Source organism: Carcharodon carcharias, chromosome 7 (assembly GCF_017639515.1).
Source record: "Carcharodon carcharias isolate sCarCar2 chromosome 7, sCarCar2.pri, whole genome shotgun sequence".
Lineage (NCBI taxonomy): Eukaryota > Metazoa > Chordata > Chondrichthyes > Lamniformes > Lamnidae > Carcharodon > Carcharodon carcharias.
Genome location: NC_054473.1, coordinates 189,913,806 through 190,057,309, shown reverse-complemented (window position 1 = coordinate 190,057,309; position 143,504 = coordinate 189,913,806). Strand labels below are relative to the sequence as shown.

General features: G+C 50.2%; 1 protein-coding gene across 3 annotated transcripts; it reads left to right on the top strand.

Moving 5' to 3' along the window:
- The first annotated feature begins 51,539 nt into the window (after positions 1 to 51,539).
- On the top strand, positions 51,540 to 107,844 carry gpatch1 (G patch domain containing 1). 3 transcript variants are annotated; one of them, XM_041192441.1, is made up of 20 exons: positions 51,540 to 51,625; positions 52,809 to 52,943; positions 54,058 to 54,143; positions 54,903 to 55,063; positions 60,294 to 60,391; positions 64,201 to 64,259; positions 65,250 to 65,495; positions 69,817 to 69,964; positions 70,067 to 70,146; positions 72,168 to 72,372; positions 74,214 to 74,489; positions 80,980 to 81,158; positions 83,701 to 83,828; positions 90,385 to 90,509; positions 91,339 to 91,523; positions 93,515 to 93,722; positions 95,654 to 95,755; positions 96,611 to 96,771; positions 99,114 to 99,283; positions 102,669 to 102,736. In XM_041192441.1, exons 1-20 carry the CDS (start codon positions 51,565 to 51,567, stop codon positions 102,700 to 102,702), a joined length of 2,847 nt encoding a protein of 948 aa, XP_041048375.1. In that variant the 5' UTR covers positions 51,540 to 51,564; the 3' UTR covers positions 102,703 to 102,736. The 3 variants fall into 3 exon arrangements, with proteins under 3 accessions (XP_041048375.1, XP_041048377.1, XP_041048376.1); XM_041192443.1 differs by lacking the exon at positions 102,669 to 102,736 and adding an exon at positions 106,466 to 107,844 and having other exon boundaries at positions 51,550 to 51,625; XM_041192442.1 differs by having other exon boundaries at positions 51,550 to 51,625; positions 74,217 to 74,489.
- The last annotated feature ends 35,660 nt before the right edge of the window (positions 107,845 to 143,504 follow it).

The window sequence follows — 143,504 nt, the reverse complement described above, 5'->3', positions numbered from 1 at the left end:
TTGTCCCCCAGTGAGTGTCAGCAATTTCAGGAACTGACCATCAGTGAGAGTCAGCACCTTCAGGAACTGTCCCCCAGTGAGAGCCAGAACCTTGAGGAACTGTCCCCCAGTGAGAGTCAGCACCTTCAGGAACTGTCCCCCAGTGAGAGTCAGCACCTTCAGAAACTGTCCCCCAGTGAGAGTCAGCACCTTAAGGAACTGTCCCCCAGTGAGAGTCAGCACCTTCAGGAACTGTCCCCCAGTGAGAGTCAGCACCTTCAGGAACTGCCCCCCAGTGAGAGTCAGCACCTTCAGGAACTGTCCCCCAGTGAGAGTCAGCACCTTCAGTATTGCCCCACAGTTTGAGTCAGCACCTTCAGGAACTGTCCCCCAGTGAGAGTCAGCACCTTCAGGAACTGTCCCCCAGTGAGAGTCAGCACCTTCAGGAACTGTCCCCCAGTTTGAGTCAGCACCTTCAGAAACTGTCCCCCAGTGAGAGTCAGCACCTTCAGGAACTGTCCCCCAGTGAGAGTCAGCACCTTCAGGAACTGTCCATCAGTGAGAGTCAGCACCTTCAGGAACTGTCCATCAGTGAGAGTCAGCAACTTCAGGAACTGTCCATCAGTGAGAGTCAGCAACTTCAGGAACTGTCCCCCAGTGAGTGTCAGCACCTTCAGGAACTGTCCCCCAGTGAGAGTCAGCACCTTCAGGAACTGCCCCCCAATGTGAGTCAGCACATTCAGGAACTGTCCCCCAGTGAGAGTCAGCAATTTCAGGAACTGACCATCAGTGAGAGTCAGCAACTTCAGGAACTGTCCCCCAGTGAGAGTCAGCACCTTCAGGAACTGTCCCCCAGTGAGAGTCTGCACCTTCAGGAACTGTCCACCAGTGAGAGTCAGCACCTCAGGAACTGTCCCCCAGTGAGAGTCAGCACCTTCAGGAACTGTCCCCCAGTGAGAGTCAGCACCTTCAGGAACTGTCCCCCAGTGAGAGTCAGCACCTTCAGGAACTGTCCCCCAGTGAGAGTCAGCACCTTCAGGAACTGTCCCCCAGTGAGAGTCAGCACCTTCAGGAACTGTCCCCCAGTGAGAGTCAGCACCTTCAGGAACTGTCCCCCAGTGAGAGTCAGCACCTTCAGGAACTGTCCCCCAGTGAGAGTCAGCACCTTCAGGAACTGTCGCCCAGTGAGAGTCAGCACCTTCAGGAACTGTAGCCCAGTGAGAGTCAGCATCTTCAGGAACTGTCCCCAGTGAGAGTCAGCACCTTCAGGAACTGTCCCCCAGTGAGAGTCAGCACCTTCAGGAACTGCCCCCCAATGTGAGTCAGCACATTCAGGAACTGTCCCCCAGTGAGAGTCAGCAATTTCAGGAACTGACCATCAGTGAGAGTCAGCAACTTCAGGAAATGTCTCCCAGTGAGAGTCAGCACCTTCAGAAACTGTCCCCCAGTGAGAATCAGCACCTTCAGGAACTGCCCCCCAGTGTGAGTCAGCACCTTCAGAATCTGTCCCCCAGTGAGAGTCAGCACCTGAAGGAACTGCCCCCCAGTGAGAGTCAGCACCTTCAGGAACTGTCCATCAGTGAGAGTCAGCACCTTGAGGAACTGACCCCCAGTGAGTGTCAGCACCTTCAGGAACTGTCCCCCAGTGAGAGTCAGCACCTTCAGGAACTGCACCCCAATGTGAGTCAGCACGTTCAGGAATTGTCCCCCAGTGAGTGTCAGCAATTTCAGGAACTGACCATCAGTGAGAGTCAGCACCTTCAGGAACTGTCCCCCAGTGAGAGCCAGAACCTTGAGGAACTGTCCCCCAGTGAGAGTCAGCACCTTCAGGAACTGTCCCCCAGTGAGAGTCAGCACCTTCAGGAACTGTCCCCCAGTGAGAGTCAGCACCTTCAGGAACTGTCCCCCAGTGAGAGTCAGCACCTTCAGGAACTGTCCATCAGTGAGAGTCAGCACCTTCAGGAACTGTCCATCAGTGAGAGTCAGCACCTTCAGGAACTGTCCATCAGTGAGAGTCAGCAACTTTAGGAACTGTCCCCCAGTGAGTGTCAGCACCTTCAGGAACTGTCCCCCAGTGAGAGTCAGCACCTTCAGGAACTGCCCCCCAATGTGAGTCAGCACATTCAGGAACTGTCCCCCAGTGAGAGTCAGCAATTTCAGGAACTGACCATCAGTGAGAGTCAGCAACTTCAGGAAATGTCTCCCAGTGAGAGTCAGCACCTTCAGAAACTGTCCCCCAGTGAGAGTCTGCACCTTCAGGAACTGTCCACCATGGAGAGTCAGCACCTCCAGGAACTGTCCCCCAGTGAGAGTCAGCACCTTGAGGAACTGTCACCCAGTGAGACTCAGCACCTTCAGGTATTGTTGCACACTGAGAGTCAGCACCTTCAGGAACTGTCCCCCAGTGAGAGTCAGCACCTTCAGGAACTGTCCCCCAGTGAGAGTCATCACCTTCAGGAACTGCCCCCAGTGAGAGTCAGCACCTTCAGCAACTGTCCCCCGTGAGAGTCAGCACCTTCAGGAACTGTCCCCCAGTGAGAGTCAGCACCTTCAGGAACTGTCCATCAGTGAGAGTCAGCACCACCAGGAACTGTCCCCCAGTGAGAGTCAACACTTTCAGGAACTGTCGCCCAGTGAGAGTCTGCACCTTCAGGAACTGTAGCCCAGTGAGAGTCAGCATCTTCAGTAACTGTCCCCAGTGAGAGTCAGCCCCTTCAGAATCTTTCCCCCAGTGAGAGTCAGCACCTTCAGGAACTGTACCCCAGTGAGAGTCAGCACCTTCAGGAACTGTCCCCCAGTGAGAGTCAGCACCTTCAGGAACTGTCCATCAGTGCGAGTCAGCACCACCAGGAACTGTCCCCCATTGAGAGTCAACACCTTCAGGAACTGTCGCCCAGTGAGAGTCAGCACCTTCAGGAACTGTCCATCACTGAGTGTCAGCACCTTCAGTAACTGCCTCCCAGTGAGAGTCTGCACCTTCAGGAACTGTAGCCCAGTGAGAGTCAGCATCTTCAGTAACTGTCCCCCAGTGAGAGTCATCAGTTTCAGGAACTGTTGCACATTGAGAGTCAACACCTTCAGGAACTGTCCCCCAGTGAGAGTCAGCACCGCCAGGAACTGTCCCCCATTGAGAGCCAGCAAGTTTATGAACTGTCCACCATTCAGAGTCAGCACCACCAGGAACTGTCCCCCAGTGAGAGTCAGCACCTTCAGGAACTGTGCCCCAGTGAGACTCAGCACCTTCAGGAATTGTCCACCATGGAGAGTCAGCACCTCCAGGAACTGTCCCCCAGAGAGAGTCAGCACCTTCAGGAACTGCCCCCCAGTGAGAGTCAGCACCTTCAGGAACTGTCCCCCAGTGAGAGTCAGCACCTTCAGGAACTGTCCCCCAGTGAGAGTCAGCACCTTCAGGATCTGTCCTCCAGTGAGAGTCAGCACCTTCAGGAACTGTCCCCCATTGAGAGTCAGCACCTTCAGGAACTGTCCCCCAGTGAGAGTCAGCACTTCAGGAACTGTCCCCCCAGTGAGAGTCAGCACCTTCAGGAACTGTCCCCCAGTGAGAGTCAGCACCTTCAGGAACTGTCCCCCATTGAGAGTCAGCCCCTTCAGGAACTGTCCCCCAGTGAGAGTCAGCACCTTCAGGAACTGTCCCCCAGTGAGAGTCAGCACCTTCAGGAACTGTCCCCCAGTGAGAGTCAGCAACTTCAGGAACTGTCCCCCAGTGAGAGTCAGCACCTTCAGGAACTGTCCCCCAGTGAGAGTCAGCACCTTCAGGAACTGTCCCCCAGTGAGAGTCAGCACCTTCAGGATCTGACCCCAGTGAGAGTCAGCACCTTCAGGAACTGTCCCCCAGTGAGAGTCAGCACCTTCAGGAACTGTCCCCAGTGAGAGTCAGCACCTTCAGGAACTGTCACCCAGTGAGAGTCAGCACCTTCAGGAACTGTCCCCCAGTGAGAGTCAGCACCTTCAGAAACTGTCCCCCAGTGAGAGTCAGCACCTTCAGGAACTGTCCCCCAGTGAGAGTCAGCACCTTCAGGAACTGTCCATCAGTGAGAGTCAGCACCTTCAGGAACTGTCCATCAGTGAGAGTCAGCACCTTCAGGAACTGTCCCCCAGTGAGTGTCAGCACCTTCAGGAACTGTCCCCCAGTGAGAGTCAGCACCTTCAGGAACTGCCCCCATTGAGAGTCAGCACCTTCAGGAACTGTCCCCCAGTGAGAGTCAGCACTTCAGGAACTGTCCACAGTGAGAGTCAGCACCTTCAGGAACTGTCCCCCAGTGAGAGTCAGCACCTTCAGGAACTGTCCCCCAGTGAGAGTCAGCACCTTCAGGAACTGTCCCCCAGTGAGAGTCAGCACCTTCAGGAACTGTCCCCCAGTGAGAGTCAGCACCTTCAGGAACTGTCCCCCAGTGAGAGTCAGCACCTTCAGGAACTGTCCCCCAGTGAGAGTCAGCACCTTCAGGAACTGTCCCCCAGTGAGAGTCAGCACCTTCAGGAACTGTCCGCCAGTGAGAGTCAGCACCTTCAGGAACTGTGCCCCCCAGAGAGTATCAGCACCTTCAAGAACTCTCCTCCAGTGAGAGTCAGCACCTTCAGGAACTGTCCCCCAGTGAGAGTCAGCACCTTCAGGAACTGTCCTCCACCAGTGAGAGTCAGCACCTTCAGGAACTGTCCATCAGTGAGAGTCAGCACCTTCAGGAACTGTCCCCCAGTGAGAGTCAGCACCTTCAGGAACTGACGCCCATTGAGAGTCAGCACCTTCAGGAACTGTCGCCCAGTGAGAGTCAGCACCTTCAGGAACTGTCCCCCAGTGAGAGTCAGCACCTTCAGGAACTGTCCCCCAGTGAGAGTCAGCACCTTCAGGAACTGTCCCCCAGTGAGAGTCAGCACCTTCAGGAACTGTCCCCCAGTGAGAGTCAGCACCTTCAGGGTCTGCCCCCCAGTGAGAGTCAGCACCTTCAGGAACTGTCCCCCAGTGAGAGTCAGCACCTTCAGGAACTGTCCCCCAGTGAGAGTCAGCATCTTCAGGAACTGTCCCCCAGTGAGAGTCAGCACCTTCAGGGTCTGCCCCCCAGTGATAGTCAGCACCTTCAGGGTCTGCCCCCCAGTGAGAGTCAGCACCTTCAGTAACTGTCCCCCAGTGAGAGTCAGCACCTTCAGGAATTGTTGCACCTCAGCAATGTGTAGGTTGGAGTAATATATGTTTGAGAAAAGTAATGAAAGTGCAGTGTTACAGTTTAAAAGGGACTGATAGATACGTTGCCTGTGCGAGTGTTCGACCACTTATCGATAATGACTGGCACCACCGTGTGGCAGAATAGAAGATGGAAAGATTGACCTTTTTTTTATTTGTGGTGTGTTGGCATCATGAACAGGTCAGGCATTCATTGCCCCTCTCTAGGTGCCTTAAGAAGGGCTTCGATACAATTGAGTGAATGTTACATACAGGCCCAGACTAGGTACGGACAGCAGGTTTCTTTCCTTAAGGACACTAGGAAACACATTTGTTTTTTTTGACAATGTAAACGCTTCATGGTCCCTTTTATTAACACTGGATTTTTATGTTTGGACTTTAGTAAAAATCAACGCAAAATTTATGAATTTCTATTTTGGTTTTTTAAGTCTTTTTTTTGGATTATTTGTCTAATAACATAACCCCTACACCACTTTGGGTGGAATTGTCCCAGATTTGCACGAAGTGCAGGCGTGGGCGGGAAATATGGAGTCCTACCCGCCAATGAAAATAGCAGGTTTTCACGCCACATTGTCCCGAGCCCACCTCATTATTTATTCACTCCCACGAAACACACGTTTCCAGGGTGGGTGGGCCCTCATTCGTCCGCCAGCCAACACCCCGCTGTTCCATCACACTGACCACCATCTTTAAAAGGCAGCTGCCAGCAAAGCCTCATCGCCACCAGCTCACCCCCGCTGTCTGGGAGACATGGCCAGCAAAGCCTCATTGCCACCAGCTCACCCCCGCTGTCCAGGAGACATGGCCAGCAAAGCCTCATCGCCACCAGCTCACCCCCGCAGTCTGGGAGACATGGCCAGCAAAGCCTCATCGCCACCAGCTCACCCCCGCTGTCTGGGAGACATGGCCAGCAAAGCCTCATCGCCACCAGCTCACCCCCGCTGTCTGGGAGACATGGCCAGCAAAGCCTCATCGCCACCAGCTCACCCCCGCTGTCTGGGAGACATGGCCAGCAAAGCCTCATCGCCACCAGCTCACCCCCGCTGTCTGGGAGACATGGCCAGCAAAGCCTCATCGCCACCAGCTCACCCCCGCAGTCTGGGAGACACGGCCAGCAAAGCCTCATCGCCACCAGCTCACCCCCGCTGTCCGGGAGACACGGCCAGCAAAGCCTCATCACCACCAGCTCACCCCCGCTGTCCAGGAGACATGGCCAGCAAAGCCTCATCGCCACCAGCTCACCCCCGCAGTCTGGGAGACACGGCCAGCAAAGCCTCATCGCCACCAGCTCACCCCCGCTGTCTGGGAGACACGGCCAGCAAAGCCTCATCGCCACCAGCTCACCCCCGCTGTCCGGGAGACACGGCCAGCAAAGCCTCATCACCACCAGCTCACCCCCGCAGTCTGGGAGACACGGCCAGCAAAGCCTCATCGCCACCAGCTCATCCCCGCTGTCCGGGAGACACGGCCAGCAAAGCCTCATCACCACCAGCTCACCCCCGCTGTCCAGGAGACATGGCCAGCAAAGCCTCATCGCCACCAGCTCACCCCCGCAGTCTGGGAGACACGGCCAGCAAAGCCTCATCGCCACCAGCTCACCCCCGCTGTCCGGGAGACACGGCCAGCAAAGCCTCATCGCCACCAGCTCACCCCCGCTGTCCAGGATACACGGCCAGCAAAGGAAAAAAGACTGCAGCTCCCCCCCTGCCCCCCACCCCCGCTTCAATGAAGGGTCCCTCAAGCGACTGCTCGATGCTGTGGGGGCCGCCGGGATGTGATGTACCCCCTGCTCTGGCCGCAGGATGGGCAGAAACGTGACCAGTCCGGCTTGGGAGATGGTGGCAGCGGTGGTCAGTGCAAACGCCCTGCAGAGGAGGACAGCCACCCAGGGCCCCAAAAGGATGAATGGTCTCCTCTGTTCCGCCAGGGTGAGTCACTCTTTTCATCACTCCCAACTCACAGACTCACAAACCCATCACACACCCACAGGGCCCTCACTCACTGCCAGTGTGAGGGACAGCACCATTCACCCTCTCACACTCCCCGTCATTGTCCTCATTCCATCGACAGGACCACTCACCACCCACACAGGACAGGCACACTTATCATCTGGCCCGGCAGGCGTCCTGATACCCTCTCCCCATCTCTATCCATGCAGGACAAACTGGCTCACAACAAGAGGGAAAGTCACGGACAGGTGGAGGGATGCCAGAGATCAAAGTTCTGACAGAATTCGAAAACAGAGCCATCCAGCTGGCCGGCGATGACCGGGACTGGTCCTGTGCTGACAGTGAGATCGATGCTGCTTTACCAAGTGAGGATCCAGCAGTGCAGCATCCATCAGACAGCCATGCTGTGAGTGATGTGTCCCTGTTTCACAGGCCACTGCCATGTGCTAATTATCTCCTCTTGCTTCCACAGGCACATCTGGCAAACAGCCGACAGATTCCATGACCCAGGCCTCCAATCAAGCCCCGAAGAAACCTCTGAAGAGGAATCTGGAGGCATCCTCCCTGAAGTCCTGTCACAGCGCCCACCCACACCCTCCACCAGCACAGAGACACACACCTCGGTGGGACCTGGCTTTAGAGTAGCCTCAAGATCACAATCTGGTGAGCACATCGCACTGTCTGATCCACAGCAGGTGGAGGCAGGGACTTCCCAGGTCCCCGGCACTCAGAGGACAGCTGGAGGCCAGAACGTTGCTGAGTCCGAATCAGATGAGGAGCCTGTGGACTCGGCCATGTCATAGATGCTGGAGCTGTAAAGGCAAGCTGGGGAACATCAGGAAGGGATGTCCACTGCACTCCTCAGATTGCAAGGCACGATGGAGGAGTCCCTCCACCTTCAGGCTGAGGTGATAGCACCCGCATTGCAACACACTGAGGTCAACACTGGCAGGATGGCGGCCACCATGGAGACCTTGGTCCAGGACTCCAGCATTTTGGCAGAAGTCACCGCAGCCACTGTGACTCAGGAGGGAATCGAGGAGAAGGACTCTTGCACTCAACAGGAGGAAGAGCATCCAACAGAGGGCGCTGGTGAGAAGTGACTGAAGCATTCTGGGAGAAGTCATTCCTCTATCACGGAGGTCTTAGACAACAGTACACGGGAGAGCCTGGACAAACCGCTAACTCCTGATGAACTGACTAAGGCCCTTGAGTCCTTCGAGAAGAGTAAAACTCCTGGAAGTGACGGCTTGCTGGCGGAATTGTATTCGGCTCTGTGGGACTGGATCAGCCCAGACCTGCTAGAAGTGTTTGAGAGTATGCTCCTGGCCAGCAGTATGTCAGAATCCATGAGGAAAGGCATCATCACCCTCATCTACAAGCAGAAGGGGGAAAGGGAGGAACTTAGAAATTGGTGACCCATGTTCACAGGGATACGATGTACAAGCCTCTAGATAAAGGGGGAAAAAACGTGCCCAACATCGCCCTCATACTGATGGCCAGCTTTGTGTGCGGCTGCATCAAGCGGTGCGTAGACCCTCGGTACACAAACACCAAGTGTCACTACGTGCTGAGGTTCTACCTGTCCCCGGTGTTGTGAAGGATGGGTCTGGCCACGCTGCAGTGGAACGCTCCAAGTAGTTGGACCGTGCCGTACCACCTGTCCCTCGTGGAAAAACTTATGCAGAGAAACACCTTTGAACACAAGTCTACCAGGCAGTGGTTGGCACATAATATCCTAGAGGCCCTGCGGGAAAAGGAGAGGGTGGATCCTGTTGGATGGTTCCCCGAGCAGACTGTCAAAGTCATTTGGCAGAATGCCTCATCGCCAGAACTTTCTAACAAGCACCAAGATGTAGCTTGGCTGGCAGTGAGAAAGACCCTCCCCGTCAGATGCTTCTTACACGCCAGGAGTCTCACCCCCTCCGCATGCTGCCCTCGAGGTGGCTGTGGTGGGGAAGAGACCGTTGTTCACCTCCTTGTGGATTGTGCCTTTGCAAAGAAGGTCTGGAGAGAGATGCAGTGGCTTTTGTCGAGGTTCATCCCGAGCAGTTCTGTGACACAGGACTCTGTGCTCTATGGGCTGTTCCCAGGGACATACAATGAGACAAACATCAGCTGCAGTTGGAGGATCATCAACTCGGTGAAAGACGCTTTTTGGTCTGCCCGAAACTTGTTGGTCTTCCAGTGGAAAGAGTTGTCCCCGACTAAGTGTTGCAGACTGGCACATTCCAAGGTGCAGGACTACATGCTGAGGGATGCACTAAAGCTTGGGGCAGCCACCACAAAGGCACATTAAGGAAAGGTCGCTGTCTAAGACCTTTCAGCCATAGTGCACCGAGGGACTGGGAACTGTTGAGAGCCCCTCGGGCTGTACAGCTCACAATGAATGTATGCAGTGAATACTAACTGTATTATAATTGTATTGAAGCACCTCAGAATGTAACATGATGTATGTTGATAACTCCAATATCATTGTCTGGTTGTCTGCATTGACCAGATTGAAATGATTGTAATATTCATTGATTGTATTGATGCACCTTGTGATCCATGTGTAAAAGTTAAATCTGATTGTACTTTTGTGAGGGTGATTTTGAAATGTTTTGGAATGTTCTTCCAGATATTTTATGAATAAAGTATATTTTTCAAAAAAAAATTCTGGGAGAAGTCATCGCAGCCACTGCAACTCAGGAGGGAATCGAGGAGAAGGACTCTTGCACTCAACACGAATTTGAGCATCCAACAGAGGGCGCTGGTGAGAAGTGACAAGCATTCTGGGAGAAGTCACCGCAGACACCGCAACTCAGGAGGGAATTGAGGAGGACCCACTGTCAAAGAACGGAATAGCCCCAAACATTACATTGCTGTAGTGTTTCCATCCCTCCCTCCTCCTCAAACATAAAAGAGAGAGTGCAAGAGGCAGTGCCTTCAGGAGTGCACCAGACCTGTGAGGGACACTCTTCTGAAAGTGGATTTTAAAGAAAAAGCAGCTGATTGGTAAGTAAATCCTGGGAGCAGACTCGGAGGGAGGAGCACCGGAGTATAAATCTAGCTTACCTCGGGGATTCGCGGCCTTGTCTCCAGGGAGCAGACTCAGAGGGAGGAGCACTGCAGCGGTGACCTCGGGGCACAGAGTAACTGAAGCCAAAACTGAAAAATTAACATCACAGGAAAGTTGTGACCTGATTGGTTGGTAGGAAATCTGCACCAAATTTGGATAAAAAAACACTGCAAAGCTAATTAATAAATTAATTATCTAAGTCGAGATGGCTGGGCAGGTGATGTGCTGTAGCTGTATGATGTGGGAGCTGGCAGATCCCATTGTGAGCCGCAGTGACCACATCTGCAGCAAGTGTTGGTTGCTGGAGGAACTCTGGCTCAGAATTGATGAGCTGAAGTCCGAGCTCTGGACGCTACAGCACATTTGGGAGGGGGAGAGTTACCTGGATGCTCTGTTTCAGAAGGTGGTCACACCCGGTAGATTAAGTACCTCAAGTTCGGTCAGTGGTCAGGGTCAGGAGGGAGTGACTGCAAGTGAGGCAGGTAGAGGGATCCTGTGTCCAGGAACAAAGGAGCCTCAGCTCTTGACCTTGTCCAACAGGTACAATGTACTTGCTCCCTGTGTGGATGAGGAACAGGGCTGTAGGGAGGATGAGCCAGCTGACCACAGCACCGTGGCACAGGAGGCCATTCAAGAGGGGGGAGCAAAAAGACAAGTGATAGTTGTAGGGGATTCTATAATTAGGGGAATTGATAGCTTCCTTTGTAAGCACGATTGAGAGTGCTGCATGGTATGTTGCCTGCCCGGTGCCAGGGTGAGGGACATCTCTGACCGGCTTGAAAGGATATTGGAGAGGGAGGGGGAGGATCCAGTTGTTGTGGTCCACGTTGGGACAAATAACATGGGTAAGACTAGGAAAGAGGACCTGTTTGGGGAATATCAGGATCAAGGACCTAAATTAAAGAACAGGTCCTCAAGGGTTATAATCTCTGGATTACTAACCGAGCCACGTGCAAATTGGCATAGGGACGCAAGAATAAGGGAAGTAAACACGTGGCTAAAGGAGTGGTGCGGAAAAGAGGGGTTCCATTTTGTGGGGCTCTGGCATCAGTATTGGAACAGGAGGGATCTGTACCGTTGGGACGGTCTCCACCTGAACCGATCTGGGACGAACGTTCTAGCGAAAAGGGTAAATAGGGTGGTCAACGGGACTTTAAACTAGAAAGTGGGGGGCAGGGAAGAGTAAAACTCCAAGAAGTATGACTAATGGGAAACAAAGCAGCAGGTTAGCATGTGGGGGGATGAATTCAACTTCATGGAAAATTACGACAAAACTGAAAAGAAAGGGGAGCCCAGAGAGGCTATTAAAGTCTCCAGAACACAAAATAGGACAGAGTGTTTGGAAAGGGCTAGGAATCTAACTTCAAGCACATCAGATAAAGGGATGACAATGAGAAAGGGGACTGAAAATACAGGACTGAAGGTGTTATATCTGAACGCACGCAGTATACGAAAGAAGGTAAATGAGCTTGTGGCACAGATTGAAATTGGCAGGTATGATGTGGTGGGCATCATGGAGACAAGGGGATCAGGACTGGGAGCTAAATATCCAAGGATATCCATCCTATTGAAAAGATAGGCAGGTTGGCAGAGGGGGTGGGGTTGCTTTGTTAGTAAGAAATGAAATTAAATCGATAGCAGGAAATGACATAGGGTCAGATGATGTAGAATCTGTGTGGATAGAGTTGAGGAATCGCAAAGGTAAAAAAGCTTTAATGGGAGTTATGTACAGGCCTCCGAACAGTAATCAGGATGTGGGGCACAAGATACATCAGGAGATAGAAAAGGCGTGTAAGAAAGGCAAGGTTACAGTGATCATGGGGGATTTCAATATGCAGGTAGACTGAGAAAATCAGGTTGGTAGTGGATCCCAAGAAAAGGAATTTGTGGAATGTCTACGAGATGGCTTTTTGGAGCAGCTTGTGGTGGAGCCCACTAGAGAACAGGCAATTCTAGATTTAGTGATGTGTAATGAGGCAGATTTGATAAGGGAGCTTAAGGTGAAGGAACCCTTAGGAGGAAGTGACCATAATATAATAGAATTTACCCTGCAATTTGAGAGGAAAAAGCTGGAATCAGATGTAACGGTATTACAGTTGAATAAAGGCAACTACAGAGGCATGAGGGAGGAGCTGGTCAGAATTGACTGGGAGATGAGCCTAGCAGGAAAGACAGTGGAACAGCAAAGGCAGGAGTTTCTGGGAGTAATTTGGGAGACACAGCAAAAATTCATCCCTAGGAAGAAGAAGCATACTAAAGGGAGGACGAGGCAACCATGGCTGACAAGGGAAGTCAGGGACAGCGTAAAAGCTAAAGAGAAAACATACAATGCGGCGAAGAGCAGTGGGAAACCAGCGGATTGGAAAGCCTACAAAGACCAACAGAGGACAACTAAAAAAGAAATAAGGAGGGAGAAGATTAAATAGCCAGTAATATAAAAGAAGATTGCAAGAGTTTTTTAGATATATAGAGGGTAAGATGGAGGCAAAAGTGGACATTGGGCTGCTGGAGAAGTAGTAGTGGGGAACAAAGAAATGGCGGAGGAACTGAATAGATACTTCGCGTCAGTCTTCACGGTGGAAGAAACGAGTAAGATCCCCAAAGTTCAAGAGAGTTGGGGGGTGCAGAGGTGAGTATGGTGGCCATTACCAAGGAGAAGGTGCTAGGAAAACTGAAAGGTCTGAAGGTGGATAAGTCACTTGGACCAGATTGATTACACCCCAGAGTTCTGAAGGCGATAGCTGAAGAGATAGTGGAGGCATTAGTGGTGATCTTTCAGGAATCACTGGAGTCAGGGAGGGTCCCAGAGGACTGGAAAATCGCTAATGTAACCCCCCTGTTTAAGAAGGGAGTGAGGCAAAAGACGAAATTATAGGCCGATTAGCCTCACCTCGGTCGTTGGTAAGATTTTAGAGTCCATTATTAAGGATGAGATTTCAGAATACTTGGAAGTGCATGGTAAAATCGGGCAAAGTCAGCATGGTTTCATCAAGGGGAGGTCATGCCTGACAAATCTGTTAGAATTCTTTGAGGAGGTAACGAATAGGTTAGACAAAGAAGCGCCAATGGATGTTATGTACTTGGACTTCCAGAAAGCCTTTGACAAGGTGCCGCACAGGAGGATGCTCAGTAAGATAAGAGCCCATGGTGTTGGAGGCAAGGTCCTAGCATGGATAGAAGATTGGCTGTCTGGCAGGAGGCACAGACTGGGGATAAGGGGGTCCTTCTCAGGATGGCGGCCGGTCACTAGTGGAGTTCCGCAGGGGTCCGTGTTGGGACAACTTTTCACTTTATCCATCAATGATCTAGATGAAGAAACTGAGGGCATTCTGGCTAAGTTTGCAGATGATACAAAGACAGGTGGAGGGACAGGTAGTATTGAGGAGGCGGGGAGGCTGCAGAAGGATTTGGACAGGTTAGGAGAATGGGCAAAGAAGTGGCAGATGGAATACTACGTGGGGAAATGTGAGGTCATACACTTTGGTAGGAAGAATAGAGGCATAGACTATTTTCTAAATGGGGAGAGAATTCAGAAATCTGGAGTGCAAAGGGACTTGGGAGTCCTAGTCCAGGATTCTCTTAAGGTTAACTTGCAGGTTAAGTCGGTAGTTAGGAAGGCAAGTGCAACGTTGGCATTTATTTCGAGAGGACTAGAATATAAAAGCAGGGATGTGCTGCTGAGGCTTTATAAGGCTCTGGTCAGACCACATTTAGAATATTGTGAGCAATTCCTGTCTCTCAGGAAGGATGTTCTGGCCCTGGAGAGGGTCCAGAGGAGGTTCATAAGAACAATCCCAGGAATGAAAGGCTTAACATATGAGGAACGTTTGAGGACTCTGGGTCTATACGCGATGGAGTTTAGAAGGATGAGGGGGGATCTGATTGAAACTTACAGAATACTGAAAGGCCTGGGTAGAGTGGACGTGGGGAAGATGTTTCCATTAGTAGGAGAGACTAGGACCCGAGGGCACAGCCTCAGAGTAAAGGGAAGATCTTTTAGAACAGAGATGAGGAGAAACTTCTTTAGCCAGAGAGTGGTGAATCCATGGAATTCGTTGCCACAGAAGGCTGTGGAGGCCAGGTCGTTGAGTGTATTTAAGACTGAGATGGATAGGTTCTTGATTGGTAAGGGGATCAAAGGTTACGGGGAGAAGGAGGGAGAATGGGGTTGAGAAATTATCAGCCATGATTGAATGGTGAGGCAGACTCAATGGGCTGAAGGGCCTCATTTCTGCTCCTATGTCTTATGGTCTTAGGACGTCACTCCTGCACTGCTGCACAGGCTGAAATCCATCGCTGGTGCCATAGTTGGCCTCCAACAGTGTGTACGCGAGAGGAATTCTGGGCAGCTGGATCTCACTCCAGCTTCCCCTTCCCCTCACTGAGTCAGCCAGGGGCCCTCAAATCTTGGTCCTCCAGAGGATACCCGCCAAAGTCATCACAGACACAGCGCCTCAGTCAGCAGGCTGCCTCCAGCTCCACTGTGGATGTCCGGGGAGCACCAAGACTTAGCAGCATGATTAGGAAAGTTAGGTAAAAGTAGTTGCACTGCCTGGGCACAGGTGTTGATCACTTGTACATACTGTTCACTATTGTCAATAAACTCCTAAGAATGTCTCCCTGCCTGTGGCTCCTTGTTCTGATGAGCAGTGTTCTTGTCACTCAGATGTGAAACCTTTCTGCACAAGATAAAGGCGGGTGTCTCAGTCCAGGGCCTCTTCCCTGTGTCTGTGCAGCTTTCAGACCACAGAGATGGTCCAGCCTCACATTCCCTGGAAACATTACTGATGCCTGCACCTTGGCAGTGCTGTTCATTGCTGCCAGAATGTAGTGGGCAGGTACCACAGAGTTCCATCATTCTCCCTGTGTGCTCTCAGCACCTTTAAGGTGGTGTTGGCCCCCATCACACCAGCATCTGTGACCAGTGTTGCTGTGCACCAGCCAGTGCGAGAGCCTCATGTCCGTCATCATCACCACCAAGGACCCCCTCATCGCCATCAGCATCCTCCTCATTGGAGGAGATCTCCAGCTCCTCACAGAATCACAGTGCAGAAGAGGCCCTTCGACCCATCGAGTCTACACCGACACCTGAGAAACACCTGGCATACCTACCTAACCCCATTTACCAGCATTTGGCCCATAGCCTTGAATATTATGATGTGCCAAATGCTCATCCGGGTACTTTTTAAACCCGCCTCCACCACCCTCCCAGGCAGCGCATTCCAGTCCACCACCACCTCCTGGGTAAAAAAGTTTTTCCTCACATCCCCCCTAAACCTCCTGCCCCTCACCTTGAACTTATGTCCCCTTGTGACTGACCCTTCAACTAAGGGGAACAGCTGCTCCCTATCCACCCTGTCCATGCCCCTCATAATCTTGTACACCTCAATCAGGTCACCCCTCAGTTTTCTCTGCTCCAACAAAAACAACCCAAGTCTATCCAACCTCTCTTCATAACTTAAATGTTTCATCCCAGGCAACATCCTGGTGAATCTCCTCTGCACCCCCTCCAGTGCAATCACATCCTTCCTATAATGTGGCGACCAGAACTGTACACAGTACTCCAGCTGTGGCTTCACCAAGGTTCCATACAACTCCAACATGACCTCCCTACTTTTGTAATCTATGCCTCGATTGATAAAGGCAAGTGTCCCATATGCCTTTTTCACCACCCCACTAACATGCCCCTCCGCCTTCAGAGATCTATGGACACACACTCCAAGGTCCCTTTGTTCCTCAGAACTTCCTAGTGCCATGCCATTCATTGAATACTTCCTTGTCAAATTACTCCTTCCAAAGTGTATCACCTCACACTTTCAGGGTTAAATTCCATCTGCCACTTATCTGCCCATTTGACCATCCCGTCTATATCTTCCTGTAGCCCAAGACACTCAACCTCACAGTTAACCACCTAGCCAATCTTTGTGTCATCTGCAAACTTACTAATCCTGCCCCCACATAGTCATCTATGTCGTTTATATAAATGACAAATAATAAGGGACCGAGCACAGATCCCTGTGGTATGCCACTGGACACTGACTTCCAGTCACTAAATCATCCTTCTGTCATCATCCTCTGTCTCCTACAACTAAGCCAATTTTGAATCCACCTTATCAAATTACCCTGTATCCCATGTGCATTTGCCTTCTTTATAAGTCTCCCATGTGGGACCTTGTTAAAGACTTTGCTGAAATCCATATAAACTACATCAACTGCGCTACCCTCATCTACACACCTGGTCACCCCCTCAAAACATTCAATCAAATTTGTTAGGCATGACCTCCCTCTGACAAAGCCATGCTGACTATCCCTGATCAAACCTTGCCTCTCCAAGTGGAGATAGATTTTCTCCTTCAGAATTTTCTCCAGTAGTTTCCCTACCACTGACGTGAGACTCACTGGCCTGTAGTTCCATGGCTTATCTCTAAAGTCCTTCTTAAATAGTGGAACCACATTAGCTGTTCTCCAGTCCTCTGGCACCTCCCCCATGGCCAGAGAGGAATTAAAAATTTGGGTCAGAGCCCCTGCAATCTCCTCCCTTGTCTCCCTCAGCAGTCTGGGACACAAATCATTCGGACCTGGAGATTTGTCCACTTTTAAGCCTGCCAACACCTCCAATACCTTGTCAGTCCCTATATCAATTTGCTTAAGAACCTCGCAGTCTCTCTCCCCGAGTTCAATACCTTCATCCTCATTCTCTTGGGTGAAGATGGATGTGAAGTATTCATTCAACACTCTAGCGATGTCCTCTGGCTCCACCCATAGATTACCCCCTTAGTCCCTAATGGGCCCTACTCTTTCCCTGGTTATCCTCTTCCCATTGATATACTTATAGAATACCTTGGGATTTTCCCTATTTCTAACAGCCAGAGCTTTCTCATATCCCCTCTTTGCTCTCCTAATTGCTTTCTTAAGCTCCACCCTGCACTTTCTGTACTCCACTAATGCCTCCACTGATTTGCTTCCCTTGTACCAGCTAAAATCCTCTCTTTTCCTTCTCATCATCACCTGAATATCTCTGGTCATCCATGGTTCTCTGGGCTTGTTACTTCTTCCTATCACCCTAAAGGGAACATGTTGAGCCTGTACCCTCCCCATTTCCTTTTTGAACACCCCCACTGTTCCTCTGTAGATTTCCCCACAAGTAGCTGTTCCCAGTCTACCTTGGCCAGATCCTGCCTTATTTTACTAAAATCCACTCTCCCCCAGTCCAAAACATTTTTTGCAACTTGTTGATTTCTTTGTCCATAACAAACTTCAACTGTACCACGTTGTGGTCGCTATCACTAAAATGCTCCCACACCACCACCTCCTCCATCTCCTCCTCAGCCAGCTCCTCACCCTGTTGCAGTGCCAGGTTGTAAAAGGCGCAGCAGACGGTGACGATGTGTGACACCCTCTGTGGACTGTATTGCAGGGCTCCACCAGACCGGTCCTGGCACTGGAACAGCATCTTCGGCATCCCGATGTTCTGCTCCACCAAGTTGTGAGCTGCTGCATGAGCCTCACTATTAGCTTCGCTCTGCTGCAGTCTGAGGCCACCACACGGGTGTCATCAGCAATGGCTCTGTGGGTAACCCTTGCACCCGAGGAGCCAACCCTGCAGCCTCTGGGGACCCTGGAAGACTCCAGGGATCTGCAAGTGACTCAGGATGTCGGCATCGTGCACAATCCCTGGAAACTGTGCGCCTTCCTGCAGGATGTGTTTCTGGTGGTCGCACACCAGCTACATAGATAAAAACAAAAAACTGCGAATGCTGGAAATCCAAAACAAAAACAGAATTACCTGGAAAAACTCAGCAGGTCTGGCAGCATCGGCGGAGAAGAAAAGAGTTGACGTTTCGAGTCCTCATGACCCTTCAACAGAACTGAGTGAATCTAAGGAGAGGGGTGAAATATAAGCTGGTTTAAGGTGGGGGTGGGGGGGGTGTGGTTGTAGGGACACACAAGCAGTGATAGGAGCAGATAATCAAAACATGTCACAGACAACAGAACAAAAGAACACAGAGGTGTTGAAGTTGGTGACATTATCTAAACGAATGTGCTAATTAAGGATGGATGGTAGGACACTCAAGGTACAGCTCTAGTGGGGGTGGGGTGAAAAGACTAGCAGGGCATACAAGATTTAAAAATAACGGAAATAGATGGGAAAAGAAAAATCTATATAAATTATTGGAAAAAACAAAATGAAGGGGGAAGAAACCGAAAGGGGGTGGGGATGGAGGAGGGAATTCAAGATCTAAAGTTGTTGAATTCAATATTCAGTCCGGAAGGCTGTAAAGTGCCTAGTTGGGAGATGAGAACACACCAGCTACATGTTTAATGAGTGGAAACCCTTGCAGTTGATGAAGTCCACTGAGTGTAGCGATGGACACCTGAGCATCACATGAGTGCAGTCGATCGCACCCTGCACCTGTGGGAATCCCGAGATCAGGGCGAATCCAATGGCTCTTGTATCCTGGCTGTCCCGGTCCCGAGCAAAATGCACAAAGTTGTTGCCATGGAGAAGATGCATCCGTGACCTCACGGATGCATTTGTGGGTGGCAGATTGTGAAATCCCACAGAGGTCGCCTGTGGAGCTCTGAAAGGAGCCACCGGTGTAGAAATTGATCACCGTGGTCACTTTCACAGTCACTGGCAGTGGATGCCTTCCATGTCCCCTTAGTGCCAAGTCCTGCAGTAAGTGGCAGATGTGATCCACCAGGTCCCTAGGCATGTGCAGTCATCGGTGGCACTGGTTCTCAGTCACCTGCAGGAATGGCAGGCGGCGTCTATAGACCCTGGGTGTCATTCGGTGCCAACCAGCCACGGCTCACTGTCACTTCTGGGCAGCATGTGTGGGAACCTCTCCTGCCCCTTCTTCATGAGGTTGCTGCTCCTGCCTTTGTGCACCAGGAGCCTCAGTCACTCTCTCCTCCGTCTTCTACGATCTCTGTGGGTCATCTGGCATACAGCTAGGTCACCAGGATTCATGATCCTGACGTGGTCCTCCTGCAGCATGAAAGAGAGAGAGATGTGGTTATCATGGCTGTATTTAGCACCTTTCCTGGCCCTGTGTGGCCAGCCCTTAACGCTTCCCAGAGAGCGCTGGTCACCCCTCGGATGGCCAGAGATGAGTGCGCTGCTTGGCTGCCCTGTCAACCTGCGACATGGGGGCCACTGGTCCAAACAGGGATGCTGAGATTGCAAGGGGCTGTGAGCACCTCCAGCAGTGACTGCTACATGGCCAGTGTGGGCGAGGAGATTGTACAACGTGTGCAGTCCAACTGCTCCACGGTCCAATAAAATGATGGCAGACCTGAAATCCTGTTTGAGATGGGGGGAGGGGGTAAGGTATGGAGCGTTTGGTGGCCCTTTGGTGCCTCTGCATTACTTGCATGGGCGGCCAGGCTAGGAGCCTGACCCCAGTCATATCCCTGTGGCTGCGCCTGATCTGTCTCAGTTGTAGAGGCCTGGTCAGTTTATACAGGTGTCCCTAAAGCGTGGCCACTTCCCTCACTTACCCAGCCCCCCTACCTCGAGTGTCTGTGCGCGGGATGCAGCGCCAGGGCAGCACTTGACCCCTACCCCCCAGCACTGGCAACAGTCGCCTCCGAGGCTGGCCGGCACTTGCCCCCGGGTCACCCCCAACCCCCCCCGCCAGCAGTCACCTCCGGGGCCAGGCATCAGCTTTCCGGTGCCCCTGAGGCCGAGCTGTGGTGAACGCTGCTGCTCACTCACCTCAGCTGCCCCAAAGTGAAGGCCGCCAAGTACACGTTGCCCGTGTGAAACATGTCGGTGTGCTTTCCTGCCGATGTGGACGCAAGTTCCAAGATCCTGGTGGGATGGCTTTTTAATTACATGCTGATGTATTACAGTTAGCTCCCCGCCAACCGATAGTGGGAAACAGGGCCCGCCGTTGGTGGGCTGAGCGGACGATCATGACCTCCCTTCACTCCGCCATGAAGCAGGTCACGCCATGTTTTCCACACACGTTACCTATCACACCCACCACCAGCGGGCTCGGAAAATTCTCCCCTTTATCTTCAGTATTAGATTTAACATAGCTCAATATAATTTATGGAACAGATTCCTTTTGTGATTTTATACTGTAGAAATAAACTAACTTCAGAAAAAAAGGGGACGTTACCTTGCTTGAATAAGTCAGCAAGAACAGCATCTTTAAGAATCTGAAGAGCAATGACTGGGATCCCACTTGCTGAGCAGATTTAACTGAGAGATTTGACAGAGGTGTTTGAAATCATGAGGGGTCTGGACAGAGTAGGTTGATAGAAACTGTTCCGACTGGTGGAAGGATTGAGAATGAGAGGGCGCAGATTTAAAGTAATTGGCAAAAGAAGCAATAGTGATATGAGGAAAAACTTTTTGACACAGCAAGTGGTTAAGGTCTGGAATGCACAGGCTGACTGTGTGGTGGAGGCAGGGTCAACTGAAGCATTAAAAAGGGAATGAGACTGTTACCCGAAAAGAAAGAATGTGCAGAGTTATGGAGAGAAGGCAGGAGAATGGCACGAGGTGAGATGCTCATTTGGAGAGTGGGTGCAGACATGATGGGCTGAATGGCCTCCTTTGGCATCGTAAGACCTCTGTGATTCTGTGATTTAAATTAGTGGCCGTGACTGCTCCAGATCAATGGTGGGATCTGACTCTGTCGAAAAGGCAGAGGTGGGTGTAATGGGGTAGATGTTGAAGGAGGAATTGAAGTGTTGATGACATAGTATTTCAAAATCAGATGTTAAACTGAAATTCCTGCACTAAGTTTACTTTCATTACCCATGCCCACCACTATCAGAATGGAAAACTGGTGTGATTTTAATTATAGATTCCATTCTGGTGGATGATGAGAGTTATAGAGGTGTTATTGGAAGGGCCAGTCATAGGCAGAAATACTCACAAAAATATCTACAAGAAAGCAAGACTTTACATTTGTATAGTGCCCTTCTCAACCTCAGGATATCCCAAAGCCAATGAATACTTTCTGAAGTGCCGTCACTGCCGTAATGTCAGAAACACAACAGCCAATTTGTGCACAGCAAGATCCCACAAAGAGAACATCCGAATTAGGAGCAGGAGTAGGCCGCTCGGCCCCTCGAGCCTGCTCCACCATTCAATAAGATCATGGCTGATCTGATAGTAACCTCAACCCCACATTCCTGCCTACCCCCGATAACCTTTCACCCCCTTGCTTATAAAGAATCTGGGCCAGCATTTATTGCCCTTCCCTAATTGCCCTTGTTCAGAGGGCACTTGAGAGTCAACCACATTGCTGTGGGTCTGGAGTCACATGTAGGCCAGACCAGGTAAGGACAGCAGATTTCCTTCCCTAAAGGGCATTAGAGAACTAGATGTGTTTTTACAACAATCAACAATGGTTTCATGGTCATTATTAGACTTTTAATTCCAGATTTTTATTATCGAATTCAAATTTCACCATCTGTCGTGGAGGGATTCAAACCCAGGTCCCCAGAGCATTACCCTGGGTCTCTGAATTACCAGTCCACGATACCACAATGCCACTGCTCTGGCCACCTGACCAGTCCATTGATATCCTCCTGCAGTTTACGGCTATCCTCCTCACTATTTACCACCCTACCAATTTTCGTGTCATCCGCAAACTTCTTGATCATACCCCCTACATTTAAGTCCAAATCATTTATGTACACCACAAACAGCAAGGGCCTCAGCACCGAGCCCTGCGGAACCCCACAGGAATCAGACTTCCAGACACAGAAACATCCCTCTACCATCACCCTCTGCTTCCTGCCTCTCAGCCAATTTTGGATCCAATGTGCCACTTTGCCTTGGATCCCATGGGCTCTTACTTTCTTGACCAGTCTGCCATGAGGGATCTTATCAAAAGCCTTGTTAAAGTCCATGTAGACCATATCAAATGCATTACCCTCATCAACACTCCTGGTTACCTCCTCAAAAAATTCAACCAAATTTGTCAAACACGACCTTCCCTTAACAAAGCCATGCTGACTATTCCTGATTAATCCATGTCTCTCCAAGTGCAGATATATTCTGTCCCTCAGAATTCTTTCCAGTAACTTCTCCACCACCAAGGTTAGACTGACTGGCCTGTTATTTCCTGGTCTATCCCTTCCTCCCTTTTTTAATAATGGGACAACGTTAGCAGTCCTCCAGTCCTCTGACACCTCACCTGTGGCCAGAGAGGATTGAAGATTACTGCCAGGGCCTCTGATATCTCTTCCCTTGCCTCTCTCAACAGCCTGGGATAAATCTCATCCAGGCCTGAGGATTTATCCACTTTTAAGGCCCCTAAACCCACTAGTACCTCCTCTCTCTATGTTAATTTCCTCTAATATTTCACAGTCCTTGACCCTCATGTCTATACCTGCGTTGTCCTTTTCCATTGTGAAAACCGACACAAAGCCTTCATTGAGGACTGTACCCACATCTTCCGGGTCCACACACACATTACCTCTATGGTCCCTAATTGGCACTACTCTTTCCCTAGTTATTCTCTTGCTCTGTATATATTTTAAAAAACCCTTTGTGTTTTCCTTTATTCTACCCACCAAATGCTTTCTCATGCACTCTCTTAGCTTTCCTAATTTCCTTTTTAAGTCCCTCCATACTTTTTATACTCCTCCAGGGACTCTGTCTTATTGAGACCTCGGCATCTGCCATAAGCTTCTCTTTTATTTTCTTAATCCTAAACTTTATGTCCCTTGACATCCAGAATTCTCCAGATTTGGTCCCCCCCGGTATCTTTATGGGAACATATCTGCCCTGTACTCTCATTAATTCCTCCTTGAATGCCTCCCACTGTTCTGACAATTTTATCTGCAAGTAGCTGCTCCCAGTCCACCTTGGCCAAATTGTATCTCAGCTTAGTAAAATTAGCCTTTCCCCAGTTTAGAACTTTTATTACTGGCCCAACCTTATCCTTTTCCATAACTAAGCTCAAATCTAACTGAGTTATGGTCACTATCTCCAAAATGCTCCCCTACTGATACGCCTTCCACCTGCCCTGGCTCATTTCCAAAAATCAGGTCCAGAACTGCCCCCTCCCTTGTTGGGCTTTCTACATACTGGCTAAAAAAGTTCTCCCGGATGCAACTTATGAATTTTGCCCCCTCCCTACCTTGCACACTAAAACTATCCCAGTTAACATTTGGGTAGTTAAAATCCTCTGCTATTACTGCCATATCATTCTTACACTTCTCTGAAATTTGATTACATATTTGATCCCCTATCTCTCCCTGACTGTTTGGGGGCCTATTGTACACACCCGACAGCGTGTTTGCCCCTTTTGTGTTTTTTTACTTCTACCCATTTGGCCTCATTTGATGATCCTTCCAAGATATCATCCATCCTCACTGCTATAATTGATTCCCTGATCAATATTGTGACACCCCCTCCTCTTCTATCCCCCTCTCTATCTTGTCTGAATGCCCTATAACCAGGAATGTTGAGCTGCCAATCCTGCCCTTCTTTTAGCCAAGTCTCGGTTATAGCTATGATCTCATACCCCCACGTGTCTGTCTGTGTCCTCAGCTCGTCTGTCTTATTCTTCAGGCTCCTTGCATTAAACTCACTTCTTTCTTATCTAGCCTATGTTTCCTCTGCCTTCCAGACTCACTCACTAGCATTTTAACTTCTAATTCATCTCAGCTTCTCTCCCCTCTGAACTACTTTTCAGGATCTCATTCCCCTGCCAATTTAGTTTAAATCCACCCCAACAGCATTGGCCAACCACCCCGTGAGGATGTTGGTCCTGTTCCTGTTCAGATGTAACCCATTCAACTTGTACAGGTCCCACCTCCCCCAGAAACAGTCCTAATGCCCCAGGAATCTAAAGCCTTCTCTCCTGTACCCTCTCCAGACACGCATTCATCTGCTCTATCCTTCTGTTCCTATACTCACTACTGTGTGGCACTGGGAGTAATCTGGAGATTACTACCTTTGAAGTCCTGCTTTTCAATTTCCTACCTAATTCCCTAAAGTCTGCTTGCAGGACCTCATTGCTCTTTCTTCCTATGTCATTGGTCCTAACATGGACCACGACCTCTGACTGTTCACCCTCCCCCTTCAGAATGCCCTGCAGCTGTTCCGTGACATCCTTGACCCTGGTACCTGGGAGGCAACATACCATCCTGAAGTCACGTCTACGGCTGCAGAAGTGCCTGTTTACTCCCCTCAATAATGAATCCCCTATGACCATTGCCCTTCCACACCTCTTCCTCCCCCCTGAGCAGCTGGACCACCCACAGCACCATGGCCTGTGCTCTGGTTGACGGCCTCAGAGGAACCGTAACTCCCACCGTTTTCCAAAAGCGGTTTGTAAGCAAGATGCACTCGGGGATTCCCTCACTACCTGCCTGGTCCCCTTCATCTGTCCAAGACACCCAATGCCTCTCTGCTTGTACTTCCTTAAGCTGCGGGGTGACCACATCCTAAAATGTGCTGTCCATGACCCTCTCAGCCTCATGAATGCACTGTAGTGCCCCCAGCTGCCGCACCAGCTCCAAAACCCAGAGCTCAAGTTGCTCCAGTTGGAGGCACCTCCTGCACACACATGGGTCATCCAGACCGCCAGGAGTGTCTGGGATTTCCCACATAGCGCAGGATGTGCAAATCACAGGACTCAGCTCCCCAGACATATCTTAACTAAATAGAATATGGAACCTTGCTTTTATTTTACCCTTACTCCTACTTGAGTACAGACTAGATGCTAGGTCCTCTAGATAGACTAGCTCCTGACTGCCTGTTCCAGGGTCCTCCTCTCACTCTCTCCTCTAGGTGCTGCTGACTGCCTGTTCCAGGGTCCTCCTCTCACTCTCTCCTCTAGGTGCTGCTGACTGTCTGTTCCAGGGTCCTCCTCTCACTCTCTCCTCTAGATAGACTAGCTCCTGACTGCCTGTCCCAGGGTCCTCCTCTCACACTCTCCTCTAGGTGCTGCTGTCTGTCCCAGGGTCCTCCTCTCACACTCTCCTCTAGGTGCTGCTGACTGCCTGTTCCAGGGTCCTCCTCTCACACTCGCCTCTAGGTGCTGCTGATTGTCTGTCCCAGGGTCCTCCTCTCACATTCTCCTCTAGGTGCTGCTGACTGTCCCAGGGTCCTCCTCTCACACTCTCCTCTAGGTGCTGCTGACTGTCCCAGGGTCCTCCTCTCACACTCTCCTCTAGGTGCTGCTGACTGTCTGTTCCAGGGTCCTCCTCTCACTCTCTCCTCTAGATAGACTAGCTCCTGACTGCCTGTTCCAGGGTCCTCCTCTCACTCTCTCCTCTAGGTGCTGCTGACTGTCTGTCCCAGGGTCCTCCTCTCACACTCGCCTCTAGGTGCTGCTGACTGTCCCAGGGTCCTCCTCTCACATTCTCCTCTAGGTGCTGCTGACTGTCTGTCCCAGGGTCCTCCTCTTACACTCTCCTCTAGGTGCTGCTGAGTGTCCCAGGGTCCTCCTCTCACACTCTCCTCTAGGTGCTGCTGACTGTCCCAGGGTCCTCCTCTCACACTCTCCTCTAGGTGCTGCTGACTGTCCCAGGGTCCTCCTCTCACACTCTCTTCTAGGTGCTGCTGACTGTCCCAGGGTCCTCCTCTCACACTCTCCTCTAGGTGCTGCTGACTGTCTGTTCCAGGGTCCTCCTCTCACTCTCTCCTCTAGATAGACTAGCTCCTGACTGCCTGTTCCAGGGTCCTCCTCTCACTCTCTCCTCTAGGTGCTGCTGACTGTCCCAGGGTCCTCCTCTCACACTCTCCTCTAGGTGCTGCTGACTGTCCCAGGGTCCTCCTCTCACACTCTCCTCTAGGTGCTGCTAACTGTCTGTCCCAGGGTCCTCCTCTCACACTCTCCTCTAGGTGCTGCTGACTGTCTGTCCCAGGATCCTCCTCTCACACTCTCCTCTAGGTGCTGCTGCCTGTCTGTCCAAGGGTCCTCCTCTCACACTCTCCTCTAGGTGCTGACTGACTGTTCCAGGGTCCTCCTCTCACACTCTCCTCTAGGTGCTGCTGACTGTCTGTTCCAGGGTCCTCCTCTCACTCTCTCCTCTAGATAGACTAGCTCCTGACTGCCTGTCCCAGGGTCCTCCTCTCACACTCTCCTCTAGGTGCTGCTGACTGTCTGTCCCAGGATCCTCCTCTCACACTCTCCTCTAGGTGCTGACTGTCTGTCCCAGGGTCCTCCTCTCACACTCTCCTCTAGGTGCTGCTGACTGCCTGTTCCAGGGTCCTCCTCTCACACTCTCCTCTAGGTGCTGCTGACTGTCCCAGGGTCCTCCTCTCACACTCTCCTCTAGGTGCTGCTGTCTGTCCCAGGGTCCTCCTCTCACACTCTCCTCTAGGTGCTGCTGACTGTCCCAGGGTCCTCCTCACACACTCTCCTCTAGGTGCTGCTGACTGTCCCAGGGTCCTCCTCTCACACTCTCCTCTAGGTGCTGCTGACTGTCCCAGGATCCTCCTCTCACACTCTCCTCTAGGTGCTGACTGTCTGTCCCAGGGTCCTCCTCTAGGTGCTGCTGACTGTCTGTCCCAGGGTCCTCCTCTCACACTCTCCTCTAGGTGCTGCTGACTGTCTGTCCCAGGGTCCTCCTCTCACACTCTCCTCTAGGTGCTGACTGTCTGTCCCAGGGTCCTCCTCTCTCTCTCTCCTCTAGGTGCTGCTGACTGTCTGTCCCAGGGTCCTCCTCTCACACTCTCCTCTAGGTGCTGCTGACTGTCTGTCCCAGGGTCCTCCTCTCACACTCTCCTCTAGGTGCTGACTGTCTGTCCCAGGGTCCTCCTCTCACACTCTCCTCTAGGTGCTGCTGACTGTCCCAGGGTCCTCCTCTCTCTCTCTCCTCTAGGTGCTGCTGACTGTCCCAGGGTCCTCCTCTCACACTCTCCTCTAGGTGCTGCTAACTGTCTGTCCCAGGGTCCTCCTCTCACACTCTCCTCTAGGTGCTGCTGACTGTCCCAGGGTCCTCCTCTCACACTCTCCTCTAGGTGCTGCTGACTGTCTGTCCCAGGGTCCTCCTCTCACACTCTCCTCTAGGTGCTGCTGACTGTCCCAGGGTCCTCCTCTCTCTCTCTCCTCTAGGTGCTGCTGACTGTCCCAGGGTCCTCCTCTCACACTCTCCTCTAGGTGCTGCTAACTGTCTGTCCCAGGGTCCTCCTCTCACACTCTCCTCTAGGTGCTGCTGACTGTCCCAGGGTCCTCCTCTCACACTCTCCTCTAGGTGCTGCTGACTGTCTGTCCCAGGGTCCTCCTCTCACACTCTCCTCTAGGTGCTGCTGACTGTCCCAGGGTCCTCCTCTCACACTCTCCTCTAGGTGCTGCTGACTGTCCCAGGGTCCTCCTCTCTCACTCTCCTCTAGGTGCTGCTGACTGCCTATCCCAGGGTCCTCCTCTCACACTCTCCTCTAGGTGCTGCTGACTGTCCCAGGGTCCTCCTCTCACACTGTCCTCTAGGTGCTGCTGACTGTCCCAGGGTCCTCCTCTCACTCTCTCCTCTAGGTGCTGCTGACTGTCCCAGGGTCCTCCTCTCACACTCTCCTCTAGGTGCTGCTGATTGTCTGTCCCAGGGTCCTCCTCTCACACTCTCCTCTAGGTGCTGCTGACTGTCTGTCCCAGGGTCCTCCTCTCTCACTCTCCTCTAGGTGCTGCTGACTGTCCCAGGATCCTCCTCTCACACTCTCCTCTAGGTGCTGCTGACTGTCTGTCCCAGGGTCCTCCTCTCACACTCTCCTCTAGGTGCTGCTGATTGTCTGTCCCAGGGTCCTCCTCTCACACTCTCCTCTAGGTGCTGCTGTCTGTCCCAGGGTCCTCCTCTCACACTCTCCTCTAGGTGCTGCTGACTGTCCCAGGGTCCTCCTCTCACACTCTCCTCTAGGTGCTGCTGACTGACTGTCCCAGGGTCCTCCTCTCACACTCTCCTCTAGGTGCTGCTGATTGTCTGTCCCAGGGTCCTCCTCTCACACTCTCCTCTAGGTGCTGCTGATTGTCTGTCCCAGGGTCCTCCTCTCACACTCTCCTCTAGGTGCTGCTGACTGTCTGTCCCAGGGTCCTCCTCTCTCACTCTCCTCTAGGTGCTGACTGTCTGTCCCAGGGTCCTCCTCTCACACTCTCCTCTAGGTGCTGCTGACTGTCCCAGGGTCCTCCTCTCACACTCTCCTCTAGGTGCTGCTGACTGTCTGTCCCAGGGTCCTCCTCTCACTCTCTCCTCTAGGTGCTGCTGACTGTCCCAGGGTCCTCCTCTCACACTCTCCTCTAGGTGCTGCTGACTGTCTGTCCCAGGGTCCTCCTCTCACACTCTCCTCTAGGTGCTGCTGACTGTCCCAGGGTCCTCCTCTCACACTCTCCTCTAGATGCTGCTGACTGCCTGTTCCAGGGTCCTCCTCTCGTACTCTCCTGGGTGGGGACAAAGGTGGGGTCAAAGGAGAGAATGACAAATATGTCATGAACAAAAGGACAAAGGGAGTGTTAATGGTAGTGGTAAGGGCTAAAAATGGTGCTGATAAAGGTATGAAAGCACAATGTGATAATAGCAGAACAAGAGTAGCATTGTGTGAAAGAACAACATGGAACAAGTAACAGATGGCCCTTTTGGAGATGGGGTGAGGTGGGAGGGGGGAAAGTACAGAAAATGGGATAGAAGGGTTGGGGGGGGGGATAAATCTAGTAAACCTAGTTAATCTAGTAAACCTTCTCTGAACTGCTTCTAAAGAATTAGCATCTCACCGAAGAGTAGAGGTGGAAAGCGCCTGGACCCAGATTCCTCTGATTCAGCGATTTCTGGGGCCCCGCTGTGTGGGTCGCAGAGTATGGATCGGTTTCTCTCTGTCTGAAAATCAGCTTCTTTAGAAACCATGGAAATAACTCAAAATGTGCAAGGACACAAAGAAACAGCCCATTTCCATGGTACATTATTACAACCTGTAATTCCCTATTATTACCTCCACGATTCCCTATTATTATGCCCGCGATCCCCTATTATTACCCGTGTGAACCCTTTCATTACTCTGTGTGATTCACCTATTATTATCCCCCGTGATTCCCCTATTATTATCCCGTGATTTCCTACTAATAGCTCTGTGATCACCTATTATTACCCCTGTGATCCCCTATTTTTACCCTGTGATCCCCTATTATTATCCCCCGTGATCCCCTATTACCACCAACCAATGATCCCCTATTATTAGCCCTTTGATCCCCTATTATTACCCCTGTGATCCCCTATTTTTACCCCTGTGATCCCCTATTATTACCCCTCTGTGATCCCCTGTTATTACCCCCAGTGATCGCCTATTATTACCCACTGTGATCCCCTACTATTACCGCCTGTGATCCCTATTATTACCCCAGTGATCCCCTATTATTACCCCCAGTGATCCCCTGTTATTACCTTCCTGTGATCCCCCATTATTACCCCCTGTGATCCCCTATTATTACTCCCTGGAGAACACCTATTAATACCACCGGTGATCCCCTATTATTACCCCTGGTGACACCCTATTATTACCCCGGTGACATCCTATTATTACCGCCGGTGATCCCTTATTATTAACCCCCGGTGATCTCTTATTATTACCTCCGGTGATCCCCTATTATTACCCATGGTGATCCCCTATTATTACCCGCTGTGATCCCCTATTATTACCCCCTGTGATCCCCTATTATTACTTCCCAGAGATCCCCTGTTATTACGGCCTGTGATTCCCTATTATTACCCCGGTGACACCATTTTACTACCGCAGGTGACACCTTATTATTACCTCCAGTGATCCCCTGTTATTACCCCCGGTTATCCCCTATTATTATCCCCTGTGATCCCCTATTATTACCTCCAGTGATCCCCTGTTATTACCCCCGGTTATCCCCTATTATTATCCCCTGTGATCCCCTATTATTACCTCCAGTGATCCCCTGTTATTACCTCCAGTGATCCCCTGTTATTACCCCCGGTGATCCCCTGTTATTACCCCCGGTGATCCCCTGTTATTACCTCCAGTGATCCCCTGTTATTACCCCCGGTGATCCCCTGTTATTACCCCCGGTGATCCCCTGTTATTACCTCCAGTGATCCCCTGTTATTACCCCCGGTTATCCCCTATTATTATCCCCTGTGATCCCCTATTATTACCCCCGGTGATCCCCTGTTATTACCTCCAGTGATCCCCTGTTATTACCTCCAGTGATCCCCTGTTATTACCCCCGGTGATCCCCTGTTATTACCCCCGGTGATCCCCTGTTATTACCTCCAGTGATCCCCTGTTATTACCCCCGGTGATCCCCTGTTATTACCTCCAGTGATCCCCTGTTATTACCCCCGGTTATCCCCTATTATTATCCCCTGTGATCCCCTGTTATTACCCCCGGTGATCCCCTGTTATTACCCCCGGTGATCCCCTGTTATTACCCCCGGTTATCCCCTGTTATTACCCCCGGTGATCCCCTGTTATTACCCCCGGTGATCCCCTGTTATTACCTCCAGTGATCCCCTGTTATTACCTCCGGTGATCCCCTGTTATTACCTCCAGTGATCCCCTGTTATTACCTCCAGTGATCCCCTGTTATTACCCCCGGTGATCCCCTGTTATTACCCCCGGTGATCCCCTGTTATTACCTCCAGTGATCCCCTGTTATTACCCCCGGTGATCCCCTGTTATTACCTCCGGTGATCCCCTGTTATTACCTCCAGTGATCCCCTGTTATTACCCCCGGTGATCCCCTGTTATTACCCCCGGTGATCCCCTGTTATTACCTCCAGTGATCCCCTGTTATTACCCCCGGTGATCCCCTGTTATTACCTCCAGTGATCCCCTGTTATTACCCCCGGTTATCCCCTATTATTATCCCCTGTGATCCCCTGTTATTACCCCCGGTGATCCCCTGTTATTACCCCCGGTGATCCCCTGTTATTACCCCCGGTTATCCCCTGTTATTACCCCCGGTGATCCCCTGTTATTACCTCCGGTGATCCCCTGTTATTACCTCCGGTGATCCCCTGTTATTATCCCCGGTGATCCCCTGTTATTACCTCCGGTGATCCCCTGTTATTACCTCCGGTGATCCCCTGTTATTATCCCCGGTGATCCCCTGTTATTACCCCCGGTGATCCCCTGTTATTACCCCCGGTGATCCCCTGTTATTACCCCCGGTGATCCCCTGTTATTACCTCCGGTGATCCCCTGTTATTACCTCCGGTGATCCCCTGTTATTACCTCCGGTGATCCCCTGTTATTACCTCCGGTGATCCCCTGTTATTATCCCCGGTGATCCCCTGTTATTACCTCCAGTGATCCCCTGTTATTATCCCCGGTGATCCCCTGTTATTATCCCCGGTGATCCCCTGTTATTATCCCCGGTGATCCCCTGTTATTACCTCCAGTGATCCCCTGTTATTATCCCCGGTGATCCCCTGTTATTATCCCCGGTGATCCCCTGTTATTACCTCCGGTGATCCCCTGTTATTACCTCCGGTGATCCCCTGTTATTACCCCCGGTGATCCCCTGTTATTACCTCCAGTGATCCCCTGTTATTATCCCCGGTGATCCCCTGTTATTACCTCCAGTGATCCCCTGTTATTATCCCCGGTGATCCCCTGTTATTATCCCCGGTGATCCCCTGTTATTACCTCCGGTGATCCCCTGTTATTATCCCCGGTGATCCCCTGTTATTACCTCCAGTGATCCCCTGTTATTACCCCCGGTGATCCCCTGTTATTACCTCCGGTGATCCCCTGTTATTACCTCCGGTGATCCCCTGTTATTACCTCCAGTGATCCCCTGTTATTACCCCCGGTGATCCCCTGTTATTACCTCCGGTGATCCCCTGTTATTACCTCCGGTGATCCCCTGTTATTACCTCCGGTGATCCCCTGTTATTATCCCCGGTGATCCCCTGTTATTACCTCCAGTGATCCCCTGTTATTATCCCCGGTGATCCCCTGTTATTATCCCCGGTGATCCCCTGTTATTATCCCCGGTGATCCCCTGTTATTACCTCCAGTGATCCCCTGTTATTATCCCCGGTGATCCCCTGTTATTATCCCCGGTGATCCCCTGTTATTACCTCCGGTGATCCCCTGTTATTACCTCCGGTGATCCCCTGTTATTACCCCCGGTGATCCCCTGTTATTACCTCCAGTGATCCCCTGTTATTATCCCCGGTGATCCCCTGTTATTACCTCCAGTGATCCCCTGTTATTATCCCCGGTGATCCCCTGTTATTATCCCCGGTGATCCCCTGTTATTATCCCCGGTGATCCCCTGTTATTATCCCCGGTGATCCCCTGTTATTACCTCCAGTGATCCCCTGTTATTACCTCCGGTGATCCCCTGTTATTACCCCCGGTGATCCCCTGTTATTACCTCCAGTGATCCCCTGTTATTATCCCCGGTGATCCCCTGTTATTACCTCCAGTGATCCCCTGTTATTATCCCCGGTGATCCCCTGTTATTATCCCCGGTGATCCCCTGTTATTATCCCCGGTGATCCCCTGTTATTATCCCCGGTGATCCCCTGTTATTACCTCCAGTGATCCCCTGTTATTATCCCCGGTGATCCCCTGTTATTATCCCCGGTGATCCCCTGTTATTACCTCCGGTGATCCCCTGTTATTACCTCCGGTGATCCCCTGTTATTACCCCCGGTGATCCCCTGTTATTACCTCCGGTGATCCCCTGTTATTACCTCCAGTGATCCCCTGTTATTATCCCCGGTGATCCCCTGTTATTATCCCCGGTGATCCCCTGTTATTACCCCCGGTGATCCCCTGTTATTATCCCCGGTGATCCCCTGTTATTACCTCCGGTGATCCCCTGTTATTATCCCCGGTGATCCCCTGTTATTATCCCCGGTGATCCCCTGTTATTACCTCCGGTGATCCCCTGTTATTACCTCCGGTGATCCCCTGTTATTACCCCCGGTGATCCCCTGTTATTACCTCCGGTGATCCCCTGTTATTACCTCCGGTGATCCCCTGTTATTACCTCCAGTGATCCCCTGTTATTATCCCCGGTGATCCCCTGTTATTATCCCCGGTGATCCCCTGTTATTACCTCCAGTGATCCCCTGTTATTATCCCCGGTGATCCCCTGTTATTATCCCCGGTGATCCCCTGTTATTATCCCCGGTGATCCCCTGTTATTACCCCCGGTGATCCCCTGTTATTACCTCCAGTGATCCCCTGTTATTATCCCCGGTGATCCCCTGTTATTACCCCCGGTGATCCCCTGTTATTATCCCCGGTGATCCCCTGTTATTACCTCCAGTGATCCCCTGTTATTACCTCCGGTGATCCCCTGTTATTACCTCCGGTGATCCCCTGTTATTACCTCCGGTGATCCCCTGTTATTACCTCCAGTGATCCCCTGTTATTATCCCCGGTGATCCCCTGTTATTATCCCCGGTGATCCCCTGTTATTACCTCCAGTGATCCCCTGTTATTATCCCCGGTGATCCCCTGTTATTATCCCCGGTGATCCCCTGTTATTATCCCCGGTGATCCCCTGTTATTACCTCCAGTGATCCCCTGTTATTATCCCCGGTGATCCCCTGTTATTATCCCCGGTGATCCCCTGTTATTACCTCCAGTGATCCCCTGTTATTATCCCCGGTGATCCCCTGTTATTATCCCCGGTGATCCCCTGTTATTATCCCCGGTGATCCCCTGTTATTACCTCCGGTGATCCCCTGTTATTACCCCCGGTGATCCCCTGTTATTATCCCCGGTGATCCCCTGTTATTATCCCCGGTGATCCCCTGTTATTATCCCCGGTGATCCCCTGTTATTATCCCCGGTGATCCCCTGTTATTATCCCCGGTGATCCCCTGTTATTACCTCCGGTGATCCCCTGTTATTACCCCCGGTGATCCCCTGTTATTACCCCCGGTGATCCCCTGTTATTACCTCCGGTGATCCCCTGTTATTACCCCCGGTGATCCCCTGTTATTACCTCCGGTGATCCCCTGTTATTACCTCCGGTGATCCCCTGTTATTACCCCCGGTGATCCCCTGTTATTACCCCCGGTGATCCCCTGTTATTACCTCCGGTGATCCCCTGTTATTACCCCCGGTGATCCCCTGTTATTACCCCCGGTGATCCCCTGTTATTACCTCCGGTGATCCCCTGTTATTACCTCCAGTGATCCCCTGTTATTATCCCCGGTGATCCCCTGTTATTACCCCCGGTGATCCCCTGTTATTACCTCCGGTGATCCCCTGTTATTACCCCCGGTGATCCCCTGTTATTACCTCCGGTGATCCCCTGTTATTACCTCCGGTGATCCCCTGTTATTACCCCCGGTGATCCCCTGTTATTACCTCCGGTGATCCCCTGTTATTACTCCCTGTGATCCTCTATTATTACCCCCGGTGATCCCCTGTTATTACCCCCGGTGATCCCCTGTTATTATCCCCGGTGATCCCCTGTTATTATCCCCGGTGATCCCCTGTTATTACCCCCGGTGATCCCCTGTTATTATCCCCGGTGATCCCCTGTTATTATCCCCGGTGATCCCCTGTTATTACCTCCGGTGATCCCCTGTTATTATCCCCGGTGATCCCCTGTTATTATCCCCGGTGATCCCCTGTTATTACCCCCGGTGATCCCCTGTTATTATCCCCGGTGATCCCCTGTTATTATCCCCGGTGATCCCCTGTTATTACCTCCGGTGATCCCCTGTTATTACCCCCGGTGATCCCCTGTTATTATCCCCGGTGATCCCCTGTTATTATCCCCGGTGATCCCCTGTTATTACCCCCGGTGATCCCCTGTTATTATCCCCGGTGATCCCCTGTTATTATCCCCGGTGATCCCCTGTTATTACCTCCGGTGATCCCCTGTTATTACTCCCTGTGATCCTCTATTATTACCCCCGGTGATCCCCTGTTATTACCTCCGGTGATCCCCTGTTATTATCCCCGGTGATCCCCTGTTATTACCCCCGGTGATCCCCTGTTATTATCCCCGGTGATCCCCTGTTATTATCCCCGGTGATCCCCTGTTATTACCTCCGGTGATCCCCTGTTATTACCCCCGGTGATCCCCTGTTATTATCCCCGGTGATCCCCTGTTATTATCCCCGGTGATCCCCTGTTATTACCTCCAGTGATCCCCTGTTATTACCCCCGGTGATCCCCTGTTATTACCTCCAGTGATCCCCTGTTATTACCTCCGGTGATCCCCTGTTATTACCTCCAGTGATCCCCTGTTATTACCTCCGGTGATCCCCTGTTATTACCCCCGATGATCCCCTGTTATTACCTCCAGTGATCCCCTGTTATTACCTCCGGTGATCCCCTGTTATTACCCCCGGTGATCCCCTGTTATTACCTCCAGTGATCCCCTGTTATTACCTCCGGTGATCCCCTGTTATTACCTCCGGTGATCCCCTGTTATTACCTCCGGTGATCCCCTGTTATTATCCCCGGTGATCCCCTGTTATTACCTCCAGTGATCCCCTGTTATTATCCCCGGTGATCCCCTGTTATTATCCCCGGTGATCCCCTGTTATTATCCCCGGTGATCCCCTGTTATTACCTCCAGTGATCCCCTGTTATTATCCCCGGTGATCCCCTGTTATTATCCCCGGTGATCCCCTGTTATTACCTCCGGTGATCCCCTGTTATTACCTCCAGTGATCCCCTGTTATTATCCCCGGTGATCCCCTGTTATTATCCCCGGTGATCCCCTGTTATTATCCCCGGTGATCCCCTGTTATTACCCCCGGTGATCCCCTGTTATTACCTCCAGTGATCCCCTGTTATTATCCCCGGTGATCCCCTGTTATTACCCCCGGTGATCCCCTTTTATTATCCCCGGTGATCCCCTGTTATTACCTCCAGTGATCCCCTGTTATTACCTCCGGTGATCCCCTGTTATTACCTCCGGTGATCCCCTGTTATTACCTCCGGTGATCCCCTGTTATTACCTCCAGTGATCCCCTGTTATTATCCCCGGTGATCCCCTGTTATTATCCCCGGTGATCCCCTGTTATTACCTCCAGTGATCCCCTGTTATTATCCCCGGTGATCCCCTGTTATTATCCCCGGTGATCCCCTGTTATTATCCCCGGTGATCCCCTGTTATTACCTCCAGTGATCCCCTGTTATTATCCCCGGTGATCCCCTGTTATTATCCCCGGTGATCCCCTGTTATTACCTCCAGTGATCCCCTGTTATTATCCCCGGTGATCCCCTGTTATTATCCCCGGTGATCCCCTGTTATTATCCCCGGTGATCCCCTGTTATTACCTCCGGTGATCCCCTGTTATTACCCCCGGTGATCCCCTGTTATTATCCCCGGTGATCCCCTGTTATTATCCCCGGTGATCCCCTGTTATTATCCCCGGTGATCCCCTGTTATTATCCCCGGTGATCCCCTGTTATTATCCCCGGTGATCCCCTGTTATTACCTCCGGTGATCCCCTGTTATTACCCCCGGTGATCCCCTGTTATTACCCCCGGTGATCCCCTGTTATTACCTCCGGTGATCCCCTGTTATTACCCCCGGTGATCCCCTGTTATTACCTCCGGTGATCCCCTGTTATTACCTCCGGTGATCCCCTGTTATTACCCCCGGTGATCCCCTGTTATTACCCCCGGTGATCCCCTGTTATTACCTCCGGTGATCCCCTGTTATTACCCCCGGTGATCCCCTGTTATTACCCCCGGTGATCCCCTGTTATTACCTCCGGTGATCCCCTGTTATTACCTCCAGTGATCCCCTGTTATTATCCCCGGTGATCCCCTGTTATTACCCGCGGTGATCCCCTGTTATTACCTCCGGTGATCCCCTGTTATTACCCCCGGTGATCCCCTGTTATTACCTCCGGTGATCCCCTGTTATTACCTCCGGTGATCCCCTGTTATTACCCCCGGTGATCCCCTGTTATTACCTCCGGTGATCCCCTGTTATTACTCCCTGTGATCCTCTATTATTACCCCCGGTGATCCCCTGTTATTACCCCCGGTGATCCCCTGTTATTATCCCCGGTGATCCCCTGTTATTATCCCCGGTGATCCCCTGTTATTACCCCCGGTGATCCCCTGTTATTATCCCCGGTGATCCCCTGTTATTATCCCCGGTGATCCCCTGTTATTACCTCCGGTGATCCCCTGTTATTATCCCCGGTGATCCCCTGTTATTATCCCCGGTGATCCCCTGTTATTACCCCCGGTGATCCCCTGTTATTATCCCCGGTGATCCCCTGTTATTATCCCCGGTGATCCCCTGTTATTACCTCCGGTGATCCCCTGTTATTACCCCCGGTGATCCCCTGTTATTATCCCCGGTGATCCCCTGTTATTATCCCCGGTGATCCCCTGTTATTACCCCCGGTGATCCCCTGTTATTATCCCCGGTGATCCCCTGTTATTATCCCCGGTGATCCCCTGTTATTACCTCCGGTGATCCCCTGTTATTACTCCCTGTGATCCTCTATTATTACCCCCGGTGATCCCCTGTTATTACCTCCGGTGATCCCCTGTTATTATCCCCGGTGATCCCCTGTTATTACCCCCGGTGATCCCCTGTTATTATGCCCGGTGATCCCCTGTTATTATCCCCGGTGATCCCCTGTTATTACCTCCGGTGATCCCCTGTTATTACCCCCGGTGATCCCCTGTTATTATCCCCGGTGATCCCCTGTTATTATCCCCGGTGATCCCCTGTTATTACCTCCAGTGATCCCCTGTTATTACCCCCGGTGATCCCCTGTTATTACCTCCAGTGATCCCCTGTTATTACCTCCGGTGATCCCCTGTTATTACCTCCAGTGATCCCCTGTTATTACCTCCGGTGATCCCCTGTTATTACCCCCGGTGATCCCCTGTTATTACCTCCAGTGATCCCCTGTTATTACCTCCGGTGATCCCCTGTTATTACCCCCGGTGATCCCCTGTTATTACCTCCAGTGATCCCCTGTTATTACCTCCGGTGATCCCCTGTTATTACCTCCGGTGATCCCCTGTTATTACCTCCGGTGATCCCCTGTTATTATCCCCGGTGATCCCCTGTTATTACCTCCAGTGATCCCCTGTTATTATCCCCGGTGATCCCCTGTTATTATCCCCGGTGATCCCCTGTTATTATCCCCGGTGATCCCCTGTTATTACCTCCAGTGATCCCCTGTTATTATCCCCGGTGATCCCCTGTTATTATCCCCGGTGATCCCCTGTTATTACCTCCGGTGATCCCCTGTTATTACCTCCGGTGATCCCCTGTTATTACCCCCGGTGATCCCCTGTTATTACCTCCAGTGATCCCCTGTTATTATCCCCGGTGATCCCCTGTTATTACCTCCAGTGATCCCCTGTTATTATCCCCGGTGATCCCCTGTTATTATCCCCGGTGATCCCCTGTTATTACCTCCGGTGATCCCCTGTTATTATCCCCGGTGATCCCCTGTTATTACCTCCAGTGATCCCCTGTTATTACCCCCGGTGATCCCCTGTTATTACCTCCGGTGATCCCCTGTTATTACCTCCGGTGATCCCCTGTTATTACCTCCAGTGATCCCCTGTTATTACCCCCGGTGATCCCCTGTTATTACCTCCGGTGATCCCCTGTTATTACCTCCGGTGATCCCCTGTTATTACCTCCGGTGATCCCCTGTTATTACCTCCGGTGATCCCCTGTTATTATCCCCGGTGATCCCCTGTTATTACCTCCGGTGATCCCCTGTTATTACCCCCGGTGATCCCCTGTTATTATCCCCGGTGATCCCCTGTTATTATCCCCGGTGATCCCCTGTTATTACCTCCAGTGATCCCCTGTTATTACCCCCGGTGATCCCCTGTTATTACCTCCAGTGATCCCCTGTTATTACCTCCGGTGATCCCCTGTTATTACCTCCAGTGATCCCCTGTTATTACCTCCGGTGATCCCCTGTTATTACCCCCGGTGATCCCCTGTTATTACCTCCAGTGATCCCCTGTTATTACCTCCGGTGATCCCCTGTTATTACCCCCGGTGATCCCCTGTTATTACCTCCAGTGATCCCCTGTTATTACCTCCGGTGATCCCCTGTTATTACCTCCGGTGATCCCCTGTTATTACCTCCGGTGATCCCCTGTTATTATCCCCGGTGATCCCCTGTTATTACCTCCAGTGATCCCCTGTTATTATCCCCGGTGATCCCCTGTTATTATCCCCGGTGATCCCCTGTTATTATCCCCGGTGATCCCCTGTTATTACCTCCAGTGATCCCCTGTTATTATCCCCGGTGATCCCCTGTTATTATCCCCGGTGATCCCCTGTTATTACCTCCGGTGATCCCCTGTTATTACCTCCGGTGATCCCCTGTTATTACCCCCGGTGATCCCCTGTTATTACCTCCAGTGATCCCCTGTTATTATCCCCGGTGATCCCCTGTTATTATCCCCGGTGATCCCCTGTTATTATCCCCGGTGATCCCCTGTTATTACCTCCGGTGATCCCCTGTTATTATCCCCGGTGATCCCCTGTTATTACCTCCAGTGATCCCCTGTTATTACCCCCGGTGATCCCCTGTTATTACCTCCGGTGATCCCCTGTTATTACCTCCGGTGATCCCCTGTTATTACCTCCAGTGATCCCCTGTTATTACCCCCGGTGATCCCCTGTTATTACCTCCGGTGATCCCCTGTTATTACCTCCGGTGATCCCCTGTTATTACCTCCGGTGATCCCCTGTTATTACCTCCGGTGATCCCCTGTTATTATCCCCGGTGATCCCCTGTTATTACCTCCAGTGATCCCCTGTTATTATCCCCGGTGATCCCCTGTTATTATCCCCGGTGATCCCCTGTTATTATCCCCGGTGATCCCCTGTTATTACCTCCAGTGATCCCCTGTTATTATCCCCGGTGATCCCCTGTTATTATCCCCGGTGATCCCCTGTTATTACCTCCGGTGATCCCCTGTTATTACCTCCGGTGATCCCCTGTTATTACCCCCGGTGATCCCCTGTTATTACCTCCAGTGATCCCCTGTTATTATCCCCGGTGATCCCCTGTTATTACCTCCAGTGATCCCCTGTTATTATCCCCGGTGATCCCCTGTTATTATCCCCGGTGATCCCCTGTTATTATCCCCGGTGATCCCCTGTTATTATCCCCGGTGATCCCCTGTTATTACCTCCAGTGATCCCCTGTTATTACCTCCGGTGATCCCCTGTTATTACCCCCGGTGATCCCCTGTTATTACCTCCAGTGATCCCCTGTTATTATCCCCGGTGATCCCCTGTTATTACCTCCAGTGATCCCCTGTTATTATCCCCGGTGATCCCCTGTTATTATCCCCGGTGATCCCCTGTTATTATCCCCGGTGATCCCCTGTTATTATCCCCGGTGATCCCCTGTTATTACCTCCAGTGATCCCCTGTTATTATCCCCGGTGATCCCCTGTTATTATCCCCGGTGATCCCCTGTTATTACCTCCGGTGATCCCCTGTTATTACCTCCGGTGATCCCCTGTTATTACCCCCGGTGATCCCCTGTTATTACCTCCGGTGATCCCCTGTTATTACCTCCGGTGATCCCCTGTTATTACCTCCAGTGATCCCCTGTTATTATCCCCGGTGATCCCCTGTTATTATCCCCGGTGATCCCCTGTTATTACCCCCGGTGATCCCCTGTTATTATCCCCGGTGATCCCCTGTTATTACCTCCGGTGATCCCCTGTTATTATCCCCGGTGATCCCCTGTTATTATCCCCGGTGATCCCCTGTTATTACCTCCGGTGATCCCCTGTTATTACCTCCGGTGATCCCCTGTTATTACCCCCGGTGATCCCCTGTTATTACCTCCGGTGATCCCCTGTTATTACCTCCGGTGATCCCCTGTTATTACCTCCAGTGATCCCCTGTTATTATCCCCGGTGATCCCCTGTTATTATCCCCGGTGATCCCCTGTTATTACCTCCAGTGATCCCCTGTTATTATCCCCGGTGATCCCCTGTTATTATCCCCGGTGATCCCCTGTTATTATCCCCGGTGATCCCCTGTTATTACCCCCGGTGATCCCCTGTTATTACCTCCAGTGATCCCCTGTTATTATCCCCGGTGATCCCCTGTTATTACCCCCGGTGATCCCCTGTTATTATCCCCGGTGATCCCCTGTTATTACCTCCAGTGATCCCCTGTTATTACCTCCGGTGATCCCCTGTTATTACCTCCGGTGATCCCCTGTTATTACCTCCAGTGATCCCCTGTTATTATCCCCGGTGATCCCCTGTTATTATCCCCGGTGATCCCCTGTTATTACCTCCAGTGATCCCCTGTTATTATCCCCGGTGATCCCCTGTTATTATCCCCGGTGATCCCCTGTTATTATCCCCGGTGATCCCCTGTTATTACCTCCAGTGATCCCCTGTTATTATCCCCGGTGATCCCCTGTTATTATCCCCGGTGATCCCCTGTTATTACCTCCAGTGATCCCCTGTTATTATCCCCGGTGATCCCCTGTTATTATCCCCGGTGATCCCCTGTTATTATCCCCGGTGATCCCCTGTTATTACCTCCGGTGATCCCCTGTTATTACCCCCGGTGATCCCCTGTTATTATCCCCGGTGATCCCCTGTTATTATCCCCGGTGATCCCCTGTTATTATCCCCGGTGATCCCCTGTTATTATCCCCGGTGATCCCCTGTTATTATCCCCGGTGATCCCCTGTTATTACCTCCGGTGATCCCCTGTTATTACCCCCGGTGATCCCCTGTTATTACCCCCGGTGATCCCCTGTTATTACCTCCGGTGATCCCCTGTTATTACCCCCGGTGATCCCCTGTTATTACCTCCGGTGATCCCCTGTTATTACCTCCGGTGATCCCCTGTTATTACCCCCGGTGATCCCCTGTTATTACCCCCGGTGATCCCCTGTTATTACCTCCGGTGATCCCCTGTTATTACCCCCGGTGATCCCCTGTTATTACCCCCGGTGATCCCCTGTTATTACCTCCGGTGATCCCCTGTTATTACCTCCAGTGATCCCCTGTTATTATCCCCGGTGATCCCCTGTTATTACCCCCGGTGATCCCCTGTTATTACCTCCGGTGATCCCCTGTTATTACCCCCGGTGATCCCCTGTTATTACCTCCGGTGATCCCCTGTTATTACCTCCGGTGATCCCCTGTTATTACCCCCGGTGATCCCCTGTTATTACCTCCGGTGATCCCCTGTTATTACTCCCTGTGATCCTCTATTATTACCCCCGGTGATCCCCTGTTATTACCCCCGGTGATCCCCTGTTATTATCCCCGGTGATCCCCTGTTATTATCCCCGGTGATCCCCTGTTATTACCCCCGGTGATCCCCTGTTATTATCCCCGGTGATCCCCTGTTATTATCCCCGGTGATCCCCTGTTATTACCTCCGGTGATCCCCTGTTATTATCCCCGGTGATCCCCTGTTATTATCCCCGGTGATCCCCTGTTATTACCCCCGGTGATCCCCTGTTATTATCCCCGGTGATCCCCTGTTATTATCCCCGGTGATCCCCTGTTATTACCTCCGGTGATCCCCTGTTATTACCCCCGGTGATCCCCTGTTATTATCCCCGGTGATCCCCTGTTATTATCCCCGGTGATCCCCTGTTATTACCCCCGGTGATCCCCTGTTATTATCCCCGGTGATCCCCTGTTATTATCCCCGGTGATCCCCTGTTATTACCTCCGGTGATCCCCTGTTATTACTCCCTGTGATCCTCTATTATTACCCCCGGTGATCCCCTGTTATTACCTCCGGTGATCCCCTGTTATTATCCCCGGTGATCCCCTGTTATTACCCCCGGTGATCCCCTGTTATTACCTCCAGTGATCCCCTGTTATTACCTCCGGTGATCCCCTGTTATTACCTCCAGTGATCCCCTGTTATTACCTCCGGTGATCCCCTGTTATTACCCCCGATGATCCCCTGTTATTACCTCCAGTGATCCCCTGTTATTACCTCCGGTGATCCCCTGTTATTACCCCCGGTGATCCCCTGTTATTACCTCCAGTGATCCCCTGTTATTACCTCCGGTGATCCCCTGTTATTACCTCCGGTGATCCCCTGTTATTACCTCCGGTGATCCCCTGTTATTATCCCCGGTGATCCCCTGTTATTACCTCCAGTGATCCCCTGTTATTATCCCCGGTGATCCCCTGTTATTATCCCCGGTGATCCCCTGTTATTATCCCCGGTGATCCCCTGTTATTACCTCCAGTGATCCCCTGTTATTATCCCCGGTGATCCCCTGTTATTATCCCCGGTGATCCCCTGTTATTACCTCCGGTGATCCCCTGTTATTACCTCCAGTGATCCCCTGTTATTATCCCCGGTGATCCCCTGTTATTATCCCCGGTGATCCCCTGTTATTATCCCCGGTGATCCCCTGTTATTACCTCCGGTGATCCCCTGTTATTACCTCCAGTGATCCCCTGTTATTATCCCCGGTGATCCCCTGTTATTACCCCCGGTGATCCCCTTTTATTATCCCCGGTGATCCCCTGTTATTACCTCCAGTGATCCCCTGTTATTACCTCCGGTGATCCCCTGTTATTACCTCCGGTGATCCCCTGTTATTACCTCCGGTGATCCCCTGTTATTACCTCCAGTGATCCCCTGTTATTATCCCCGGTGATCCCCTGTTATTATCCCCGGTGATCCCCTGTTATTACCTCCAGTGATCCCCTGTTATTATCCCCGGTGATCCCCTGTTATTATCCCCGGTGATCCCCTGTTATTATCCCCGGTGATCCCCTGTTATTACCTCCAGTGATCCCCTGTTATTATCCCCGGTGATCCCCTGTTATTATCCCCGGTGATCCCCTGTTATTACCTCCAGTGATCCCCTGTTATTATCCCCGGTGATCCCCTGTTATTATCCCCGGTGATCCCCTGTTATTATCCCCGGTGATCCCCTGTTATTACCTCCGGTGATCCCCTGTTATTACCCCCGGTGATCCCCTGTTATTATCCCCGGTGATCCCCTGTTATTATCCCCGGTGATCCCCTGTTATTATCCCCGGTGATCCCCTGTTATTATCCCCGGTGATCCCCTGTTATTATCCCCGGTGATCCCCTGTTATTACCTCCGGTGATCCCCTGTTATTACCCCCGGTGATCCCCTGTTATTACCCCCGGTGATCCCCTGTTATTACCTCCGGTGATCCCCTGTTATTACCCCCGGTGATCCCCTGTTATTACCTCCGGTGATCCCCTGTTATTACCTCCGGTGATCCCCTGTTATTACCCCCGGTGATCCCCTGTTATTACCCCCGGTGATCCCCTGTTATTACCTCCGGTGATCCCCTGTTATTACCCCCGGTGATCCCCTGTTATTACCCCCGGTGATCCCCTGTTATTACCTCCGGTGATCCCCTGTTATTACCTCCAGTGATCCCCTGTTATTATCCCCGGTGATCCCCTGTTATTACCCGCGGTGATCCCCTGTTATTACCTCCGGTGATCCCCTGTTATTACCCCCGGTGATCCCCTGTTATTACCTCCGGTGATCCCCTGTTATTACCTCCGGTGATCCCCTGTTATTACCCCCGGTGATCCCCTGTTATTACCTCCGGTGATCCCCTGTTATTACTCCCTGTGATCCTCTATTATTACCCCCGGTGATCCCCTGTTATTACCCCCGGTGATCCCCTGTTATTATCCCCGGTGATCCCCTGTTATTATCCCCGGTGATCCCCTGTTATTACCCCCGGTGATCCCCTGTTATTATCCCCGGTGATCCCCTGTTATTATCCCCGGTGATCCCCTGTTATTACCTCCGGTGATCCCCTGTTATTATCCCCGGTGATCCCCTGTTATTATCCCCGGTGATCCCCTGTTATTACCCCCGGTGATCCCCTGTTATTATCCCCGGTGATCCCCTGTTATTATCCCCGGTGATCCCCTGTTATTACCTCCGGTGATCCCCTGTTATTACCCCCGGTGATCCCCTGTTATTATCCCCGGTGATCCCCTGTTATTATCCCCGGTGATCCCCTGTTATTACCCCCGGTGATCCCCTGTTATTATCCCCGGTGATCCCCTGTTATTATCCCCGGTGATCCCCTGTTATTACCTCCGGTGATCCCCTGTTATTACTCCCTGTGATCCTCTATTATTACCCCCGGTGATCCCCTGTTATTACCTCCGGTGATCCCCTGTTATTATCCCCGGTGATCCCCTGTTATTACCCCCGGTGATCCCCTGTTATTATCCCCGGTGATCCCCTGTTATTATCCCCGGTGATCCCCTGTTATTACCTCCGGTGATCCCCTGTTATTACCCCCGGTGATCCCCTGTTATTATCCCCGGTGATCCCCTGTTATTATCCCCGGTGATCCCCTGTTATTACCTCCAGTGATCCCCTGTTATTACCCCCGGTGATCCCCTGTTATTACCTCCAGTGATCCCCTGTTATTACCTCCGGTGATCCCCTGTTATTACCTCCAGTGATCCCCTGTTATTACCTCCGGTGATCCCCTGTTATTACCCCCGGTGATCCCCTGTTATTACCTCCAGTGATCCCCTGTTATTACCTCCGGTGATCCCCTGTTATTACCCCCGGTGATCCCCTGTTATTACCTCCAGTGATCCCCTGTTATTACCTCCGGTGATCCCCTGTTATTACCTCCGGTGATCCCCTGTTATTACCTCCGGTGATCCCCTGTTATTATCCCCGGTGATCCCCTGTTATTACCTCCAGTGATCCCCTGTTATTATCCCCGGTGATCCCCTGTTATTATCCCCGGTGATCCCCTGTTATTATCCCCGGTGATCCCCTGTTATTACCTCCAGTGATCCCCTGTTATTATCCCCGGTGATCCCCTGTTATTATCCCCGGTGATCCCCTGTTATTACCTCCGGTGATCCCCTGTTATTACCTCCGGTGATCCCCTGTTATTACCCCCGGTGATCCCCTGTTATTACCTCCAGTGATCCCCTGTTATTATCCCCGGTGATCCCCTGTTATTACCTCCAGTGATCCCCTGTTATTATCCCCGGTGATCCCCTGTTATTATCCCCGGTGATCCCCTGTTATTACCTCCGGTGATCCCCTGTTATTATCCCCGGTGATCCCCTGTTATTACCTCCAGTGATCCCCTGTTATTACCCCCGGTGATCCCCTGTTATTACCTCCGGTGATCCCCTGTTATTACCTCCGGTGATCCCCTGTTATTACCTCCAGTGATCCCCTGTTATTACCCCCGGTGATCCCCTGTTATTACCTCCGGTGATCCCCTGTTATTACCTCCGGTGATCCCCTGTTATTACCTCCGGTGATCCCCTGTTATTACCTCCGGTGATCCCCTGTTATTATCCCCGGTGATCCCCTGTTATTACCTCCGGTGATCCCCTGTTATTACCCCCGGTGATCCCCTGTTATTATCCCCGGTGATCCCCTGTTATTATCCCCGGTGATCCCCTGTTATTACCTCCAGTGATCCCCTGTTATTACCCCCGGTGATCCCCTGTTATTACCTCCAGTGATCCCCTGTTATTACCTCCGGTGATCCCCTGTTATTACCTCCAGTGATCCCCTGTTATTACCTCCGGTGATCCCCTGTTATTACCCCCGGTGATCCCCTGTTATTACCTCCAGTGATCCCCTGTTATTACCTCCGGTGATCCCCTGTTATTACCCCCGGTGATCCCCTGTTATTACCTCCAGTGATCCCCTGTTATTACCTCCGGTGATCCCCTGTTATTACCTCCGGTGATCCCCTGTTATTACCTCCGGTGATCCCCTGTTATTATCCCCGGTGATCCCCTGTTATTACCTCCAGTGATCCCCTGTTATTATCCCCGGTGATCCCCTGTTATTATCCCCGGTGATCCCCTGTTATTATCCCCGGTGATCCCCTGTTATTACCTCCAGTGATCCCCTGTTATTATCCCCGGTGATCCCCTGTTATTATCCCCGGTGATCCCCTGTTATTACCTCCGGTGATCCCCTGTTATTACCTCCGGTGATCCCCTGTTATTACCCCCGGTGATCCCCTGTTATTACCTCCAGTGATCCCCTGTTATTATCCCCGGTGATCCCCTGTTATTATCCCCGGTGATCCCCTGTTATTATCCCCGGTGATCCCCTGTTATTACCTCCGGTGATCCCCTGTTATTATCCCCGGTGATCCCCTGTTATTACCTCCAGTGATCCCCTGTTATTACCCCCGGTGATCCCCTGTTATTACCTCCGGTGATCCCCTGTTATTACCTCCGGTGATCCCCTGTTATTACCTCCAGTGATCCCCTGTTATTACCCCCGGTGATCCCCTGTTATTACCTCCGGTGATCCCCTGTTATTACCTCCGGTGATCCCCTGTTATTACCTCCGGTGATCCCCTGTTATTACCTCCGGTGATCCCCTGTTATTATCCCCGGTGATCCCCTGTTATTACCTCCAGTGATCCCCTGTTATTATCCCCGGTGATCCCCTGTTATTATCCCCGGTGATCCCCTGTTATTATCCCCGGTGATCCCCTGTTATTACCTCCAGTGATCCCCTGTTATTATCCCCGGTGATCCCCTGTTATTATCCCCGGTGATCCCCTGTTATTACCTCCGGTGATCCCCTGTTATTACCTCCGGTGATCCCCTGTTATTACCCCCGGTGATCCCCTGTTATTACCTCCAGTGATCCCCTGTTATTATCCCCGGTGATCCCCTGTTATTACCTCCAGTGATCCCCTGTTATTATCCCCGGTGATCCCCTGTTATTATCCCCGGTGATCCCCTGTTATTATCCCCGGTGATCCCCTGTTATTATCCCCGGTGATCCCCTGTTATTACCTCCAGTGATCCCCTGTTATTACCTCCGGTGATCCCCTGTTATTACCCCCGGTGATCCCCTGTTATTACCTCCAGTGATCCCCTGTTATTATCCCCGGTGATCCCCTGTTATTACCTCCAGTGATCCCCTGTTATTATCCCCGGTGATCCCCTGTTATTATCCCCGGTGATCCCCTGTTATTATCCCCGGTGATCCCCTGTTATTATCCCCGGTGATCCCCTGTTATTACCTCCAGTGATCCCCTGTTATTATCCCCGGTGATCCCCTGTTATTATCCCCGGTGATCCCCTGTTATTACCTCCGGTGATCCCCTGTTATTACCTCCGGTGATCCCCTGTTATTACCCCCGGTGATCCCCTGTTATTACCTCCGGTGATCCCCTGTTATTACCTCCGGTGATCCCCTGTTATTACCTCCAGTGATCCCCTGTTATTATCCCCGGTGATCCCCTGTTATTATCCCCGGTGATCCCCTGTTATTACCCCCGGTGATCCCCTGTTATTATCCCCGGTGATCCCCTGTTATTACCTCCGGTGATCCCCTGTTATTATCCCCGGTGATCCCCTGTTATTATCCCCGGTGATCCCCTGTTATTACCTCCGGTGATCCCCTGCTATTACCTCCGGTGATCCCCTGTTATTACCCCCGGTGATCCCCTGTTATTACCTCCGGTGATCCCCTGTTATTACCTCCGGTGATCCCCTGTTATTACCTCCAGTGATCCCCTGTTATTATCCCCGGTGATCCCCTGTTATTATCCCCGGTGATCCCCTGTTATTACCTCCAGTGATCCCCTGTTATTATCCCCGGTGATCCCCTGTTATTATCCCCGGTGATCCCCTGTTATTATCCCCGGTGATCCCCTGTTATTACCCCCGGTGATCCCCTGTTATTACCTCCAGTGATCCCCTGTTATTATCCCCGGTGATCCCCTGTTATTACCCCCGGTGATCCCCTGTTATTATCCCCGGTGATCCCCTGTTATTACCTCCAGTGATCCCCTGTTATTACCTCCGGTGATCCCCTGTTATTACCTCCGGTGATCCCCTGTTATTACCTCCAGTGATCCCCTGTTATTATCCCCGGTGATCCCCTGTTATTATCCCCGGTGATCCCCTGTTATTACCTCCAGTGATCCCCTGTTATTATCCCCGGTGATCCCCTGTTATTATCCCCGGTGATCCCCTGTTATTATCCCCGGTGATCCCCTGTTATTACCTCCAGTGATCCCCTGTTATTATCCCCGGTGATCCCCTGTTATTATCCCCGGTGATCCCCTGTTATTACCTCCAGTGATCCCCTGTTATTATCCCCGGTGATCCCCTGTTATTATCCCCGGTGATCCCCTGTTATTATCCCCGGTGATCCCCTGTTATTACCTCCGGTGATCCCCTGTTATTACCCCCGGTGATCCCCTGTTATTATCCCCGGTGATCCCCTGTTATTATCCCCGGTGATCCCCTGTTATTATCCCCGGTGATCCCCTGTTATTATCCCCGGTGATCCCCTGTTATTACCTCCGGTGATCCCCTGTTATTACCCCCGGTGATCCCCTGTTATTACCCCCGGTGATCCCCTGTTATTACCTCCGGTGATCCCCTGTTATTACCCCCGGTGATCCCCTGTTATTACCTCCGGTGATCCCCTGTTATTACCTCCGGTGATCCCCTGTTATTACCCCCGGTGATCCCCTGTTATTACCCCCGGTGATCCCCTGTTATTACCTCCGGTGATCCCCTGTTATTACCCCCGGTGATCCCCTGTTATTACCCCCGGTGATCCCCTGTTATTACCTCCGGTGATCCCCTGTTATTACCTCCAGTGATCCCCTGTTATTATCCCCGGTGATCCCCTGTTATTACCCCCGGTGATCCCCTGTTATTACCTCCGGTGATCCCCTGTTATTACCCCCGGTGATCCCCTGTTATTACCTCCGGTGATCCCCTGTTATTACCTCCGGTGATCCCCTGTTATTACCCCCGGTGATCCCCTGTTATTACCTCCGGTGATCCCCTGTTATTACTCCCTGTGATCCTCTATTATTACCCCCGGTGATCCCCTGTTATTACCCCCGGTGATCCCCTGTTATTATCCCCGGTGATCCCCTGTTATTATCCCCGGTGATCCCCTGTTATTACCCCCGGTGATCCCCTGTTATTATCCCCGGTGATCCCCTGTTATTATCCCCGGTGATCCCCTGTTATTACCTCCGGTGATCCCCTGTTATTATCCCCGGTGATCCCCTGTTATTATCCCCGGTGATCCCCTGTTATTACCCCCGGTGATCCCCTGTTATTATCCCCGGTGATCCCCTGTTATTATCCCCGGTGATCCCCTGTTATTACCTCCGGTGATCCCCTGTTATTACCCCCGGTGATCCCCTGTTATTATCCCCGGTGATCCCCTGTTATTATCCCCGGTGATCCCCTGTTATTACCCCCGGTGATCCCCTGTTATTATCCCCGGTGATCCCCTGTTATTATCCCCGGTGATCCCCTGTTATTACCTCCGGTGATCCCCTGTTATTACTCCCTGTGATCCTCTATTATTACCCCCGGTGATCCCCTGTTATTACCTCCGGTGATCCCCTGTTATTATCCCCGGTGATCCCCTGTTATTACCCCCGGTGATCCCCTGTTATTATCCCCGGTGATCCCCTGTTATTATCCCCGGTGATCCCCTGTTATTACCTCCGGTGATCCCCTGTTATTACCCCCGGTGATCCCCTGTTATTATCCCCGGTGATCCCCTGTTATTATCCCCGGTGATCCCCTGTTATTACCTCCAGTGATCCCCTGTTATTACCCCCGGTGATCCCCTGTTATTACCTCCAGTGATCCCCTGTTATTACCTCCGGTGATCCCCTGTTATTACCTCCAGTGATCCCCTGTTATTACCTCCGGTGATCCCCTGTTATTACCCCCGGTGATCCCCTGTTATTACCTCCAGTGATCCCCTGTTATTACCTCCGGTGATCCCCTGTTATTACCCCCGGTGATCCCCTGTTATTACCTCCAGTGATCCCCTGTTATTACCTCCGGTGATCCCCTGTTATTACCTCCAGTGATCCCCTGTTATTACCTCCAGTGATCCCCTGTTATTACCTCCGGTGATCCCCTGTTATTACCCCCGGTGATCCCCTGTTATTACCCCCGGTGATCCCCTGTTATTACCTCCAGTGATCCCCTGTTATTACCTCCGGTGATCCCCTGTTATTACCTCCAGTGATCCCCTGTTATTACCTCCAGTGATCCCCTGTTATTACCTCCGGTGATCCCCTGTTATTACCCCCGGTGATCCCCTGTTATTACCCCCGGTGATCCCCTGTTATTACCTCCAGTGATCCCCTGTTATTACCTCCGGTGATCCCCTGTTATTACCCCCGGTGATCCCCTGTTATTATCCCCGGTGATCCCCTGTTATTACCTCCGGTGATCCCCTGTTATTATCCCCGGTGATCCCCTGTTATTACCCCCGGTGATCCCCTGTTATTACCCCCGGTGATCCCCTGTTATTACCCCCGGTGATCCCCTGTTATTACCTTCAGTGATCCCCTGTTATTACCTCCAGTGATCCTCTATTATTACTCCCTGTGATCCCCTGGTACTACCCCCGCTGCTCTGATTGGTTATATTTGACCCCCTGTGAACTCTGACCTGTGACGCTGTCTGGTGAAGATGGCTGAGGATGAGGATGAGGATTATGTTTATTTCGGGTCCGCGCTGGAGCCGCTGGAAGGTAAATACCCCCCCGGGGGGGGGAGGGTAAATACCCCCCCGGGGGGGGGAGGGTGTTTAAATATCCCAGGCGGGAAGCGGAGAGTCCGGGTCCGTCCGTCACCGGCTGCGGACGGCAATTGGGGCCTGAGGCCTTGCGGGGGTTTCCATAACAACCGCCCGGCCGCGGCGTCCAGCGGGTCTCTGCACCCCCGCCCCCCCCGCCTCAGCCCCGCCCCCGGCCCCCGACCCCCAACCCCCAACCTCCCCTCTGCCCCGCCCCCACCCCCCCAGCTCAGCTCCGCCCCCGACCCCCAACCCCCAACCTCCCCTCTGCCCCGCCTCCACCCCCCCGCCTCAGCCCCGCCCCCGGCCCCCCCCGCCTCAGCCCCGCCCCCGGCCCCCGACCCCCAACCCCCAACCTCCCCTCTGCCCCGCCCCCACCCCCCCGCCTCAGCCCCGCCCCCGGCCCCCTCCGCCTCAGCCCCGCCCCCGGCCCCCGACCCCCAACCCCCAACCTCCCCTCTGCCCCGTCCCCACCCCCCCGCCTCAGCCCTGCCTCACCGCACTCCTCTGCCCCCCCTCAGCCCCCCCCCCCTCCCAGCTCTGGCCCCCGACCCACCGCTTCATGAGGGAATTGTCCCCCACCCCCTCCAATTACCCTGGCCCCACCCCCACCCCCACCACCTTGACCCATGATTGAAATCTCCATCACCCCATCGCTCCTGTGCCACCGAAATGAAGCCTACCCTTTAACCCCCCTCACCCACATTGTTTTGGGTTTGATCTCTCCCATCCATATCAAGGACAGAGCGGAACAGGTTGGGGTCTTTTTTTCATGGAGGTGTGAAGGAAGAGGGGGAATTGTACAGATTACCAGCTAATGGAGGGGCTGGAGGTGGGGGCAAGTCGGATAATCTGGGGGTTTTGTGGATCATTGTAGCAGGAGTTGTTTCTCACTAATGAGATGAGGGCATTGGGTGGGGACCAGACTGAGACTGACGGCCTGTGGATACCCAATAGGTAGAGTCAGTGACAAAGGTGTGAGTAATAGTGATTTTTTTGGGGAGGTACTAGAGGGCTGCTGTTCCTCAGAGAGATTTGACATCATCTGGACTACAGCAAGGGGATAGTATCAACAGGAAGGGAAACAATTGAATTAAGATCTGCATTGTTTTAATGTCAGTTGTTTACTTGCTTCTAAGATGAATCAACCAAGAAACCAGTTCCTCTGCAGGAGCAGACGGTCAAAGATGAGAAGGGGAGGTACAAACGCTTTCATGGGGCTTTCACTGGGGGCTTTTCTGCTGGCTATTTCAACTCGGTGGGATCAAAAGAAGGTAAGTAAGAATCTCTTGCATGGTTTCTTTAAATGAAACTAATTGTCTTTAAGCTACAAATGTTTTCTGGGGTCCTGTGGCTATTCCTTTAACAGAGGCGCAAATCCAGTTACAACAAACAGATTAACAGCTCGACTAACTTAAAGGGAAAGGAATTCTGTACCAACACATTGTACAATGACAAACTGCTTTTCAAAAAGCCTAATTTTAAGATGCATGCACCACTTTGTCTAATTATCCACTGGATTTCCTAATGGTATGCACCTGGTGGGAAGAGAGCTCTCAGTCTGGGGGAATCGCTCTCGGTACAATGAAGAGCATGCTCATAGGGAGTGCTGTTGGGGAAATTCTGGGCATATGGATTTGCTGTCTGCTGTGATTTGCAGAGCCATGCTCCTCACTGGGAATGCCCGACCATGGATTAGCTGTTACATATTAACGCTGCCCCTCTGGATCAATCTGACTGCCAAAAGCGTTGACAGCTCTGATGGGACAGTAAGGCTCATGCGTCCGGCTTGCAAATACATAAAGTTTTGTGTTTTTTTTTAAACAAACAGCCAACAAGAGCATGTAATGCATTGTGGCCCTTGCATTATCGTGTTTATAATGCTCTCTGGTCCCTGTGTTATCCTGTGTGTTTATTATTTAGAAGGAGACGGTGGTGTAGTGATAATGCTATTTGACTAGTAATCCAGAGGCCCAGACTAACGCTCTGGGGACATGGGTTCAAATCCCACCACGGCAGCTGGTGCAATTTAAATTCAATTAATATAAAGGAGCACAAAGCTAGTCTCAGTAATGGTGACCATGATACTATCATTGATTGTCGTAAAAACCCATCTGGTTCACTAATGCCCTTTCAGCAATGAAATCTGCTGTCCTTACCCAGTCTGACCTACATGTGACTCTAGACCCACAGCGATGTGGTTGATTCTTAACTGCCCTCTGAAAGGCTGAGCAAGCTACTCCGTTCAAAGGCAATTAGGGATGGGCAATGAATGCTGGCCTTGTCAGCGATACCCGCATGCCATGAAAGAATAAATTTAAAAATGCACTTTGGCCTGTGTGTAATGAGAAACAGACAGGATGTTTGACAATGTTACTGTGTTTGTAGGATGGGCACCTTCAACATTTGTATCTTCACGGCAGCAAAAGGCAGATAAGCAGGTCTTCAGTCCCGAACACTTCATGGATGAAGAGGTATGTTAAGGGTTTAGTTGATTTCTGCTGGTGGGTGGATGGTGATGTTCCAGAGCAACTCGGTGCATGGTTATGTGATGATGAAGTAATGTGCACAGTATACTCAGGAGTAAGCGGGAGGGGTGGTTCATGCTATGTTTTGGAGAGAGTGGGACAACTTCAATTCCATTCGGAGCCGACAGTGCAGTGTCCTTTGGAGGTGCTGCCTGATACTGCTTTCATGGTCTCCCTATCAAAAGGTAGCAGGCAGAGGATGGCTGATCCACAGGGAGGGAGGGATGGAGTTTGATCTTTGGGGCCCTCACACTTTCCTTCAGTCAACATCTACGTTTTACCTGTGGGCAGGCAGTGCTTAGAGCAGAGAGGGTAAAAGAACGATTTGATGGGTTCAAAATGATGAAGGGTTTTATGACGATTAAAGATGGAGAAACTGTTTCACTGGAAGTAGGGTCAATAAGCAGAAGACAGACCCAAGGTGGTTGGCAAAAGAACCAGAGGCAACATGAGTAGAACTTTTATTTATTCAGTGAGTTGCTACAATCTGGAATGCACTGCATGAAAGGGCAGTGGAAAATGATTCAACAGTAACTTTCAAAAAAGAATTGAATGAATGCTTGAAAAGCAAAGAGTTGCAGTGGGAAAAGATTAGGGGAGCACGACTAATTGGATAGATCTTTCAAAGAGCCGACACAGGCATGATGGGCTGATTGGCCTCTCTCTGTGGTGCAAGATTCTATGACTTTTATTAATTTTTTTTAGGATCTCAAGGATCATGGAATTGCGCCAAAAGGAATAACAACGACGGATGACTTTGCCTCGAAGGCTAAAGACAAGATCCAGGAGAAATCACGAGCTTTGGCAAGCGTGGCTGCTCCCATTCCCGGGGCCACCATGTTGGATGACCTGATTGCTCCAGCAAAGTGAGAGGGAGTGTTTACTGTAGGGAGTTACTGTTGAATGATAGACCGTACTAGTCTTGATCAGACTGCCACATTGAATTGACTCTCTATATAGCAGAGGCTCTGTCTGTCTGGTGAGGAGACCACTGTGGTTGGGTAAAAGGCCAGACTGCAGACAGCCCAGTCGGTGTGGGGCGCGGGAGTGGGGTGGAGCAGTTGATTTGATTTCTGTGTTGGGAGTTGCAGCCACATGATTAAAGCACCTGTCCAAACTAAACATACGAAATTAGGAGCAGGAGTGGGCCAATCAGATTTCAAGCCTGCTCCGCCATTCAATAAGATCATGGCTGATCTGATTTTAACCTCAACTTCACGTTCCTGCCTACCCCTGATAACCTTTCACCCCCTTGCTTATCAAGAATCTATCTACCTCAAGCATATTCAAGGACTCTTTTCCTCAAAAGGTGGTTGAGGCGGAATCCCTGAGTCTCAAACCCAATGAGAGAAAAGACTTTTCCTCATCTCTGTCCTAAATGGGCATTTGAAACAGTGACCCTGAGTTCTAGATTCTCCCACAAGAGAAAACATCCTCTCCATATCCACCCTGTCAAGACCCCTCAGGATCTTATATGATTCAATCAAGTCGCCTCTTACTCTTCTAAACTCCAGTGGATACAAACCTAATCTGTCCAGCCTTTCCTCATAAAACAACCCTCCCATTCCAGGTATTGATCTAGTAAACCTTATCTGTGCTTCTCTAATGCACTTACATATTTCCTTAAATAAGGAGACCAGTACTGTACACAGTACTCCAGATGTGCTCTCACCAACATAAAAGCAAAATACTGCAGATGCTGGAAATCTGAAATAAAAACAGAAAAACTCAGCAGGTCTGGCAGCATCTGTGGAGAGAGAAACAGAATAACATTTTGAATCCGTATGACTCTTCAGAGCTAAAGAGAAGTAGAAATGTGATAAATTTATAATGTTTAAGAGGGGTGGAGCAGGTGGAGTAAGATAGAAGGTCAGGGATAGGTGGCAGTTAAGGAGAGATTGACAAATAGGGCATGGACACAAGAAAAAGGGAGTGTTAATGGTGGTGGTAAAGAGTAAAGAAGGTGCTGCGAGCTGCATAAAGGTAAGATAGCAGAAGGTGTTAACAGCAGAACAAGGGTCAGCGCTCTGTGAAAGCAAAACATAAAAACCTGACAGCCCTGTGTGGGGAGGTGGGGTTCAGGGGAAAAAGATTAAAAAAAAACGAACAAATAAATAAAAGAATGAAATAAAATTTAATAAATAAAATGGGTTTAAAAAAGGGTCAAGATGGAGCAGAGAGTTCGTGGTCTGAAGTTGTTGAACCCGATGTTAAATCCAGAAGGCTGTAAAGTGCCTAGTTGGAAGATGAGGTGCTGTTCCTCCAGTTTGCGTTGAGTTTCACTGGAACATTGCAACAGGCCAAGGACAGACATGTGGGCATGAGAGCAGGGTGGAGTGTTGAAATGGCAAGCGACAGGAAGGTCTGGGTCATGCTTGTGTACAGACTGAAGATGTTCCACAAAGTGGTCACCCAGACTGTGTTTATTCTCCCCAATGTAGAGGAGACTGCATGGGGAGTAGCGAATACAGTAGACCAAATTGAAGGAGGTATTTCACCTGAAAGGAGTGTTTGGGGCCTTGTACAGTAAGGAGGGAGGATGTAAAGGGGCAGGTGTTGCACATTCTGCAATTGCATGGGAAGGGGATGAGGTGTTGGGGGTGATGAAGGAGTGGACCAGGGTGTTACAGATGGAATGGTCCCTATGGATTGCTGGCAGTGGGGTGGGGGGGCGAAGATGTGCTTGGTGGTGGCATCATGCTGGAGTTGGTAGAAATGGTGGAGGATGATCCTTTTGAATATGGAGGCTGGTGGGGTGAAAATTGAAGACAAGGGGATCCTACCGTGGTTCTGGGAGGGAGAGGACGGTGTGAGGCAGAGGTGTGGGAGATGGGTCGGACACAGTTGAGGGCCCTGTCAACCACAGTGGGTTGGAAACCTCGCTTAAGGGAAAAGGAAGACGTCAGAATCACTGTTTTGAAAAGTGGCATCATCGGAACATGCGACGGAGGCGAAGGAACTGAGAGAATGGGATGGAGTCCTTACAGGAAGCAGGGATGAGAAGATGTAGTTGACGTAGCTGTGGGAGAAATGGGCTTGTAATAAATGCTGGTGGACAGTTTATCACCAGAAATGGAGACAGAGAGGTCAAGGAAGAGAAGGGAATTGTCGGAGGTGGACCACATGAAGGTGATAGGGGGGTGGAAATTGGAAACAAAATTAATAAATTTTTCTAGGTCCAGATGAGAGCATGAAGCAGCACCAAAACAGTTGTCGATGTACTGAAAAAAGAGTTGTGGGAGGGGGCCTGAGTAGGACTGGAACAAGGAATGTTCACATACCCCATAAAGAGACAGGCATAACTGGGGCCCATGCGGGTACCCTTAGCCACACCTTTTATTTGGAGGAAGAGAGACAAGTTAAAGGAGAAATTGTTCAGTGTGAGAACAAGTTCAGCCAGATGGAAGAGAGTGGTGGTGGATGGGGATTGTTCAGCCTTCTGTTCAAGGAAGAAGCGGAGAGCCTTCAGACCATCCTGGCGAGGGATGGAGGTGTAGAGGGATTGGATGTCCATGATGAAGAGGAGGCGGGTAGGGCCAAGGAACTTGAAATATAATGTAGGGCATCACATCACATTTCTACTTCTCTTTAGTTCTGAAGAAGAGTCATATGGACTCGAAATGTTAACTGTTTTTCTCTCTCCACAGATGTTGTTAGACCTGCTGAGTTTTTCCAGCATTTTCTGTTTTTATGCGGTCTCACCAATGCCCTGTACAACTGAAGCATAACCTCCCTATTCTTGTATTTAATTCCTCTTCAAATAAACAATAACATTCTATTAGCTTTCCTAATTACTTGCTGCACCTGCATACTAACCTTTTGCAATTCGTGCACTAGAACAGCCAGATCCCTCTGCATCTGAGCTCTGCAATCTCTCATCATTTAGATTATATGCCTTTTTCAATTCATCCATTTTATAACGAAAGAGAAGTTTCTTTCTTTATTTAGCTGTTACACATAATACAAATGATCACAGCCTTTACGCTAATTGTGAGATTCAAATACGTTAGTACATGTGGACTGTTGTTATATGTTTGTGTAGGATGGGGAGATCGTAAACATTTGCTTGAAGGTTGACTCCTCTCTAGGGAGAGAGAGAAATACGTGAGTTACAATGTAAAGCCAGAAAGCTGAATCCTCATATACTGAGATAATTATATTTAATTACCATACATGAATTTACACATGGGCAATGGGAAAGTTCTAATTCAAAAAAGGTGAGCAAGAAGGATGTGTATTATGAGCAGTACTTGAGATTACCTTAGAGCTTAAAAAACTGAATGATTTAAGAGACCAATGATTGGATATTTGTTACTTGGCTTCTCAGCTTGTTCCTTTCAGCTTTTGCCCCCACCCCTCCCTGCCCTTCCATGAAGTGACTGCCCTCTCTGCCAGACAGATTGTACGCTTATCCTGTTTTCTGTGCACACCTGTGAGTGTCCATGGATTACTGTGGGGAGCATACTCTCATCCCCCATCATCCACATGGGCTCACTTTGCAGCAGAGATCACCAGACAGTGATCAGGAACAGGAACCGTGGTTGATTTCCCCTTTCTCTAACTGGGGTCACAGGACATAGAAAAGAAGGAATATTTAAACAATCAAACCTGCCCCACTGTTCAATGTGATGAAGGCTGATCTGCTCCATAACCCTTAAAATTTACAATTTATCTGGCATCAATTGTTGTTTGTGCGAGAGTGTTCCAAACTCTTCCACTCTTTGTATGAATGCATCCTAATTTCACTCCTGAACAGTCTGACTCTAATTTTTAAACAATGTCCCCTAGTTCTAGCTAGCCCCTCTAACCAGAAGAAATAGTTTCTCCCTATCTGCTCTGCTAATATTTTGAAAACTTTGATCAAATCGCCCCCTAAATTCCAGGGAATACAATCCTAGTTTCTGTAATCTCTCCTCACAATTTAACCCTTGGAGTCCAGCTTTCATTCTGGTAAGCCTACACAGCACTCCCTCCAAGGCCAATATATCCTTCCTAAAGTGTGGCACCCAAGACTGCTCACAGTAACTCCAGATGTGGTCTAACCAGAGCTTTGTATATCTGGGGCATGATTTCTACCCCGTTGTTTCTAGTTCTCTAGATATAAGGACCAGTATTCAGTTAGCCTTTTTGATTGTTTTCGTTACTTGTTCAAGCATTTTAATGACCTGTGTCCCCGGATGCCAGATTCTCTTTGAACCTCCACTGGCTTGTTTCTAGCTTGTTGCCATTTAGAAAGTATCCTGTCCTATCCATTTAGGTATAAAGTGGATGACCTCACACATGCCTACATTGAAATCCATTTGACACAATTTTGTTCATTCATTTAATCTATTAATGTATCTTTTAATTTTCTGCTTCCATCCACACTGCTTACAACCAGGGCTCACTGGGGTGAACAGTCTTTTCCTAATTGCTGTCTAGTTGCGATCATCAATCTCGGCCGAGACGGAGGACTGAAGACGCCACCTTTCTGGCCTAGAGTGAGATGTAACTGGGGAGACAGGGGGGTGCATTTAGCACTTGATCCCTCAAAGACATTAAAATAAATATCTTTTTTCTAATTTCAAGCCTGAATTAGATGCTGTAATGTTAGGAAGGGAAGAAACTCTGGAATTGTAATCTTGTTGATATTGAAGCCACCCTGACCTTGAGCACTGTGTGTGTGTGTCTGTGATGATCATGAGCTCTTTGTGTTTTTTGGGGGTGTGTGGGGGGCAGGGCGTCTCTTGGTCACTCAGTGTGTTCCCCAAGGAGTGACTGTGAAGCTTGTTCAGAAACGTCCACATCATTGAAATTCAGCATGTTCCTCCGGTACTGAGGCCTGAGCGATTTATGTTTCAGAGTCCTTATAAATGTGTTCTCAAACTGGAGCAACACTGGAGGATTGTCGTTGTAGCAGGGCAGAGAGTTGGAGAGCCAGAAGGGGAGTGATATCCTCCTCCTGTGGGGAAGACTGACTAACCTGTGGTCTGTTCAGAGCTCTGGTGTGCCGCAGTGATCAATGGTTCAGTCTCACTGTCATTGCCAAGACCTGGCTAACAGTTATTAAATGATTTAATTGATTCAAGGATGTAATGTGTCTAAACTCTCACCTAGGATAACAATTGGTGTGCAGTTACTGCGGAAAATGGGCTGGAAGGAAGGACAAGGGCTTGGACCACGTGTGAAGAGGAAGCCTCGGAAGCAACAGTGTGGTGAGAAATATCCCAATGTCACTGCTTATTTTCAGTCTGGTTCCAGAAATCAAAGTAAAAAAGTAAGAAAAACTTGCATTTCTACAGTGCCTTTCACAACCTCAGGATGTCCTTTAGTTTTACTGCCAAAACAAGTACCTCTTGAAGTATAGTCCCTGTTATATTGTAGTAATTGCAATCAATTTATGCACAGCAAGCTCCAATAAACAGCAGATATTTGCCAGATATCTGTTTTAACAATGTTGATTGAGAGATAAATATTGACCAGGACACGGGGAGGACTCTCCTGCTCTTCTTCAAAATAGTGCCAGGGGATTTTTAAGCCCACTTCAAAAGATAGATGGGGCCTTTTAATGTCTCATCCGAAAGGCGGTTCCTCTGACAGTGCAGTACACCCTCTATACTGCACTGGGAGTGTCAGCCCAGATTATGTGCTCCAGTGGAGTGGAGTGGGAGTTTTTAGTAATTGAATTGATTTAAATTCTGCCAGTTGCCTTGGTGTGATTTAAGCCATGTTCCCAAAACATTAGCCTGGACTTTTGGAATACCATTCTGGTGATATTACCACCACACCACCATCTCCCCTTGTTGATTGACAGTCAGGAGTCTGGGGCAGTGTTCAGATTGGAGATGAGTTGGTTGGATGAGGACACGGAGCAGGCTCTCACGTGGGGTGCCTAAGCCCAGACTGTAGCCATCAAGTTCTCTGTATTGGCATAAGCTTGGGTATATCCCCAAGGAGAGTGTGTGCACTTGGTTTCAGCCAGCAGGAACTCTACCTGTGTCAATTCCTCAGCAATTTAGCTTACAAAGTATTACATAGTATTTACAGCAAGACCTATGGAGTGTTTATACTTCACACAGGCCTCCTGGTTACAAGGACAGTCAGACACTAGGAATCCTGCGGTGAGTAACTCTCCTCCTGACTCCCCAAAGCCTGACCACCATTTACAAGCCACCAGTCAGGAGTGTGATGGAATATTCCCCCCTTGCCTGGATGAGTGCTGTTCCGACAACATTCAAGAAGCTGCACACCATCCAGGACAAAGCAGCCACTTGATTGGCACCCCATCCACAAACATTCACTCCATCACTGAAGAATAGTGGCAGCAGTGCGAACCATCTACAAGATGCACTGTAGAAACTCACCAAGGCACCTTAGACAGCACCTTCCAAACCCACGACCACTACCATCTAGAAGGACAAGGGCAGCAGATGCATTGCAACACCACCACCTGGAAGTTCCCCTCCAAGTCACTCACCATCCTGACTTAAAATATATCACCGTTCCTTCACTGTCACTGGGTCAAAATCCTGAAACTCCTTTCCTAACAGCACTGTGGGTGTATCTATACCTCATGGACAGCAGCGGTTCAAGAAGGCAGCTCACCACCACCTTCTCAAGGGCAATTAGGGATGGGCATTGAATGCTGGCCTAGCCAGTGATGCCCACATTCCGTAAATGAATAAAAGAAAGCCTTGTTAGATGCCTTCTGGAAATGTAAGTTTTGCACATCCACAGGTTCCCCTTTATACACGTTGCTCGTTACTTCCTCAAAGAACTCCAATCAATTAGTCAAACATGAATCCCCTTTCACAAAACCTAACTCTGCTCGATTGCATTGAGATTTTCAAGTGACTCCTTAATAATATATTGATTCCAGCAATTCCCTCTGACAGACGTTAAGCTAACTGGCCTGTAGATTCCTGCTTTCTGCCTCCTTCTTTGTTGAATAGAGGAATCGCATTTGCTCTTTTCTAAACTGATGGGATCTTTCAAAATTTAGGGAAAGTTGGAAAATTAAAACCAAGGCATCTACTATCTCAGCAGCCACTTCCTTTAAGACCCGAGGATGAAGTCCATCAGGACCTGGGGACTTGTTAGCTTTTAGTTCTAATAATTTTCTCAGTCCCCTTTCCCTGGTGATAGTAATTGTTTTCAGTTCCTCCCTCCATTTCACCTCCTAATTCACACTTACTTTTGGGATGTTATTTGTATTCTCTACAGTGAGGACAGACACAAAATATCTGTTCAGTTCATCTGCCATTTCCTTATTTTCCGTTATTAATTCCCCAAACTTTCTTTCTAGAGGAACAACGATGACTTTATTTAGTCTTTTCCTTTTTAAGTACCTGTAGAAACTCTTAATTATTTCTTCTTATGTTTCTAGCTAGCTTTCTCGTACTCTAATTTCTCCCTCCTTATAAAACTTTTAGTCATTCTTTGTTGTTCTTTATATTCTGCCCAATCTTCTGACTTGCTACTCATCTTTGTAGAATTATACGCTTTTTCGTTCAATTAGATACTATCTGTAACTTCGTTAGTTAGTCATGGGTGGTGCGTCTTTCCTCTGGAGTCTGTCTTTCTCATTGGATATTGTCTCTGCCTGATTGTATTATGATTTTCTAAATTCCTGCTATTGCCTCCTTGTTTATGGATTCTTGCATATTCCCTCTGACAGATGTTATGCTAACTGGCCTATAGTTTCCTAATTTCTGTCTTCTCCTTTCTTGAATAGTGATGTTACATTAATGATCTTCCAACCCACTAGGACTTTTTCAGGACCTAGGGAATTTTAAGAAGATCACAACCAATACAACCAGTGCCTGCAGCCACTTCTTTTAAGAGCCTAGGATGAAAACCATCAGGTTCAGGGAACTTGTCAACCTTTAGTTCTAATAGTTTTCCCTGTACCTTTCCCCTAGTGATTGTGACTGTTTTATGTTCCTCCTTCCCTTTTACCTCTTGATTTTCAACTATTATTGGTATGTTTATTGTGTCATCTACAGTGACGAAACTTGCAAAATACCTGTTTAATGCTTCCGCCATTTCCTTGTTTCCCATTATTAATTCCCATTCTCGCCTTCTAAGGAACCAACGTGTACTTTAGTTTCTCTCACTTACTTTTGATTGTTAGTGTAGCAATTAACTCACTCAGGGTTGTTCAGCAAGTGCTGCCCAGTCACAGAATCACATCTAACAGTAGATATTTTGTTTTGGGTTATGCAAGTGTGGGCTGGTTAAGTATGATCTTTACTCTGCCTATTACGAATAACCAAAGGAACTTGCTGTTTGATTCGATCAGCCAATCGTTAGACATATGACCTGTGTACTTGGCATTGCACCAGCACGGAAATTCGTATGCTATGTTGCTCAATTGTGCGCTAGGCAGAATGCCTTTTTAGACTGACAACAGAATCCTGTTAGGGCAAAGTACCACTTGCGTAGTTACTGCATAGGAGCAGCGTGGAACGGTTTGTTTAAACTGTTCAGATTTTTGAAATTTGGTGTTCTTGCCTTTGTCCTGATGAGTGCAAGATGAAAAGCTTCAGCAAGATGTCTCTCTTCTCAGCAATATTCCTTTTTCCCTCACATTTAGGGGAAGCTAGATAAAGATATCTATGCTATTCACCTCAACTATTCCCTGTGGCAGAGAATTCATTCTAACCACTCCCTGGGTAAAGAGGTTTCTCCTGAATTCCCTATTAGATTTCTTAGTGACTATTGTACATCTATTAAGCCTAGTTCTGGCCTGTGCATCTCTTACCCACATTTAAAAGTAAAAAAAATGATCAGGAGTAGGAACGTCAGCAGATCTTCCCTCGCCTCGGGGACTCCGGCTCATTGCAGCACCACAATCTGGACTGAACTCTGCTGGCTTGGCACAGAACCAGTGATCACATCTGGGCCCCCAGTCATCTACTGTCCAGTTACTGACTCAACATGCGAGGACCTTCCCATGTAACACTTAGAAGATAGCTGGAACCGATGTAAGATTCTTACTGTTTCTGTTTTGTTTGCCGCACAGATACAGGTGTGAAAGTGTATGGGTGTTCCTTGCCTGACGAAGATTTGGATGGATCGCAGGTATATCATGGAAGTCCTGACTCTCGTGTGTCCAAACCATGTGATTTCCCCGTTTTTAGTCATTTAGCTTTTCATTACTTACAGCGCTCTGTTGTGTGATCTTAATGTATGTTCAATGTGGAGAAGTGAAAGTTGTCCGCTTTGGACCTAAGAAAGATTGATCAGATTATTTCCTAAATGGTGAAAAGTTAGAAACTATGGTGGAGCAGAGATGTTGAGGGGTTCAAGTACAGAAGTCACTAAAATCTAGAGGAGGGGTACAAAACATAATTTGGGGTTAATGGAATGTTGGCCTTTATCTCAAGAAGACTGGAATGCAAAGGGGTGGAAGTTGTATTCGAGCTCTGACAGCTCTGGATAGAGCCCCTCTGGAGAACTGCACTCAGTCCTCGGCACTAGGAAACATATATTTACCCTGGAGGGGCTGCAGTGCAGAGTCACCAGGATGATACTGGAACCAAAAAGGATTAAATTATGAAGAAGGTTGCATAGATTTGGATTGTATTCCCTGAAGTGTAGAGGATTAAGGGCTGATTGAATTGAGTGATTTAAAATTATTAAAGGATTTGATAGTGTAGTTAGACAGAAACTATTTCCTCTGCTGGGGGTTCCAGAATAAAGGTAGAACCTTTAATATTTAGAACTGGGCCATTCAGAGGTGATGTCAGGAAGCACTTTGTCACACACAGAGGAATGGAAATCCCCCCAGAAAGCAGTTAAAGCTGAGGCTCAATTGAAATTTTCAAAACTTAAAGGCAAGGGTATTGAGAGCCAGGGAATCAAGGCTGGTAAATAGAATGAAGATGCAGTTTAGCCATGATCTAATTGATCAAGTTCAAGGGGCTGACTGGCCTCCCCTTGTTCCTCTGTCCTAAACACCCAAAAGAGTTTCATACCAAAATTCTCCCTATCTTTACTGTCACGTCATAATTTCAAGACCTCTTGTGATTTAAAGGGGAACCCAAGTGTTGACTCTGGTTTTCCTTCCAGGAGGAAGAGGATGAGTATCAGCCTGAAAATGTCACCTTTGCACCAAAAGATGTGATGATGATAGAATTGACAGCAAAGGATGACCGGCACGGACTTGGGTACAGTGGAATCGATCCTCACAAGGCTTTGTATGGAGCGTCAAGAGAGGAGTCCATTAGCATGTTCAACACAGACTCCAACAGGTCAAGCAGTCTACTGGGCGATGTGCAATCCGGCAAAGGGAGAAAACTCGGCATCACCGGGCAGGTGAACCTATTAATACAGCCAGCTTTTGGCCCTACTTCTAAAGAAGTGAACACATGACTGCCAGTGGTGAACTGAAGGAAATCAGGGATGCACACTGGAGGGATCTGCGAGAGATGTAGTGCTGGAGGGGGTGACAGTTAGGGAGGGGTGAGGCTATAGAGGGATTTGAACACGCGAATGAGAATTTTAAACTTGAGGCATTAGTGAACCGGGAGCCAATGTAGGTCAGTGAGCACAAGAGGTGATGGGCGAACGGGACTTGGTGCAAGTTTGTACATGGACAGCAGAGTATTGGATGAGCTCAAGTTAATAAAGAATGAGAGGCTGCTAGGAGAGCATTAACATAGTCAAGTTACAGAATAACAGCATAACAGAAGCATGGGGAGGAGCAAGAAGTGTGGGAATGCGATAGTGATGGGGATTCAATTGTAAGGGGAGTAGATAGGCATTTCTGTGGCCGCAAACGAGACTCCAGGATGGTATGTTGCCTCCCTGGTGCTAGGGTCAAGGATGTCTCAGAGCGGCTAGAGGACACTCTGAAGCAGGAGGGTGAACAGCCAATGGTTGTGGTATACATTGGTATAAACGACATAGGTAAAAAAAGGGATGAGGTCCTAAAAGCGGAATATAGGGAGTTAGGAAGTAAGTTGAAAAGTAGGACCTCAAAGCTAGTGATCTCAGGATTACTACCAGTGCCACATGCTAGTCAGAGTAGAAATAGCAGGATATATCGGATGAATACGTGGCTGAAGAGAAGGTGTGAGGGGGAGGGTTTCAGATTCCTGGGACATTGGGACTGGTTCTGGGGGAGGTGGGACCAGTCCAAACTGGACGGGTTACACCTGGGCAGGACTGGGACTGATGTCCTAGGGGGAATATTCACTAGAGCGGTTGGGGAGGGTTTAAACTAAAATGGTATGGGGATGGGAACCTATGCCAAGAGTCAGAGGAAGGGGAATCAAAGACAAGAACAAAAGACAGAAAGGGGGATAAGAAAAGTGATAGAGAAATCAAGGGCAAGAATCAAACAGGCCCTTGGGGAAAAGTAGTGGGAATGGGACAAGTAATGTTAAAAAGACAAGCCTTAAGGCTTTGTGCCTTAACATGAGGAGCATTCGCAATAAAGTGGATGAATCAACTGCGCAAATAGATGTAAACAGGTATAATATAGTCGGGATTACAGAGACATGGCTGCAGGGTGACCAGGGATGGGAACTGAACATCCAGGGGTATTCAGTATTTAGGAAGGACAGACAAAAAGGAAAAGGTGGTGGAGTTACATTGCTGGTTAAAGATGAAGTTAACGCAATAGTGAGGAAAGATATTAGCTCCGACGATGTGGAATCTGTATGGGTAGAGCTGAGAAACACTAAGGGGCAAAAAACGCTAGTGGGGGTTGTATATAGACCCCCAAACTGTAGTGGTGATGTTGGGAATGGCATTAAACAGGAAATTAGAGACGCATGCAATAAAGGAACATCTGTAATTATGGGTGACTTTAATATGCATATAGATTGGGCAAATCAAATTAGTAACAATACTGTAGAGGAGGAATTCCTGGAGTGTATATGGGATGTTTTTCTGGACCAATACATTGAGGAACCAACGAGAGAACAGGCCATCCTCGACTAGGGTATTGTGTAATGAGAAAGGAATAATTGGCAATCTAGTTGTGCAAGGCAATGGCAAACACTCAAAGAGAGCATGGGTGAACTGCGACAATTGTTCATTCCTGTCTGGCACAAAAGTAAAACAGGAATGCATGGCTTACGTGGGAAATTAGCGATAGTATTAGATGCAAGGAAGAGGCAAATAAATTGGCCAGACAAAACAACAGACCTGAGGATTGGGAGCAGTTTAGAATTCAGCAAAGGAGGACCAAGGGATTGAGTAAGAAAGGGAAAATAGAGTACGAGAGTAAGCTTGAAGGGAACATAAAAACTGACTGTAAAAGTTTCTATAGGTATGTGAAGACAAATCTAGGTCCCTTACAGTCAGAAACAGGAGAATTTATAATGGGGAACAAAGAACTGGCTGACCAACTCAATACATACTTTGGTTCTGTCTTCACAAAGGAGGACACTAATAACATACCAGAAATGTTGGGGAACACAGGGTTTAGTGAGAGGGAGGAACTGAAAGAAATCAGTATTAGTAGGGAAACGGTGTTGGGGAAATTGATGGGATTAAAGGCCGATAAGTCCCCAGGGCCTGATAATCTACATCCCAGAGTACTTAAGGAAGTGGCCCTAGAAATAGTGGATGCTTTGGTGGTCATCTTCTGAGATTCTATAGACTTTGGAACAGTTCCTACAGATTGGAAGGTAGCTAATGTAACCCCACTATTTAAAAAGGGAGGTAGAGAGAAAACAGGGAATTATAGACCAGTCAGCCTGACATCGGTAGTGGGGAAAATTCTAGAGTCCATTATAAAAGATTTAATAGCTGAGCATGTGGAAAACAATGGCAGAATCGGACAGAGTCGGCATGGATTTATGAAAGGGAAATCATGCTTGACAAATCTACTGGAATTTTTTAGGATGTAACTAGAAGAGTTGATGAGGGGGAGCCAGTGGATGTGGTTTATTCGGACTTTTAGAAGGCTTTCGACAAAGTCTCACATAAGAGATTGATGTGTAAAATTGAAGCACATGGGATTGGGGGTAGAGTTTTGAGATGGATAGAAAACTGGTTGGCAGAAAGGAATCAAAGAGTAGGAATAAATGGATCTTTTTCCGAATGGCAGGTTGTGATTAGTGGGGTACCGCAGGGATCGGTGCTGGGACCCCAGTTATTCACAATATATATTAATGATTTAGATGAGAGAACTAAATGTAACATCTCCAAATTTGCAGATGACACAAAGCTGGGTGGGAGGGTGAGCTGTGAGGAGGATGCAGAGGTGCTTCAGTGTGATTTGAACAAGCTGAGTGAGTGGGCAAATGCATGGCAGATGCAGTATAATGTAGATAAATGTGAGGTTATCCATTTTGGTAGCAAAAACAGGAAGGCAGATTATTATCTGAATGGCTATAAATTGAGAGAGGGGAATGTGCAATGAGACCTGGGTGTCTTTGTACACCAGTCACTGAAGGTAAGCATGCAGGTGCAGCAGGCGATAAAGAAGGCAAATGGTATGTTGGCCTTCATAGTGAGAGGATTCGATTACAGGAACAGGGATGTCTTGCTGCAATTGTACAGGGCCTTGGTGAGACCACACCTGGAATATTGTGTGCAGTTTTGGTCTGCTTATCTGAGGAAGGATATACTTGCTATAGAGGGAGTGCAGCGAAGGTTTACCCGACTGATTCCTGGGATGGCGAGACTGACATATGAGGAGAGATTGAGCCGATTAGGATTATATTCGCTGGAGTTCAGAAGAATCAGGGGGGATCTCATAGAGACCTTTAATATTCTAACAGGACTAGACAGGGTAGATGCAGGAAGGATGTTCCCGATGGTGGGGGAGTCCAGAACCAGGGGTCACAGTCAGGAAACTGGGAAGACCATTTAGGACTGAGATGAGGAGAAATTTCTTCACCCAGAGTGTGGTGAGCCTGTAGAATTTGTTACCACAGAAAGTAGTTGAGTCCAAAACATTGTATGTTTTCAAGAAGGAGTTAGATATAGCTGTTGGGGCGAAAGGGTATGGGGAGAAAGCGGGAGTAGGCTATTGAGTTGGATGATCAGCCATGATCATAATGAATGGTGGAGCAGGCTCGAAGGGCTGAATGGCCTCCTCCTGCTTCTAGTTTCTATGTTTCTATTTCAGGCAAGGCTGAGACGGACAATGTTGGGGAGGTGGAGGTAGGCGGTGAAGGAGAGAATGTAGTAGAGATGGATGCTCAACTCGTGTTCAAATAGGGAGTTGAGGTAGGGAAGAGTTTGTGGCTGGGACTGAGGACAATGGCTTCATTCTTTCCATTGTTTAATTGGAGGTCATTTCTGTTCCTCCAATGCTGGAGGTTGGACAAGCAGCGTGATGAAGGTGGAGGGGTTGGGAAAGGTGATTTATAATAACACCTTTCTCATCCTCGAGATGCCCCTAAGGATTTTATTTGTAACGAATTACTTTGGAAGTCTAGTCAATATTGTTAGGTCACCCCAATTGACTCCCAGAAGCTGTACTGAATCTTTAAAGTTTGAACACCTACAGGGAGCCCAGGTAGATTTACATTGACTAACCTTACTGAAGTTGGGTAAAGTACTTTATATTCACTCCCACCCATTTGGAAAAATGTCTGGAATCCTGGCCAAATCATGGTCAGCTCAGGCACCAGAATGCCACTCTGAAGTCATGTTCTTTTTATTTATTTAAAAGGCATTTGGTGTGGGTGCTCTTGAGGAAGATGACGATGATATTTACGCCAGGGATACATTGTCACAGTATGATACGGTGCTGAGAGAGGAAGAGCCAGGTGATGGGCTGTATGGCTGGACAGCACCACAGCAATACAAGAAAGCAAAAGGTGAGTGCATGCAGCTTGGGGAAAGGAAGCTTCCTGCAGGATGCTCTGAGGCACACATGGACCCTGAGAAGTTAAATTTAAACCAGACTTTGTACGTTCCAGGTTTGGAGCCTCAGACGGGATATATCGGAAAATTGTTGGAGGGCTTCTCGTTGGGATCCAAGTCGACTAAACCCAAAAAGGTAGTTGCTTCATTGTCTAGTCTGCTTTGTGTGTGCTTGTCTTCACAGTAACAAACAAGACAGGGGAAGTGGGGAAGGCCCGAACTAGGGATAATCAGTGTAAGATAGTCACTAATAAATACAGTAAGGAATTCAGGAGAAACTTCTTTACCCAGAGACTGGTAAGAATGTGGAGCTCCCTACCACAGGGAGTGGTTGAAGTGAATAAACATTGATGCATTTAAGGGGAAACTAGATGAGAAGGAGAACAGAATAGAAGGATAAGCTGATAAGAGTAGTTGGAGTAGGGTGGCAAGAGGCTTGCGTGAAGCATAAATCCCAGCATGGACTAGTGGGTCAAATGGCCTGCTTCTGCGCAATGTGTAACTCAATACGGGGCTAACAGGCAATGGCTCTTGCCCTTGCTTTTCTCGCATTGTTTCTGAAGGCACTGACATTGGCTTAGGGTCAATTCTGAGCAATAGGCTGAATATTTTCCTGTCCCAACACCACCAGCCATCAGTAAGTGGACCATAGATCCTCTATGATCTGGGGAGTACCATTATCTGCCTAATATCTAATTAAAGGGCTCGAGGAGCCAAGGATTGTAATGGTGAACTCTGACTACACTACCTCCTGCGATGTGATTCTCCCCTCTGAGAGAAGCAGATCGGATGTACACTCCCACTCCTCCATGCTGAAAATTTATTTATTTACTGGATTTTTTGCAGTTTCTCTGGTATTATAAGTTGTACTAACTCTTCAGTATTGGCCATTGTCCTTAAAACAGGCTCTGAATGAACAAATATTTATATAAGATAGGCGAGTGAACAGTAAACATTGTAACAGAGTCAAATATGTATTCGCCCTTGTTACATTAAATGATAAAGATGCCACTAGTTTTTTCTCTAAATGTAGACTTGAAAAGGAAGAGCAGTTGTCGACGTCAGTATGGCCCAACTCCCTGCAGGGTGCCAGGAAGATTAAAGACAGAGCTTTTAGGCTGCTGCTTCAGGATTGACCATTCAGCCCCTCAAGCTTGTTTCCAATTCAGGTTGGATCATGGCTGATTGGTACTTCCAGTCCATCTGTCCACCTTTGCTCTACATGCCCTGATACCCTGAGCACATAAATAGTTTCCTTCTATCTCTATCAAATCATTGCATCATTTTAAACACCTTGATATGATCACCCACCAATCTTCTATACGCAGGAAATACCTGCCAAATTGTACCCTCCTCCAAGGCCCATCTATCCTTCTGAGGATGCTGTACTGGCAGCAGGCCATGTTTCCTCTGAAAGACCATCCAGGCACAAAAAAATCCCAGTGAGCAGAGGCAGGTAATCCAGAGCAACATCCCCACTCCACCTGCCCTTCTCATTCTGGACCTGTCAATGGCTGTTTTTGCTGGGGCCAGGAGCAGACCCGCAAGAAGCTGCCCTGATTTGCAGCCCCCCCTTCCCCCTCTGTGTTTGGTTGGGCTAAGATTGAAGATCCATCCAGGACCAGAAGGAACAGATTTAAGGTATTTGGCAAAATGCACAAGAGGAGATGGGAAATATTTTTACGCAGTGAGTTGTTGTGATCTGGGATTCACTGCCTGAAAGGGTGGTGGAAACAGGTTCAATAGTAACATTGGAAAGGAAATTGGATTGATAATTGAAAAGGGGAAATTTTCTGGGCTAGGGGAAAAGAGCTGGAGAAGTGGGACTAATTGGGATAGCTCTTTCAAAGAGCCAGCACAGGCATGATGGACTGAATGGTCTCCTGTGCTGTATCATTCTTTGATTCTGTAATTATATGATTAGAAAGTGTTGCTGATTAGAAATGGTTGCTGATTGCATCTGCACAAAGGTTCCAGAGCATTGACTGCGCTGGGACTGAAATGGCAGTAAATTATTTGCCTTCCGTGCAATGTATTAACACCAGGCCCCCACTGACAGAGCTGCAACAGAGACTCCTTGCTTTGTGTGCGGAGTCAGGGAGGAGGTTTTTTTTTTTTACAGACTCCATCAGTCTAACAGCTTTCCCATCATGTCAGGTTTACGGCCCTCCTGAACTGCCGAGGGACTACAGGCCTGTTCACTACTTCCGACCAGTCGTGGCACCAGGGACTGTCAGCACTGCAATGGCGCAGGCACTTGTGGCATCAGTAGGGCAGCTCAGCACCGAGGCGGGTCCAAAGGGCCGGCACCAATTGAACGCAATACGGAGACGAGAGCTGCTTGGAGAAGATGCTCTGCAAGGTACAGGGATCCGCAGCAACTTCAAAAACCATCCTACTAACATGCAGCAAAGTTTATCTTAAGCGCACGAGATCTTTCCAGTCTAACAAAAGAATGAGTTTGCATTTCTACAGCACCATTCATGATCTTAGGATTTCCCAAAGCGCTTTGCAGCCAGTGCCATACTTTTGAAGTGTCGTCGCTGCTGTGACGTAGAAAACATGACAGCCAGTTTCTGCACAGCAAGATTCCACAAACAACGTGGTAACGACCAAACGATGTTGGTCGAGGGATAAATATTTTCCAGTATATGGAGGTGAACTCCCCTGCTCTTCTTTGCAGAGTGGCCACGTGATCTTTTACATTCACCTGAGAAGGCAGATGGGGCCTTGATGTAATGTATCATCTGAAAGACGATGCCTTTGACAGTGCAGCACTCCCTCAATACTGCACTGGGGGTGTCAGCCTGGATTTTGCGCTCAGGGTGGAGAAACCTGCTGGCATTGTCATTTTAACATATGGGCCAGAATTTTTCGCAAGCATCCCACGTCATCACGTGCTCACGATATTTCAGTCAGTGGGCATACATGGGAGTCGGAGCTGCGCCCACCGACAATTAACAGGCCTATTAAGGCCATTAAAGTGCCAATTGAATTAAATTTTTCATTGCCCATCCAACCTTACGGTTGGCGGGCAGGCAAAAAGGCCAAGCGGCCTTTGGATTTTTTAGGAAACCTCATCCACAGTCGGGATGAGGTTTCCAACAGCTATTAACAATGAAATAAAAATGTTAACATTTCACTAATAACAGGACCCTGCTCATGTGACAGTCACATGAGGGGAGGTCTTTTAATATTTTAAGATTCTTTATTTTTAATTTTTTGTATCTTCGTCTCCCTGAGGCAGATCAGTGCCTCAGGGAGCTTTTCTGCACAGACCCGTGTGCATGTACGAGGTTCCCCGCTCGTCCTTAACTGGCCCGCCAGCGTGAAATCACAGCCGTGGCCCGATCGCTGGCGGCAGTCAACTTCCCGACTGCGCCCGCTCACCAACCCCCCCCACCTCGAGCCCGCTCAATGAGGCCAAAATTCTGCCCATGAAGGCTGGGCGTGGTTTTGGGGAACAGCATTAAGCGGCTTGTAGTTTGTTCTGTGGTGTGATTTTGTGTAGCAGAGGGATTATGCTTAGCACACTGTGGCTGTCTCCTCTGATTACATCGCAGGGAGATCTCCATGGTGTGTTGATAGTATGTCAGTTTGGAGCAGTTGTGGATGTGTTGAGTGATTTGAATGCCAGATTCCTAACTTGCGCCGAGTCCTGTTTCCCTATCTCTATGCACGTTGATCTACATTGGCTCCTGTTTCAACGACGTCTTGATTTTAAAATTCTCATCCTTGTTTTAAATCCTTCCATGGCATCACCGCTCCTAATCGCTTTAATCTCCTACAGCCCCACAATTCTTCGAGATCTCTGGCTCATCTAATTCTGGTCTCTTGTGTGCCTCTGATTTTAATAGCACCACCTTTGGTGGCCGTGCCTTTAGCTGCCTCGGCCCTAAGCTCTGGAATTCCCTCCCAAAAGCTCTCTGATTCTTTCTCCTTCTCTAAATCACTCATTCAAAGAGGGAGATATGAATAAGCCTTTGGTTTACTTGGAGTAACTGTAATTATGGATCAATGTCAGATTTTTGTGGGAATGCTCCTGTGAAGTGCTTTAGGGTGTTTTACACCATTCAAGGTGCTATATAAATGTATCATTTTGTTGTTTGTGATGGATGAAGTGATGTGATAAAATTCTGTCATTTATGTCCTGGATGGTTTCTGTGGGCTGAAGGTGAGCAGTAATTGACTCTTCTGTGTCAGCAGGCCCTTGCTCCGTGTTTGAGCTTCTAACTGGAAAAGACAAAGAGAGGCTGAAGGATGTGCAGCAGCAACAGGCTGCAAGCTGCGCTTCTGCTTCCTGGGATTTATCCAGTCGATCCCAGGCCCTGGTCGCGGAGAAGGCCCGGGCTTTACCGCTCACTACACTTGGTGGAGAAAGGGTCAAGGATTCGAGTGAATTTAAACCCTTTCTGAAGAACCCTGAGAAGCAGAAGAGATATGAGGAATATGTGGAGAAGCTTAACTCAGGACAGAACAGTAAGTTACCCAAGATCAGGGTTGTTGCTTTACTGTCTAGTCTGTTACAGTTGGCTTCTGAAACACTGATATCTTTATCCAACAAAAATCAAATGGCAGCTCATCGACCTGAGACATCAACTCTCTCTTCGTAGACGCTGCCTGACATGCTGAGTATTTCTAGCCTTTTCTGTTGTTATTTCAGATTTCCAGCATCCACATTATTTTGCTTTTGTAACTCTGTAACAATCTTAATTTTGAAATTTTCTGTTGATTCCCAGCCTCAAACAGCTTATTTTGGGGGAGAGAGTTCCAGATTTCCACTACCCTTCATGTAAAGCAGTCTTCCATGACGTCACCCTTCAGAGGCCCAGCTCTAAATTTAGGGTTATGTCACCACATGCTGGATACTCCCACCGGAGGAAATAGGTTACACACGAATTAGGAGCAGGAGTAGGCCATTCGGCCCCTCAAGCCTGCTCTGCCATTCAGCAACATCATGGCTGATCTGATGATGACCCCAACTCCACGTTCCGCCGACCTGACAATAACCTTTGACTCCCTCGTTAGTCAAGAATCTATCTACCTCTGCCTTAAAAATATTCGTTGACCCTGCCTTCCTCTCTGGGGAAGAGAGTTCCAAAGATTCATGACCCTCTGAGAGAAAAAAATTCTTCTCATATCCATTTTAAATGGGAAACCCCTTATTTTAAAATTGTGTCCCCTAGTTCTAGTCTCTCCCATAAGGGGGAACATCTTTTGAGCCCTGGCACTGATTCCTGCGGCACTCTACTCGTCACATCTTGCCAACCCAAAAATAACCCACTAATGCCTACTCTCTGTTTCCTGTCAGCTAACCAATCTTCTATCCATGCTAATATGTTACCCCCTGCCCCATGAGCTCTTAATTTGCATAGCAACCTTTGATTTGACGCCTTGTCAAATGCCTTCTGGAAATCTTAAGGACAGCACATCCACAGGTTCCCCTTTATTCAGGTTGCTTGTTACTTCCTCAAATAATTCCATTAGTCAAACATTTCCTTTTCACAAAACCATGTTGACTCTGCCTGACTGTATTGAAATTTTCTAAGTGCCCCGCTATAACCTCCGTAATAATAGATTCCAGCAATTTCCCTATGACAGATGTTAAGCTAACTGGCCTGTAGTTTCCTGCTTCCTGTCTCCCTCCTTTTTTGAATAGATAAGTCACATTTGCTATTTTCCAATCTATGGTTCCTTTGCAGAATCGAGGGAGCTTTGGAAAATTAAAACCAAGGCATCTACTATCTCAGCAGCCACTTTGTTTAAGACCTGAGGATGAAGTCCATCAGGACCTGGGGATTTGTCAGCTTTTAGTTCTAATAATTTTCTCAGTCTCCTTTCTCTGGTGATTGTAACTGTTTTAAGTTCCTCCCTCCCTTTCATCTCCTGATTCAAAATTATTTCTGGGATGTTATTTGTATCCTCTACAATAAAGACAGATGTGAGGCGATGGCATTGTGGTAATGTCATCAGACTAGTAATCCCAGAGGCTCAGGCTGATGCTCTGGGGACATGGGTTCTAATCCCACTAGCTGGTGGAATTTAAATTCAGTTAATTTTAAAAATCTGGAATTGCAAAGTTAGTCTTGTAATAGTGAACATGAAACCATTGTCGCTTTTTGTAAAAACCCATCTGGTTCACTAACGTCCTTTAGGGATAGAAAACCTGCTGTTCTTACCTGGCCTGGCCAACATGTGACTCCAGACCCACAGCAATGTGTTTTGAAATGGCTGAGCAAGCCACTCAGTTGTATCACACCACTACGAAGTCTACAAAAAGGAATGAAACTGGATGGATCATCCAGCATTGACCTGGGCACCGGAAGCGACAACGGCAAGCTGTCAACCCCGTGAAGTCCTCCTTACTAACATCTGGGGGCTAGTGCCAAAATTGGGAGAGCTGTCCCACAGACTAGTCAAGCAACAGCCTGACATAGTCATATTCACAGAATTATACCTTATGTCCCAGACACCACCATCACTACCCGAGTATGTCCTGTCCTACCGGCAGAGATGGCCGGCACAGTGGTATACAGGCGGGAGGGAGGTGCCCTGGGAGTCCTCAACATCGACTCCGGACCCCATGAAATGTCATGGCTTCAGATCAGACATAGGCAAAGAAACCTCCTGCTGATTACCATGTACCTCCCTCCCTCAGCTGATGAATCAGTGCGCCTCCATGTTGAACGCCACATGGAGGAAGCACTGAGGGGCTAGGGCACAGGATGTACTCTGGCTGGGGACTTCAATGTCCATCACTAGGAGTGGCTCAGTATCATCACTACTGACCGAGCCGGCCGAGTCCTGCAGTACATAGCTGCCAGTCTGGGTCTGCGGCAGGTGGTGGAGGGAACCAACAAGATTGAAAAACCTACGAGACCGCATCGTCACCAGCCTACCTGTCACAGATGCATCTGTCCATAACAGTATCAGTAGGAGTGACCACTGCATAGTCCTTATGGAGACAAAGTCCTGCCTTCACATTGAGGATACCCTCCATCATGTTGTGTGACACTATCACCATGCAAAATGGGAATGATTTCGAACAGATCTAGCTACTCAAAACTGGGCATCCATGAGGCACTGTGGGCCATCAGCAGCAGAATTGTATTCAACCACAATCTGTAGCCTAATGGACGGGCACAGCTATCAAACAGGGGATCAATCCTGGTTCAATGAAGAGTGCAGGAGGGCATGCCAGGAGCTGCACCAGGCATACCTAAAAATGAGGTGTCAACCTGGTGAAGCTACAACACAGGATGACTTGTGTGCCAAACAGCGAAAGCAGCAAACGATAGACAGAGCTAAGCAATCCCTAAACCAATGGATCAGATCTAAGCTCTGCAGTCCTGCCATATCCAGTCGTGAATAGTTGTGGACAGTTAAACACCTCACTGGAGGAGGTGACTCTGCAAATATCCCCCATCCTCAATGATGGGGGTGCCCGGCGCACCAGTGTAAAAGATAAGGCTGAAGCATTCACAGCAATCTTCAGCCAAAAGTGCCGAGTGGATGATTCATCTCTGCCACCTCCGGAGGTCCCCAGCATCACAGATGCCAGTCTTCAACCAATTCGATTCACTCCACGTGATATCAAGAAAGGGCTGAAGGCACTGGATACTGCAAAGGGATTGGGACCTGACAACATTCCAGCAATAATATTGAAGACGTGTGATCGAGAACTTGCCGTGCCCTTAACCAAGCTGTTCCAATATAACTACAACACTGGCATCTACCCGGCAATGTGGAAAATTGCCCAGGGATGTCCTGTCCACAAGAAGCAGGACAAATCCAACCTAGAAAATTACCGTCCTGTCAGTCTATTCTTGATCATCAGCAAAATGTTGAACGGGGTCGTCAACAGTGTTACCAAGCGACGCTTGCTCAGCAATAACCTGCTCACCGACACTCAGTTTGGATTCCACCAGGGCCACCCAGCTCCTGACCTCATTACACCCTTAGTCCAAACATGGACAAAAGAGCTGAACTCACGAAGTGAGATGAGAGGAACTACCCTTGGCATCAAGGCAACACTCGACCCAGTGTGACATCAAGCAGTCATCACAAAACTGAAGTCAATGGGAATCGGGCGGAAACTCTCCACTGGTTGGAGTCGTACTTTGTACAAAAGAAGATGGTTGTGGTTGTTGGAGGTCAGTCATCTCGGTCCCAGGACATCACTGCAGGAATTCCTCGGGATAGTGTCCTAGGCCCAACCATCTTCAACTGCTTCGTCAATGACCTTCCTTCTTTTATAAGGTCAGAAGTGCCCATATGCAGCAAGACCTAGACAACATTCAGGCTAGGGCTGACAAGTGGCAAGTAACTTTTGTGCCACACAACTGCCAGGCAATGACCATGTCCAACAAGAGGGAATCCAACCATCTCCATCTTGACATTCAGTGGCATTACCATCACTGAATCCCCCACTATCAACACCCTGGGAATTATCATTGACCAGAAACTGAACTGGACTATAATAATAATAATGCTCTCTTGCCCACGTATCCATCCTTGGCCTGCTGCAATGTTCCAGTGAAGCTTAACGCAAACTGGAGGAACAGCACCTCATCTTCCGACTAGGCACTTTACAGCCTTCCGGACTGAATATTGAGTTCAACAATTTTAGATCATGAACTCTCTCTTCCATCCCCACCCCCTTTCCGTTTCTTCCCCCTCCTTTTTGTTTTTTCCAATAATTTATATAGATTTTTCTTTTCCCACCTATTTCCATTATTCTTAAATGCATTTCCACCCATCGTTTTATTTCTACCTTTTAGCCTTTTTAGTATTCCTTCCCCCCCACCCCACCCCCACTCGGGCTATCTGTACCTTGTTTGTCCTGCTTTCTACCCTTAATTAGCACATTCTTTTAGATAATATCACCACCTTCAACATCTCTTTGTCCTTTTGTCTGTGACATCTTTTAGTTATCTCCACCTATTACTGGCTTCTTGTCCCAACAACCCCCCTACCCGCCCTTAAACTAGCTTATATTTCACCCCTTTCCTATTTTTACTTAGTTCTGTTGAAGGATCATGAGGACTTGAAATGTCAACTGTGCTCTTCTCCACAGATGCTGCCAGATCTGCTGAGTTTTTCCAGGTATTTCTGTTTCTGTTTTTGTACTGAACTGGACTAGCCATATAAATACTGTGGCTACAAGAGCAGGTCAGAGGCTGGGAATTCTGTGGAGAGTAACTCACCTCCTGACTCCCCAAAGTCTGTCCCATCTAGAAGGTGCAGGTCAGGATTGTGATGGAATACTCTCTCCTTGCCTGAATGAGTGCAGCTCCAACAACACAAGAGGCTTGAGAACACCAAGGACAAAGCAGCCCATTTGATTGGCACCCCATCCACTACCTTAAACATTCACTTGCCCCACCATCAATGCACAGTAGCAGCAGTGTGTACCATCTACAAGATGCACTGCAGCAACTCACCAAGGCTCCTTCAACAGCACCTTCCAAACCTGTGACCTCTATCACCAAGAAGGACAAGGGCAGGCAGATGCATGAGAACACCACCACCTACAAGTCCCAACCCATCCCTGACTTGGAAATATATCACCGTTCCTTCACTGTTGCTGGGTCAAAATCCTGGAACTCCCTCACTAACAGCACTGTGGGTGTACCTACACCAGTGGACTACAGCATTTCAAGAAGGCAGCTCACCACCAGCACCTCGAGGGCGATTAGGGATGGGCAGTTGAAAATGCTGGCCTAGCCAGCGATTGCCATGTCCGTGAAAGAGTACATTTTTTAAAGTATATCTGCTCAATTCTTTATTAATTCCCCCAACTCTCTCTGGAGGACCAACACTCACTTTACTTTTTTCTTTTTTAAATACCTGCAGAAACTCTTAGTATCTGTTTTTATACTTCTTGTTAGCTTTCTTTCATACTCTTAATTTCTCTCTCCTTATTAATCTTTTAGTCATTCTTTGCTTTTCATTATACTCTGTCCAGTCTTCTGACCTGCCATTCATTTTTGAGGAATCATATGCTTTTTCTTTCAATTTGATACTATCTTTAACTTTCTTAGTTAGCCATGAATGGCATCTCCTTCCCTTAAAGTCTTTCTTTCTCACTGGAATGTATCTTTTCTGAGTATTCTGAAATACCTTATTATGTGTCTGCCACTGCATCTCTATCGACCTATCCCAGAAACTACTTTAACCAGCTCTGGCTTCATGCCCTCATAATTGGCCTTATTTAAAATAACATTTAGATCCATTCTTCTTTCCCTCAAACTGAATGTGAAATTCAATCATATTATGATCACTGCTACCTTCATTATGAGGTCATTAATTAATCCCGTCTCTTTGTACATTACCAGATCTAGTATAGCCTTTGCTCTGGCTGTAGAATGTGCTGCTCTTAAAAACTGTCTTGAAAACACTCAGTGTACTCATCATCCGGGCTACCTTTGCCAATCTGATTTGTCCAATCTATATATAAATTAAAACCGCCCATGATTATTGCCGTACCTTTCTCACAAGCCCCCATTTATTTCTTCCTGCATACCCCATCCTACAGTGTGGTTACTGTAGGCAGACCTATAAACTACTCCCACAAGTGACTTCCTACCTTTACTATTTCTCATCTCTACCCAAACTGATTCTACATCTTGATCTTTAGAACTAAGGTCATCTCTCTCTGTTGTACCAATGTCATCTTTAATTAACAGAAACACAGAGCTACCCCCTCCGCCTCTTCCTAGCTTCCTGTCCTTCCTAAATGTCATGAACCCTTGAATATTCCGGTCTCAGTCCTTGTCATCACGCAGTCGTGTCTCTATTATGGCTATCAGATCATACATATGTCTATCCTATGTACTCCTTTAATCGTTTTAAATACCTCGATTAGATCACCCCTTAATCTTCTTACTGGAGGGAATACAAGCCTTGTCTATGCAACCCGCCTTTGTAATTTCACCTTTTTAGCTCTGGTATTGTCTGACCCTCTTAGATGCCCTGGCCAGCAGCCTGGATCCCAACATGACAGAATGGGAGCGAGACCGGGAACAGTACGAGTTTAGCCGTGCAGCCATGTTGTATCGTTCCACCAGCAACTCACTATCATCCCGCTTTACACGCGCCAAGTTTGCTGAGGCCACAGACAAGGTGGAAGTGCCTGAGGAACAGGAGGTACGGTAATGCTGAACCCGAGGGTTGACCAGGAGGGAATGGGTCATAGGTCACAACAGAAAGTGCCCAAATTGCACACTTCACTGCTATTGATTTAAAGAAAGATGTTATGTTGTAACCATCCACGTTTCCTTCATGCCTGAGGATGTAGTACCTGTCACTTTAAAAATGTTATTTCATTGCTAAGTGCATGACATACTTCAAAGTCTGCAGGTGAAAGTGAGTAAATCCACTATCCGTCATACTGAGTCATACAGACTGGGAGTGATCGGGATCACCGTGTGTCATACTGAGTAATACAGACTGGGAGTGATCGGGATCACCGTGTGTCATACTGAGTCATACAGACTGGGAGTGATCGGGATCACCGTGTGTCATACTGAGTAATACAGACTGGGAGTGATCGGGATCACCGTGTGTCATACTGAGCTGTACAGACTGGGAGTGATCAGGATCACCGTGTGTCATACTGAGTAATACAGACTGGGAGTGATCAGGATCACCGTGTGTCATACTGAGTAATACAGACTGGGAGTGATCAGGATCACCGTGTGTCATACTGAGTAATACAGACTGGGAGTGATCAGGATCACCGTGTGTCATACTGAGTAATACAGACTGGGAGTGATCAGGATCACCGTGTGTCATACTGAGTCATACAGACTGGGAGTGATCAGGATCACCGTGTGTCATACTGAGTAATACAGACTGGGAGTGATCAGGATCACCGTGTGTCATACTGAGTCATACAGACTGGGAGTGATCGGGATCACCGTGTGTCATACTGAGTCATACAGACTGGGAGTGATCGGGATCACTGTGTGTCATACTGAGTCATACAGACTGGGAGTGATCGGGATCACCATCTGTCATACTGAGTCATACAGACTGGGTGTGATCGGGATCACTGTGTGTCATACTGAGCTGTACAGACTGGGAGTGATCGGGATCACCGTGTTTCATACTGAGCTGTACAGACTGGGAGTGATCAGGATCACCGTGTGTCATACTGAGTAATACAGACTGGGAGTGATCAGGATCACCGTGTTTCATACTGAGTAATACAGACTGGGAGTGATCGGGATCACCGTGTGTCATACTGAGTAATACAGACTGGGAGTGATCAGGATCACCGTGTGTCATACTGAGTAATACAGACTGGGAGTGATCAGGATCACCGTGTGTCATACTGAGTAATACAGACTGGGAGTGATCGGGATCACCGTGTGTCATACTGAATCGTACAGACTGGGAGTGATCGGGATCACCGTGTGTCATACTGAGTAATACAGACTGGGAGTGATCAGGATCACCGTGTGTCATACTGAGTCATACAGACTGGGAGTGATCGGGATCACCATCTGTCATACTGAGTCATACAGACTGGGAGTGATCGGGATCACCGTGTGTCATACTGAATCGTACAGACTGGGAGTGATCGGGATCACCGTGTGTCATACTGAGTAATACAGACTGGGAGTGATCAGGATCACCGTGTGTCATACTGAGTCATACAGACTGGGAGTGATCGGGATCACCATCTGTCATACTGAGTCATACAGACTGGGAGTGATCGGGATCACCATCTGTCATACTGAGTCATACAGACTGGGAGTGATCGGGATCACCATCTGTCATACTGAGTCATACAGACTGGGAGTGATCAGGATCACCGTGTTTCATACTGAGTAATACAGACTGGGAGTGATCGGGATCACCGTGTGTCATACTGAGTAATACAGACTGGGAGTGATCAGGATCACCGTGTGTCATACTGAGTAATACAGACTGGGAGTGATCAGGATCACCGTGTGTCATACTGAGTCATACAGACTGGGAGTGATCAGGATCACCGTGTGTCATACTGAGTAATACAGACTGGGAGTGATCGGAATCACCATGTGTCATACTGAGTAATACAGACTGGGAGTGATCGGGATCGCTGTGTGTTATACTGAGTCATACAGACTGGGAGTGATCGGGATCACTGTGTGTCATACTGAGTAATACAGACTGGGAGTGATCGGGATCACCGTGTGTCATACTGAGTAATACAGACTGGGAGTGATCGGGATCACCGTGTGTCACACTGAGTCATACAGACTGGGAGTGATCGGGATCACCGTGTGTCATACTGAGCTGTACAGACTGGGAGTGATCGGGATCACCGTGTGTCATACTGAGTCGTACAGACTGGCAGTGATCGGGATCACCGTGTGTCATACTGAATCGTACAGACTGGGAGTGATCGGGATCACCGTGTGTCATACTGAGTCATACAGACTGGGAGTGATCGGGATCTGCTCTCTATCTTTACCGAGCCAGTTGATCACAATTAGTGCGGCGATAAAATAATCATCAAAAAGGTCTCAGACTCATTTCTTTAGTATTCACTTCCCCCAGGGAGTCCCATCCTATCCCAAGCCTTTGTTTCCCTCTGGAGACAGGGTTGTCTTGTATTTTGTATCCCCTGCAGTGATGGTCTGAATCACCCAGCAACCCAGGTGCTGACTGCTTTCCTCTCCCTCTCCTCTCTGCATAGAGTGACATCAATGATAAAGAGTCTGCAGTGAAAATGAAGATGTTCGGGCGTCTCACCAGGGACAAGTTCGAGTGGCATCCAGAGAAACTTCTCTGCAAACGATTCAATGTTCCCGATCCCTACCCAGGGTACGTACAAAAGCAGGAATCAGTCTCTCACTCTGGCTACATATAGTGTACAGGATTCAGTCTCTCACTCTGGCTACATACAGTGTACAGGATTCAGTCTCTCACTCTGGCTACATACAGCGTACAGGATTCAGTCTCTCACTCTGGCTACATACAGTGTACAGGATTCAGTCTCTCACTCTGGCTACATACAGTGTACAGGATTCAGTCTCTCACTCTGGCTACATACAGTGTACAGGATTCAGTCTCTCACCCTGGCTACATACAGTGTACAGGATTCAGTCTCTCACCCTGGCTACATACAGTGTACAGGATTCAGTCTCTCACCCTGGCTACATACAGTGTACAGGATTCAGTCTCTCACCCTGGCTACATACAGTGTACAGGATTCGGTCTCTCACCCTGGTTACATACAGTGTACAGGATTCAGTCTCTCACCCTGGTTACATACAGTGTACAGGATTCAGTCTCTCACTCGGGCTACATACAGTGTACAGGATTCAGTCTCTCACTCTGGCTACATACAGTGTACAGGATTCAGTCTCTCACTCTGGCTACATACAGTGTACAGGATTCAGTCTCTCACTCTGACTACATACAGTGTACAGGATTCAGTCTCTCATTCTGACTACATATAGTGTACAGGATTCAGTCTTTCATTCTGACTACATATAGTGTACAGGATTCAGTCTCTCACTCTGGCTACATACTGTGTACAGAATTCAGTCTTTCACTCTGGCTACATACAGTGTACAGAATTCAGTCTCTCACTCTGGCTGCATATAGTGTACAGAATTCAGTCTCTCACTCTGGCTACATACAGTGTACTGAATTCAGTCTCTCACTCTGGCTACATACAGTGTACAGGATTCAGTCTCTCACTCTGGCTACATACAGCGTACAGGATTCAGTCTCTCACTCTGGCTACATACAGTGTACAGGATTCAGTCTCTCACTCTGGCTACATACAGTGTACAGGATTCAGTCTCTCACTCTGGCTACATACAGTGTACAGGATTCAGTCTCTCACTCTGGCTACATACAGTGTACAGGATTCAGTCTCTCACTCTGGCTACATACAGTGTACAGGATACAGTCTCTCACTCTGGCTACATACAGTGTATAGGATTCAGTCTCTCACTCTGGCTACATACAGTGTACAGGATTCAGTCTCTCACTTTGGCTACATACAGTGTACAGGATTCAGTCTCTCTCTCTGGCCACATACAGTGTACAGGATTCAGTCTCTCACTCTGGCTACATACAGTGTACAGGATTCAGTCTCTCACTCTGGCTACATACAGTGTACAGGATTCAGTCTCTCATTCTGACTACATACAGTGTACAGGATTCAGTCTCTCACTCTGGCTACATACAGTGTACAGGATTCAGTCTCTCACTCTGGCTACATACTGTGTACAGAATTCAGTCTTTCACTCTGGCTACATACAGTGTACAGAATTCAGTCTCTCACTCTGGCTGCATATAGTGTACAGGATTCAGTCTCACTCTGACTACATACAGTGTACAGGATTCAGTCTCTCACTCTGACTACATACAGTGTACAGGATTCAGTCTCTCACTCTGGGATATGCTATGTGTAGGATTCTGTCTCATTTTGAGTATATACACTGTACAGGATTTGGTCTCACACTCTGGCTACACAATGTGTACAGAAGTCAGTCTTGCTCTCTGGGATATGCTGTGTACAGGATTCAGTCTCTCACTCTGGGATATGCTGTGTACAGGATTCAGTCTCTCACTCTGGGATATGCTGTGTACAGGATTCTGTGACCCAACTTTTAGGTGCTCCAAGTTGTAACAACATCTTGAGTATCTCAAGATAGTTTCATAGGATGATTTACTTTTTAGTGGGATGATTACTATTGTGCTAGAAAACAGCAGGATCCCATAGCAACAATGATGTGACTGAGCTCCTGCCTGAGTGTGGAACTTTGGCCAAGTCACTGGGAGAAGTGTTTACTTTTTGAATAATGGTTCATTCAGCTGGATGTCGAGGGATATACAGGATTGAATAAAGAGAAAAAGGGAGGCTTATGGCAGATACCGAGGGCTCAGAACAGCAGAAGCCCTAGAGGAGAATAGAATGTGTAGGGGGAACTTACAAAGAAAATTAGGAGAGCAAAAAGGGGGCATGAAAAAACATTGGCAGGTAAAATACAGGAAAATCCAAAGTTATTTTACAAGTACATTAAGAGTAAGAGGAAAAACTAGGGAAAGAGTAGGGCCCATTAAGGATCATAGTGGTAATTTGTGTGTGGAGCCGGAAGATGTAGGTAGGGTTCTAAATGAATACTTTGTGTCGGTGTTCACAAGTGAGAGGGACAAAATGGGTACGGAAATCAGGTAGAAGGACTGTGATATAATTAAAGAAATTAGCGTAGAAAGGGAGGAGACTCTAATTGGTCTGGCAGGCTTAAAAGTAGATAAATCTCCAGGCCCAGATGAAATGTGCCCTAATCTGTTGAGTGAGACAAGGGAGGATATAGCAGGGGCGCTGGCAATAATTTTCAATACCTCTCTGGCCACAGGAGAGGTGCCAGAGGACTGGAGGACAGCCAATGTGGTACCGTTATTCAAGAAGGGAGGAAGGGATAAACCAGGGAACTACAGGCCAGTCAGTCTAACCTCAGTGGTGGGGAAACTATTGGAAGCAATTCTGAGGGACAGAACTAATCTACACTTGGAGAGGCAGGGATTAATCAAGGACAGTTAGCATGGTTTTGTTAAGGGGAGGTCATGTTGACCAATTTGATTGAATTTTTCGAAGAAGTGACCAGGTGTGTAGATGAGGGCAATGCATTTTACATAGTCTACTTGGACTTCAGCAAGGCTTTTGATAAGGTCCTGCATGGGACACTGATAACAAAGGTAAGAGCCCATGGGATCCAAGGCAATTTGGCAAATTGGATCCAGAATTGGCTGAGTGGCAGGAAGCAGAGGGTGATGGTCAAGGGGTGTTTTTGTTCTGGACGCCTGTGTCCAGTGGGGTTCCACAGGGATCGGTGTTGCGTCCCTTGCTGTTTGTGGTACATATAAATGATTTAGACTTGAATTTAGGAGGGTTGATCAGTAAGTTCGCTGATGACACAAAAATTGGTGGGGTGGTAAATAGTGAGGAGGATAGCCTTAGATTACAGGAAGATAAAGGGAAAAGCAGATTTTAGTAAAATAAGGCAGGATCTGGCCAAGGTAGACTGGGAACAGCTACTTGTGGGGAAATCTATAGAGGAGCAGTGAGGGGTGTTCAAAAAGGAAATGGGGAGGGTTCAGGTTCAACATGTTCCCTCTAGGATGATAGGAAGGAGTAACAAGCCCAGAGAACCATGGATGACCAGAGATATTCAGGATACGATGAGATGGAAAAGAGAGGCTTTTAGCAGGTACAAGGGGAGCAAATCAGCAGAGGCATTAGTGGAGTTTAGAAAGTGCAGGGTGGAGTTTAAGAAAGCAATTAGGAGAGCAAAGGGGATATGAGAAAGCTCTGGCTGGTAAAAATAGGGAAAATCCCAAGGTATTCTATAAGTATATCAATGGGAAGAAGACAACCAGGGAAAAAGTAGGGCTTATAAAGGACCAAGGGGGCATTCTATGGGTGGAGCCAGAGGACATCGCTAGAGTGTTGAATGAATACTTCACATCCGTCTTCACCCAAGAGAATGAGGATGAAGGTATCGAACTCGGGGAGAGAGACTGCGAGGTTCTTCAGCAAATTGATATAGGGAGTGACAAGGTATTGGCAGGCTTAAAAGTGGACAAATCTCCAGGTCCGAATGCTTTGTGTCCCAGACTGCTGAGGGAGGCAAGAGAGGAGATCGCAGGGGTTCTGACCCAAATTTTTAATTCCTCTCTGGCCACGGGGTAGGTGACAGAGGACTGGAGAACAGCTAATGTGGTTCCGCTATTTAAGAAGGGTTGTAGAGATAAGCCATGGAACTACAGGCCAGTGAGTCTCACGTCAGTGGTAGGGAAACTACTGGAGAAAATTCTGAAGGAGAAAATCTATCTCCACTTGGAGAGGCAAGGTTTGATCAGGGATAGTCAGCATGGCTTTGTCAGAGGGAGGTCCTGCCTAACAAATTTGATTGAATGTTTTGAGGAGGTGACCAGATGTGTAGATGAGGGTAGTGCAGTTGATGTAGTTTATATGGATTTCAGCAAAGCCTTTGACAAGGTCCCACATGGGAGACTTATAAAGAAGGCAAATGCACATGGGATACAGGGTAATTTGATAAGGTGGATTCAAAATTGGTTTAGTTGTAGGAGGCAGAGGGTGATGACAGAAGGATGCTTTAGTGACTGGAAGCCAGTGTCCAGTGGGCATACCACAGGATCTGTGCTCGGTCCCCTATTATTTATCATTTATATAAATGATATAGATGACTATGTGGGGGGTAGGATTAGTAAGTTTGTGAATGACACAAAGATTGGCCGGGTGGTTGACAGTGAGGTTGAGTGTCTTGGGCTACAGGAAGATATAGACGGGATGGTCAAATAGGCAGATAAGTGGCAGATGGAATTTAACCCTGAAAAGTATGAGGTGATACACTTTGTAAGGAGTAATTTGACAAGGAAGTATTCAATGAACGGCATGACACTAGGAAGTTCTGAGGAACGAAGGGACCTTGGCGTGTGTGTCCATAGATCTCTGAAGGCAGAGGAGCATGTTAGTGGGGTGGTGAAAAAGGCATATGGGACACTTGCCTTTATCAATCGAGGCATAGATTACAAAAGTAGGGAGGTCATGTTGGAGTTGTATAGAACCTTGGTGAGGCCAGAGCTGGAGTACTGTGTGCAGTTCTGGTCGCCACATTATAGGAAGGATGTGATTGCACTGGAGGGGGTGCAGAGGAGATTCACCAGGATGTTGCCTGGGATGAAACATTTAAGTTATGAAGAGAGGTTTGATAGACTTGGGTTGTTTTCATTGGAGCAGAGAAAACTGAGGGGCGACCTGATCGAAGTGTACAAGATTATGAGGGGCATGGACAGGGTGGATAGGGAGCAGCTGTTCCCCTTAGTTGAAGGGTCAGTCACAAGGGGACATAAGTTCAAGATGAGGGGCAGGAGGTTTAGGGGGGATGTGAGGAAAAACCTTTTTACCCAGAGGGTGGTGACGGTCTGGAATGCGCTGCCTGGGAGGGTGGTGGAGGCGGGTTGCCTCACATTCTTTAAAAAGTACCTGGATGAGCACTTGGCACGTCATAACATTCAAGGCTATGGGCCAAGTGCTGGTAAATGGGATTAGGTAGGTAGGTCAGGTGTTTCTCATGTGCTGGTGCAGACTCGATAGGCCGAAGGGCCTCTTCTGCACTGTGAGATTCTGTGATATAGACGGGCTGGTCAGATGGGCTGATCAGCGGCAAATGTAATTTAATCCGGATAAGTGTGAGGTGATGCACTGGGGTAGGACAAACAAGGCACATATAAACATGATAAATGATAGGACCCTGGGAAGTACCGAGGATCAGTGGAACCTTGGTGTGCATGTCCACCGGTCCCTTAAGGTAGCGGGACAGGTAGATAAGGTGGTTAAGAAAGCATGTGGGATACTTGCCTTTATTAGCCGAGGCATAGAATATAAGAGTAGGGAGGTTATGCCGGAACTGTATAAAATGCTGGAACTGTATAAAACACTGGTTAAGTCGCAGCTAGAGTATTGCGTGCAGTTCTGGAATCTGCATTATAGGAAGGATGTGATTGCACTAGAGAGAGTGCAGAGGAGATTTACCAGGATGTTGCCTGGGCTGGAGAATTTAATTTATGAGGAGAGATTGGGTAGATTGGGGTTATTTTCCCTGGAGCAGAGGAGATTGAGGGGGGACATGATTGAGGTGTATAAAATTATGAGGGGCATAGATAGGGTAGACAGGAAGGAACTTTTCCCCTTGGTGGAGGGATCAATAACCTGGGAGCATAGATTTAAGGTAAGGGGCAGGAGGTTTAGAGGGGATGTGAGGAAGAATTTTTTCACCCAGAGGGTGATGGGAATCTGGAACTCTCTGCCTGAAAGGGTGGTTGAGGCAGAAACCGTCATAACATTTAAGTATTTGGATGTGCACTTGCGATGCCATGGCATTCAAGGCTATGGGCCTAGTGCTGGAAAATGGGATTAGAATAGTTAGGTACTTGTTAAACCGGCACAGACTCGATGGGCCAAAGGGCCTTTTTCTGTTCTCTGACTCTCTCCATCCAGCTGAAGCATTACAGCTAGTATATTGGAGCCCAGATTTAGCATCTCATTGGAAGGAATTTATCTCTGGCAATGCAACACTCTCTCTATCCTGCATTGTCAAACTCCATCCAACGTGAGATTTAAACCCACAATCTTCTCATTCTAAGTTAAGAGTAGTGAAAAGTTGATAAATTAGAATAAAGTTGCCTCAAGAACAGTGGGGTTATATGTTAGGTATAGGCATTGGAACGTGCTGCTGTCTTGTTTGCCTGGGTGAGCTATTGCTTATCATATCGCTTTGTTCCTTTAACTTCGAGCTGCCCCCGAGTTTTACAATTTGTTTTCTTTTTCATTCTCTAGGTCAACAAAGTCTGGGCTCCTCAAGGTTAAACGGGACAAATATTCTGTGTTTAACTTTTTGACCGTCCCCACAGCTCCTACACCCAGTGGAATAGAAACAAAAAGGGAAAGTGTACAACATGACAGTAAGTCCGGCTCTTATAAAATAAGCCCCCTGCCAGTGAGTGCACCACTGGCTTGAGCCCCCGCCTCTGCCAGTGAGCGCACCACTGGATTGAGCCCCCCCCCCACCAGTGAGTGCAACACTGGATTGAGCCCCCCTTGCCAGTGAGTGTACCACTTGATTGAGGCACCCCCTCCCCCCACCCTGGCCCTCCCGGCCAGTGAGTGCACCACTGGATTGAGTCCACCCCTACCCCCCACCCCCCCTGCCAGTGCGTGCACCACTGGATTGAGTCCACCCCTACCCCATCCCCCCCACCCCCCACCCCCCCCAGCCAGTGAGTGCACCACTGGATTGAGCCCCCCCTGCCAGTGAGTGCACCACTATATTGAGTTCCCTGCCAGTGTACCTCATTGGATTAAGCCCCCTGCCAGTGGGTGTGCGCCTCACTGGATTAAGCCCCCCTACCAATGGACGTGCATCTCACTGGATTAAGCCCCCTGCCAGTGAGCAGGGTCAGCTCAGCTGTGGTGCCTCCCACAGACAGTCAGCTGATCTGCACTGACTGGTTTCATGCCACGGTGACTTGCGTAAAGTACCAGCCAATAACCAGCACCAGAGATTATTAAATTGTTACTGCAGCAAGTGTCAGCACCTTACGGGGCGGGGGAGTGGTTTGACAGGTAACAGATAAAATTAAAAACCTGGGGAGTAACTGATGGGACCTGGCTCCCAAAACTGACAGAAGTCAGTGTTTTGTGAACTTTACGGAGAATTCAGAGATTTTGTTTGTGAATTATTCAGAAACGTGAATATAATTTCAAATGTAATAAATTCTCTCTTTGAAACAGATGTTCTGAAATCACCTGAATCCAGAAGAAGGTCCAGGTGGGACCTGTCGGCAGAGGACAAAGAGAAGGATATCATTGATCGTACTTCTAATCTGATTGGTTTGAATACTGCAGCAGAAACAAGATTAACACAACATACAGAGAAAGAAATCGAACAGGACAGAGAAAATAAAATTGCAGAGGAGGTACCTGTGGTAGTAGTGATGTTTGAGTAATCTTACAGGATTTTTCTGAGAGCGAAATGGGAACTGTAGACATGGGTGTGTGGTAGATAGAGTTCATATGGACTCCCAGGCACCATTTGAAAAGTGCCACGTAATGAATTGTTCAGAAAAGCTGAGCCTGATGTATAGATGGTGGGAAGGCATTGTCGGGGGTTGCAGTAACTGGATGTTTGTTAGACTGGGGGAGAAGCCTCTGACTAGTGGAACACTCTGGATTCAGTATTAGAACCTCTTTGCTTCTCACTCTAGAGGATTGAACTGGATTTTCAAGCGTAAAGAGTTGGGCATCGACATTTTCTGCTGAACGTGGGAGGAATAGCAAATTACCAGAAAGAACACAATGAGGCCGGGAGAATGGGCAGAGAGGTGGCAGGTACAGATTAGCACAGGTAAACGTCAGGTGCTTTGATTTGAGAACAGGAATAAAGAATGGGAAATAAACCGTAAATGGTAAACATCATGGGCCATGAAAGAGTAAGGATAACATATAGAAACTTTACAAGTTTTTTAACAGTCTGTTGAAAAGATAGTGTTTGTCTTGAAATGAACTGAGTACAAAAGAAAAATGTTTTGATAATTCTCTACAAAGTGGCTTGGCCTCCTATGAAATAACTGTGTGCAGTCTGCCCTTTACCATAAGAAACTATAACAGGTCTGGACAAAATGCAATATTCTTTAATCCTATTCATTGCATTCCCATGGGAATGGTACTGGTTTTGATATGAGACTGTCAACCCAGAGGTTATAAATTCCAATCACAACAAGGAAATTGTTAAACTGATTTCAATAAATTTGTGGACTGACACAGGGGCAAAAATAAAAATAGATGTTGGGTTGTCTTAAAATCCAGCCGGTTCATTAATACCCTTCGGGGAGTGCGGTTAGCACCCTGACATGGTCTAGCTTACAAGTGACTCCAGTCCCACCCTTACCTGCCGAGGTAAACATTGACCTCCAGGCATCTCGGGATGGCCCACATCACAAGTACAAGTAACAACTAAAAACACTTGTCCTGGGCCCTGTTCTTACCCACTGCTCTTTTATATAGGACAGTGCCAAAGGCTAATTTTAGTACTGGGTCTCACCTCTCTCCATATGATTTGTAACTTCATCAAACATAGCTTCTTACTCCTAACACCATGCTGGCTGTCTCCTCTTACCTCTTTCCCTTATACTTTCAAGTTTTCACAAATTGGGGATGGACAATAAATGCTGGCCCAGCCAGGGAAGCCCACATCCTGAATTCAAAAAAATTCAACGTAATCCAAAGAATGGGGATAGGGGTTAACAGTGGATCCTCCTCGCTACTCCATCTGTCAGTTAAGTCCTCTTCTGGCTTTTTCATAGATTCATGCAGTCATGACGGCACAGAAGGATGTCATTTGTCCCATCGAATCCATACCAGTTCTCCGTAAACTTGTCAGTACCATTCCCCCATTTTATTCCCATAGCCCTGAAAATTTATTTCATTCAAGTCCCATTCAGTTTCCTGTTGAAATCATTAATCACATCCACTTCCACCCACACTCATAGGCAGTGAGTTCCACGTCATTACCGGACACTGCATAAAAAAGTTATTTTTCTCTAAAGCTTGAATCTGTGTTCCCCTAGTCCTTGTACCATCAGCTAACGGGAAGTTTTACTTTGTCTACCTTATCTAATAATCTTGTACATCTCTCCCTCAACCTCCTCTGCTCCAAGGAGGACAACCTCACCTTGTCCATCCTACAATCCCTCATCCCTGAAACCATTCTGGTAAATCTCTGCACCATCTCTAGGACCCTCACATCCTTTCTAAAGTCTGGTGACCAGAACTGGATGCGTTACTCTCGTTGTAGCCTAACCAGAGTAATTGTACTGGATAAGTTTAACAGCAATCATCAATCATTCCCAGGCTTATGGCTTTGACTTTTTTTTGTTATATTAAAGGTAATTTTCTTCTATCCTTGCAGGTAGATGCTGAGGAGGAAGAAAACCGGCCGTCCATGGACTTATTCAAAGCTATCTTTGCCAGTTCATCTGAGGAAAAGTCTTCATCTTCCTCCTCCGATGAGGCAGATGAGGATGAAGATGAGGAGCCCAGTGAAGTGGACCCCCCTCCTGGAGTGCAAGCTACAGTGGAGTCGGTACCGCCAATACCCACCTCAGTCTGTCAACCAGGTTAGTTTACTGAGCGGCTCTGTGATTGCTTACATACAGTCATTTGATGGTTACAGTAGTTTTTCCTTTCTCGAATGTAAGGCCTCTAGAGAGTGGGCTCACCAACTTGACAATGCCGCTCTGTACCACTCTATGGTCACCTGTAGTGTCGCATAGTGTAGCGGGAGCTTTACTCTGTATCTAACCCCATACTGTACCTGTCCTGGGAGTGTTTGATGGGGACAGTGTAGAGGGAGCTTTACTCTGTATCTAACCCCATGCTGTACCTGTCCTGGGAGTGTTTTATGGGGACAGTGTAGAGGAAGCTTTACTCTGTATCTAACTCCGTGCTGTACCTGTCCTGGGAGTGTCTGATGGGGACAGTGTAGAGGGAGATTTACTCTGTATCTAACCCCATACTGTACCTGTCCTGGGAGTGTTTGATGGGGACAGTGTAGAGGGAGCTTTACTCTCTATCTAACCCTGTGCTGTACCTGTCCTGGGAGTGTTTGATTGGGACAGTGTAGAGGGAGATTTACTCTGTATCTAACCCTGTGCTGTACCTGTCCTGGGAGTGTTTGATGGGGACAGTGTAGAGGGAGCTTTACTCTGTATCTAACCCTGTGCTGTACCTGTCCTGGGAGTGTTTGATGGGGACAGTGTAGAGGGAGCTTTACTCTGTATCTAACCCTGTGCTGTACCTGTCCTGGGAGTGTTTGATGGGGACAGTGTAGAGGGAGCTTTACTCTGTATCTAACCCCGTGCTGTACCTGTCCAGGGAGTAGTTGATGGGGACAGTGTAGAGGGAGATTTACTCTGTATCTAACCCCGTGCTGTACCTGTCCTGGGAGTGTCTGATGGGGACAGTGTAGAGGGAGATTTACTCTGTATCTAACCCTGAGCTGTACCTGTCCTGGGAGTGTTTGATGGGGACAGTGTAGAGGGAGATTTACTCTGTATCTAACCCCGTGCTGTACCTGTCCAGGGAGTAGTTGATGGGGACAGTGTAGAGGGAGATTTACTCTGTATCTAACCCCGTGCTGTACCTGTCCTGGGAGTGTCTGATGGGGACAGTGTAGAGGGAGATTTACTCTGTATCTAACCCTGAGCTGTACCTGTCCTGGGAGTGTCTGATGGGGACAGTGTAGAGGGAGCTTTACTCTGTATCTAACCCTGTGCTGTAACTGTCCTGGGAGTGATGGATGGGGACAGTGTAGAGGGAGATTTACTCTGTATCTAACCCCGTGCTGTTCCTGTACTGGGAGTGTTTGATGGGAGCAGTGTAGAGGGAGCTTTACTCTGTATCTAACCCTGTGCTGTACCTGTCCTGGGAGTGTTTGATGGGAGCAGTGTAGAGGGAGCTTTACTCTCTATCTAACCCTGTGCTGTACCTGTCCTGGGAGTGTTTGATGGGAGCAGTGTAGAGGGAACTTTACTCTGTATCTAACTCCGTGCTGTACCTGTCCTGGGCGTGTTTGATGGGGACAGCGTAGAGGGAGCTTTACCCTGTATCTAACCCTGTGCTGTACCTGTCCTGGGAGTGTTTGATGGGGACAGTGTAGAGGGAGCTTTACTCTGTATCTAACCCCGTGCTGTACCTGTCCTGGGAGTGTTTGATGGGGACAGTGTAGAGGGAGCTTTACCCTGTATCTAACCCTGTGCTGTACCTGTCCTGGGAGTGTTTGATGGGGACAGTGTATAGGGAGCTTTACTCTGTATCTAATCCCGTGCTGTACCTGATCTGGGAGTGTTTGACGGGGACAGTGTAGAGGGAGCTTTACTCTGTATCTAACCCCGTGCTGTACCTGCCCTGGCAGTGATGGGACAGTGTAGAGGGAGCTTTACTGTATATATTTAATGTGTTTTTGAATCCAATAACCAGTTGTTCCCTTTGTGTAGTTGCAGTTGGTTGTACATGATAACTCAAAATGATTTGTTCTTTTTACTCTTAGTGAAAGAGCCTGATCAAAACCCACAAACTGCGCAGTGTAGCCCACAGAAACCCACAGACACACAGGAATTCGGGCCCAGGCTCCCCCCAGCTCTGCTCTTCGGTGAGATACTGATTCCTGTGTAAATCCTGTAGCTAGATAGCAATCTTCCGTGTGTAGACTACAGTAAAAAACAAGGCAGTTATACTGAACCTTTCATAAATCACTGGTAATGCATCAGCTGGAGCACTATGTTCATATCAGATCAGTATCCCTTTGGAAGAATATCGAGGCTTTGGAGAGGTTGTGAAGGGATTTATTAGAATGGCCTCAGAGATGAGGGACTTTGGAGTTACGTGGAGAAATGGGAGAATCTGGGTTATTCTCCTTAGAGCAGAGAAGGTTAAGAAGGGGATTTAATTGAGATGTTCAGAATGATGAAGCATTAAGACAGACCAAATAAGGAGAAACTATTTCCACTAGCAGGGGATCAGTCACCAGAGGACGCGGATTTAAAAGAGCCAGAAGGGGGTTTTGAGGAGATCGTTTCTTTACTCTGCGAGTATTGTGATATGGAACATGCTGCTTAAACGGGGTTGGAAGCAGATTCAGTAGGAACTTTTAAAAAGGAATTGGATAAATACTTAATGGGGAAAATAACAGTGCTATTGGGTAAGAGCAAGGACTAATTGGCTAGCTCTTTCAAAGAGCCGGCACTGATGCAGTGGGCTGAATGACCTCATGCTATATGATTCTATGATGTACAAGTGTGACAGTCAGTAGCAGTTTAGATTACTAATGACATAGATTAGATGCACAGGAGAGTATACTTGGTTAGGTGTGATATAGATTACATAGAGGAATGTTGCACTCAGTAAAAGCTTAGATTTTATAGAGGAGATTATACTTGGTATCTATTTGGTTTAGGATGAGTGATTTACAGTCATTGATGTAATGTGGGTTGTGATTTCTGTTCAGCTGAAGGTAACTCCCGCCCATCGCCCGATTACAACACGGGTTCTCCAGTATCGAAATGCAGGTGGTCAGAGGAATGCAGTAGCAGCACAGCTCAGCAGAAGGACAAACAGAAAAAGAAACACAAAGACAGACAGAAGGGAAAGAAAGCAAAAAAGGAGAAGGTCAGTTCAGAGCATTTGGGGAATGTGCTGGAGGGGAACGAATGTGTTGGAAACGCCCTGAGACACCCGGTATAAATTCTCTGAGCTGAATCCGTCCTGTTGCTCGGAAATGCTATGCATCACAGCCAGAGCGTCACCTCCACAGAGAGAATTGAAATGGGAGACTGCTCTTCCCCACCCTGCGCACACCCCCACTCCCCGATCATTCAATACAGTCTCCAGGGTCTCTGGCCCAGTATTTGTTGTCCCAGAATACCATTGATTCCATTCACCTTCTGCCTATTCACTGAGACAATAATCGTACAACATTGTGGCCCAGCCAAGGCCCTCCCCACTGAGAGACACTGACCAGCCCACACTCTCCCCACTGAGGGACACTGACCAGCCCACACCCTCCCCACTGAGGGACACTGACCAGCCCACACCCTCCCCACTGAGAGACACTGACCAGCCCACACCCTCCCCACTAAGAGACACTGACCAGCCCACACCCTCCCCACTGAGAGACACTGACCAGCCCACACCCTCCCCACTGAGCGACACTGACCAGCCCACACGCTCCCCACTGAGAGACACTGACCAGCCCACACTCTCCCCACTGAGAGGCACTGACCAGCCCACACCCTCCCCACTGAGGGACACTGACCAGCCCACACCCTCCCCACTGAGAGGCACTGACCAGCCCACACTCTCCCCACTGAGAGGCACTGACCAGCCCACACCCTCCCCACTGAGAGGCACTGACCAGCCCACACCCTCCCCACTGAGAGACACTGACCAGCCCACACTCTCCCCACTGAGAGGCACTGACCAGCCCACACCCTCCCCACTGAGGGACACTGACCAGCCCACACCCTCCCCACTGAGGGACACTGACCAGCCCACACCCTCCCCACTGAGAGACACTGACCAGCCCACACCCTCCCCACTGAGAGACACTGACCAGCCCACACCCTCCCCACTGAGAGACACCGACCAGCCCACACCCTCCCCACTGAGAGACACCGACCAGCCCACACGCTCCCCACTGAGGGACACTGACCAGCCCACACCCTCCCCACTGAGGGACACTGACCAGCCCACACCCTCCCCACTGAGGGACACTGACCAGCCCACACTGTCCCCACTGAAGGAAACTGGCTGAGACCCTCACGGATGTTCCTTTAACAGTCTCTGTTTATGGGGGCTTCATGGGAAGTTAGAGTAGAGTGCACTCGCAGTGATTTTTGATGTGGTTATACCTCGTGCCCTCTTCCAATCTTGTAAATTTCCCAGTGCTCCCACGCAATGTTCTTATTGATCTGGCCACCAGTGAGAGTCCTGTGCCTTGAGGTGCTTCACCAGCTTGAAAATACTAGAACACAACCCTGATTTATAAACATATATGTGAATTCTCAGCCTGGCTATTTCGCATGATTGAAATGGATCCATTGTACAGAGCCATCCTGTAGGTCCTAAGTGAAGCTTGGTGTCTGGTCTCTTATAGTGGTTCAGTGGTTTGGAATCTCACCTCTGAGTCAAAGAATCATTGATTCAAGCCCATTGGGGAACGTATAATCCAGGCTGACATACCCTGTGCCGTACAGTGGGAGTGCTGCACTGTCAGAGGGTCAGTACTGAGGGAGTGCTGCACTGTCAGAGGGTCAGTACTGAGGGAGTGCTGCACTGTCGGAGGGTCAGTACTGAGGGAGTGCTGCACTGTCGGAGGATCAGTACTGAGGGAGTGCTGCACTGTCGGAGGGTCAGTACTGAGGGAGTGCTGCACTGTCGGAGGGTCAGTACTGAGGGAGTGCTGCACTGTCGGAGGGTCAGTACTGAGGGAGTGCTGCACTGTCGGAGGGTCAGTACTGAGGGAGTGCTGCACTGTCGGAGGGTCAGTACTGAGGGAATGCTGCACTGTCGGAGGGTCAGTACTGAGGGAGTGCTGCACTTTCGGAGGGTCAGTACTGAGGGAGTGCTGCACTGTCAGAGGGTCAGTACTGAGGGAGTGCTGCACTGTCAGAGGGTCAGTACTGAGGGAGTGCTGCACTGTCGGAAGGTCAGTACTGAGGGAGTGCTGCACTGTCGGAGGGTCAGTACTGAGGGAGTGCTGCACTGTCGGAGGGTCAGTACTGAGGGAGTGCTGCACTGTCGGAGGGTCAGTACTGAGGGAGTGCTGCACTGTCGGAGGGTCAGTACTGAGGGAGTGCTGCACTGTCAGAGGGTCAGTATTGAGGAAGCTTGTCTGTGGAGATTGGCTCTGTTTTACCTATATTAGAACGATGACTACACTTCAAGAAGTGCTTCGTCACTTGTATAGATGGTGGAGGACATTATAGAAATTTGTTTCTTTTGCTCGGCAGAGAAAGAAACACAAGAAGCACAAACACCGATCAAAACCAAGGAGCAGGAACCCGCAGGACAGTGACAACAGCTCAGGAGACTCCAGACCACAGCAGGGTAGTGGCGGGAGTGACAGTGGCAAAGAGGGCAAAGAGCCCCCCTCTGTGTCCCATGCAGATCTGCTGAAGCGGTGAGTATTCTCTGGGTTACAGCCGAGAGTGTTCTCTCTGGGAATCACCAATGGGGAAGTGTGTCACAGAATATGTCGCACACTGGGTGCAAATGTTGGGAATTTAGTGGGGAAGGAGTGTGTGTGGTGAAGGATAGAACTGGAATCAATCTTTATCTACTTTTATAAGCATTTATTTACAGAGATACACTTAACAAACATGCACCTCCTCACTAAACCCCTGCAGTTTCAGTCTGTTCCTATTTATAGGAACACAAATGAATCCCCAGCTAATGCTCACAATATAATACAATTACATAGAAACATAGAAACTAGGAGCAGGAGTAGGTCATTCAGCCCTTCGGGTCTCCTCCGCCTATCAATATGATCACGGCTGATCCTCCATCTCAATACCATACTCCCGTGCTCTCCCCATACCCCTTGACACCTTCAGAGTCCAGAAATCTATCAATTTCCTTCTTAAATATATTCAGTAACTTGGCCTCCACAGTCTTCTGTGGTAGAGAATTCCACAGGTTCACCACCTTCTGAGTGAAGAAGTTTCTCCTCATCTCAATCCTAAATTGTCTACCCCGTATCCTGAGACTGTGACCCATGTTCTAGATACCACCCCACACACACACACACACACACACACAGACACACACACACACACACACACACACACACACACACACACACACACACACACACACACACACACACACACAGTTAAAACAGATGATGAGCATTGGTTCTCGGATTGAAGTGTAACGTTGTAGTCCGGGACTTAATGATTAGGGGATGGATAGCATCCTTTGTAAGTAGGATTGAGAGTCCCACATGGTTTGTTGCCTACCTGGTGCCAGGTGACAGCTCGAACTGGCTTGAAAAGATATTGGGAGATTGTGATTCCTGTTGACACAAACAACATTGGGAAGAGTGGGCAAAAGGGGTTATTTATAGTGCGCCGAGGACAAAGAGCTAAATTCAAGAATAGGATCTGATGGGTTATAATCCATGGATTATTACCTGAGCCAAATGCAGATTGGAATAGGAATTAGCAGGTTAGAGAGGTGAATGTATGACTGAAGGAGTGGTATAGAAATTGGAGATCCATTTCATGGCACATTGACAATACTGGGACAGGAGGGAACGGTACCTTTGGGATAGACTCCACCTGAACTGGGCTGGACCAGGATTCCAGCGGAAAGGATAAATAGGGTGGTCACAAAGACTTTAAACTAGTAAGTGCGGGATGAGGGGAGGGCCTAGATTGAAAGGATAGAATAAATAATAGTTCAAAAACAAACAGAAGATTAGAGTAACTGTCAGAAATTGCTAAAGAATGGTTGAAATTTAAAACTCTGCTGGAAAGTAGCAATCGATTGTCAGTCAAATATTAATTTAAAAACTGAAATTGATAGATTTTTGTTATCCAAAGGAATTGAGGGATATTGGGGAAAAGCCAGGTGTTTGGAGTTAGATCACAGATCAGCAGTGATCTGAGTGAATGGTGGATCAGGCTCACCAGACTAAATGACCTCCTCCTGTTTAATTGTTCACTGATTTAGGATTTGGGTCTTTTGAGTGTCTGTCCCATTCTGCTCACTTTCCCCAGGACAAAAAAAAAGAATTACCTGGAAAAACTCAGCAGGTCTGGCAGCATCGGCTTCAACTCCTCTCACTTCCTCCAAATAAAAGGTGTGGCTATGGGTACCCGCATGGGCCCCAGCTATGCCTGTCTCTTTATGGGGTATGTGGAACATTCCTTGTTCCAGTCCTACTCTGGCCCCCTTCCACAACTCTTTCTCCGGTACATCGATGATTACTTCGGTGCTGCTTCATGCTCTCGTCAGGACTTGGAAAAATTTATTAATTTTGCTTCCAATCTCCATCCCTCCATCATTTTCACATGGTCCATCTCTGACATTTCCCTTCCCTTCCTTGACCTCTCTGTCTCAATCTCTGGTGATAGACTGTCCACCAATATCCATTACAAACCCACCGACTCCCACAGCTACCTCGACTACAGCTCCTCACACCCCGCTTCCTGTAAGGACTCCATCCCATTCTCTCAGTTCCTTCGCCTTCGCCTCCGTTGCATCTGTTCTGATGATGCTACCTTCAAAAACAGTTCCTCTGACATGTCCTCCTTCTTCCTTAACCGAGGTTTTCCACCCACGGTCATTGACAGGGCCCTCAACCGTGTCCGGCCCATCTCCTGCGCATCCGCCCTCACACCTTTTCCTCCCTCCCAGAAACATGATACGGTCCCCCTTGTCCTCACTTATCACCCCACCAGCCTCCGCATTCAAAGGATCATCCTCCGCCATTTCCGCCAACTCCAGCATAATGCCATCACCAAACACATCTTCCCTTCACCCCCCCCCCCGGCGGCATTCCATAGGGATCATTCCCTCCGGGACACCCTGGTCCACTCCTCCATCACCCCCTACTCCTCAACCCCCTCCTCTGGCACCACCCCATGCCCACGCAAAAGATGTAACACCTGCCCCTTCACTTCCTCTCTCCTCACCGTCCAAGGGCCCAAACACTCCTTTCAAGTGAAGCAGCATTTCACTTGCATTTCCCCCAACTTAGTCTACTGCATTCGTTGCTCCCAATGTGGTCTCCTCTACATTGGAGAGACCAAACGTAAACTGGGCGACCGCTTTGCAGAACACCTGCGGTCTGTCCGCAAGAATGACCCAAACCTCCCTGTCGCTTGCCATTTTAACACTCCACCCTGCTCTCTTGCCCACGTCTGTCCTTGGTTTGCTGCATTGTTCCAGTGAAGCCCAACGCAAACTGGAGGAACAACACCTCATCTTCCGACTAGGCACTTTACAGCCTTCCGGACTGAATATTGAATTCAACAACTTTAGGTCTTGAGCTTCCTCCTCCATCCCCACCCCCTTTCTGTTTCCTCCTTCCTTTTGTTTTTTTTCCAATAAGTTATATAGATTTTTCTTTTCCCACTTATTTCCATTATTTTTAAATATTTTATGCTCCCCCCACCCCCACTAGAGCTATACTTTGAGTGCCCTACCATCCATTCTTAATTAGCACATTCGTTTAGATAATATCACCAACTTTTAACACCTATGTGTTCTTTTGTTCTGTTGTTTGTGACATTTTTTGATGATCTGCTCCTATCACTGCTTGTTTGTCCCTACAACCACATCCCCCTCCATTCTCTCCTCCCACCCACACCCACCTTAAACCAGCTTATATTTCACCTCTTTCTTGGACTCACTCAAGTTCTGTCGAAGGGTTATGAGGACTCGAAACGTCAACTCTTTTCTTCTCCGCCGATGCTGCCAGACCTGCTGAGTTTTTCCAGGTAATTCTGTTTTTGTTTTGGATTTCTAGCATCCACAGTTTTTTTGTTTTTATTCCCCAGGACAAACCCCTTTGTGAAAGATTCACTGATCTGATTGCCGGCTCAGATGGTTCTTCAGCACTCCAGGGTACTGCTTAATCCCATTATATTGCCTATCTTCCCCCTGCTTCAGCTCATCTACTGAAACCTTCATCCAAGTCTTTGTTACACTGATATTTTACTATTGTTAATTGCTGCGCAAACCAAATCCCAGAGGGAAACTTGGCTTACGGACCACACCCTTTTTTGTATTCTGATAACGATGAGGGGATGTACTGATATCAGCAGGAAGAGGTCCCGTAATACTTTTGGGATTTTAAAATTAAAAGTAAAAGTTTTATTAACAAGAATAAAAGAAAACTTAAGCACACAAGATTATAGATACACAGTTAAACTTAGTCTTACAAGAAATTCCCACAAAAAGACACTCTACTTGGTCAGACCCAAAAGTAAACACTTTCCAGGCAACTCTCCCTTACAGGTGTTTAAGTATAAAAAAAATCCAGTAATATTACCCAAGGCAAACTGCTGTAGCTTCAGTTAAAGGCGTAGCACATGAACTGTAACTCTCTTCCACTCTGTTATGAAAATTCAAATTTCAGAATAAAACTGCTTTTTGCAGCTGGCTTGACTGGATGGTTGATTCAAACTGCATCCTCTCTCTGCCACAGCTCCAACTATATCTCCGGCTGCTACATCTCAGCTCCAGCTCAACACTACAGCTCAAAACAGCTACCCTAAGCTCTCTGCAGTAACTCTAAAATACTTTTTTTCCCTTTCATTTCAGGTTCCATTGTTCTCACACTTCTTTGAAACTCAAATCCTTCCAAACATAAGATCTTTCATGTTTCCATCTTGTCTTTGCTTTCGGGTCAATAAAATATAATATGCTCCCTTCTATTTAGCTATGGAACTCCTGCAAGATGCAGATATGTCTCTTGACACTTCTTCCTCTCCACTTATCTTCCTTTTCATGTTTTCAACCTCACAGACAATCTGCCTCCTATTAATCTCAGCCCGGTTTAATTAAATCACACACACATACACACAATTCTCCAAAAATATTTTTTTTTAAAAATCAATTTCTCACACCTCCAATGCTCTCCTGGCCATATTCATTCATGGGATGTGGGCATTACTGGCTGGGCCAGCATTTATTGCCCATTCCTAATTGTCCTTTTTCAGAGGCCATTTAAGAGTCAACCACATTGCTGTGGGTCTGGACTCACATGTTGGCCAGACCAGGTAAGGACAGCAGATTACCTTTCCTAAAGGGACATTAGTGAACCAGATGGGTTTTTACAACAATTGGCAATGGTTTCATGGCCATCATCAGACTTTTAATTTCAGATTTTTTTTTTACTGAATTCAAATTTCACCATCTGCCGTGGTGGGATTCAAACCCAGGTCCTTGGACCATTACCCTGGGTCTCTGGAATACTAGTCCAGTGATAATACCACTATGTCACCACCTCCCCATACCTTGAACCCTTCATAAATCTTAGCTTATCCACAACTCTCATGCCCATATGCTAGTTCACAGCCCCCCCCTGTGCTCACAGATCTGGACTGGCTTCCAGACCAACAACACCTCAATTTTAAAAATTCTCATCCTTGTTACAAATCCCTCCATGGTCTCATCCCTCCCTATCTCTATAATTTCCACCAGCCCCCCAACCCTCTGAGATCTCTGCACTCCTCTAATTCTGGCCTCTTGAGCGTCTCCAATTTTAATCTCTCCTCCATGGAGGCCGTATTGTTAGCTGCTGAGGCCCCAAGCTCTGGAATTTCCTCCCTAAACCTCTGTCTACTCCTTTAACAGGGTCCTTAAAACCTACCTTTTTGACAAAATTTTAGTTACCTGTCTTAATACCTCCTTAAATAACTCCAGTGTAAAATTTTGTTTGATTATATTCCCTGTGTTGTGTTACTACATGAATGGCACTATATAAATGCAAGTTATTTAATGAGCCAGCACTGCCATCAATGGGGTCGGGGGTGTAGATAAGCTACAAGGGGTCTAGATATGGGGAATGGGAGACTGGGATGTGTAGGGCCTGGGAGGCTAAGACTGGGGATTGGGAGACTGGTAGCATTGGGGGTTGGGTTGGGGTTTTTCTTTTGGCTCCAGTGGAACTCCCAGAAGCAGTGTCCTGAGGGCTGGAACAGTGATGAGAAGCTCTGCAGATGTTTTATGTTGCGTGGCAGCCTGGTTCCTGCTGGTTAAAGCTTAGGATGTCATGTTGAAACATGCTGCTTGTCATTGTGAGTCTAAACTCACTAAAGACCTAAACTAGCAACCTTCAGGGATGGGAACCTGCTGGTCCCACCCCACCCTGGTCTGGCCTACATGTGACTCCAGTCCCAACCCTCGCCCAGTCTGGTCTACATTTGACTCCAGTCCCACCCCTCACCCAGTCTGGTCTACATGTGACTCCAGTCCCACCCTTCACCCAGTCTGGTCTACGTGTGACTCCAGTCCCACCCTTCACCCAGTCTGGCCTACGTGTGACCCCAGTCCCACCCCTCACCCAGTCTGGTCTACATTTGACTCCAGTCCCACCCCTCACCCAGTCTGGTCTACATGTGACTCCAGACCCACCCCTCACCCAGTCTGGTCTATGTGTGACTCCAGTCCCACCCCTCACCCAGTCTGGTCTAAGTGTGACTCCAGTCCCACCCCTTACCCAGTCTGGTCTACGTGTAACTCCAGTCCCACCCCTTACCCAGTCTGGTTTACGTGTGACTCCAGTCCCACCCTTCACCCAGTCTGGTCTAAGTGTGACTCCAGTCCCACCCTTCACCCAGTCTGGTCTACGTGTGACTCCAGTCCCACCCTTCACCCAGTCTGGTCTACGTGTGACTCCAGCCTCACTCTAACATTGACTCTTATTGCACCTCTGTTGTGGATTAAAATAATCACTATTTCTTGATGAGAGGCAGATCAGGATGGCATTAATTAAACTTTACCAAAATCTGAAACAAGTTTAAAAATGAAAGGAGGCCTGTTCTATTACTGTCCACTTTAGTTCCCTCTCTGTGTTCATCAAATCCATTTCTTAAGAAATGAAACCACCTTCCAATCCATTATGGATTGGGTCCTCTAATATTCACTCTGAAGTCCATCTTCTCAAACATATAAGAAACAGGATCAGCAGTCGACCATTCAACCCCTCCGGCCTCCTGCACTAGTCAATACGATCATGGCTGATCTTCTGCCTCAACTCCACTTCTCTTCCCTAAAGCTTGATTCCCATAGAGCTCAAAATTCTATCAATCCTTCTCATGACTTCATTAGATCCTCACAACATCTTGTATACCCTTACAGTAATCTAATACAAACATGTGAACTTTAAATTAGGAGCAGGAGAAGGCTACTCGGCCCCTCGAGCCTGCTCCACTATTCAATAAGATCATGGCTGATCTGATTGTAACCTCAACTCCACATTACTGCCTACCTCCGATAATCTTTCACCCCTTGTTTATCAAGAATCTATCTAGCTCTGCCTTAAGAATATTCAGAGACTCTGCTTCCCCTGCCTTTTGATGAAGAGTTTCAAAGACTCGTGGCCCTCCTAGAGAAAATAAAATTCTCCCCATCTCTATCTTAAATATGTGACCCCTTATTTTTAAACTAGTTCTAGATTTTCCCACAAGAGGAAACATCCTCTTCACATTCACCTTGTCAAGACCCCTCAGGATCTTATATGTTTTACTCAAGTTGCCTTGAAGTGTGACCCCATCTCACGATTTGATGTGAAGCCCAATCCTTTATTGGGGTGAGTGTGTCTGATGGTGTTTGTGTTATTTTTTCACAGATTGAAAAATGCTCCGTTGAAGAGACGGTGAGACAGGGTGGCAGTGAAGGGGATGGTGAGGTGGGAAGCTGAGTAGCCAGTCACTCTGTGATAACCTGCATTCTCCCCATGTTCACACTGCATTGTGTCCTGACTGTTATTGGCTGGAAGCTTTTCTTGTAAATTGTCAATAATGGCCCAAAGAAAGGAAGCTAGACAGGGAACACTAATGCCGGTGACTCTGACACAGAAGAGCTCAGCTCACTGACCTGTCAGCATCACATGCCTTCTACAAATTCCACCTTATATATTTTTTTGATTGTAACCAACTGTGAGAATGTCATGAGCCAGTTTGCTCGAAGCACCTGGAACTGTTGTGAGCTCCTGTCTTAATATATCTTCCAGTCAGATATTACTGCAATTGTTTTGATTTTGCTGCAGCATTGCCTGTGTGGCTGTCAGTGTTAATTCTAGATTGCTAGCCTCCATTGTGGTGCTCAGTACCTTTACCAGCACAGCTGGAAGGATCAGGATGAATGAGAGAAGGAACTCCTCCCACTACATCCCTTGCCTGTCACCCCAATGTATTTATTGTGAGTGTCTCTCATTCTCCCGCAGATTATTCTGATTCTCTGCTGGCTTACTGAGGCTGCTGGAACTGTTGTGACGTATTTTATTTATCAAAATTAACTCCACATGAATATTGTGATCAAAGTCAGAGATAACTAGAGATCTTGGCCAGTACTAGGGCTCACTGGTTGGTGCTGGGTATATGGAGAGGGGATGATCTGTCCCACACTAAACTATTGGTACTGCGCTGTCAGGGGATGGAGTGACAACGCATCCTCCTACAGGCTGAGCTCTTTCTTTGGCTCCTGAGAAGAGACTGAATACCGTCCCACATGGATTTTGAAGCAAGAGATTCCCCAGGGACGCACTCAGCCCAGCTCCCAGGGAACGACTTCAGAGCAACTGGTAGAACAGGTCCAATCCCTTGCTGGAGTGGGGGGGGGTGGGGATGGGAGCACATGCTGGTGTGCATGTGGAGCTTGTTGAGTACAAATTGGCTGCTGCGTTTCCTATATCACTACAGTGATTATACTTCAAAAAATACTTCATTGACTTAGAAGCGCTTTGGGATGTCCTGAGCTTGTGAAAGGGGCTAGAGAAATGGCAGTCTTTCTGTAATTCTCACCAAAGAAATGTTACTGCAACTGAGGAAGCTTAAATGACTAAAGACAATATAAACAAACAGTCTGTCATACTGCTAGAAATGAATATTCTGCTGTCAAGGTCTAGCAGGGACAATTAATCTCATGTACAGTAAATCAAAATGTGAATGAATTTGGATCTAAATCCTTGAACTTTGTACGGTTTTCTTACTGTTTTAAATAAAGTCTTTAATTAAACATTCTGTTGTCTTTAACTAAGTGAAATGAGGGATTGAGGGAACTATGTCAGGCAGCTGTGACTAGAGTTCCATCTGAACAGGGCAAAACATGTCCCAGTCTTCACTGAGTCAGGCTGATCAGAAATTCAAGGGGGTCTAAGGGCCTTCTCCTGTTCCCATGTTCCACAGCCATGGCAGTCTTGTAACTGGTGCCCTTATTTTAAATCTGATCAAGTACTGTTTACCATTGCCCCACCGTGCTCACTAAAATGTTTTAGCTACCAGTCTGACACATTGATTTTAAAATTCTTGTTCTTGCTTTCAAATCTCTCCATAGTGTTGCCCCTCCCTTTCTCTAACTTCCTCCAGCTCTAATACCAGTGATCTTCTCATTCCTCCTGCCCTATTATTTCTATGTAACTCGAGATAAATATTTTGACTTATAATGCTACCTTGAAGTGTCTGGGTGTTTTCCACGGTTAAAGGTGCTATATAGTTCCCATCATAAGGTCAGAATAGGGGATGTTTGCTGATGACTTTGGCATTTGCAAATTCTCAGATACTGAAGCAGTCCATGCCTGCATTCAGCAAGACCTGGACAACATTCAGGTTTGGGCTGATAAGTGACAAATAATATTCACACAAATACCAGGAAATGACCACCTCCAACAAGAGAGAATCTAACCATCTCCCCTTGCCTTTCAATGGCATCATCATCGCTGAATACCCCACTTATCAACATCCCGGGGGTTACCATTGACCAGAAGCAGAACTGGACTAGCCATATAAATACTGTGACTACAAGAACAGATCAGAGGCTGGGAATTCTGCAAAGAGAAACTCACCTCCTAACTCCCCAAAGCCTGTCCGCATTATACAAGGCACAAGTCAGAATGTGATGGATTATTCTCCACATGTCTGATGAGTGCAGCTCCAACAACAATTGAAGCTCAACACCATCCAGGGAAAAGCAGCCCACTTGATAAGCAACCCATCCACCAGCTTAAACATTCGCTCCCTCCACCACTGGATGGTATGTCAGCCAGTTACGCGATGTAAAGGAACAGGAGGAGGCCATTTAACCTCAGGAGCCTGTTTGCCATTCAATTAAATTATGGCTGATCTGTGACCTAACTCTAGTGTAAACCCACCTTTCTCTCATGTCCCTTAATACATTTGCTTTAAAAAGATCTACCAAGCTCAGAATTAAAATTAATTGAGCTAGCATTATGGTTCGCAAGCATGCCCCAAACCTCCCTGTCGCTTGCCATTTCAACACACCAACCTGCTCTCATGCCCACATGTCTGTCCTTGGCTTGCTGCATTGTTCCAGTGAAGCTCAACGCAAACTGGAGGAACAGCACCTCATCTTCCGACTAGGCACTTTACAGCATTCCGGACTGAATACTGAGTTCAACAATTTTAGATCATGGACTCTCTCCTCCATCCCCACCCCTGTTCCGACCATCCCCTGTTTTTGTCCAATAATTTATATTGATTTTTCTTTTCCCACCTATTTCCATTATTTATAAATGTATTTCCATCCATTGTTTTATCCCAACCTTTTAGCCTATTTCGATTCCTTCCCCCCATCCCCACCCCACTAGGGCTATCTGTACCTTGCTCGTCCTTCTTTCTACCCTTAATTAGCACATTCCTTAGATAATATCACCACCTCTTTGTCCTTTTGTCTGTGACATCTTTTGGTTGTCTCCACCTCTCACTGACCCTCTATCCAGCTCTAAAACAAAAACAAAAACAGAATTACCTGGAAAAACTCAGCAGGTCCGGCAGCATCGGCGGAAAAGAAAAGAAAAGAGTTGACGTTTCGAGTCCTCATGACCCTTCGACAGAACTGTCGAAGGGTCATGAGGACTCGAAACGTCAACTCTTTTCTTCTCCGCCGATGCTGCCGGACCTGCTGAGTTTTTCCAGGTAATTCTGTTTTTGTTTTGGTTTTGGATTTCCAGCATCCGCAGTTTTTTTGTTTTTATCTCTATCCAGCTCTACCTGTCCCACCCCCACCCCCCCCCCCCACCCCACCCCCCTTAAACCAGCTTATGTTTCACCTCTTTCCTATTTTTACTTAGTTCTGTTGAAGAGTCATTCAGACTGGAAACATCAACTGGTCCTCTCCCGCCGACGCTGCCGGACCTGCTGAGTTTTTCCAGGCAATCCTGTTTTTGTTTTGGACCTCCAGCGTCCGCGGTTATTTGCTTTAACCCCAGCGTTACGGTGTTTGTGAAAGAATCCCAAACTTCTACCCCTTGGTGTGAAGACGTGTTTCCCGGTCCTCACCGGTGGAAGGTCTGGCTCTGATTTTTAGGCTCTGCCCTCCTGGTCCTGGACTCTCCATCCACGTCTGCGCCCCCTCATGATCTCCACATCTTTGATCAAATTGGCCCTTTAAGGTTCTAAACACCGTGGGGGGGGTGGGGGGGGGGGGTGGAAACATCCCCAGTTTGTGTGACCATCACCACCACCTTCTCCAGGGCAACACAAATGCTGGGGCCAGATCCTGCAAACAGCCCAACAATATCCCCCAGGGGCCACCAGAGGGACTGGGCCCGGGTCAGGGGTCAGGGGTCAGCCTCACCCTGTGGCTCCGCCCCCGCCCCCGCCCCCGCGTGCGCCGGGGGGCGGGGGAGGGGGGGGGGGGGGCTCGGCACGTGACTCCGTCCCCATGGTAACGGCCGTCCCCACGCGCTTCGGGCTCCCGATGCCGACTCCTCCCGATTTTAAACCGATTTCCAACCGGATTCCACTCGCCGAGCGTTTACCCGGCCGCGCATGCGCCGGAGGTGGGCGGGGCCTGTGACGCCCGCCGGGTTGCCGGGGAGACAGGACGCGGTGTGAGGGTCTGCCTGGCGGAACAGCCCAGACTCCTGCCCGCCCCCCGACTAATGCTGCACGAATTCTCCTCAGTGACCACTCCGGACACGGGGCCGGACCCTCCCCCAGACCCCCTGACACTGAAAACTTCCCAACTCCAGGAGAGGGTCAGCGAGGAGCAGAGAGCCTGGGAGAACCATCGGCTGGCACAGGTAAGGTCACCGGGGTCGCCACGGAGACAGGCACAGGTAAGGTCACCGGGGTCGCCACGGAGACAGGCACGGGTAAGGTCACCGGGGTCGCCACGGAGACAGGCACAGGTAAGGTCACCGGCGTCGCCACGGAGACAGGCACAGGTAAGGTCACCGGGGTCGCCACGGAGACAGGCACGGGTAAGGTCACCGGGGTCGCCACGGAGACAGGCACAGGTAAGGTCACCGGGGTCGCCACGGAGACAGGCACAGGTAAGGTCACCGGGGTCGCCACGGAGACAGGCGCAGGTAAGGTCACCGGGGTCGCCACGGAGACAGGCGCAGGTAAGGTCACCGGGGTCGCCACGGAGACAGGCGCAGGTAAGGTCACCGGGGTCGCCACGGAGACAGGCGCGGGTAAGGTCACCGGGGTCGCCACGGAGACAGGCACAGGTAAGGTCACCGGGGTCGCCACGGAGACAGGCACAGGTAAGGTCACCGGCGTCGCCACGGAGACAGGCGCAGGTAAGGTCACCGGGGTCGCCACGGAGACAGGCACAGGTAAGGTCACCGGCGTCGCCACGGAGACAGGCACAGGTAAGGTCACCGGGGTCGCCACGGAGACAGGCGCAGGTAAGGTCACCGGGGTCGCCACGGAGACAGGCGCAGGTAAGGTCACCGGCGTCGCCACGGAGACAGGCACAGGTAAGGTCACCGGCGTCGCCACGGAGACAGGCACAGGTAAGGTCACCGGCGTCGCCACGGAGACAGGCACAGGTAAGGTCACCGGGGTCGCCACGGAGACAGGCACGGGTAAGGTCACCGGGGTCGCCACGGAGACAGGCACAGGTAAGGTCACCGGGGTCGCCACGGAGACAGGCACGGGTAAGGTCACCGGGGTCGCCACGGAGACAGGCACGGGTAAGGTCACCGGGGTCGCCACGGAGACAGGCACAGGTAAGGTCACCGGGGTCGCCACGGAGACAGGCACGGGTAAGGTCACCGGGGTCGCCACGGAGACAGGCACAGGTAAGGTCACCGGGGTCGCCACGGAGACAGGCACGGGTAAGGTCACCGGGGTCGCCACGGAGACAGGCACAGGTAAGGTCACCGGGGTCGCCACGGAGACAGGCACGGGTAAGGTCACCGGCGTCGCCACGGAGACAGGCACAGGTAAGGTCACCGGCGTCGCCACGGAGACAGGCACGGGTAAGGTCACCAGCGTCGCCACGGAGACAGCACAGGTAAGGTCACCGGCGTCGCCACGGAGACAGGCACGGGTATGGTAACCGGCGTCGCCACGGTGACAGGCACAGGTATGTTCACCAGCGTCGCCACGGTGACAGGCACAGGTATGTTCACCAGCGTCGCCACGGAGACAGGCACAGGTAAGGTCACCGGCGTCACCACGGAGACAGGCACAGGTAAGGCAACCGACGTCGCCACGGAGACAGGCACAGGTAAGGTAACCGGCGTCGCCACGGAGACAGGCAGAGGTAAGGTTACCGGCGTCGCCACGGAGACAGGCGCAGGTAAGGTAACCAGCATCGCCATGGAGACAGGCACAGGTAATGTACCCCAACAACCAGCGCCGCCATGGAGATCGGCACAGGTAAGGTAACTGGCGTCGCCATGGAGACAGGCACAGGTAAGGTACCCCAACAACCAGCGTCGCCATGGAGACAGGCACAGATAATGTACCCCAACAACCAGCGCCGCCATTGATATCGGCACAGGTAAGGTACCCCAACAATCAGCATTGCCCATGGAGATAGAAACAGGTCAGCTACCTGACTGATCGGTGCCGACGCAGTGATTGTAGCCCCTTCATTGTCTAAAGCCTGCCATCACAAACCCCCAACACCACAAGCTGAACATTCCTTCCCCTCAACACAAACCTAGGCAGCTCTATCCCAAATCACAACCTCGCCTCCAATACCCCTACACAAACCCACCCCACCCCCCCTCCCCCCCCAACCACCACCAAAGCAAGTCTCCTTATCTGCAACCAGCACTGTGGGTGCACATACACCACATGGACTGCAGTGGTTCAAGAAGGCAGCTCACCACCACCTTCAAAAGGGTAATTGGGGATGGGCAATAAATGCGGGTCCAGCCAGTGAATCCCACATCCCTTGAAAAATGAGAAAACATTCCCACAATATATCCCCAACTCTAAACTCTCCCCAGCTTCCTAATCCCCCAATAATCTCTTTATGTGACCTTCCAACATAGGTCAGTAGGTCAAGGTTTAGAGGAAAATGGCTCAAACCAGGAGGACATTTAGCTTCTTGAGCCTGTGACACAGGAACAGGAAGGTGCTGAATACACAGCGGAGAATGGGATTTACAAGGCAAGGGGGGTTACACAGCAGGAGGGGGATACACAGCATGGGGTGGGATACACAGGACCATGGGTGAGATACACAGGGAAGGGAGATACACAGGGAGAGGGCGGGAGAATGAGTAGGGTACACAGGGAGTGAATAGGATTCACAGGGAGGGGGTATGCACAGGGGAGGGTATACACAGGGTGAGGGCAGGATACACAAGAGGATGGGTGGGATTCACAGGTAATGGGGGAGACACTCAGTATGGACAGGGACAGAGCTGAATGAACACTTGGTTATCATGGGAATACTGAATGGTTGAATAGACATGGGAGTAGAAGAGGTGAGAGACAGAGCAGACAATGATTGTCACAATCATCATACCATATACAGCTCCTTGCCCCCAGCACACAGAAACCCTACTCACATCCAAATCCCAAAGAAGCTGCTGATTGCTGATGGCTGTCTATGAGTGAATTGTCCACAGTGAAACATTGATCAGGGAGTGTTGACACAGACACATGGAGAGCAAACTGTTTCTACTGGATCATAGAAACAAGTGCAGGACAGGATGTTACTGCACAGGACTGTTTATACCCAAATGCTGCTATCAAGTCAGTACCTCATACACCATTCAACAGTAGAGGCTTCACGGTTCGTCTCACGGTCCATACATACACACAGTTCATTTCACACACTGAAAATCACTCACAGAGGTGTGTTTAGATGTGGGGAATGGGTCAGTGTGTGGGGAATGGGTCAGTGTGTGGGGAATGGGTCAGTGTGGGGAATGGGTCAGTATGTGTGGAATGGGTCAGTGTGTGGGGAATGGGTCAGTGCGTGTGGAATGGGTCAGTGTGTGTGGAATGGGTCAGTGTGTGTGGAATGGGTCAGTGCGTGTGGAATGGGTCAGTGTGTGTGGAATGGGTCAGTGTGGGGAATGGGTCAGTGTGGGGAATGGGTCAGTGTGTGGGGAATGGGTCAGTGTGTGGGGAATGGGTCAGTGCGTGTGGAATGGGTCAGTGTGTGGGGAATGGGTCAGTGTGTGTGGGAATGGGTCAGTGTGTGTGGAATGGGTCAGTGTTTGTGGAATGGGTCAGTGTGTGGGGAATGGGTCAGTGTGTGGGAATGGGTCAGTGTGTGTGGGAATGGGTCAGTGTGTGGGGAATGGGTCAGTGTGTGGGGAATGGGTCAGTGTGTGGGGAATGGGTCAGTGTGTGGGGAATGCGTCAGTGTGTGTGGAATGGGTCAGTGTGTGTGGAATGGGTCAGTGCGTGTGGAATGGGTCAGTGCGTGTGGAATGGGTCAGTGTGTGTGGAATGGGTCAGTGTGTGTGGAATGGGTCAGTGTGTGTGGAATGGGTCAGTGTGTGTGGGAATGGGTCAGTGTGTGGAATGGGTCAGTGTGTGGGGAATGGGTCAGTGTGTGTGGAATGGGTCAGTGTGTGTGGAATGGGTCAGTGTGTGTGGAATGGGTCAGTGTGTGTGGGAATGGGTCAGTGTGTGGAATGGGTCAGTGTGTGGGGAATGGGTCAGTGTGTGGGGAATGGGTCGCTGTGTGGGGAATGGGTCAGTGTGTGTGGAATGGGTCAGAGTGTGGGGAATGGGTCAGTGTGTGTGGAATGGGTCAGTGTGTGGAATGGGACAGTGCATGTGGAATGGGTCAGTGTGTGGGAATGGGTCAGTGTGTTGGGAATGGGTCAGTGTGGGGAATGCGTCAGTGTGTTGGGAATGGGTCAGTGTGTTGGGAATGGGTCAGTGTGTGGGGAATGGGTCAGTGTGTGGGGAATGGGTCAGTGTGTGGGGAATGTGTCAGTGTGTGGGGAATGGGTCAGTGTGTGGGGAATGGGTCAGTGTGTGGGGAATGGGTCAGTGCATGTGGAATGGGTCAGTGCATGTGGAATGGGTCAGTGTGTGGGGAATGGGTCAGTGTGGGGAATGGGTCAGTGTGTGTGGGGAATGGGTCAGTGCGTGTGGAATGGGTCAGTGTGTGGGAATGGGTCAGTGTGGGGAATGGGTCAGTGTGGGGAATGGGTCAGTGTGTGTGGGCAATGTGTCAGTGTGTGGGGAATGGGTCAGTGTGGGGAATGGGTCAGTGTGTGGGGAATGGGTCAGTGTGTGGGGAATGGGTCAGTGTGTGGGGAATGGGTCAGTGTGTGGGGAATGGGTCAGTGTGTGGGGAATGGGTCAGTGTGTGGGGAATGGGTCAGTGTGTGGGGAATGGGTCAGTGTGTGTGGAATGGGTCAGTGTGTGGGGAATGGGTCAGTGTGTGGGGAATGGGTCAGTGTGGGGAATGGGTCAGTGTGTGTGGAATGGGTCAGTGTGTGTGGAATCGGTCAGTGTGTGTGGGGAATGGGTCAGTGCGTGTGGAATGGGTCAGTGCGTGTGGAATGGGTCAGTGTGTGGGGAATGGGTCAGTGTGTGTAGGAATGGGTCAGTGTGTGGGGAATGGGTCAGTGCGTGTGGAATGGGTCAGTGTGTGTGGAATGGGTCAGTGTGTGGGGAATGGGTCAGTGTGTGGGGAATGGTCAGTGTGTGGGGAATGGGTCTGTGTGTGTGGAATGGGTCAGTGTGTTGGGAATGGGTCTGTGCGTGTGGAATGGGTCAGTGCGTGTGGAATGGGTCAGTGTGGGGAATGGGTCAATGTGTGTGGAATGGGTCAGTGTGGGGAATGGGTCAGTGTGTTGGGAATGGGTCAGTGTGTGGGGAATGGGTCAGTGTGTGTGGAATGGGTCAGTGTGTGTGGAATGGGTCAGTGTGTGGGGAATGGTTCAGTGTGTGGGAATGGGTCAGTGTGTGTGGGGAATGGGTCAGTGTGTGTGGAATGGGTCAGTGTGTGGGGAATGGGTCAGTGTGTGTGGAATGGGTCAGTGTGTGGGGAATGGGTCAGTGTGTGTGGAATGGGTCAGTGTGTGGGGAATGGGTCAGTGTGTGTGGAATGGGTCAATGTGTGTGGGAAGGGGCCAGTGTGTGTGGAATGGGTCAGCGTGTGTGGAATGGGTCAGTGTGGGGAATGGGTCATTGTGTGGGGAATGGGTCAGTGTGTGGGGAATGGGTCAGTGTGTGTGGAATGGGTCAGTGTGTGTGGAATGGGTCAGTGTGTGTGGAATGGGTCAGTGTGTGGGGAATGGGTCAGTGTGTGTGGGGAATGGGTCAGTGTGTGTGGAATGGGTCAGTGTGTGGGGAATGGGTCAGTGTGTGTGGAATGGGTCAGTGTGTGTGGAATGGGTCAGTGTGTGTGGAATGGGTCAGTGCGTGTGGAATGGGCCAGTGTGTGGGGAATGGGTCAGTGTGTGGGGAATGGGTCAGTGTGTGGGGAATGGGTCAGTGCGTGTGGAATGGGTCAGTGCGTGTGGAATGGGTCAGTGCGTGTGGAATGGGTCAGTGTGTGTGGAATGGGTCAGTGTATGGGGAATGGGTCAGTGTGTGTGGAATGGGTCAGTGTGTGGGGAATGGATCAGTCTGTGTGGAATGGGTCAGTGTGTGTGGAATGGGTCAATGTTTGGGGAATGGGTCAGTGCATGTAGAATGGGTCAGTGTGTGGGAATGGGTCAGTGTGTGTGGAATGGGTCAGTGTGTGTGGAATGGGTGAGTGTATGTGGAATGGGTCAGTGTCTGGGGAATGGGTCAGTGCGTGTGGAATGGGTCAGTGTGTGGGGAATGGGTCTGTGTGTGTGGAATGGGTCAGTGTGTTGGGAATGGGTCTGTGTGTGTGGAATGGGTCAGTGTGTTGGGAATGGGTCTGTGCGTGTGGAATGGGTCAGTGCGTGTGGAATGGGTCAGTGTGTGTGGAATGGGTCAGTGTGTGTGGAATGGGTCAGTGTGTGGGGAATGGGTCAGTGTGTGTGGAATGGGTCAATGTGTGTGGGAATGGGCCAGTGTGTGTGGAATGGGTCAGTGTGTGTGGAATGGGTCAGTGTGTGTGGGGAATGGGTCAGTGTGTGGGGAATGGGTCAGTGTGTGGGGAATGGGTCAGTGTGTGGGGAATGCGTCAGTGTGTGGGGAATGGGTCAGTGTGTGTGGAATGGGTCAGTGCGTGTGGAATGGGTCAGTGCGTGTGGAATGGGTCAGTGCGTGTGGAATGGGTCAGTGCGTGTGGAATGGGTCAGTGTGTGTGGAATGGGTCAGTGTGTGTGGAATGGGTCAGTGTGTGTGGAATGGGTCAGTGTGTGTGGGAATGGGTCAGTGTGTGGAATGGGTCAGTGTGTGGGGAATGGGTCAGTGTGTGGGGAGTGGGTCGCTGTGTGGGGAATGGGTCAGTGTGTGTGGAATGGGTCAGAGTGTGGGGAATGGGTCAGTGTGTGGGGAATGGGTCAGTGTATGGAATGGGACAGTGCATGTGGAATGGGTCAGTGTGTGGGAATGGGTCAGTGTGTGGGGAATGGGTCAGTGTGGGGAATGGGTCAGTGTGTTGGGAATGGGTCAGTGTGTGGGGAATGGGTCAGTGTGTGGGGAATGTGTCAGTGTGTGGGGAATGGGTCAGTGTGTGGGGAATGGGTCAGTGGGTGGGGAATGGGTCAGTGCGTGTGGAATGGGTCAGTGCATGTGGAATGGGTCAGTGTGTGCGGAATGGGTCAGTGTGGGGAATGGGTCAGTGTGTGTGGGGAATGGGTCAGTGTGTTGGGAATGGGTCTGTGTGTGTGGAATGGGTCAGTGTGTTGGGAATGGGTCTGTGCGTGTGGAATGGGTCAGTGCGTGTGGAATGGGTCAGTGTGTGTGGAATGGGTCAGTGTGTGTGGAATGGGTCAGTGTGTGGGGAATGGGTCAGTGTGTGTGGAATGGGTCAATGTGTGTGGGAATGGGCCAGTGTGTGTGGAATGGGTCAGTGTGTGTGGAATGGGTCAGTGTGTGTGGGGAATGGGTCAGTGTGTGGGGAATGGGTCAGTGTGTGGGGAATGGGTCAGTGTGTGGGGAATGCGTCAGTGTGTGGGGAATGGGTCAGTGTGTGTGGAATGGGTCAGTGCGTGTGGAATGGGTCAGTGCGTGTGGAATGGGTCAGTGCGTGTGGAATGGGTCAGTGCGTGTGGAATGGGTCAGTGTGTGTGGAATGGGTCAGTGTGTGTGGAATGGGTCAGTGTGTGTGGAATGGGTCAGTGTGTGTGGGAATGGGTCAGTGTGTGGAATGGGTCAGTGTGTGGGGAATGGGTCAGTGTGTGGGGAGTGGGTCGCTGTGTGGGGAATGGGTCAGTGTGTGTGGAATGGGTCAGAGAGTGGGGAATGGGTCAGTGTGTGGGGAATGGGTCAGTGTATGGAATGGGACAGTGCATGTGGAATGGGTCAGTGTGTGGGAATGGGTCAGTGTGTGGGGAATGGGTCAGTGTGGGGAATGGGTCAGTGTGTTGGGAATGGGTCAGTGTGTGGGGAATGGGTCAGTGTGTGGGGAATGTGTCAGTGTGTGGGGAATGGGTCAGTGTGTGGGGAATGGGTCAGTGGGTGGGGAATGGGTCAGTGCGTGTGGAATGGGTCAGTGCATGTGGAATGGGTCAGTGTGTGCGGAATGGGTCAGTGTGGGGAATGGGTCAGTGTGTGTGGGGAATGGGTCAGTGCGTGTGGAATGGGTCAGTGTGTGGGAATGGGTCAGTGTGGGGAATGGGTCAGTGTGTGTGGGGAATGTGTCAGTGTGTGGGGAATGGGTCAGTGTGGGGAATGGGTCAGTGTGTGGGGAATGGGTCAGTGTGGGGAATGGGTCAGTGTGTGGGGAATGGGTCACTGTGTGGGGAATGGGTCAGTGTGTGGGGAATGGGTCAGTGTGTGGGGAATGGGTCAGTGTGTGGGGAATGGGTCAGTGTGTGGGGAATGGGTCAGTGTGTGGGGAATGGGTCAGTGTGTGTGGAATTTATCAGTGTGTGGGGAATGGGTCAGTGTGTGGGGAATGGGTCAGTGTGTGTGGAATCGGTCAGTGTGTGTGGAATCGGTCAGTGTGTGTGGGGAATGGGTCAGTGCGTGTGGAATGGGTCAGTGCGTGTGGAATGGGTCAGTGTGTGGGGAATGGGTCAGTGTGTGTAGGAATGGGTCAGTGCGTGGGGAATGGGTCAGTGCGTGTGGAATGGGTCAGTGCGTGTGGAATGGGTCAGTGTGTGGGGAATGAGTCAGTGTGTGGGGAATGGGTCAGTGTGTGGGGAATGGGTCTGTGTGTGTGGAATGGGTCAGTGTGTTGGGAATGGGTCTGTGCGTGTGGAATGGGTCAGTGCGTGTGGAATGGGTCAGTGTGGGGAATGGGTCAATGTGTGTGGAATGGGTCAGTGTGGGGAATGGGTCAGTGTGTTGGGAATGGGTCAGTGTGTGGGGAATGGGTCAGTGTGTGTGGAATGGGTCAGTGTGTGTGGAATGGGTCAGTGTGTGGGGAATGGGTCAGTGTGTGGGGAATGGGTCAGTGTGTGTGGAATGGGTCAGTGTGTGGGGAATGGGTCAGTGTGTGTGGAATGGGTCAGTGTGTGGGGAATGGGCCAGTGTGTGTGGAATGGGTCAATGTGTGTGGGAAGGGGCCAGTGTGTGTGGAATGGGTCAGCGTGTGTGGAATGGGTCAGTGTGGGGAATGGGTCAGTGTGTGGGGAATGGGTCAGTGTGTGTGGAATGGGTCAGTGTGTGTGGAATGGGTCAGTGTGTGTGGAATGGGTCAGTGTGTGGGGAATGGGTCAGTGTGTGTGGGGAATGGGTCAGTGTGTGTGGAATGGGTCAGTGTGTGGGGAATGGGTCAGTGTGTGTGGAATGGGTCAGTGTGTGTGGAATGGGTCAGTGCGTGTGGAATGGGTCAGTGCGTGTGGAATGGGCCAGTGTGTGGGGAATGGGTCAGTGTGTGGGGAATGGGTCAGTGTGTGTGGAATGGGTCAGTGTGTGTGGAATGGGTCAGTGCGTGTGGAATGGGTCAGTGCGTGTGGAATGGGTCAGTGCGTGTGGAATGGGTCAGTGTGTGTGGAATGGGTCAGTGTGTGTGGAATGGGTCAGTGTGTGGGGAATGGGTCAGTGTGTGTGGAATGGGTCAGTGTGTGGGGAATGGGTCAGTCTGTGTGGAATGGGTCAGTGTGTGTGGAATGGGTCAATGTGTGGGGAATGGGTCAGTGCATGTACAATGGGTCAGTGTGTGGGAATGGGTCAGTGTGTGTGGAATGGGTCAGTGTGTGTGGAATGGGTCAGTGTATGTGGAATGGGTCAGTGTCTGGGGAATGGGTCAGTGCGTGTGGAATGGGTCAGTGTGTGGGGAATGGGTCTGTGTGTGTGGAATGGGTCAGTGTGTTGGGAATGGGATGTGTGTGTGGAATGGGTCAGTGTGTTGGTAATGGGTCAGTGCGTGTGGAATGGGTCAGTGCGTGTGGAATGGGTCAGTGTGTGTGGAATGGGTCAGTGTGTGTGGAATGGGTCAGTGTGTGGGGAATGGGTCAGTGTGTGTGGAATGGGTCAATGTGTGTGGGAATGGGCCAGTGTGTGTGGAATGGGTCAGTGTGTGTGGAATGGGTCAGTGTGTGTGGGGAATGGGTCAGTGTGTGGGGAATGGGTCTGTGTGTGTGGAATGGGTCAGTGTGTGGGGAATGGGTCTGTGTGTGTGGAATGGGTCAGTGTGTTGGGAATGGGTCTGTGCGTGTGGAATGGGTCAGTGCGTGTGGAATGGGTCAGTGTGGGGAATGGGTCAATGTGTGTGGAATGGGTCAGTGTGGGGAATGGGTCAGTGTGTTGGGAATGGGTCAGTGTGTGGGGAATGGGTCAGTGTGTGTGGAATGGGTCAGTGTGTGTGGAATGGGTCAGTGTGTGGGGAATGGGTCAGTGTGTGGGGAATGGGTCAGTGTGTGTGGAATGGGTCAGTGTGTGGGGAATGGGTCAGTGTGTGTGGAATGGGTCAGTGTGTGGGGAATGGGCCAGTGTGTGTGGAATGGGTCAATGTGTGTGGGAAGGGGCCAGTGTGTGTGGAATGGGTCAGCGTGTGTGGAATGGGTCAGTGTGGGGAATGGGTCATTGTGTGGGGAATGGGTCAGTGTGTGGGGAATGGGTCAGTGTGTGTGGAATGGGTCAGTGTGTGTGGAATGGGTCAGTGTGTGTGGAATGGGTCAGTGTGTGGGGAATGGGTCAGTGTGTGTGGGGAATGGGTCAGTGTGTGTGGAATGGGTCAGTGTGTGGGGAATGGGTCAGTGTGTGTGGAATGGGTCAGTGTGTGTGGAATGGGTCAGTGCGTGTGGAATGGGCCAGTGTGTGGGGAATGGGTCAGTGTGTGGGGAATGGGTCAGTGTGTGGGGAATGGGTCAGTGCGTGTGGAATGGGTCAGTGCGTGTGGAATGGGTCAGTGCGTGTGGAATGGGTCAGTGTGTGTGGAATGGGTCAGTGTGTGTGGAATGGGTCAGTGTGTGGGGAATGGGTCAGTGTGTGTGGAATGGGTCAGTGTGTGGGGAATGGGTCAGTCTGTGTGGAATGGGTCAGTGTGTGTGGAATGGGTCAATGTGTGGGGAATGGGTCAGTGCATGTACAATGGGTCAGTGTGTGGGAATGGGTCAGTGTGTGTGGAATGGGTCAGTGTGTGTGGAATGGGTCAGTGTATGTGGAATGGGTCAGTGTCTGGGGAATGGGTCAGTGCGTGTGGAATGGGTCAGTGTGTGGGGAATGGGTCTGTGTGTGTGGAATGGGTCAGTGTGTTGGGAATGGGATGTGTGTGTGGAATGGGTCAGTGTGTTGGTAATGGGTCAGTGCGTGTGGAATGGGTCAGTGCGTGTGGAATGGGTCAGTGTGTGTGGAATGGGTCAGTGTGTGTGGAATGGGTCAGTGTGTGGGGAATGGGTCAGTGTGTGTGGAATGGGTCAATGTGTGTGGGAATGGGCCAGTGTGTGTGGAATGGGTCAGTGTGTGTGGAATGGGTCAGTGTGTGTGGGGAATGGGTCAGTGTGTGGGGAATGGGTCTGTGTGTGTGGAATGGGTCAGTGTGTTGGGAATGGGATGTGTGTGTGGAATGGGTCAGTGTGTTGGGAATGGGTCTGTGCGTGTGGAATGGGTCAGTGCGTGTGGAATGGGTCAGTGTGTGTGGAATGGGTCAGTGTGTGTGGAATGGGTCAGTGTGTGGGGAATGGGTCAGTGTGTGTGGAATGGGTCAATGTGTGTGGGAATGGGCCAGTGTGTGTGGAATGGGTCAGTGTGTGGGGAATGGGTCAGTGTGTGTGGGGAATGGGTCAGTGTGTGTGGAATGGGTCAGTGTGTGTGGAATGGGTCAGTGTGGGTGGGAATGGGTCAGTGTGGGTGGGAATGGGTCAGTGTGTGGGGAATGGGTCAGTGTGTGGAAAGGGTCAGTGTGTGTGGAATGGGTCAGTGTGGGTGGGAATGGGTCGGTGTGTGTGGAATGGGTCAGTGTGGGGAATGGGTCAGTGTGTGTGGAATGGGTCAGTGTGTGGGGAATGGGTCAGTGTGTGTGGAATGGGTCAGTGTGTGTGGAATGGGGCAGTGTGTGGGGAATGGGTCAGTGTGTGTGGAATGGGTCAGTGTGTGTGGAATGGGTCAGTGTGTGGGGAATGGGTCAGTGTGGGGAATGGGTCAGTGTGTGTGGAATGGGTCAGTGTGTGTGGAATGGGTCAGTGTGTGTGGAATGGGTCGGTGTGTGGGGAATGGGTAGTGTGTGGGGATTGGGTCAGTGTGTGGGAATGGGTCAGTGTGTGTGGGAATGGGTCAGTGTGTGTGGAATGGGTCAGTGTCTGGGGAATGGGTCAGTGCCTGTGGAATGGGTCAGTGTGTGGGGAATGGGTCAGTGTGTGTGGAATGGGTCAGTGTGTTGGGAATGGGTCTGTGTGTGTGGAATGGGTCAGTGTGTTGGGAATGGGTCTGTGCGTGTGGAATGGGTCAGTGCGTGTGGAATAGGTCAGTGTGTGGGGAATGGGTCAGTGTGTGTGGAATAGGTCAGTGTGTGTGGAATGGGTCAGTGTGGGGAATGGGTCAGTGTGGGGAATGGGTCAGTGTGTGGGGAATGGGTCAGTGTGTGGGGAATGGGTCAGTGCGTGTGGAATGGGTCAGTGTGTGGGGAATGGGTCAGTGTGTTGGGAATGGGTCAGTGTGTGGGGAATGGGTCAGTGTGTGGGGAATGGGTCAGTGTGTGTGGAATGGGTCAGTGTGTAGGGAATGGGTCAGTGTGTGTGGAATGGGTCAGTGTGTGGGGAATGGGTCAGTGTGTGGGGAATGGGTCAGTGTGTGTGGAATGGGTCAGTGTGTGGGGAATGGGTCAGTGTGTGTGGGAATGGGTCAGTGTGTGTGCAATGGGTCAGTGTTTGTGGAATGGGTCAGTGTGTGGGGAATGGGTCAGTGTGTGGGAATGGGTCAGTGTGTGTGGAATGGGTCAGTGTGTGGGGAATGGGTCAGTGTGTGTGGAATGGGTCAGTCTGTGGGGAATGGGCCAGTGTGTGGGGAATGGGTCAGTGTGTGGGGAATGGGTCAGTGTGTGGGGAATGGGTCAGTGTGTGTGGAATGGGTCAGTGCATGGGGAATGGGTCAGTGTGTGGGGAATGGGTCAGTGTGTGTGGGAATGGGTCAGTGTGTGGGGAATGGGTCAGTGTGGGTCAGTGCGTGTGGAATGGGTCAGTGTGTGGGGAATGGGTCAGTGTGTGGGAATCGGTCAGTGTGTGTGGGAATGGGTCAGTGTGTGGAATGGGTCAGTGTGTGGAATGGGTCAGTGTGTGTGGAATGGGTCAGTGTGTGTGGAATGGGTCAGTGTGTGTGGAATGGGTCAGTGTGTGGGGAATGGGTCAGTGTGTGGGGAATGGGTCAGTGTGTGGGGAATGGGTCAGTGTGTGTGGGAATGGGTCAGTGTGTGGGGAATGGGTCAGTGTGGGTCAGTGCGTGTGGAATGGGTCAGTGTGTGGGGAATGGGTCAGTGTGTGGGAATCGGTCAGTGTGTGTGGGAATGGGTCAGTGTGTGGAATGGGTCAGTGTGTGGAATGGGTCAGTGTGTGTGGAATGGATCAGTGTGTGTGGAATGGGTCAGTGTGTGTGGAATGGGTCAGTGTGTGGGGAATGGGTCAGTGTGTGGGGAATGGGTCAGTGTGTGTGGAATGGGTCAGTGTGTGGGAATCGGTCTGTGTGTGGGAATCGGTCAGTGTGTGGGGAATGGGTCAGTGTGTCGGGAATGGGTCAGTGTGTGTCGAATGGGTCAGTGCATGTAGAATGGGTCAGTGTGGGGAATGGGTCAGTGCGTGTGGAATGGGTCAGTGTGTGGGGAATGGGTCAGTGTGTGTGGAATGGGTCAGTGTGTGGGAATGGGTCAGTGTGTGTGGAATGGGTCAGTGTGTGTGGAATGGGTCAGTGTCTGGGGAATGGGTCAGTGCGTGTGGAATGGGTCAGTATGTGGGGAATGGGTCTGTGTGTGGGGAATGGGTCAGTTGTTGGGAATGGGTGTGTGTGTGTGGAATGGGTCAGTGTGTTGGGAATGGGTCTGTGCGTGTGGAATGGGTCAGTGCGTGGGGAATGGGTCAGTGTGTGTGGAATGGGTCAGTGTGTGGGGAATGGGTCAGTGTGTTTGGAATGGGTCAGTGTGTGGGGAATGGGTCAGTGTGTGGGGAATGGGTCAGTGTGTGGGGAATGGGTCAGTGCATGTGGAATGGGTCAGTGTGTGGGGAATGGGTCAGTGTGTGTGGAATGGGTCAGTGTGGGGAATGGGTCAGTGTGTCTGGGGAATGGGTCAGTGTGGGGAATGGGTCAGTGTGTGTGGGGAATGTGTCAGTGTGTGGGGAATGGGTCAGTGTGGGGAATGGGTCAGTGTGTGGGGAATGGGTCAGTGTGTGCGGAATGGGTCACTGTGTGGGGAATGGGTCAGTGTGGGGAATGGGTCAGTGTGTGGGGAATGGGTCAGTGTGTGGGGAATGGGTCAGTGTGTGGGGAATGGGTCAGTGCGTGTGGAATGGGTCAGTGCGTGTGGAATGGGTCAGTTTGTGTGGAATGGGTCAGTGTGTGTGGAATGGGTCAGTGTGTGTGGAATGGGTCAGTGTGTGGGGAATGGGTCAGTGTGTGTGGAATGGGTCAGTGTGTGGGGAATGGGTCAGTCTGTGTGGAATGGGTCAGTGTGTGTGGAATGGGTCAATGTGTGGGGAATGGGTCAGTGCATGTAGAATGGGTCAGTGTGTGGGAATGGGTCAGTGTGTGTGGAATGGGTCAGTGTGTGTGGAATGGGTCAGTGTATGTGGAATGGGTCAGTGTCTGGGGAATGGGTCAGTGAGTGTGGAATGGGTCAGTGTGTGGGGAATGGGTCTGTGTGTGTGGAATGGGTCAGTGTGTTGGGAATGGGTCTGTGTGTGTGGAATGGGTCAGTGTGTTGGTAATGGGTCTGTGCGTGTGGAATGGGTCAGTGCGTGTGGAATGGGTCAGTGCGTGTGGAATGGGTCAGTGTGTGTGGAATGGGTCAGTGTGTGTGGAATGGGTCAGTGTGTGGGGAATGGGTCAGTGTGTGTGGAATGGGTCAATGTGTGTGGGGAATGGGTCAGTGTGTGTGGAATGGGTCAGTGTGTGTGGAATGGGTCAGTGTGTGTGGGAATGGGTCAGTGTGTGGGGAATGGGTCTGTGTGTGTGGAATGGGTCAGTGTGTTGGGAATGGGTCTGTGTGTGTGGAATGGGTCAGTGTGTTGGGAATGGGTCTGTGTGTGTGGAATGGGTCAGTGTGGGGAATGGGTCAGTGTGTGTGGAATGGGTCAGTGTGTGTGGAATGGGTCAGTGTGTGGGGAATGGGTCAGTGTGTGTGGAATGGGTCAGTGTGTGGGGAATGGGTCAGTGTGTGTGGAATGGGTCAGTGTGTGGGGAATGGGTCAGTGTGTGTGGGAATGGGTCAGTGTGTGTGGAATGGGTCAGTGTGTGTGGGAATGGGCCAGTGTGTGTGGAATGGGTCAGTGTGTGTGGAATGGGTCAGTGTGTGTGGAATGGGTCAGTGTGGTGGGAATGGGTCAGTGTGTGTGGAATGGGTCAGTGTGTGGGAATGGGTCAGTGTGTGTGGAATGGGTCAGTGTGTGGGAATGGGTCAGTGTGTGGGGAATGGGTCAGTGTGTGGGAATGGGTCAGTGTGTGGGGAATGGGTCAGTGTGTGGGAATGGGTCAGTGTGTGGGGAATGGGTCAGTGGTGTGGAATGGGTCAGTGTGTGGGGAATGGGTCAGTGTGTGTGGAATGGGTCAGTGTGTGGGGAATGGGTCAGTGTGTGGGGAATGGGTCAGTGTGTGGGGAATGGGTCAGTGCTTGTGGAATGGGTCAGTGTGTGGGGAATGGGTCAGTGTGTGTGGAATGGGTCAGTGTGTTGGGAATGGGTCTGTGTGTGTGGAATGGGTCAGTGTGGGGAATGGGTCAGTGTGTGTGGGGAATGGGTCAGTGTGTGGGGAATGGGTCAGTGTGGGGAATGGGTCAGTGTGTGGGGAATGGGTCAGTGTGTGGGAATGGGTCAGTGTGTGGGGAATGGGTCAGTGTGTGGGGAATGGGTCAGTGTGTGGGAATGGGTCAGTGTGTGGGGAATGGGTCAGTGTGTGGGAATGGGTCAGTGTGTGGGGAATGGGTCAGTGTGTGGGGAATGGGTCAGTGTGTGGGGAATGGGTCAGTGTGTGGGGAATGGGTCAGTGTGTGGGGAATGGGTCAGTGTGTGTGGAATGGGTCAGTGTGTGTGGAATGGGTCAGTGTGTGTGGAATGGGTCAGTGTGTGGGGAATGGGTCAGTGTGTGTGGAATGGGTCAGTGTGTGGGGAATGGGTCAGTGTGTGTGGAATGGGTCAGTGTGTGTGGAATGGGTCAATGTGTGGGGAATGGGTCAGTGCGTGTAGAATGGGTCAGTGTGTGGGAATGGGTCAGTGTGTGTGGAATGGGTCAGTGTGTGGGGAATGGGTCAGTGTGTGGGGAATGGGTCAGTGTGGGGAATGGGTCAGTGTGTGGGGAATGGGTCAGTGTGGGGAATGGGTCAGTGTGTGGGGAATGGGTCAGTGTGTGGGGAATGGGTCAGTGTGTGGGGAATGGGTCAGTGTGTGGGGAATGGGTCAGTGTGTGGGGAATGGGTCAGTGTGTGGGGAATGGGTCAGTGTGTGGGGAATGGGTCAGTGTGTGTGGAATGGGTCAGTGTGTGGGGAATGGGTCAGTGTGTGGGAATGGGTCAGTGTGTGTGGAATCGGTCAGTGTGTGTGGAATCGGTCAGTGTGTGTGGAATGGGTCAGTGGTGTGGGGAATGGGTCAGTGTGTGTGGAATGGGTCAGTGCGTGGGGAATGGGTCAGTGCGTGTGGAATGGGTCAGTGTGTGTGGAATGGGTCAGTGTGTGGGGAATGGGTCAGTGTGTGGGGAATGGGTCAGTGTGTGGGGAATGGGTCTGTGTGTGTGGAATGGGTCAGTGTGTTGGGAATGGGTCTGTGTGTGTGGAATGGGTCAGTGTGTTGGGAATGGGTCAGTGTGTGTGGAATGGGTCAGTGCGTGTGGAATGGGTCAGTGTGTGGAATGGGTCAGTGTGTGGGAATGGGTCAGTGTGGGGAATGGGTCAGTGTGTGGGAATGGGTCAGTGTGTGGGAATGGGTCAGTGTGTGTGGAATGGGTCAGTGTGTGGGGAATGGGTCAGTGTGTGGGGAATGGGTCAGTGTGTGGGGAATGGGTCAGTGTGTGTGGGAATGGGTCAGTGTGTGGGGAATGGGTCAGTGTGTGGGGAATGGGTCAGTGTGTGTGGAATGGGTCAGTGTGTGGGGAATGGGTCAGTGTGTGGGGAATGGGTCAGTGTGTGGGGAATGGGTCAGTGTGTGGGGAATGGGTCAGTGCGTGTGGAATGGGTCAGTGTGTGTGGAATGGGTCAGTGTGTGTGGAATGGGTCAGCGTGTGTGGGAATGGGTCAGTGTGGGGAATGGGTCAGTGTGTGTGGAATGGGTCAGTGTGTGGGGAATGGGTCAGTGTGTGTGGAATGGGTCAGTGTGTGGGGAATGGGTCAGTGTGTGTGGAATGGGTCAGTGTGTGGGAATGGGTCAGTGTGTGTGGAATGGGTCAGTGTGTGGGAATGGGTCAGTGTGTGTGGAATGGGTCAGTGTGTGGGAATGGGTCAGTGTGTGTGGAATGGGTCAGTGTGTGTGGAATGGGTCAGTGTGTGGGGAATGGGTCAGTGTGTGTGGAATGGGTCAGTGTGTGTGGAATGGGTCAGTGTGTGTGGAATGGGTCAGTGTGTGGGAATGGGTCAGTGTGTGTGGAATGGGTCAGTGTGTGGGGAATGGGTCAGTGTGTGTGGGAATGGGTCAGTGTGTGGGAATGGGTCAGTGTGTGGGGAATGGGTCAGTGTGTGGAATGGGTCAGTGTGTGTGGAATGGGTCAGTGTGTGTGGAATGGGTCAGTGTGTGTGGAATGGGTCAGTGTGTGTGGAATGGGTCAGTGTGTGGGGAATGGGTCAGTGTGTGTGGAATGGGTCAGTGTGTGTGGAATGGGTCAGTGTGTGTGGAATGGGTCAGTGTGTGTGGAATGGGTCAGTGTGTGGGGAATGGGTCAGTGTGTGTGGAATGGGTCAGTGTGTGGGGAATGGGTCAGTGTGTGTGGAATGGGTCAGTGTGTGGGGAATGGGTCAGTGTGTGTGGGAATGGGTCAGTGTGTGTGGAATGGGTCAGTGTGTGTGGAATGGGTCAGTGTGTGTGGGAATGGGTCAGTGTGTGTGGAATGGGTCAGTGTGTGGGGAATGGGTCAGTGTGTGTGGAATGGGTCAGTGTGTGTGGAATGGGTCAGTGTTTGTGGAATGGGTCAGTGTTTGTGGAATGGGTCAGTGTGTGGGAATGGGTCAGTGTGTGTGGAATGGGTCAGTGTGTGGGAATGGGTCAGTGTCTGTGGAATGGGTCAGTGTGTGTGGAATGGGTCAGTGTGTGGGGAATGGGTCAGTGTGTGTGGAATGGGTCAGTGTGTGTGGAATGGGTCAGTGTGTGGGGAATGGGTCAGTGTGTGGGAATGGGTCAGTGTGTGTGGTGAATGGGTCAGTGTGTGTGGAATGGGTCAGTGTGTGGGGAATGGGTCAGTGTGTGGGAATGGGTCAGTGTGTGGGAATGGGTCAGTGTGTGGGGAATGGGTCAGTGTGTGTGGAATGGGTCAGTGTGTGGGGAATGGGTCAGTGTGTGGGCATGGGTCAGTGTGTGTGGAATGGGTCAGTGTGTGTGGAATGGGTCAGTGTGTGTGGGAATGGGTCAGTGTGTGTGGAATGGGTCAATGTGTGGGAATCGGTCAGTGTGTGGGGAATGGGTCAGTGTGTCGGGAATGGGTCAGTGTGTGTGGAATGGGTCAGTGTGTGTGGAATGGGTCAGTGTGTGTGGAATGGGTCAGTGTGTGGGAATGGGTCAGTGTGGGGAATGGGTCAGTGTGTGGGGAATGGGTCAGTGTGTGGGGAATGGGTCAGTGTGTGTGGAATGGGTCAGTGTGTGGGGAATGGGTCAGTGTGTTGGGAATGGGTCAGTGTGTGGGGAATGGGTCAGTGTGTGGGGAATGGGTCAGTGTGTGTGGAATGGGTCAGTGTGTGGGAATGGGTCAGTGTGTGTGGAATGGGTCAGTGTGTGGGGAATGGGTCAGTGTGTGGGGAATGGGTCAGTGTGTGTGGAATGGGTCAGTGTGTGGGGAATGGGTCAGTGTGTGTGGAATGGGTCAGTGTGTGTGGAATGGGTCAGTGTGTGTGGAATGGGTCAGTGTGTGTGGAATGGGTCAGTGTGTGGGAATGGGTCAGTGTGTGTGGAATGGGTCAGTGTGTGTGGAATGGGTCAGTGTGTGTGGAATGGGTCAGTGTGTGGGGAATGGGTCAGTGTGTGGGAATGGGTCAGTGTGTGGGGAATGGGTCAGTGTGTGGGGAATGGGTCAGTGTGTGGGGAATGGGTCAGTGTGTGTGGAATGGGTCAGTGTGTGTGGAATGGGTCAGTGTGTGGGGAATGGGTCAGTGTGCAGTGTGTGTGGAATGGGTCAGTGTGTGGGGAATGGGTCAGTGTGTGTGGAATGGGTCAGTGTGTGTGGAATGGGTCAGTGTGTGTGGAATGGGTCAGTGTGTGGGAATGGGTCAGTGTGTGTGGAATGGGTCAGTGTGTGTGGAATGGGTCAGTGTGTGTGGAATGGGTCAGTGTGTGGGGAATGGGTCAGTGTGTGGGGAATGGGTCAGTGTGTGGGGAATGGGTCAGTGTGTGTGGAATGGGTCAGTGTGTGGGGAATGGGTCAGTGTGTGGGTCAGTGTGTGTGGAATGGGTCAGTGTGTGGGAGTGGGTCAGTGTGTGGGAATGGGTCAGTTTGTGTGTGGAATGGGTCAGTGTGTGTGGAATGGGTCAGTGTGTGGGAGTGGGTCAGTGTGTGTGGAATGGGTCAGTGTGTGTGGAATGGGTCAGTGTGTGTGGAATGGGTCAGTGTGTGGGGAATGGGTCAGTGTGTGGGGAATGGGTCAGTGTGGGTGGGAATGGGTCAGTGTGTGGGGAATGGGTCAGTGTGTGGGAATGGGTCAGTGTGTGGGGATTGGGTCAGTGTGTGTGGAATGGGTCAGTGTGTGTGGAATGGGTCGGTGTGTGTGGAATGGGTCAGTGTGTGGGAATGGGTCAGTGTGTGGGAATGGGTCAGTGTGTGGGGAATGGGTCAGTGTGTGTGGAATGGGTCAGTGTGTGGGAATGGGTCAGTGTGTGTGGAATGGGTCAGTGTGTGTGGAATGGGTCAGTGTGTGGGGAATGGGTCAGTGTGTGTGGAATGGGTCAGTGTGTGGGAATGGGTCAGTGTGTGGGAATGGGTCAGTGTGTGGGGAATGGGTCAGTGTGTGTGGAATGGGTCAGTGTGTGTGGGAATGGGTCACTGTGTGTGGAATGGGTCAGTGTGGGGAATGGGTCAGTTTGTGTGGAATGGGTCAGTGTGTGGGGAATGGGTCAGTGTGTGTGGAATGGGTCAGTGTGTGTGGAATGGGTCAGTGTGTGGGGAATGGGTCAGTGTGTGGGGAATGGGTCAGTGTGTGTGGAATGGGTCAGTGTGTGGGGAATGGGTCAGTGTGTGTGGAATGGGTCAGTGTGTGGGAATGGGTCAGTGTGTGTGGAATGGGTCAGTGTGTGGGAATGGGTCAGTGTGTGGGGAATGGGTCAGTGTGTGGGGAATGGGTCAGTGTGTGGGAATGGGTCAGTGTGTGGGGAATGGGTCAGTGTGTGTGGAATGGGTCAGTGTGTGTGGAATGGGTCAGTGTGTGGGAATGGGTCAGTGTGTGGGAATGGGTCAGTGTGTGGGGAATGGGTCAGTGTGTTTGGGGAATGGGTCAGTGTGTGTGGAATGGGTCAGTGTGTGTGGAATGGGTCAGTGTGTGTGGAATGGGTCAGTGTGTGTGGAATGGGTCAGTGTGTGTGGAATGGGTCAGTGTGTGGGGATGGGTCAGTGTGTGTGGAATGGGTCAGTGTGTGGGGAATGGGTCAGTGTGTGTGGAATGGGTCAGTGTGTGTGGAATGGGTCAGTGTGTGGGGAATGGGTCAGTGTGTGTGGAATGGGTCAGTGTGTGGGAATGGGTCAGTGTGTGTGGAATGGGTCAGTGTGTGTGGAATGGGTCAGTGTGTGTGGAATGGGTCAGTGTGTGGGAATGGGTCAGTGTGTGTGGAATGGGTCAGTGTGTGGGGAATGGGTCAGTGTGTGTGGAATGGGTCAGTGTGTGTGGGAATGGGTCAGTGTGTGTGGAATGGGTCAGTGTGTGGGAATGGGTCAGTGTGTGTGGAATGGGGGTCAGTGTGTGGGAATGGGTCAGTGTGTGTGGAATGGGTCAGTGTGTGTGGAATGGGTCAGTGTGTGTGGAATGGGTCAGTGTGTGGGAATGGGTCAGTGTGTGTGGAATGGGTCAGTGTGTGTGGGAATGGGTCAGTGTGTGGGGAATGGGTCAGTGTGTGGGGAATGGGTCAGTGTGTGTGGGAATGGGTCAGTGTGTGGGGAATGGGTCAGTATGTGTGGAATGGGTCAGTGCGTGGGAATAAGCCAGTGTGTGTGGAATGGGTCAGTGTGTGTGTGGAATGGGTCAGTGTGTGTGGAATGGGTCAGTGTGTGTGGAATGGGTCAGTGTGTGTGGAATGGGTCAGTGTGTGTGGAATGGGTCAGTGTGTGGGGAATGGGTCAGTGTGTGTGGAATGGGTCAGTGTGTGTGGGAATGGGTCAGTGTGTGTGGAATGGGTCAGTGTGTGTGGAATGGGTCAGTGTGTGGGGAATGGGTCAGTGTGTGTGGAATGGGTCAGTGTGTGTGGAATGGGTCAGTGTGTGGGAATGGGTCAGTGTGTGTGGAATGGGTCAGTGTGTGTGGAATGGGTCAGTGTGTGGGAATGGGTCAGTGTGTGTGGAATGGGTCAGTGTGTGGGGAATGGGTCAGTGTGTGGGAATGGGTCAGTGTGTGGGAATGGGTCAGTGTGGGGAATGGGTCAGTGTGTGGGGAATGGGTCAGTGTGTGGGGAATGGGTCAGTGTGTGTGGAATGGGTCAGTGTGTGGGGAATGGGTCAGTGTGTGTGGGAATGGGTCAGTGTGTGGGGAATGGGTCAGTGTGTGTGGAATGGGTCAGTGTGTGGGGAATGGGTCAGTGTGTGGGGAATGGGTCAGTGTGTGGGGAATGGGTCAGTGTGTGTGGAATGGGTCAGTGTGTGGGGAATGGGTCAGTGTGTGTGGAATGGGTCAGTGTGTGGGGAATGGGTCAGTGTGTGTGGAATGGGTCAGTGTGTGTGGAATGGGTCAGTGTGTGTGGAATGGGTCAGTGTGTGGGGAATGGGTCAGTGTGTGGGAATGGGTCAGTGTGTGGGGAATGGGTCAGTGTGTGGGGAATGGGTCAGTGTGTGTGGAATGGGTCAGTGTGTGGAATGGGTCAGTGTGTGTGGAATGGGTCAGTGTGTGGGAATGGGTCAGTGTGTGGGGAATGGGTCAGTGTGTGGGGAATGGGTCAGTGTGTGGGGAATGGGTCAGTGTGTGGGAATGGGTCAGTGTGTGGGGAATGGGTCAGTGTGTTTGGGGAATGGGTCAGTGTGTGTGGAATGGGTCAGTGTGTGTGGAATGGGTCAGTGTGTGGGGAATGGGTCAGTGTGTGTGGAATGGGTCAGTGTGTGTGGAATGGGTCAGTGTGTGTGGAATGGGTCAGTGTGTGTGGAATGGGTCAGTGTGTGGGGAATGGGTCAGTGTGTGTGGAATGGGTCAGTGTGTGGGGAATGGGTCAGTGTGTGTGGAATGGGTCAGTGTGTGTGGAATGGGTCAGTGTGTGGGGAATGGGTCAGTGTGTGGGAATGGGTCAGTGTGTGGGAATGGGTCAGTGTGTGGGAATGGGTCAGTGTGTGGGGAATGGGTCAGTGTGTGGGGAATGGGTCAGTGTGTGGGAATGGGTCAGTGTGTGGGGAATGGGTCAGTGTGTGGGAATGGGTCAGTGTGTGCGGAATGGGTCAGTGTGTGTGGAATGGGTCAGTGTGTGGGGAATGGGTCAGTGTGTGGGGAATGGGTCAGTGTGTGTGGAATGGGTCAGTGTGTGGGAATGGGTCAGTGTGTGGGGAATGGGTCAGTGCGTGTGGAATGGGTCAGTGTGTGTGGAATGGGTCAGTGTGTGGGGAATGGGTCAGTGTGTGTGGAATGGGTCAGTGTGTGGGGAATGGGTCAGTGCTTGTGGAATGGGTCAGTGTGTGTGGAATGGGTCAGTGTGTGGGGAATGGGTCAGTGTGTGGGGAATGGGTCAGTGTGTGGGGAATGGGTCAGTGTGTGTGGAATGGGTCAGTGTGTTGGGAATGGGTCAGTGTGTGTGGAATGGGTCAGTGTGTGGGGAATGGGTCAGTGTGTGTTGGAATGGGTCAGTGTGTGTGGAATGGGTCAGTGTGTGGGAATGGGTCTGTGTGTGTGGAATGGGTCAGTGTGTTGGGAATGGGTCTGTGTGTGTGGAATGGGTCAGTGTGTTGGGAATGGGTCTGTGCGTGTGGAATGGGTCAGTGCGTGTGGAATGGGTCAGTGTGGGGAATGGGTCAGTGTGTGGGAATGGGTCAGTGTGTGTGGGGAATGGGTCAGTGTGTGTGGAATGGGTCAGTGTGTGGTAAATGGGTCAGTGTGTGTGGAATGGGTCAGTGTGTGTGGAATGGGTCAGTGTGTGGGGAATGGGTCAGTGTGTGTGGAATGGGTCAGTGTGTGGGGAATGGGTCAGTGTGTGTGGAATGGGTCAGTGTGTGGGGAATGGGTCAGTGTGTGTGGAATGGGTCAGTGTGTGTGGAATGGGTCAGTGTGTGGGAATGGGTCAGTGTGTGGGGAATGGGTCAGTGTGTGGGGAATGGGTCAGTGTGTGTGGAATGGGTCAGTGTGTGTGGAATGGGTCAGTGTGTGTGGAATGGGTCAGTGTGTGTGGAATGGGTCAGTGTGTGTGGAATGGGTCAGTGTGTGTGGAATGGGTCAGTGTGTGGGGAATGGGTCAGTGTGTGGGGAATGGGTCAGTGTGTGTGGAATGGGTCAGTGTGTGTGGAATGGGTCAGTGTGTGTGGAATGGGTCAGTGTGTGGGGAATGGGTCAGTGTGTGGGGAATGGGTCAGTGTGTGTGGAATGGGTCAGTGTGTGTGGAATGGGTCAGTGTGTGTGGAATGGGTCAGTGTGTGTGGAATGGGTCAGTGTGTGGGGAATGGGTCAGTGTGTGGGGAATGGGTCAGTGTGTGTGGAATGGGTCAGTGTGTGGGGAATGGGTCAGTGTGTGTGGAATGGGTCAGTGTGTGTGGAATGGGTCAGTGTGTGGGGAATGGGTCAGTGTGTGTGGAATGGGTCAGTGTGTGGGGAATGGGTCAGTGTGTGTGGAATGGGTCAGTGTGTGTGGAATGGGTCAGTGTGTGTGGAATGGGTCAGTGTGTGGGGAATGGGTCAGTGTGTGTGGAATGGGTCAGTGTGTGGGGAATGGGTCAGTGTGTGTGGAATGGGTCAGTGTGTGGGAATGGGTCAGTGTGTGTGGAATGGGTCAGTGTGTGGGAATGGGTCAGTGTGTGTGGAATGGGTCAGTGTGTGTGGAATGGGTCAGTGTGTGTGGAATGGGTCAGTGTGTGTGGAATGGGTCAGTGTGTGGGGAATGGGTCAGTGTGTGTGGAATGGGTCAGTGTGTGGGGAATGGGTCAGTGTGTGTGGAATGGGTCAGTGTGTGTGGAATGGGTCAGTGTGTGTGGAATGGGTCAGTGTGTGGGGAATGGGTCAGTGTGTGTGGAATGGGTCAGTGTGTGGGGAATGGGTCAGTGTGTGTGGAATGGGTCAGTGTGTGTGGGAATGGGTCAGTGTGTGTGGAATGGGTCAGTGTGTGTGGAATGGGTCAGTGTGTGTGGAATGGGTCAGTGTGTGTGGAATGGGTCAGTGTGTGGGGAATGGGTCAGTGTGTGTGGAATGGGTCAGTGTGTGGGGAATGGGTCAGTGTGTGTGGAATGGGTCAGTGTGTGGGAATGGGTCAGTGTGTGCGGAATGGCTCAGTGTGTGTGGAATGGGTCAGTGTGTGTGGAATGGGTCAGTGTGTGTGGGGAATGGGTCAGTGCGTGTGGAATGGGTCACTGTGTGTGGAATGGGTCAGTGTGTGGGGAATGGGTCAGTGTGTGTGGAATGGGTCAGTGTGTGTGGAATGGGTCAGTGTGTGTGGAATGGGTCAGTGTGTGGGAATGGGTCAGTGTGTGTGGAATGGGTCAGTGTGTGGGAATGGGTCAGTGTGTGGGGAATGGGTCAGTGTGTGTGGAATGGGTCAGTGTGTGGGGAATGGGTCAGTGTGTGTGGAATGGGTCAGTGTGTGTGGGAATGGGTCAGTGTGTGTGGAATGGGTCAGTGTGGGGAATGGGTCAGTGTGTGGGGAATGGGTCAGTGTGTGTGGAATGGGTCAGTGCGTGTGGAATGGGTCAGTGTGTGGGGAATGGGTCAGTGTGTGGGAATGGGTCAGTGTGTGGGGAATGGGTCAGTGTGTGTGGGAATGGGTCAGTGTGTGGAAATGGGTCAGTGTGTGGGAATGGGTCAGTGTGTGGGGAATGGGTCAGTGTGTGGGAATGGGTCAGTGTGTGTGGGGAATGGGTCAGTGTGTGGGAATGGGTCAGTGTGTGGGGAATGGGTCAGTGTGTGGGGAATGGGTCAGTGTGTGTGGAATGGGTCAGTGTGTGTGGGAATGGGTCAGTGTGTGTGGAATGGGTCAGTGTGTGTGGAATGGGTCAGTGTGTGGGGAATGGGTCAGTGTGTGGGAATGGGTCAGTGTGTGGGGAATGGGTCAGTGTGTGTGGAATGGGTCAGTGTGTGTGGAATGGGTCAGTGTGTGTGGAATGGGTCAGTGTGTGGGGAATGGGTCAGTGTGTGTGGAATGGGTCAGTGTGTGTGGAATGGGTCAGTGTGTGGGGAATGGGTCAGTGTGGGTGGGAATGGGTCAGTGTGTGTGGGAATGGGTCAGTGTGTGTGGAATGGGTCAGTGTGTGGGGAATGGGTCAGTGTGTGTGGAATGGGTCAGTGTGTGTGGAATGGGTCAGTGTGTGTGGAATGGGTCAGTGTGTGTGGAATGGGTCAGTGTGTGGGGAATGGGTCAGTGTGTGTGGAATGGGTCAGTGTGTGGGGAATGGGTCTGTGTGTGTGGAATGGGTCAGTGTGTGGGGAATGGGTCAGTGTGTGTGGAATGGGTCAGTGTGTGTGGAATGGGTCAGTGTGTGTGGAATGGGTCAGTGTGTGTGGAATGGGTCAGTGTGTGTGGAATGGGTCAGTGTGTGGGGAATGGGTCAGTGTGTGGGAATGGGTCAGTGTGTGTGGAATGGGTCAGTGTGTGGGAATGGGTCAGTGTGTGTGGAATGGGTCAGTGTGTGGGAATGGGTCAGTGTGTGTGGAATGGGTCAGTGTGTGGGGAATGGGTCAGTGTGTGTGGAATGGGTCAGTGTGTGTGAAATGGGTCAGTGTGTGTGGAATGGGTCAGTGTGTGTGGAATGGGTCAGTGTGTGTGGAATGGGTCAGTGTGTGGGGAATGGGTCAGTGTGTGGGAATGGGTCAGTGTGGGGAATGGGTCAGTGTGTGTGGAATGGGTCAGTGTGTGTGGAATGGGTCGGTGTGTGGGGAATGGGTCAGTGTGTGGGGAATGGGTCAGTGTGTGGGAATGGGTCAGTGTGTGTGGGAATGGGTCAGTGTGTGTGGAATGGGTCAGTGTCTGGGGAATGGGTCAGTGCGTGGGAATGGGTCAGTGTGTGGGGAATGGGTCAGTGTGTGTGGAATGGGTCAGTGTGTGGGAATGGGTCAGTGTGTGTGGAATGGGTCAGTGTGTGGGAATGGGTCAGTGTGTGTGGAATGGGTCAGTGTGTGTGGAATGGGTCAGTGTGTGGGAATGGGTCAGTGTGGGGAATGGGTCAGTGTGTGTGGAATGGGTCAGTGTGTGTGGAATGGGTCAGTGTGTGGGGAATGGGTCAGTGTGTGGGGAATGGGTCAGTGTGTGGGAATGGGTCAGTGTGTGGGGAATGGGTCAGTGTGTGTGGAATGGGTCAGTGTGTGGGGAATGGGTCAGTGTGTGGGGAATGGGTCAGTGTGTGGGAATGGGTCAGTGTGTGTGGAATGGGTCAGTGTGTGTGGAATGGGTCAGTGTGTGGGAATGGGTCAGTGTGTGTGGAATGGGTCAGTGTGTGGGAATGGGTCAGTGTGTGTGGAATGGGTCAGTGTGTGGGGAATGGGTCAGTGTGTGTGGAATGGGTCAGTGTGTGTGGAATGGGTCAGTGTTTGTGGAATGGGTCAGTGTGTGGGGAATGGGTCAGTGTGTGGGAATGGGTCAGTGTGTGTGGAATGGGTCAGTGTGTGGGGAATGGGTCAGTGTGTGTGGAATGGGTCAGTGTGTGGGGAATGGGTCAGTGTGTGGGGAATGGGTCAGTGTGTGGGGAATGGGTCAGTGTGTGGGGAATGGGTCAGTGTGTGTGGAATGGGTCAGTGTGTGGGGAATGGGTCAGTGTGTGGGGAATGGGTCAGTGTGTGTGGAATGGGTCAGTGTGTGGGGAATGGGTCAGTGTGTGTGTGCAGTGTGTGGGAATGGGTCAGTGTGTGCGGAATGGCTCAGTGTGGGGAATGGGTCAGTGTGTGTGGAATGGGTCAGTGTGTGTGGAATGGGTCAGTGTGTGTGGAATGGGTCAGTGTGTGTGGAATGGGTCAGTGTGTGTGGAATGGGTCAGTGTGTGTGGAATGGGTCAGTGTGTGGGGAATGGGTCAGTGTGTGGGGAATGGGTCAGTGTGTGTGGAATGGGTCAGTGTGTGTGGAATGGGTCAGTGTGTGGGGAATGGGTCAGTGTGTGTGTGAATGGGTCAGTGTGTGGGGAATGGGTCAGTGTGTGTGGAATGGGTCAGTGTGTGTGGAATGGGTCAGTGTGTGTGGAATGGGTCAGTGTGTGGAATGGGTCAGTGTGTGTGGAATGGGTCAGTGTGTGTGGAATGGGTCAGTGTGTGTGGAATGGGTCAGTGTGTGGGGAATGGGTCAGTGTGTGGGGAATGGGTCAGTGTGTGTGGAATGGGTCAGTGTGTGGGAATGGGTCAGTGTGTGGGGAATGGGTCAGTGTGTGGGGAATGGGTCAGTGTGTGTGGAATGGGTCAGTGCATGTAGAATGGGTCAGTGTGGGGAATGGGTCAGTGTGTGTGGAATGGGTCAGTGTGTGGGGAATGGGTCAGTGTGTGTGGAATGGGTCAGTGTGTGGGAATGGGTCAGTGTGTGTGGAATGGGTCAGTGTGTGTGGAATGGGTCAGTGTGTGGGGAATGGGTCAGTGCGTGTGGAATGGGTCAGTGTGTGGGGAATGGGTCAGTGTGTGGGGAATGGGTCAGTGTGTGTGGGAATGGGTCAGTGTGTGTGGAATGGGTCAGTGTGTGGGAATGGGTCAGTGTGTGGGAATGGGTCAGTGTGTGGGGAATGGGTCAGTGTGTGTGGAATGGGTCAGTGTGTGGGGAATGGGTCAGTGTGTGTGGAATGGGTCAGTGTGTGGGGAATGGGTCAGTGTGTGTGGAATGGGTCAGTGTGTGGGGAATGGGTCAGTGTGTGTGGAATGGGTCAGTGTGTGGGGAATGGGTCAGTGTGTGTGGAATGGGTCAGTGTGTGGGAATGGGTCAGTGTGTGTGGAATGGGTCAGTGTGTGGGAATGGGTCAGTGTGTGTGGAATGGGTCAGTGTGTGGGGAATGGGTCAGTGTGTGGGAATGGGTCAGTGTGTGGGGAATGGGTCAGTGTGTGTGGAATGGGTCAGTGTGTGGGGAATGGGTCAGTGTGTGGGGAATGGGTCAGTGTGTGGGGAATGGGTCAGTGTGTGGGGAATGGGTCAGTGTGTGGGGAATGGGTCAGTGTGTGTGGAATGGGTCAGTGTGTGTGGAATGGGTCAGTGTGTGTGGAATGGGTCAGTGTGTGGGAATGGGTCAGTGTGTGTGGAATGGGTCAGTGTGTGGGGAATGGGTCAGTATGTGTGGAATGGGTCAGTGTGTGGGGAATGGGTCAGTGTGTGGGAATGGGTCAGTGTGTGTGGGGAATGGGTCAGTGTGTGGGAATGGGTCAGTGTGTGGGGAATGGGTCAGTTAGTGGGGAATGGGTCAGTGTGTGTGGAATGGGTCAGTGTGTGTGGAATGGGTCAGTGTGTGGGGAATGGGTCAGTGTGTGTGGAATGGGTCAGTGTGTGTGGAATGGGTCAGTGTGTGGGAATGGGTCAGTGTGTGGGAATGGGTCAGTGTGTGGGGAATGGGTCAGTGTGTGGGGAATGGGTCAGTGCGTGTGGAATGGGTCATTGTGTGGGGAATGGGTCAGTGTGTGGGGAATGGGTCAGTGTGTGTGGAATGGGTCAGTGTGTGTGGAATGGGTCAGTGTGTGTGGAATGGGTCAGTGTGTGGGGAATGGGTCAGTGTGTGTGGAATGGGTCAGTGTGTGGGGAATGGGTCAGTGTGTGTGGAATGGGTCAGTGTGTGGGGAATGGGTCAGTGTGTGTGGAATGGGTCAGTGTGTGTGGAATGGGTCAGTGTGTGTGGAATGGGTCAGTGTGTGGGGAATGGGTCAGTGTGTGGGAATGGGTCAGTGTGTGTGGAATGGGTCAGTGTGTGGGGAATGGGTCAGTGTGTGTGGAATGGGTCAGTGTGTGGGGAATGGGTCAGTGTGTGGGGAATGGGTCAGTGTGTGGGGAATGGGTCAGTGTGTGGGGAATGGGTCAGTGTGTGTGGAATGGGTCAGTGTGTGGGGAATGGGTCAGTGTGTGGGGAATGGGTCAGTGTGTGTGGAATGGGTCAGTGTGTGGGGAATGGGTCAGTGTGTGGTTGGGTCAGTGTGTGGGAATGGGTCAGTGTGTGGGGAATGGGTCAGTGTGTGGGAATGGGTCAGTGTGTGTGGAATGGGTCAGTGCGTGTGGAATGGGTCAGTGTGTGGGAATGGGTCAGTGTGTGTGGAATGGGTCAGTGTGTGTGGAATGGGTCAGTGTGTGTGGAATGGGTCAGTGTGTGGGGAATGGGTCAGTGTGTGGGGAATGGGTCAGTGTGTGGGGAATGGGTCAGTGTGTGTGGAATGGGTCAGTGTGTGGGGAATGGGTCAGTGTGTGTGGGTCAGTGTGTGGGAATGGGTCAGTGTGTGGGGAATGGGTCAGTGTGTGGGGAATGGGTCAGTGTGTGTGGAATGGGTCAGTGTGTGGGAATGGGTCAGTGTGTGGGAATGGGTCAGTGTGTGTGGAATGGGTCAGTGTGTGTGGAATGGGTCAGTGTGTGTGGAATGGGTCAGTGTGTGGGGAATGGGTCAGTGTGTGGGGAATGGGTCAGTGTGTGTGGAATGGGTCAGTGTGTGGGGAATGGGTCAGTGTGTGGGGAATGGGTCAGTGTGTGTGGAATGGGTCAGTGTGTGTGGAATGGGTCAGTGTGTGTGGAATGGGTCAGTGTGTGGGAATGGGTCAGTGTGTGTGGAATGGGTCAGTGTGTGGGGAATGGGTCAGTGTGTGTGGAATGGGTCAGTGTGTGGGGAATGGGTCAGTGTGTGTGGAATGGGTCAGTGTGTGGGAATGGGTCAGTGTGTGTGGAATGGGTCGGTGTGTGGGGAATGGGTCAGTGTGTGGGGAATGGGTCAGTGTGTGGGAATGGGTCAGTGTGTGTGGGAATGGGTCAGTGTGTGTGGAATGGGTCAGTGTGTGTGGAATGGGTCAGTGCGTGTGGAATGGGTCAGTGTGTGGGGAATGGGTCAGTGTGTGTGGAATGGGTCAGTGTGTTGGGAATGGGTCAGTGTGTGTGGAATGGGTCAGTGTGTGGGGAATGGGTCAGTGTGTGTGGAATGGGTCAGTGTGTGGGGAATGGGTCAGTGTGTGTGGAATGGGTCAGTGTGTGGGGAATGGGTCAGTGTGTGTGGAATGGGTCAGTGTGTGGGAATGGGTCAGTGTGTGTGGAATGGGTCAGTGTGTGGGAATGGGTCAGTGTGTGTGGAATGGGTCAGTGTGTGTGGAATGGGTCAGTGTGTGGGAATGGGTCAGTGTGTGGGAATGGGTCAGTGTGTGGGAATGGGTCAGTGTGTGGGGAATGGGTCAGTGCGTGTGGAATGGGTCAGTGTGTGGGGAATGGGTCAGTGTGTGGGAATGGGTCAGTGTGTGGGGAATGGGTCAGTGTGTGTGGAATGGGTCAGTGTGTGGGGAATGGGTCAGTGTGTGTGGAATGGGTCAGTGTATGTGGAATGGGTCAGTGTCTGGGGAATGGGTCAGTGTGTGGGGAATGGGTCAGTGTGTGTGGAATGGGTCAGTGTGTGGGGAATGGGTCAGTGTGTGTGGAATGGGTCAGTGTGTGTGGAATGGGTCAGTGTGTGTGGAATGGGTCAGTGTGTGTGGAATGGGTCAGTGTGTGGGAATGGGTCAGTGTGTGTGGAATGGGTCAGTGTGTGTGGAATGGGTCAGTGTGTGGGGAATGGGTCAGTATGTGTGGAATGGGTCAGTGTGTGGGGAATGGGTCAGTGTGTGTGGAATGGGTCAGTGTGTGTGGAATGGGTCAGTGTGTGTGGAATGGGTCAGTGTGTGTGGAATGGGTCAGTGTGTGGGGAATGGGTCAGTGTGTGTGGAATGGGTCAGTGTGTGTGGAATGGGTCAGTGTGTTTGGAATGGGTCAGTGTGTGTGGAATGGGTCAGTGTGGGGAATGGGTCAGTGTGTGTGGGGTCAGTGTGTGTGTGAATGGGTCAGTGTGTGGGGAATGGGTCAGTGTGTGTGGAATGGGTCAGTGTGTGGGAATGGGTCAGTGTGTGTGGAATGGGTCAGTGTGTGTGGAATGGGTCAGTGTGTGGGGAATGGGTCAGTGTGTGGGGAATGGGTCAGTGTGTGGGAATGGGTCAGTGTGTGTGGAATGGGTCAGTGTGTGGGAATGGGTCAGTGTGTGTGGAATGGGTCAGTGTGTGGGGAATGGGTCAGTGTGTGTGGAATGGGTCAGTGTGTGTGGTGTGGAATGGGTCAGTGTGTGTGGAATGGGTCAGTGTGTGTGGTGGGGTCAGTGTGTGTGGAATGGGTCAGTGTGTGGAATGGGTCAGTGTGTGTGGGGGTCAGTGTGTGTGGGAATGGGTCAGTGTGTGTGGAATGGGTCAGTGTGTGGGAATGGGTCAGTGTGTGGAATGGGTCAGTGTGTGGGGAATGGGTCAGTGTGTGTGGAATGGGTCAGTGTGTGTGGAATGGGTCAGTGTGTGGGAATGGGTCAGTGTGTGTGGAATGGGTCAGTGTGTGGGGAATGGGTCAGTGTGTGTGGAATGGGTCAGTGTGTGGGGAATGGGTCAGTGTGTGTGGAATGGGTCAGTGTGTGGGAATGGGTCAGTGTGTGGGAATGGGTCAGTGTGTGGGGAATGGGTCAGTTAGTGGGGAATGGGTCAGTGTGGGGAATGGGTCAGTGTGTGTGGAATGGGTCAGTGTGTGTGGGGAATGGGTCAGTGCGTGTGGAATGTGTCAGTGTGTGTGGAATGGGTCAGTGTGTGTGGAATGGGTCAGTGTGTGGGGAATGGGTCAGTGTGTGTGGAATGGGTCAGTGTGTGGGGAATGGGTCAGTGTGTGTGGAATGGGTCAGTGTGTGTGGAATGGGTCAGTGTGTGGGGAATGGGTCAGTGTGTGGGAATGGGTCAGTGTGGGGAATGGGTCAGTGTGTGTGGAATGGGTCAGTGTGTGTGGAATGGGTCAGTGTGTGTGGAATGGGTCAGTGTGTGGGAATGGGTCAGTGTGTGTGGAATGGGTCAGTGTGTGGGGAATGGGTCAGTGTGTGTGGAATGGGTCAGTGTGTGGGAATGGGTCAGTGTGTGTGGAATGGGTCAGTGTGTGGGGAATGGGTCAGTGTGTGGGGAATGGGTCAGTGTGTGGGGAATGGGTCAGTGCGTGTGGAATGGGTCAGTGCGTGTGGAATGGGTCAGTGTGTGTGGAATGGGTCAGTGTGTGGGGAATGGGTCAGTGTGTGGGGAATGGGTCAGTGTGTGTGGAATGGGTCAGTGTGTGGGGAATGGGTC

What these genes read in the sequence shown, in the direction of transcription:
- gpatch1 (XM_041192441.1), top strand. Translation starts at nt 51,565, where the DNA reads ATGGCTGAGGATGAGGATGAGGATTATGTTTATTTCGGGTCCGCGCTG. An exon ending in AACACTTCATGGATGAAGAG is followed by an intron (nt 54,144 to 54,902) that starts GTATGTTAAGGG and finishes AATTTTTTTTAG; the next exon opens with GATCTCAAGGATCATGGAAT. An exon ending in AAAATAAAATTGCAGAGGAG is followed by an intron (nt 91,524 to 93,514) that starts GTACCTGTGGTA and finishes CTATCCTTGCAG; the next exon opens with GTAGATGCTGAGGAGGAAGA.